This window comes from Telopea speciosissima, chromosome 10 (genome assembly GCF_018873765.1).
Source record: "Telopea speciosissima isolate NSW1024214 ecotype Mountain lineage chromosome 10, Tspe_v1, whole genome shotgun sequence".
Classification (NCBI taxonomy): Eukaryota; Viridiplantae; Streptophyta; class Magnoliopsida; order Proteales; family Proteaceae; genus Telopea; species Telopea speciosissima.
In genome coordinates, this window is record NC_057925.1 from 52,408,961 (window position 1) to 52,539,638 (window position 130,678).

The 130,678-nt window shown below is 37.3% G+C and overlaps 12 protein-coding genes, 1 long non-coding RNA gene and 3 other non-coding genes across 19 annotated transcripts; 6 read left to right on the forward strand and 10 right to left on the reverse strand.

Moving 5' to 3' along the window:
• Positions 1-9,671: 9,671 nt before the first annotated feature.
• On the reverse strand, positions 9,672-23,166 carry LOC122641954. Its single transcript, XR_006329987.1, has 3 exons — positions 23,050-23,166; positions 9,890-9,892; positions 9,672-9,682 (listed from the first exon to the last, which is right to left on the reverse strand). It is a non-coding gene; the product is annotated as an uncharacterized LOC122641954 (long non-coding RNA).
• Positions 12,369-18,514, reverse strand: LOC122641952 (F-box protein At-B). Its single transcript, XM_043835306.1, has 4 exons — positions 18,323-18,514; positions 17,913-18,118; positions 14,021-14,111; positions 12,369-13,899 (listed from the first exon to the last, which is right to left on the reverse strand). The coding sequence occupies exons 1-4, from the start codon at positions 18,491-18,493 to the stop codon at positions 12,520-12,522; spliced, it is 1,848 nt and encodes a 615-aa protein (XP_043691241.1). The 5' UTR covers positions 18,494-18,514; the 3' UTR covers positions 12,369-12,519.
• TRNAF-GAA lies at positions 20,170-20,242 on the reverse strand. The gene has a single exon. It is a non-coding gene; the product is annotated as a tRNA-Phe (tRNA).
• A 283-nt stretch (positions 23,167-23,449) lies between the features above and the next one.
• On the reverse strand, positions 23,450-34,909 carry LOC122641953. 3 transcript variants are annotated; one of them, XM_043835308.1, is made up of 7 exons: positions 34,892-34,909; positions 31,865-32,409; positions 30,917-30,994; positions 25,636-25,734; positions 25,072-25,264; positions 24,413-24,834; positions 23,450-23,729 (listed from the first exon to the last, which is right to left on the reverse strand). In XM_043835308.1, exons 2-7 carry the CDS (start codon positions 32,384-32,386, stop codon positions 23,511-23,513), a joined length of 1,533 nt encoding a protein of 510 aa, XP_043691243.1. In that variant the 5' UTR covers positions 32,387-32,409; positions 34,892-34,909; the 3' UTR covers positions 23,450-23,510. The 3 variants fall into 3 exon arrangements, with proteins under 3 accessions (XP_043691243.1, XP_043691244.1, XP_043691242.1); XM_043835309.1 differs by lacking the exon at positions 34,892-34,909 and having other exon boundaries at positions 31,865-31,997; positions 32,037-32,487; XM_043835307.1 differs by lacking the exon at positions 34,892-34,909 and having other exon boundaries at positions 31,865-32,488.
• Positions 34,910-44,652: 9,743 nt separating this feature from the next.
• On the reverse strand, positions 44,653-45,432 carry LOC122642974 (ethylene-response factor C3-like). Its single transcript, XM_043836601.1, has one exon. The coding sequence runs from the start codon at positions 45,430-45,432 to the stop codon at positions 44,716-44,718; it is 717 nt and encodes a 238-aa protein (XP_043692536.1). The 3' UTR covers positions 44,653-44,715.
• Positions 45,433-61,489: 16,057 nt separating this feature from the next.
• LOC122642987 lies at positions 61,490-61,773 on the forward strand. The gene has a single exon (XM_043836615.1). It carries the CDS (start codon positions 61,507-61,509, stop codon positions 61,771-61,773), a length of 267 nt encoding a protein of 88 aa, XP_043692550.1. The 5' UTR covers positions 61,490-61,506.
• A 997-nt stretch (positions 61,774-62,770) lies between these two features.
• LOC122643723 (ethylene-responsive transcription factor ERF098-like) lies at positions 62,771-63,268 on the forward strand. Its single transcript, XM_043837312.1, has one exon. The coding sequence runs from the start codon at positions 62,771-62,773 to the stop codon at positions 63,266-63,268; it is 498 nt and encodes a 165-aa protein (XP_043693247.1).
• Positions 63,269-70,279: 7,011 nt separating this feature from the next.
• Positions 70,280-70,645, reverse strand: LOC122644152 (ethylene-responsive transcription factor ERF098-like). Its single transcript, XM_043837768.1, has one exon. The coding sequence runs from the start codon at positions 70,643-70,645 to the stop codon at positions 70,280-70,282; it is 366 nt and encodes a 121-aa protein (XP_043693703.1).
• Positions 70,646-72,726: 2,081 nt separating this feature from the next.
• On the reverse strand, positions 72,727-73,187 carry LOC122643115 (ethylene-responsive transcription factor ERF095-like). Its single transcript, XM_043836758.1, has one exon. It carries the CDS (start codon positions 73,163-73,165, stop codon positions 72,782-72,784), a length of 384 nt encoding a protein of 127 aa, XP_043692693.1. The 5' UTR covers positions 73,166-73,187; the 3' UTR covers positions 72,727-72,781.
• A 3,898-nt stretch (positions 73,188-77,085) lies between these two features.
• On the reverse strand, positions 77,086-77,166 carry TRNAL-AAG. The gene has a single exon. It is a non-coding gene; the product is annotated as a tRNA-Leu (tRNA).
• A 2,746-nt stretch (positions 77,167-79,912) lies between these two features.
• LOC122642518 (RING-H2 finger protein ATL16) lies at positions 79,913-81,627 on the reverse strand. The gene has a single exon (XM_043836022.1). The coding sequence runs from the start codon at positions 81,260-81,262 to the stop codon at positions 80,204-80,206; it is 1,059 nt and encodes a 352-aa protein (XP_043691957.1). The 5' UTR covers positions 81,263-81,627; the 3' UTR covers positions 79,913-80,203.
• Positions 81,628-85,853: 4,226 nt separating this feature from the next.
• Positions 85,854-85,925, forward strand: TRNAT-UGU. Its single transcript has one exon. It is a non-coding gene; the product is annotated as a tRNA-Thr (tRNA).
• A 4,816-nt stretch (positions 85,926-90,741) lies between these two features.
• LOC122642517 (adenylosuccinate synthetase 2, chloroplastic-like) lies at positions 90,742-96,806 on the reverse strand. Its single transcript, XM_043836021.1, has 4 exons — positions 96,381-96,806; positions 91,529-92,221; positions 91,130-91,441; positions 90,742-90,990 (listed from the first exon to the last, which is right to left on the reverse strand). The coding sequence occupies exons 1-4, from the start codon at positions 96,702-96,704 to the stop codon at positions 90,820-90,822; spliced, it is 1,500 nt and encodes a 499-aa protein (XP_043691956.1). The 5' UTR covers positions 96,705-96,806; the 3' UTR covers positions 90,742-90,819.
• A 10,576-nt stretch (positions 96,807-107,382) lies between these two features.
• On the forward strand, positions 107,383-111,055 carry LOC122641692 (CDT1-like protein a, chloroplastic). Of its 2 annotated transcripts, XM_043834980.1 has the most exons (8): positions 107,388-107,854; positions 107,957-108,076; positions 108,298-108,532; positions 109,255-109,521; positions 109,672-109,953; positions 110,235-110,436; positions 110,525-110,615; positions 110,835-111,055. In XM_043834980.1, the coding sequence occupies exons 1-8, from the start codon at positions 107,445-107,447 to the stop codon at positions 110,890-110,892; spliced, it is 1,665 nt and encodes a 554-aa protein (XP_043690915.1). In that variant the 5' UTR covers positions 107,388-107,444; the 3' UTR covers positions 110,893-111,055. The 2 variants fall into 2 exon arrangements, with proteins under 2 accessions (XP_043690914.1, XP_043690915.1); XM_043834979.1 differs by having other exon boundaries at positions 107,383-107,854; positions 109,255-109,953.
• Positions 111,056-113,523: 2,468 nt separating this feature from the next.
• On the forward strand, positions 113,524-119,129 carry LOC122644247 (electron transfer flavoprotein subunit beta, mitochondrial). The gene is made up of 5 exons (XM_043837884.1): positions 113,524-113,682; positions 113,794-114,078; positions 114,442-114,522; positions 115,099-115,193; positions 118,742-119,129. The coding sequence occupies exons 1-5, from the start codon at positions 113,614-113,616 to the stop codon at positions 118,965-118,967; spliced, it is 756 nt and encodes a 251-aa protein (XP_043693819.1). The 5' UTR covers positions 113,524-113,613; the 3' UTR covers positions 118,968-119,129.
• Positions 119,130-122,390: 3,261 nt separating this feature from the next.
• LOC122642454 (transcription factor bHLH104-like) lies at positions 122,391-126,358 on the forward strand. The gene is made up of 5 exons (XM_043835933.1): positions 122,391-122,555; positions 123,186-123,254; positions 124,007-124,084; positions 124,562-124,724; positions 125,874-126,358. Exons 1-5 carry the CDS (start codon positions 122,464-122,466, stop codon positions 126,120-126,122), a joined length of 651 nt encoding a protein of 216 aa, XP_043691868.1. The 5' UTR covers positions 122,391-122,463; the 3' UTR covers positions 126,123-126,358.
• Positions 126,359-130,678: the final 4,320 nt, after the last annotated feature.

The following is a 130,678-nucleotide window of genomic DNA, read 5'->3' on the forward strand; positions in this document are numbered from 1 at the left end:
TCTCAATTCAACAAATTTTTTTACTGTCATTTTTTTTTTTTTTTTTGGAGTAAACTCTCAATTCTACACTTTAGTGAGTACGAAAAATACCACACGAGATCTACGTTCGCAAAAGTTAACACTATAGCTGATGGTCCTGGTGGAGGGAATGTTAGGAAAGGGCATCTTAAAATTCTCAGTCATGCATTTTCTCAATGTGTCACCGTGAAGCTCTTCTAGACCATGGTTTTAGGAATCAATTGCGGATTGGTAGAATCATCCGATCGTATCGATATGGTCCCCGATCCCAATCCAAGAGCGATCCCGTATCAATGGATCGGTACGGATCAAGGTTAAAAAGGTCAAAAAAAAAAAACCCGTATTTTAAATGAAAATCAGAGGTAAATCTATCTGATCAAACCGATACGGGGCAATCCAAATCGATATCCAATGGTTATCGGTGGAGACCGATCTTATAGCGGATACCCATTTCTAAAACCCTGTTCTAGACACACTAGTGCAAAGCTCTTCCAAACTTCAATTCAGATATCAAACTCTCTGGTGTAAACTTGATCCTGAATTAGAACATAACTTCGTTCTTTCCCTCTTTGTTTTTTTTGGTAACAACTTTAATTCTTTTCCTACAACTTTAAACGTACAAAGGGCAACCCTGGAAAAAAAAATCTTGGCTTGTTAACCTTTTTGATAATGCCAGGACTAGGATAGTAGTCAAGTCTAGCTTAATGCCTTATTTATGCTTTTTCCCTCCCCCAAGTTTTCTAATATTTCCCTACAACTTTAAACGTATAAAGCGCAACCGTGGAAAAAAATCTTGGCTTGTTAACCTTTTTTAATAATGCCAGTATTAGGATAGTAGTCAAATCTATCTTAATGCCTTATTTATGCTTTTTCCCTCCCCCAAGCTTTATTTCTCTACAATTTTAACCGTACAAAGCGCAACCCTAGAAAGAATCTCAGCTTGTTACCCTTTGTCACGACTGGGATAGTAGTAAAGTCTATCTTAATGTCTTCCAACCAAAAAAAAAGTCTATCTTAATGTCTTATTTATGCTTTTTACTTTTTCTGAAGTTTTCTAATTTTTTCCTATTTATTTTTTGGGAAGTAGTTTTCTATCTAGGAGTGTGCCCTACGCAGCACTCTCATGTATCTATCTCTCTCCTCCTCAAAACAAAGGGATAGAGGCATCTTTTCAAACGGAAGAGAGAGAGATAGACTCACGGGAGTACTGGCATAAGCCATACTCCCGGTTAAAGAACTTTCTCCTTTTTATTTTGGTAACAACTTTAGTTCTTTGCCTACAACTTTAAACAAAATGAAACCCCATAAAGAAACTTGGTTTATTACCCTTTTTAATAATGCCACGATTGGTAGCATTTTTGCTTAACAACTTTACAAATCTTTCCCTACAACTTTAAACAAAGTGCAATCCTGGAAAGAATCTTGGCTTGTTACCTTTTTTAATAATATCACGATTGGTAAGCAACAAAATCTATCTTAATGCCTTATTTCTTTAACCTTTTTATTTTGGTAACAACTTTAGTTCTTTGCCTACAACTTTAAACAAAGTGAAACCCCAGAAAGAAACTTGGTTTATTACCCTTTTTAATAATGCCACGATTGGTAGCATTTTTGCTTAACAACTTTAAAAATCTTTCCCTACAACTTTAAACAAAGTGCAATCCTGGAAAGAATCTTGGCTTGTTACCTTTTTTAATAATATCACGATTGGTAAGCAACAAAATCTATCTTAATGCCTTATTTATGCTTTTTCCCTCCGAGGCTCTGTTTGTTTCGGTGTAAAATTTTACTTTAAAATTTTAACTTAAAAAATTTTGACTTTTAAAAATTTACATGTATAGAAGTTTTTCAATGCTTGGTTTTTTTATGGAAACAAATATTGGAAAACTTTTTAATATGTAAAATTTACCGTGAAAAATTTTCCAGGTAAAATTTTACGCCGAAACAAACGTAGCCTTGAAAATGCTTGTGATGGTTAGTGTTGTTGTCCATCTTTTCTGCCAACTCATCAGCCATGTCACCAACTTGTTTTGCCACTACAACAACTATTGCAAACAAAATCATGTTGTGATTGAGTATTTCAGTGATGGTTAAAACCCTAATTCTATGCAATATAGTTTTTGATCTGCTAATAAGTATCCTCAATAACATTTTTGTTCATCATATACATCTGGACATAAATTTTTATTTCATTTTTTTAACCATTTTAAGGCTCTCTTTGGTAACATTTTTATTTTTTATTTTTGCCTATTTAACAAAAATTATTAATGAAAACCATTTTTTGTCAAAACACAAAAATCGTTTGGTAACCAATAGACATAATAGATTGTGTACTAAAAAATAGGTTTAGTATAATTTTTATAACTTTATTCAACAATCACGAATCAAAGACAACCAAAAAGCCCCCCAATTTGTTCTCCCAACTAAAACATCTTCTACTTTGTCCAATTCCAGTGCTGCACAGCCTGCTTTCTCTAAAGATTGCTCCATAGGAATGTAAGGCGACTCAGTTTTGTGCAGGTACTTGGTCAAGTATGAATCACCGAAGGTGGCCATTACTCTAAAGTTTCACACATTGTGTTCTCAAATATATAACATAATTGTAGCAACTAGACAAATGGAGCTCTCATTAGCATGGACTCCTAATGGAGGGCTGAAACAAGTGTCATTCTAATCTACACGTTTTCCTTCATGCTCTGTTTTTTGTTTTTTTTCAAGTTAAAACCATAGAGAATGAAAATTTTCAAGTACAATCTTACTTTTTTGGAAAAATTACTTGTACACCCCTTAGACTATTGCCTGTTTTCTTAATATCCCCCATTTTTCAAAACCTTGCTTGAACACCCCTTGCATTTTATCATTTGTTTCAAGTAGGTCCTGTCCGTTAGTTAGGAATTGTTATCCCCTCCAATTCGTTGCCCGCTCCAATTCCTCTCAAAGGGGGGGGGGAAATGACCATCCTACCCCACCTTTGGCAGGGGATAGGGTGGTCATTTCTGCCCCTATGAGAGGAATTGGAGCGGGCAGCGAATTAGAGGTGATAATTATTGGTTAGTCAGAAATTAGAAATTGAAAACAGAATCTGAAACTGTGTTTTTTAAAATTAAAATTTCGGTAGGACTAAGAGAATACAGCATCTAAATCAAATTTTGAAAAGGTAGAGATGTTAGAACAGAAACCGAATGCTATGTATGGAACAAGATTTAAAATCCAGTGGCTGGAAGTCGAGTTTTAGAAATCCTTGTAGGAACAAGAACTCAAGTAACTAGAAGAACCCAATTTCTAGTTTATTAAAGTCCAAAACCCATGAAGCTTTGGGCCTAATAGAGTGGGATTTTTGGGATTTATGAGCTACTATTATTCGTCCATCTTAGTGTAAACTTTGGGACTTTTTAACCTTCTAATTTTGTTTCTTGAGATTTTACCTTTGAGCATAATGAGTACTGTCTCCTATCGCCGGCGATGGAGCACTGCCAAGCTTCTTCTCCGGCGACTACAGTCTCCTCGATTTGGGTTTTTAAGGGTTTTTCAAGGTTAAAACATTGAAAGGGCAAGTGTGTACTTCACACGTTTCAATTGACATGGTGACAAGGGTAAAATGGACTTTTCCATTCAACCGCTAATAACAAATTAACACCTTCAGGTTTCAGGGGGTGTCAAATAATTATTTGAAAAGTTAGGTATATTGAGAAAACGGACAATAGTCTACAGGGGTGTACAAGTAATTTTCCCTAATTTTTTTTTATACTAATACCAGAAAAGACTTAAGAAACTTCAGACCACATCCATGTAAGGGTGTCAATTGGGTATGGAACCGGGTATTCAGTTGGGATTCGGTTCGGTTCACCCAGTGGCATTGGGATCCAGATCCGGACCAAGTCCCAGAATGGTTCTAGAATCGAATACTCTATCCATTCCTAGATGGTTCTGTTCGGATCTGATTACAATCTATTTCTTATATTTGGTTCTTATCTGGTTATTACATCTGGTTGCTATATTCAATTTAAATTTGGTTATGCCATTCGGTTCTCGTTCGGTTCTGATATTCACGAGACAAAGCAAAGCAAAAGTTTGAGATCAAAATATATGACTTGCTTAATTAAAAGAAATATTGATAGAATATTTTAATTGAAGGGTTCAGTTAACCACGCAAAACGTCAATTAGAATCTTTTAAACCTAATCAAATATAAGGGTTTTATGTTAATTTTTAAGGCGGGTATTCGGTCCAGATCCGGATAGATCCATCGGATAGATGGGTAGATCTGGATCCAATTTGAACTGAATTATAAAGACATTTTCAAATCCAGGACTTACCATATTAAATTCGATCCAATCGAAACCGGGTATTCGATCCGGATCCGAATTCGATACTTGATTACTGGTTACTCATTGACACCCTTACATCCATGGCAATCAAACAAACACAGATTTTCTTTTCAGTTTTCACTTCTTAGAAAGGTGATCAATATAATTTGTCATTTGTTGGAGTTGGTTCAATTTCAACGACTATGGTTGTGTTAGTGGAATTAATATGACTTTAAATGCCAGTCCAGTGATAATGGATGAAGCCATTGCAGCCTTAGAGTGTCATAATTCCGAGGAAAGAGAGTTTTTTAGATCTTGAATAATTTATTTACATTATGTTGTAACTGTGGTAGCAGCACAGCTTGCAATTCATCTAAAATCAAACCATATAGGCTTCTCTTGAATAATTTATTCTTCATTGTTGCTTGATAAGTGTTTTAAACGCTTATTAATTGTTCAAAGTAATTGGTAGTTAACTTGACTGAGCAATTACGTTGTCTTCTATTAGTATTGTGGTTATTATTATTAGGAAAATTTATGAAACACCCCTTGAAAATGGGTCAAAACTCAGATCACCCCATGAAATTTGAAAATATTCAGATCATCTCCTCTACACTAACAGTGTTAGTCTGCTGTTAATTATTATTATAAAATGACTATTTTAATCTTCTGCTAAAACTTTAAAATTAAATTTACACTATTACCTTTTCCTTCATCTTCAACCTAAAATACCCAACCCTTTCCTCTCTCTCCTCTCTTCTCTCTCGTCGGCCAGTAGCCCCCACCCCTCCTCTGCTCTCTGCAACTTGCCCGGGGCTCCTCCGTTCTCCTCTGGTTTTCGTTCTGTGTAGAGCAAAACGAGAGAGGGGGTCGAACTACAAAATCCATTTCATGAGACAGAGAGAGAGATGTGGCCGATGCAACTCTCAGAAGAACAGCTATAGTGACTTGCGCCCCAGTTCTCACCCCCACCCCACCAGGCGCTCAAATTTCATCTATGTTTACCTAGGGTTCCAGGGAACAGAGAGGGATATAAGATGCAATTTACTCAGACGAACACATCTGGGGGAAGATAAATATAAGATCTCACACTGGGGAAACCCATTTGGAATTATGGATTATACTGGGCAGAAGTTCATATTGGTTTAAGACAATTGGTTTTAAAAAAAAAAAAAAAAAGAGTAGAAATCGAGAGAGGGAAGATGACTTGCAGGTTAATTGATTTAAGACAATTGGTTTTAAAAAAAAAAAAAAAAGAGTAGAATGCGGGAGAGGGAAGATGACTTGTAGGTTAATTGATTTAATACAAAAAAAAAAAAAAAAAAAAAAAAGAAAGAGTAGAAATCGAGAGAGGGAAGATGACTTGCAGGTTAATTGATTTAAGACAATTGGTATTTAAAAAAAAAAAAAAACAGAAAGGAAGAGGGAAGGGGTGTCCTTTGGTTTTCGTTTTCTCTGGAGCTTGAAATCGAGAGAGGGAAGAGGCTAGGGGATCTCCTCCGTTCTCCTCTGGTTTTCGTTCTGTGTAGAGCTTGAAAGAGGAAGCTAGAGAGGGGGTATCCATTGGTCGATTGGATGGTTGCTGGTTGAAGCCCACGCCCCTGATTTCCTGAGTGACGATGAGACGGAGAACAGTTTCGCCGTGCTGGTTCCATGCTATGGCCATGGCCGAACAGAGCTGGTGGAGGTCAACAGCCCCAAGACCCAGTTTTTGGGTGCAACTGCAAGCCATTATTGGATTGCGAGGAAGAAGACGAGACCACTCGTCTACCTGAGATTGAGTTGCAAGTCATGTGAAGAAGAGAGTGTGAGGAAGAAATAGATTTTGGGGTTTTTAGATTAAAGGGTAAAATAGTAATTATATACTAGTTAAGGGTAGTTTAGGGTTTTAAATAAATTTAATTATTTGACTTCATCAGTTAACTAACGGTAGGGTGTAATCTGAGTATTGGGTTCTAATATAGGGGGTGATCTGAGTATTTTCAAATTTTAGGGGGTGATCTGAGTTTCGATCCATTTTCAGGAGGTGTTTTGTAAATTTTCCTTATTATTACATAACTTAGAATAAGGGTGTCAAAACCTAGCCCGAACCGTTAAAACCGACCGAAATCGGCCGAAAAAATCTGGACCGAATCGAATCGATCCTTATTGGATTGGTTTTGGGTTGGGGTATTGCAAGGCCGATTGAAAACCGGACCACACCGGACCGATCGATAACAAACCGAAAACCAAACCGAATGAAACCGATAAAAACACATAGAATATAAGGTTATGAATAGGTGGATTGATTACCCATTGATTTCAATATTAGTGAGCAATTTTCTGGTTGTAAGAGGAATTGTTACAAATCAATGAGCATGAGGTAGAAAAAAGGGAAATTGATTTGTAACCATGCTTCTTCCATTGATCTCCTTGGTTACTATACAAAATTAGTTGGTTATCCAAAATGATTTGATAGTAGGGTTCTTTTTGTGATTTCAATATTAATTATCTTCTCAGTGATTAGTCATTGATTTCAATTTTAATTAGCTTCTCTTTAGAATTAATGATAAATATCTATATGATTTGTAACAATGATTTCGCTACAAACTCTATTTATCCATTGATTTGAATATTAATTATCTTCTATTCTTCCCCATATAATTTATTCTTCTTTGTTTGAATTACAATGAATTGATCGAACATATCAAACCATTTTTCTTATTTTTGGTTGTATATATATATATTTTTTACATGGGAAGGTGAATTGAAGTGTTTTTATCGAATCTTTCCTCACTACAACTTATAAATTTAAGATTTCACCTGTGGTTCAAACCCGAAAGCAAATCGATCTAAACCGGTATTAACCCGATATTGAAAACCCGAAATAAACCGAAACCACATCGGACCGAAACCGAAACCGACCGAAAACTGAAGTTTCTTAACGGTTTGGTTTTGGTCTCACCATTCCGAGATCGAAACCCGATTCAGCCCGACTGAAACCGAGCTGAACCGACCGTTTGACACCCCTAACTTAGAAGATGATGTTTTGGATAAACTGCAGCAACCCCCCTCCTCCCCGCCCACCCCCACCCCCACCCCCACCCCCACCCCCACATATCTTTTGGATAATAATTAAAGGACCGTGCCAAGATTTATTGAGTTCTAGGAGCATCATGATGCATATTTTATCATGTTCAAGAATTCTTCAGTGAGTAATTCTTTACCATTTTTTATGGAGGTAGGTGAATTTTTCGCTCAAAATGAAAGAGCAACCGGGGTAACACCCAATAGATGGTGGTTCGAACCCGTCAAGACTCCTATTGAGTGTGAACTTTTAACTCAAAACGGAAGAACAGCTGGGGTTACACCCAATAGATGGTGATTCGAACCCATCAAAACTCCTATTGAGTGTGAACTTTTAGCTCAAAATGGAAGAACAACTAGGGTTACACCAAGCAAGAAAAACACACCACTTGCTCATGTACCTTGAGATTTTCAAGAAATGTTCAATGAAGAAGGAAAGAAAATTAAAGAATATGATCTTTAGAAGGTTGAATGTTGGGAGTAGTTTTACATTTGGTTTTGAACAACATTAGAAATTCTTTTTAGATTATATGTTTTTGGTAATTATGATGAAACTTGGACTATTGGTTTATCCTTGATTGTCAAAAAACAGAAAATTTGAAAAAGAGAAAAGAGAAGAAAGAACAGAGTGAAGAAATTAGTTGTGATAACCCTTGGAGGTGGATCATGTAAAACTAAATGTGGCAATAAACTCTTTGGTTGGATTTGGTGTGGTTGATGGAAGCGAAGTGTTTTAACATATTTTGTCTTTTAAAAGGTTTGACAAAAGACCATCCTCAAGTTCTTAATTTTGAGTTTCCACGGATACCATTACTGACTCTCTAACTGCAGAAAAAAGAGAATAAATTCCTCCTCCTTTGAGTGAATAAGCCCTTTGCCATTGTGAGTGAATGAATAAAATGAGAAAGTGATTGATTCATTAGTCTGATAGGTTGGAGAAATACTGCAGAGGCTTGTCTCTCAGAGGTTAGTGTTCTTGTGCCTTCCAACAAATCATATCTTACTTACATGGATACTAGCTATTGATATGTTTCTCTTCATTTATTTTGCTTTTCATTCATAGTTTTTAACTCAATTCAGGGCTGACTGATTTATATTTTTATTTTGTATCAGTTAATGAATGCTGCGTTGTTCTGACCATTTGGGCAGCAGGAGGTAAATTTATGATATGGACACAACCTTGGCACTGGATCAAAAATGCTAATGGCCTCTCTCAATTTTCTTGAATCGGCCTCTTTCTCTTGAGCTATATCAAAATTTCGTTCTGGAACAAATGTTATTCAATTCCTGCATCTGTAAGAGTACTAGAATCTCAGGCCAGAAAGAGTAATAATTGTCTGCATCTTTATCTCATGCCTATAGTGCCAGTTTTTGTGCTTCAGGCTGGTCTGGAAAGGGAACCTCCAGTTCCCAAGGAAGAACTTCTTTCTTCTCTGGTTGGTTGAAAGTGCAATTGGGAACAGAACAAATCCCCCTTCTTCTTTTTTTGGGTGAATAAATCCCCCTTCTTCTACTTTCAGCAATTACAAAATTTCTTCAATTTTTCGAGTAGTACCGATTAAGTTTCTCAAGATGGCTTCCAATCACCATATGGTGAGAACCTCCAATTTTCTTTCCTCTTCGATTAGAGGTCTGCTTCAACACAACACAAAACCCTAGTGGGTAGATTCTATCGGACCTTACAGGCGTCGAAGCAAGCGACAATGGAGATACTGTTCGAGAGAATAGCGAGAGCAGCAGCAGCAGCAGTATCGGCGTCGAAGAAGGCGACAATGGAGACAAAGGCGGGCAGGATTGCGGGAGCAACAGCAGCAGATACTGAGAGAAGGTGAGAATAGAGGTCCAAGGGTTCGCGTACGAGAGAATCAACCGCCTTCGCTTTCGCGCGTCTGAGACTGAGAGGAGTGGTAGTGGCACAGCGAGGTTGCTCTGGCAAACCGAGAGGAGTGAGGGTAAGGGTTCCACGCATGTTGCAGGGGTAGAGAGGAGGGAGAATAGCGGGAAAGAGGAGGAGAAGTTAATGAAAAAGAATTTTGGAAAAACAATCGATTTTTGAAATGGACCGTTGGATTTAATTCCGCTACATGTCGACCACCGGACGGGGAAATTGGAGGAACCTGAGGGTGTCAGAATTGGAGGTGATAAAATCCGATTAGTACACCCTTAGTGTGGTGAAATTTTTTCCAACTTTTAACTAGTAGGGGTGTAAATGAATAACCAAAATTCGTTTTCGTATCTGTTTAGCATTATCTGAATCCGTTCGATAGTTAAACAGATGCGGATACAGATAATCTATAGTTATCTGAAAAGTTATATTTACATGTAAACAGATAAAATATCCGATCTCTATCCGTGTCCGTATCTGTTTAGTACTATTCGAATCCATCCGATAGCTAAACGGACATGGATACAACTAGACTATAGCTATCTGAAAAGCTATATTTACATGTAAATGGATAAAATATTCGATTTCTATCCATGTACGTATCCCTTTAGCACTATCTGAATCCGTCCGAAAGCTAATCAGATGCGGATGCAGATATAACACTATCCAAATCGAATCCGATCCGTTTACATCCCTACTTTAAAGTTTGTCAAGTTAAAACTTTTTTTTTTCTCCATGAGACTGAGTTTTCCTTCATCTATGGTGAAAAAGAAAGGCAATGGTACTGTCAGATGGTCACAGGGGAAGGTAGTTTCTTTTATTTATTTATTTATTTTTTATCAAGAGAGGAGGATAGTTTCAATTTCATTAATAGGGATAGAAATATAATAATGACCCAAGAGTCCAATCATAAAGTTACTCTTGCCCTCTCCTTCACAACCCAAGGTGAAGGAATTCTTCCTTCTCAATGGGTGGAGGAAAAATTTTGTCTTTCCCCCACCCCACCCCACCCCACCCCACCCCACCACACCACACCACACCCCACCAAACCAAAAAATACAGGTCTTGATAGTATAACACTATAACCTGTTAGAGGATGAAAATTCCATCCTTCCTACACAAGAAACCAACCTAGCTTTTGCCGGAACAAAGGGAAAATTGAGAAATTTAAAATTCCAGCCATAAGGAAAGGGTTCCTTCACACAGTCCACCATTTTGAGCTTGGTCAAACCAACTGCTAGAAGGGTAGTATATCTATTGGATTGTTTAGATGTCAATTTGGGGCCATCTGAACTATATAGTCTACTATGTATTGAATTTGACCTTTATATTTCCAATTGTTAAATTAAATATCTCTACCCAAAAAAAAAAAAGCTAAATATCTCAAAACTGACTCTTCAAGATTTATATTGCTGTGGGAAAAATGCATTTAGGCTGAAACTTACTTAAGTATATAGATGAGGACGATGAGCCATTGACAAACTAGAAGTTTAAGAACTTCTATATGAGTTGAAAGCTTTACATCCCAGCGAAATCCTTAATTGATTGATTCTTTCCTCAATTGACACATAAATTGGTTGTTCCATTTGAGATGCAAGGGTATCACGGTGTTTATAACCTAGAAAAGAAGGTATAAAATCTTTTTGGCTGGCATGGTAATTTTTTTCATCGTTCTATAACAATGTGAATTTAGGAAGAATTTGCGTCTCCAATGTTGTGATACTTAGGGTATGTATGGCAACTTTTTTGTTCCAAAATATTGTTTCTGAGTCAGAAATATTTTTGTGTTTCTGTAATTTTGGAGTAATTCTATATCAACAAATGTTGTATGGTAAAACTTGAATAAAATTGTTTTTGCCACTAGAAAAAACAAACATGTATGGATTGCATATTAAGAGAAGAATTTCTTCTATTTTGCCATGGTGGTGGCAATGAAGTTGGAGGTGGAGGTGGAAGTGATGGGGATGATAGCGATGGTAGAGTTGATGGTGATGGTAGAGGTGTGGAGGTGGAAGTGGTGGCAACGACTGTGGAGGTGGAGGTAGTAGCAGTGGTGGTAGTGGCAGTGGTAGTGGAATTGGTAGGTGTTGATTTGTGAATATCGAATCTCTATCGTGCACATTTTTTCTTTCAGTTTGTGTTTCTGTTTTTTCAAAGCTTCTTTTTAGTGTTTCTCAAAACTGTGCCAAAACCATTTCTATTACCCAATCCGTTTTGAAAAAACACAAAAACAAACCGGGCAACACTTACAAGATCTGTTTCATTTCTACCCCCAGAAACAGAAAAACAAAAAAACACCAGAAACGCTTTTTTGGAAGGTTACCATACAGACCCTTAGTTTCTTTGTACTATTGGAATTGGCACAGATATCTGAGATAGCAGTTTGAGGCCTTCATCCAGCTGAAGGTTAAATACCTGTAAAATCTCCATTTCCAGATCCGCAGAAGCCAGAATCACTTACTGCATATATTACTGGTCCAAAAGCAACCATGGATCGCTGCAGCTACACAGTTATCAATTCTCTCTTGGACTATAACTGCTATTGGATCTTTGTATCCCATCTTGAATCTTAGACTTGAATGCTTGAAACATCAGAGCAGATATCCATACATATTAATGCCTTAGCACTCTTTGCAAGTACATTAATTAGATCCATGGATGTATATACCTATGCATGCAAAAAATTTCAAAGATTTTAATCCTTTGATCAAATATCATTTGATTGCGTCTGTTAAACTACATAAGAAATAATAAGTACTACCAGCAACAGAAATAACACTTTTACTTTGGCCCTCATAGCAACATCCAGGAGCATCTGACATCGATGCTGAAAGTAAGTCGATATCTGATGTTGTGATATAAGCAATGCACTTTTCAGTTGCTTACAACAATAGTGTTTGGAGTTTCCAACCCTTGATTAAGGATCATTTGTATCATCATAACCTGCTAAACCATTTGGTGCAATGAAATTTGTTATTGACTTCTCCCTGTATGCATAAAAGAATTCTAAAGGTACAAGAATTCAAACAATGAAGGCAACATATATATATTTCAGATGTTTTACATATTGCTTAAAGCGCAAAGATAACGGTGGTACTGGCTTCCTGATGGAACCTTTGAATATCCAAATTTTCGCTACAGAAATTAGGGGCCTTAAGCCTAACACTCAATGGGTTCATCAACTTTCTTTTGGAAGTTAATCTAAAATACAGACACATTATACATACTCAGGATTGTCCAATCCTCAAAAGAGATGATCCTCAGGACCATGGAAATGCCATCCATTGTGACATCCCATTTCACAGCCATCCCAACATACTGTCAACCACGGACGATCCCTGTAAATTTCAGCAAAATTCGCATTTCGTCTATTTGACAAAGAAGTCTGCCCAATGCCAAGCCAACGCAAACCACAGAATGATGGCCTCCTAAGGAATGCTAATAAATTGAGTGATAACCCGATGCAGTGATAAATATCTAGGTTTTGAATTGGTTTGTGTCCTTTAGATCTTCTCTTTGAAGCCAGAACCTCCATTGAAGCATCAGTGACAAAGTAGCAATACCGAATACACAAATCGGTAATCTTTAGACCAGCCTCAGCAACTGTACGGACAGCTTTGTCTGATATTCCTGGCATGTAACCCAAATCAAGTGCTGACAGTGTTTTACTAATTGTTCCTCCACCCCGAAACAGAAGAGCTATCCCTTTGTCAGTTACCCTCTTACAACCTCGGAGACACAAGGATGCAATTGGTGAATTTCCCATACTAAGAACCGATAGACTGTTGTCAGTAATATCAGCCCCACCAAGATTCAAAGTAGTCAGTCCACTAAGAGTTGAAATTAAACCCAGCCAGTTATCTGCTACACTCTTGCACCCCCACAGGTCCAGCACCTCCAAACTCCTACACGAGGATAGTTTCCCAACAGTTTCACTGGTTATAAGACTACAAGAAACAAGTCGTACTTCAGTGAGGGAAGATGGGGCCTCACTGAAGTTGTGAAAGGCCAAGTCTGACAAGAAGAAGGCACTGAAAACTTCAAATTTCTTTAAGCTCTTACATGAATGTAGAATTGCAGCAAATCCAGCGTCACTGACTCTAGAGAATCCACCAAGTCTTACTGATTCAAGGCTTTTGCAACCCTCAGCAAGAAGAAACATACCCATGTCATTTACTCTTTTGAAAGTGGCTGCGAAATTTTGCTTACTGCGTGTAAGAGAGAGACAAGTCAAATGCCTGCAAGAACTCAATGACTGAAGCCCACTATTGGTCATGTCATGGTGCAATAATGGTTCCTTGCTTGGTCTGTCTTCAAGATCTAGCTCTATCAGAAACTGCAGATTGTTGGCAATTGAAATGAGAAGCTCATCTGATATAATATCTAAGACAAGTGATATGGAATGCAATTTCATATCAATGGGTGCAGGATATGTGGGGATGCTCAAACTGTCACTTGCTACAGAGTTTCTATCTACCCTAGTTTCATGCATGAACTGCATCACATCATGTTCGAGTACAGGCTGCAGCCGCAAAATTTTGATAGTTCTGGGTAGGAAGAGCTCAATGGACTCAAAACCATCTGCATCAAGCTCTGCTGTCCCTCGAATCTTTAAACTCAATGTCTGCATTATAGGAAAAAGAGATTTGCATGAAATAAGCAAGAAATTCTCTGATTAATATGTTTGAAATGTATAATGGACTTATATATTACGAATACAGAGAGGTCACATCACCAGATCTTACCTCCAGGTTTGCACACCCTTTAAGCATCTGTGCAAGGTTTTTCTTGAAGATCTGAGGTAGCCCTTGGCCTCCCATTTCCAGCACAAGCACTCTAACATGTGAAAGAAATAGAAAGATAATGATATATTGAGATTACCTACATGAATGTGAAGGCCAAAAACATTAGATGTTAGATATGCAAACAATGCAGTTTTTTTTTTAATGCCTCCTATGGATAAAGTGTCGTAGTTTGACCACTTATTGTCTAGTTCTGAAGTAGTGAACTTGTCTTCGGTTAAAAAGATAGAAATTAGGCTTAATGCAGAAGAACATAAGAGACAGACAAGATAGCCCCGGCTTCATTGTTTCCCAGAAAATTTACTATATCCCCATCTGTGGTTTGGTGGTCTACTATACCCATACTAACAGCAATAAGAATGAGGGATCCTAGGAAAAATGATCAGCTGAGATAAACATTCTGAAAAAAACACAATTGAGATTAATAATTGTTTTTTTAATAAATCAAGATTAGTGGTCCACATTCTCAAATAACTTATTTGCAGCCAAGTTATACATTGATTCTAAATTGGAGGAGGCAGTGACAGTTTAGCAGTAACTGTTTGGATGCTTTCTAGAGCAAAATGAAAGAAAGTCACTATTTGTTTCAATGTAAAAAGATGGAAGAAGAAAATTTTCCTATTAAAATAGGACTTCTGATGTAGGTAAGTCACCTAAAGGGTTTATTTTATTGAAAATAAGCTTTGGGTTGGGTCATATATGTATTGGGATTTTGATCCCATGGGTTTACCTTGTAATTGGCCAATTTAATAAGCCTAAAATATAGGTAGAAAGTAGGAAAACGGGATTTGCTTCATTAGTTTAGTTAGAGTCCTATTTTGAGTCTATTTTCTTTATTATTTCACTTTCTTAGTCAATTTAGGTTTTCTTCTTAGTTAAGGATCGGGTTAGGCCTTTCCTTTTTAGTGTCTAGGTCTATTTTTGAGTCTTCTATATAACTTTGTGTTGGAGCCGTTTTTTGGATGGGTCCCACGTCATTGGTAGGACCGTACGCCATTTGGAGTCCGTTGTGCAATGAGCCACGTCAGCGGCTTTAGGGGGGGGATAAGGTGGACCCATCAAAGTTGGTTAAGAGGATCACTCCCATAAGAGAGGGCATCTCCTACTTCTAAGGAGAGAGAGGGAGAGGTCACTACCACCACGTCAGTAGGCCCAGGAGAATCCAACGGAATCTGCCACAGGAGGGGGGCCACGTGGAAATGATGAGTAGGGTTTAGAGGCCAAGAGATGCAGCCGCCACTATCAAAATAGGGATTGCTATAAAGAGGGCAGGGACTGTCGCAGAAAGGACACAACACACAATCCAGCTCTTGGCATTATCTTTATTGTTCTTTTATTTGTTTACTAGTTCCTTGCTTTAGTGTATTTCTTCTTGAGAAGGTGTACTTACAATCCGCAACGGGCCAATCATTGGGAGGGAGAATCAAGAAGAGCGTTCATCCCTACAGGTTTGGTTTCGATTGTAATTGGTTAATGTACTTTTCCCAGTATTAATTTAGTCATTTCATTTCGCACAAGAGTCAATCTCTTTCCTTGGTCAGTCTTATAAGCTTTTGGTAGATCCCATTGAAATTGTTGCCTACACAGTCTAACCCAAAGGTCCTTGGAGGTAACTCAGGCACGAGGGAACCCTATATTCCCTGGTTGGCAGTCAGATAGGCCGCAATCCCAGTTCGTTTGAACCTGCGTCAAAGGTTCTGACACGCCCCGCATCCACCACAACCTGCGTCATCTTGTGAGTGTTGGACATTTTTTCCACCAACACTTTGTAAGGAGGTCAGCATGGTACACGGATTTGATTAATGAAATATTGGCTTTAGACTTGGTGAAAATCCTGAGATAGGATGGGTCAGATGCCAAGGCTGAGATAACCAGCCCCACCTTTCCCAATTCCCTACCCCCATCCCCTTCCATCGGTTTTTGAATCCAAACCCTAATTTTGTTCAAATTGATCTCAAGAGTGCTACAAGCTGCTGGGATTTCTTTCAACTGATTGTCACTTGGTGGGATTATTTCTTTTTGTTATCTTTTGAGATCTCATCATTCTCCTCTAACCAATGTCTCTCTTGGTTATCTTTTGAGATCCCATTGTTCTCTTGGGAATTCTGTTTGCTCTTTTTCTTGTTCTTTGGAAATTATTTTAATTTGATCCTGCCTGGGATTAGACCTATTCTGGTTCTAGTCTTACATTAATTTCACACTACTTGTTTTGACATAATATATATATGGGTTCTCCTACATGTCACTATGAAGAGTGAAGTAGTTCACTTCACTATATTTTAATCTACCCCCCTAAATCATCTTAGTAAGTTGAAATAAAAGGGTAGGATTCGTAAATTCAGCCCTAACAGAATCTTTTATGGAGAATTTTACAGTTCTCTCTCTCATGCTCTCCCACCTAGCCAACACCCCCTTTCCCTCTATTACCCCCGCCCTCTGCATCTCACGCCCCTCCCCTGTATCTCCTTACCCATCTCGCAACCTTGTCGGCCCCTCTATAACTCCCCATTCCAAAGCCACTCTTCTCCCCAACCTTCACTACCCCAAAATCTGGCAGTGGAGTGAGTACGAGCAGCGCAGAGGCGAGTTCCAGACATCAGGCAATTACCCATCTCCTTCTCAGAATTTGCCGAAGATCCTCACCCGAAACAGTAAGATTTAACATTTAAAGTGCAAATAAACTGACTAAATCTGATTGGAGGAGTACAGGGGTGTTGGGCGAGAGTGACAGAAGAAGGAATCTCCAAAAGGTAAAATTTTTTCTTTCTTGGGATACTTTTTTCCTCATGGAATGGATGGAACTACTCTAAGTAATGATGTTCCCCAAACATGACTATGTTCTAGAGAAATGGAACCAAATATCTAAAAATTAGATTTGTTCAATTTTTTGGAGCATTGTGATTTCATAAACTCTGTTTCAGTTAATCTTCTAACTTTCTTTCCCAACTTTCAATGGCATCAAGATAATGTAAAGGCAACATAGGATTATGTCAGTTGCATGTTAGTAGCTTTGACATAACAGTTACTTAGGTTTGTAGGAGACCTAAGAAGAAGTAGGGAAGAGTGGAGAATTAGTAATGGAATAAGTGGGTTTTGTGGGAGGAGTTACTTTATCGTAATGGGTAACATGGTAGTAGTTAATAGTTTAGTAAGAGTCCAATGTAATCACTTATTTAAAGGACATTGAATGGAAAGGGGTATGAAGATATGCTTAATGCCTCAATCACCTATTATTTATCTCTTGAGAACGAGGCCATGCTTCCACTGTACAGCAAAAGTTATCATATTTTAAACCCCCCCCTCTCTCTCTCCCTCCAACCCTTCCATTCATAATCGAACCTTTCCTATTTTCTCTGTTCTCTCTCCCCATATCACATCACTTACTAGTTACTAAAGGATCTTAGTTTTATTCTTTTCAGTCCATTCGCATCACTTACTAGTTACTAAAAGGATCTTAGGTTTTTTTCTTTTCAAGTCTACGGTTTCACAGTTAATGGAAAGTGGATGAAAGTCCCTTTAGGTCCATTATTCATTCCTTAAGTAGTGGGTCATTCAATTGCGTAATACGTGAGACATCAAAGAAGTAATATACATAAAATCCAGTAACATACAGTTCCACACACATTAAGTCCAGGGTTTCTCGTTTGACTAAAGTCCTTATCATAATTTTAAGTACCCTTCTTTTTTTTTTTGATAAAAAATTTTTAAGTACCCTTTAATAATTAAAGATAAGCACATTAGAAGCTCTCCCCCACCCCCAACCTCATAAACTCTAATCTCTGTCAAAAATAGTCAGTAACAGTTCTTACCGGAAACTGGAAAGTAAGGACTATACCTTAAGCTGGGGCACCTTTCTCCAATGGAACAAAAAATCTGATAAGAGAGTAAAGAGCATCTTTGCAAAACCAATTCTTGAAGACTACTTCCAATGAAATTGCGGACTGATGAATCGTCGAGCCGAAGGCAATTCAGAGTGAGGCTCTTGAGAACTTCATTTTCACGAAGAACGCAATTCAGAATCTCCGAATTTGGAGAAAAACCCTGCAATGCCCCCACGTAGTAACACTAATTGATTAGGGAAGAAACAAACAAAAAAAAAGGGGGAGATCTAACACGAAATCGAAACCCACCTCAAAAAATTTAACAGGCAAGTGGGAAAATTGAAATCATAATTCTTCGGAAAGAAATAGGAATTGAATCACATATCAGAAGGGGAGAGGCAGAAAGGGGTTTGGGGAGACTTACAGAGAGATCAAGAGAGGATAGGGAGGAAAGAATTTGAGAGACTGAGGAACGCAGGGTTCGGGAGGCACAAGCTGCTGAGCAGAGGGACTCCACATCCATCTTCACTAGGATTTCCTCCAGGACGGCGCTCGGCAGCCTCTCAAAGCTTTGGTTGCTCGTTCTTCTGTTCATTGTTGATGCTCGCAACTCACGCCTCGGTCGCCTCCTCAGGGAGAGAGTGTCTCTGCTATTTTCTCTCTTTTTTCCCTACACTTTTATATAAAAGTCACACCATGGACCCCAGATGGAATGCAACTTCTGACCGGTGGATCTTAGGTGGTCGGACCCAGTATCCACCCTATGGCATGTCACACAAGGCTCGAATCCTATGTAAATTGTGGATGAACAGGAATCCGATCAAACCGTTTGAATTATATTTTTTTTTAGGAAACGGATCGGATCGGACGTATTGGTATCGTCCGACATCTATCTCGATACCTAGCCAAGCTAAGCGTGTCAATTTGGACCAGAACCTGGAACCGGACCTAGAAACTAGAACTGACCCACCAAATAGTTTATTGATCTGGTTTTGAATCTACTGATAAGTTATTGGTCCGGTACCAATTAGGAACCTGTGGAATCGGAATAAATTTACATCATAACCTTATATATTATGTAATTCTTCAAACTCAAGGTTATGAGAGTTAAAATCAAAACCCTTTAATTTTTAAAATTTTCAAATTTTGGCTGATACCACATATCGCATATACTATTTTACCAAAGATTTGATTGTAAATTTAAAGGTCCATTTGAGAATGGTAACTTAAAAACATATCTTAAAATAATCCTAACTTATGAGGGTGGTGGCTTTCCTACTTATTAATTAGGCCAAATGTTCTCTGCGCCGAGGGTGCAGGTTGCACCCAGACACATGATGGTGGGCGAAATGACCACCTTGTCCTCCTAAATGATAGGCCCATGTGTCTGGGTGCAAGTTGCGCTACGATACAGAGAACATCAGTCCTATTAATTAATACAAAATAAGAGGTAATATAGACTACCTCTGTGATTTGAGAAAAATAAAATAAAATATATCTCATGTGATTGAAATTAATGTAATTTTATTAAATTATGTTACATACGTTAGGTTTTTTTTTTATTATTATTTTGGATTGCTTGGAACGGATTAGGAACTGAACCTAACCCACCCATTAGGTAATGGTCTCAAATTTGGAACTCTTTAGTTTATTGGTCTGGTTTTGGTCATGACCTCTTAGGACTGGAAGTAAGGATATCAAAACGTAGCCCAAACCAATAAGACCAACCGAAAAAACTCGGACCAAACTGAACTAATCCTTATTGGATTGTTTTTGGTATGGTTATAACGAATCGGCTACAAACTGAATTGCACCAAACCGAATGAAACCTAAAAAAAATCATTGAATATAAAGTTATGAATAGGTGGTGAATTGATTATCCATATATTAATGAGAAATTTCTAATTGTAAGAGGAATTATTACAAATCAATGAGTATGAGGTTATGAATAGGAAAATTGATTTGTAACAATACTTCCATTAATCTCCATATTCAATATATTAGTTGAATAGTAAATGAATGATTTGATAGTAGAGTTCATTTTATGATTTCAATATTAATTTTCTTAATGACTAATTATTCATTGATTTAATATTAATTATCTTCCTTTTATAATTAATGATAAATAATGATATGATTTCTAAGAATAATTTCACTAAAAATTTCATTTATTCATTGACTTCAATATTAGTTATCTTCTTTTTACAATTTATTGTCCCGGATCAACAACTGGGGTAAAACAGTCAAAAAATTTGAAAAAAATTTATTAATTGCGGTGAGCGTGGATCGAACACATGACCTTCAGATCTTCAATCAGACGCTCTCCCAACTGAGCTATCCCCGCTTTAGACTGTTTTTCTCTCTCATATTAATTAGTCCCAAGTACTAACAAGCCTTGTCATCTTCCTCTGGTTTTTGTATATAATACAAAAGTCTCCCAAGGTTGGAAATAGAAATACTGATTGTGTCTGTCATTGTATTGGAGCAATAATATGGATTCTCGTGTCGGCCAGTTTTATTTCCTACCATTGGAATAACAACATCAATTTGGATGCTGTACGGTCGGACAGCATAGCGGTCATTGTGCGGTCTCACATAGGCAGGGCGGGGATTCCACTCGAGCAGTGGGTAAGGAGGTCATTTCACCCCTGCCTGTGTGTGGGCTGCACAATGGCCGCTACTCTGCCCAGCCGTCGAGGATCATAATCCTAACAACATTTGCTAACAAAATGCTGCTCATTGACTAGTTTAAAATGAGATGTTGAAACCTGTTTTGTGAGATTCACTTTATTAATTGGTAATCTAAGGGGCTCTGTTGGAGAGACATATAATTTTAGATATGTATTCCTGACACAGGCAAGTTCCTTGGCCACCTCCCCTGCAGCCAACTTGATTTCTGTTGCTTCCAATTTTCTTTTGCAATCCTCTGAAATCTGAACTCTGTCCCCCCCACCTTTCCCTTACCCAACTGTTCCACACTTCCACCATAAAAAAGATGAGAAAAATTGGGTGAAATAGAACAAATAAAACAAGAAAGAAGCCCTCTCTTATCCAGACTCAGGTTTGTTTTTTTGGGAGAGTGTTCACTGTGGGGGAAGCGCAGGGGCCATACGTACATGACAACCAATGAGAACACCTGCGTTGGCATCTGAAAGCTGGAATTTGTGTCTTTCATGGGGTGAAGCGTCATTTGGCTCCCCACTGTGTCTGGGCATATCATGCCCCCCCCCCCCCCCCCTACAGAACTTTTGTCCTTTCTTTTTCTCAATAATATCCAAATTCGAGTTCCTTTGAATGACTTTTTCAGTTTACTATTCCATGATAGTCTGACCTTTTCAGTTTCCCATCCCTTAACAATGATTTCTCTTACCACCACAAAAGATATTTTTAATTCACTCGTGTATATGACTTTTAGTGGTGATACTATTTTACCGCCACAAAAGGTCTAACTATTTATTGAATATTAAAAATACTATTGCTTTATATGTTTTGCAACATCTATTACTGTTGTTAATATGGACTTTTGGGGTTTTCTTATGACTCCCCTTAAGTTGTTAAATAATTTTTAATTTTACTTTTGTGTTCTTTTAGTAAAATACATTTTTTCTTCAATGTAAATAAATCTTGTCATTTCATTTAATGTACTCGAAAAATATGCATGACTGATAATTTTTTATAATAGCATAATGATAAGTCCTTTTCAAATTATTTTTAAAATTTTTTTTTACCACTTAAAGAACTTTTTTTTTTAATAGAGACTTAAAAGAACATTTGAGATCAAGATACATGAGTAATCAAAAGAAAGCATTCTAAATGCTCCTTTCATCTTAAAAACAAAGTTCTAAATACTCCTATAGAGGTGTCATTTAGATCGTTTTTATTTTATTTCATCAAATATTTGTTTAGATGTGAACTCATGAGGGAAACTGATCAGTGATGATTATCCCTGTGTGATGTCATTTACTTCATTGTGGTGGTCATCCATAGAAGTGCCAGATTGTCCCTAATCATTAGAAAGGAATCCAATGATGAATAAAAAAAAAACATTATGTAGGACCTTAAATTGACTTAACTGAAAATGCTACTGTAAACCCTCTCACCTGCAAATATGAAGAAACAAAGTTTTTTTTTGGCAAAAAAAAAAAATCTATGTTTTTAGACAGATATTTGGAACTCTACAACCCATGGGATGGATCTTCATAAAAATTTTTTGGAAGTCAACTATGGAAGTCAACTACTAAATCATATTGTCGTCTTTTACAACACACAAACCCCCCCCCCCCCCCCATAAAATAAATAATAAAAAAAAAAAACATATTGTTGTTCACTTGTTCTCTTCTTCCTATCTGTAATACTTCCCTGAACAATTTGTGCAAGTTAAGGATACTCATCAAAGTCTTTTTTGAAATTCTGTTGGTGAGGTTATTTAGAACCCTAGGTAAAGAGAAATATTTTGCCAATTTCGAGAGGTTTCACTCCAAATTTTGACAGTTTCATTAATCTTACCAGATTCTGATCCCTTGGGAAAGAGAGAGACTTTGCATGAAATTTCAAAGTTACTTTGAATTTCTTCTTGAGCAATAGATTTTGAAAAAGGAAAAAAAAAAAAAAAATACATACTCACGATCATTTTCAATAGAGAGGATAAACATTCACTAATGGAAGAACAATTTGGTTTAAAGGAATAAAGATTCTTTCGACTGATGTGTTAAGAGGAGCTTTAACACAATTTGGTTGACAGTAGTGTTTTACAATCTCCATACAATTTTAAGAATAAAAGCCAGGTTCCTGTGCTACTTGTAATTCCATCCCACATCCAATATGTAATTTCATCAAGCTCCAAACTCAGTTAAAAGACTTGAGTCCCATGTTTATTGCACCATAACAATTACCAACTGAACTTCTCTAACTCATGTATAAGGGATGCTCCAACAAATGTTCCTGCATGATCAAGACCGATCGTGCCAATGTACTAAGTTGTTTAACCTGCCAATCTTTTAATTTTCTACACTCTATCCACCATGTATCTCCTTCTCTTGCCATCTCTTCCTTTCAACAAAAAGGGCAATCCCAGGTAAGCTGAACATTTAGACACACACGTCACACACAGATAACAAGAAGCCAATAATTTTAGTCATTGCAAATTTCTACTACAAATAGTATTTTCAATATTCTCACTATACTAAAAAATTATTTACTTCTGTACATCTACTAGTTTGGTCAATATAACTAAATTTGGTTTTCTACATACAGAAATGCTCTTTGTTTAAACAAACAAAAACCATTTAAGTATATAAACCTTTGGTTTTTAATGGTAGTGTTAATCACCATTATCCTTTCCTTTTGTGGCAAAGCCTTGGGCTCTGGTGGGGTTTTCTTCTAGTATGAACAAACATCATCGCATGAATTGGACAAAGAGGTATCAGTGCATATGATAAGACCAATCTTTGGATGTTCACAGCTTAAGGACAAACCTGGTCCCATTGAAGAAGATGTGTCTTGATGCATTTACAGCAATTGCATGCAGTACACTTTTCTGATTCTGTCATTATTGTCCATGTCCATCCATTAGTGATTTAATAGCATATTGAACAAAGGCTAGACCGGACTAGCTATTCGTATCGTTTTGTCAATACAGGGGCAGTGTATATTAAAGTCCCTAAGACAAAAGAAGCAAGTATAGTAGTCAATGCATATGCATGTGCTCTCCATGGCTGACTGCTGTTTCTCATAGCATAGAATTCAGCCATGAAAGTAGAAACTGTACTCAGACACCCTAAGAACCCAAACTGAATTCCTGTGGCGATAGTATCACACTTCTGGGTATTCACCTGCAACAAATTTTCTTTCTGGTCAGAAGCAATAAAAATGTATTGGTATTTGTATAGGCTTAAGCCATAACCACCAAACCCCCACCCCAAAAAAAAAATGTACATAAGCTAAAGATCATGAAGCTATACTTCCATGGTATTGAGATATATTCCGAAACCATGTTGTTGGTGGTGTTCTACTTGGCCATGAATTATTCACCTGTCCCTTAAAAGTCCAAATTTATATGAGTTGTCAAAACTAACCATCAAACCAACAAAGGCTTCATATACAAGGTTCTAAACAAACAAGGGCTTGAATGTGAAAAACTAAACATGACTATGTTGAGCACATTCAATAAAAGTGGCAAAATTTTGGGAGGTTTCTGATGTATGTAATTATTATGAGTATACATATTAGGTGTGTAGTGGGAAGGCCTTGGCGCAACGGTTAAGTTGCACTATTGCAACCTGTTGGTTGCGGGTTCAAAACTTGGAAACAGTCTCTATGCAAAGCAGGGGGTAAGGCTGTGTACATTTGCCACTCCCAGACCCTGCAGTAGCAAGAGCCTCGTGCACTGGGACGCTCTCATATTAGCTGTGTAATAGCCAACCAAAATGCAGTATTCTCATGATAATATACATGTTGGTGGTATGCATGTATTGAATATATAATGATACAGGCAAACATGTGTATGGAAACTTACCACATCCATCACCGTCGCAAGTGCTGCCATGATACAAGCTGCGGCAACATTGGCAATGAGAGTCCCAAAAGGCATCCAGCTCAGGAAATGCTTCCTACCTAGCCCTCTTCCATTTAGCCGAGCTAAGAACCATCTCAACCATACACCTGGGGGTGCAACCATGCAGGCAAACCACAGCTGAGCACTGCTGCCACCATTATCAAATTGTCTCCTCAATAAGGACCCACTAATACCCCACAACAAGCTTAGCATCAACACCAAAACCACCAGAACTGCTAAGTGCTTCTTGAGGTTGTTCACCCTCCAGTTGCTTGATTTCGGCTTGCCATCTCCCAAACTACCGGTGAGTTTCCCTAAAAGCCATCTGAAAACCTTTGCTGTTTCAACACCAAAAGAGATACATCCAGCAGCAAGGACTGTATCTACAACCGGGAAAAAAAAAAAAAGATAAGTACCTTAATCAGATGAGGGTACAAGCAGAAAATTTCTAGTATTAGATCTATACAAAGTTTGTACGTATGCTCATTAATCTAGAGCATAATAGCAACTTATAAGCGTACCAAAACCGTAATAGTAGGAAGCAGTTTTGCAGTTAACCGGTCAATAACAGATAAAAACAATAGTAATTTTACTATACAATCTTGAAGTGCAAAATTTACCTATGAAAAAACCAATAACAGCAAGATCCCAATGGCCTTTAACACAAAGTTGAAGCATTTTCTGATTCCAACCGCTGAAAGTAGTTAAACTTCCCAAATATCCGGTTGTCAACGCAATAGCTAGAATATCAGACACCTGCGATATGTTCCCTTTGAACACGACACCTAGCCATCCCATCAAGAAAGAACCTACCTAAAGAAATTAGATCAAAATCTACAAAATTAAATTTGAATAATAAATCAAACATTCAATATTCAGACTCAAACCAACTTCTTAGACAGCTTGAAACCTGTCCCTAATTTACTTTATTTACTACAATTTGTCATTTTCACTAGAATCACTTGGATACAATTACTTCTCCAAATTGCACACATGATCATGTGTGTTTTGGGGTTGGGGGGAGGGCGAGGAGTGCAGGGTTTGTCATTTTCACTAGAATTACTTGGATACAATTAGTTCTCCAAATTGCACACATGATCGTGTGTGTTTTGGGGTTGGGGGAGGGTGAGGGCGAGGAGTGCAGTGTGTGTGTGTGTGTGGGAGAGAGAGAGAGAGAGAGAGACCATATTAGAGGGAAGATCTAGGTAGAGAACAGTTTGATCACTTGTTAGATCAACAATCCCAGGGCCAAACAGCTCTCGCAGTAAATACCTTGTCAGCACCTAAAAGATATTACATAGAAAAGGTCAGATTATATCAATTTGTATCATAATATGAGAAGAATTGTAATAGCAATTGATTTTGATTAAGTGCTTAACATTAAATTTCAACCACAGAAAATCCTTTCTGGATCCTAGAGAATGGCATTCAAGGTTCCGTAGATTTCTTACAGAACTCACAAAATCAACTACATATTAAGTGTATCATGATCATATCATACAAAAAAATATCACAAGGAAAGGGTCATACTATACAATACACATCTAATATAATTATATTAATAGAAATTGATTAAAGCCAGAAAAGGCATTTATAACTCTGCATCTATGTTACATATAACATTGCTAGCAAATTTTAACAGCTCAGCAAGGTTGGTAAACTTGCAAAGCATACTGACTGCAAACAACTACACAAAATTAGCCAAGTAGTATGGCCCATAAAAAGTTGCAATTGATAACCGAGGTGCTGATATCATTCAAAAATTAGTAAACAATAATAACTTGCTAATGAGCTTCTAAATTACCTAGGCTTAGGAATCCACAAATCCCTTAGAAACCAGAGTCACAGGGATTAGGAACCAAAACCAAATCCAATAGAAAATTTATAACAGAAGATCAAGAACTCAGATCTGGCCATTAAGATGGTAGAAGGTACTAATTAGGGGGGATAACAATATCAAAATCTCAGGTCAATCCGATGGTCAGCTCCTGGGATCTGAGAAAATCCTATTGAGATTAGGATTCTAAAAGCAGATTAACAAAACCAGAGTTTGATTCCAGTAATCAAGCAACCTGAGCAGACACGTTTATGAGATCAATGTATGCTGGAATATCAGTAACAGAGACCTAAACAAATATCTGAAATCAGAATTTAGAAAGACAACTTAGAATTCCAGAAATTGAAAGAGTATACCATGAATAGGACTCTGTAGTTCGATAGAATGATTAGAATCTTGAACCAGAAAACAAACCAGATTAAGAACTAATAAATCGGGAAAGATATGAAAGAGAATAGATCTGAAAGACAGAACAACAATGAATTAAGAAAGAACCAGACACTAGAAAAGAAAGTGGCATGCAGGAACTAGAAGTTCAGATCTGAAACTGACAAATAAAAGAAAAGTATATGCAGGAAAGATCTTACCTGTATTTGTTTACAATATAAAAATAAGAAGGGAATATGTATTCAGAAATCACCACCTTGGGTTTCCTGAAATCACCATCAGGAACTTACTGAATCATCAAAGTAGGGATTCTATTGAATCACCACAAAAAAGAAAAACAAAGCTGTTAGAATATATGTACTCCAGAATACCGTGGGGGTATTCTGGTCCTTTTGGGGTATTTTTATGTTATTAAGTATAGTTAGCTTATGTCGGCTATGTGGGTTTTAGTCCCACATCGCCTAGCTTAGACTATTTCTAACTTCCCTTCTATTATAAATAGAGGGGCCTTTCTATCAATACAACAAGTCATTCCATTCTTTTATTCTCTCTCTCTGACCTACGGTTCAACCAACATGGTATCAGAGCTGGTCTGCTCTAGGTTAGAGAGAAGAAAAAAAACCCTATTTCTCCCTACTTCCTCCATCGATCTCTCTCTTCTTCTCCCTTTCTCGGTTTTCTCCTTCTCCTGTTCTTCTTCTTCTCAGCCTATAAAGGGGCAGCATTAAGGAGGTAAACTGAGAATATCGATGACTCAGTTGCCGCCCCCCCTTCCTTTCTATTTTTTTATTAAAAAATCTGCTCGAACCTTTCTGGAGCCACATCTGCGATTTGGAGTTCCCCTTTTCTTTGGAGATCAGATCTCTATCACCTAATGAAAACTGATCCTCCAATTTTGGAGCACCCTATGCAGCCTTTTCCAGCCCTATTATGCCCTATTCCAAAACTTAACTTCCCTTTTTTCTGTCTCTCCATCTTTTATTAAGTTTTCCAGGCACAATCCCCAAATCGATCTCACCTTGTCAGGGTTTTGAAAAAAACCCTGACTCTAATCGATTTTGGGGCTTCCCTTGTCAGATGCAGCTAATTTTTCAGGGATAATTTCCTACTACTACCAGCCTTAATCGACCTCAGTTTGGCCACTATCTGATGGCTGGATTTGTACCTACAGCAAAACCTTCTCAACTTGCTATTTTTGGTTACCTGTTAAAACCCTGACTCAAATCGACATTAGGGTTACAGGTTTCAGTTTTTGCTGCCTTTTGGAGGGATGCTTACTCCACCTACAAGGATAACTCGACCTCAATTTCAGCCTCTTTCCAAGTGTTTGAAGACCCCTAACGCCAGTCGATCCTTCTTTTCAGGGTTTTTTCAAAACCCTGACAAATATCGATTTTAGGGTTAGGGTTGATTGCTGCTATTGGAGTTTTTTGGAGGTGTTTCTACCATCAAGAAGGACATTCTACTTCAACTATTCTTGACTTGAAGAAGGTCTATTGCACATGATAGCTGCTGCCCTATTTTTTTGCAATTTTTTGGTGTTTCTCCCACGTGAAGATGAAGTCTCAATTACCAAAGAGATTGGTTATTCGAACTGGAGATCCATTCCAGCAGTAGTGGTCAGCATCTATTACCAGAAGACATCACCTTTGACAAGTCATCATCACTTTGTTGAAGCCCCCTTCCCTACAATCGATCTTCCCTTTCAGGGTTTTTTACAAAACTCTAACTATAATCGATCTAAGGGTTAGGGCAGTCCACTATTGCTGATTTTTTTAGGAGAGTTTTATAAACATCAGAGGAGTATTCAGCCCCTATTTCAGCATCATTCATCAGTTCTTTTTGAAAAAATTCAGGTTCATTCTTATGGCTCGGTTTCTCCAATTATCAACCTATTTTTCTTACTTGTTCCTATATGGCTGGCTGCTTCAACTACCTATGGATCTGTCTGGTTATTTATCTTACATTTGCTAGTTAGTTTGAGCTTTACTACCTACATGGCTGGCATTATTGTTTAGCTTCTGTAAGCATGACTGGTTGATATGTTACTGCTGCCTTTATGTGGTATCCTATTGCCCTATTATTGTGACTGAGTTTCCTACTATTGGAGATCGAATTTCTTTCATTCTTGAAGACTCGCATCTGCTATCCTGGAGATCAGTTTATTTGGGACTACAACAGTGTGTTCCACGGTTCTTGGTTGCAACTACGAACCTATTCAGTTATGTGAAGCTTTTCTGGTTCATATCTGGCTCACCTTGGAGCTTGAATCCTAGCATTGTTACTAATTCAGATCTGATCCAATTTTTGTTGAAGCTTCTAATATCCATTGCTGTCCAGATATCTTCGTTTGTTCTTTAAGCGTGTGGGAGTTTTATACATTGGGGTTTTTGCACACTTGTTCCTCCTTGTTTGAAGATTGATCAAGCCTTGAAGAATGGAGCCTTTCCTTACTTCAAATCAGATCTGTATACTTGTCAGATTTGAATATTGGAGTTAGGAGTTTCTCCCCTGCAAGAGTTTCCATTAAAAGTGTTTGTTTGATCGTTTGAAGATGGTTGGAGATTTATATGTTGCATTACTTACTCCGTACTTCATTATCCCACTGCTTTTTTCTTCACCACCTCCCAAACCATACTTTTGGCATAACCCATAACCACCTTGAAAGTTAATGGTATTCTCTTCATTGCCATTTCTTCTTTTTCCATTACCCTTGGCAGCTCTTGGAAAATTATGGAATATTATGTTTTGCCCTATATCTTACATCATCCCTGTTATGTCCACGTGTATTACACGTGAGGGGGGGATTATATACAGTATACCTGCAGCCATTGTAGAAAGCAGAACTTGCAGGAACACTTGGTGCAAAACATAGAAGGTCAGAAGTTTCACCATTGCCAATGGGTATCTACTTTGTTATTGGGTTGAGTTTGCCGCAAGGGGGAGGTTGGTCTTAAAATTTTGAAGATGTTTGGTTCTTGCCTGCCTGTATGAGGTTCTACAGTTGGGTTGTTTTTTTTCCACTGCTTGCTCTTTTCTGCTGCTTGATTCATCTGCTTGCTGCCCTAGTTGCTTATCTTCAAGATTATCAGTCAGAGATTCATCAAAGATTGGTGAAAGGTTGCTGCTCAAGTTTGCCCAGGTTTTGAAGACCTATTTTTTTTCAAGTTCTTGAAGGTTTATTTGGGAGCTGCGTTCATCTTGAAGCTGAACTCTGCTACAACTTATCTTTTCCCATTTTATTCAAGTTGGGCATTAGTACCTTGTATGCGCCAGCTTGAGGGGGAGTGTTAGCATTGTTATGGAGTTCTTTTTTCCTTTAGTCCAAGCTGGATCTTCTTTCTTTAATATTAGTATAATCTAGCTTGAGAGGGAGTGTTAGAATATATGTACTCCAGAATACCGTGGGGGTATTCTAGTCCTTTTGGGGTATTTTTATGTTATTAAGTATAGTTAGCTTATGTCGGCTATGTGGGTTTTAGTCCCACATCGCCTAGCTTAGACTATTTGTAACTTCCCCTCTATTTATAATAGAGGGGCCTTTCTATCAATCCAACAAGTCATTCCATTCTTTTATTCTCTCTCTCTGACCCATGGTTCAACCAACAAAAGCTTCTTTCATTGCTCAAATCGCAAGGAGGGCTATGTCCAGCACAACTATTGTAAAATTGGAAGGTAAGCGAGCAGGTGGATGTGATTTTATTACGGAGTGATGAGTTCTCCTATAATCTTCTGAAGAATGGCAGTGGAAAGGATTGAGAGAGGGATGGGAGTCAAGATCAGGAGCTGTGTGTACATGTGGTTGATATACGTGGGGCATCATGGTTGGGCAGTCACATATTTTTGAAATGGTTGTATGGTCATATATCTTCTAGTTGCACAAGTTGTAGCAGTGTAGTAATCGTTATAGGTCTCATACGGCATCCTTTTACCTTGTTCATATACTCAACTTGGTAAGGTTCAATGTTGTGGGATATGATTTCTCTTGGTGTGTTTTATGGCTGCGGCATAGACAATATTGATGGACCTACCTTCATAACTTGATCACTTTGAACTAACAAGTACAAAATGTGGCATTTGGGGAAAGTGAGTAGTAGAATATGTTAAATGGAAAATGTACAGCGAATCTAGAAGCAGAGAAATGTTTTCTCAGAATCCAAAAAGTTAAAATAAAAAAACTTATCATATGTATCTTAAAGGAAACCAAATAAACTCCCATAAGCAAAAGGTGAGCATCTTACCCCGAGAATTCCAAAAACAGCTAAATGAACAAGGTATGAAACATACTCAAACCATAGAGGCACTAATCCCTTGTTATCCTGGAAGACGAGAACAAAGAGTGTTATACAAAATTAACCTGCAAATATCTTAAGAACCATCAACATTTTTCAGCCTTTGGCATGTAATCATAAATTTTTGATTTCAAAGTTTTTCAAGAGAAAACATTCATAAGAATTTAACTTTTTTTCCTTCAATAAATTCTTTAGGTAGGATATGAGGTGTACTTCATGAAGGTCATGATGTAATTTGTCCATTGAATTTTAAAGTTACTGAAATTTCTTTTAGTATGATATGGAAGTCTGGATGAGCAATAATTTTAAGGGATTTTTGCATGCCTACAAGTTAATTTAGACATGGAGATAAGTGGTGCTGGGTCCAGTCTTAACTACAAGCTTTTTGACACTATTTGATTTTTCCTTTTCTTGGGCTCTAACCACTAATTGCAAACAAGTCAGCAAGACTTTTGTTAAACATGAAATCCCATGGTCTATATGCTATATTTTAATCTCCCAATCTGTTGGGTTCTCAGGAGACAAAATGATGGGTCTTATCTTTCACTTCCCACTGTACATCTTTCAACAAGACAACAACATTACTGGCCAAATTTTTTCTACACTAGATGATGAAATTTCTAGCATGTTATAACAATCTCTCATATAGAATGTTATGTATCTAAGCCTTATTATGGTTAACATTCAGCAAAATTTTGTTTTGCAGAGTTTGTGATCTAATGCCTAGTAACTACCAATATATCAATCCATAGTTGAAAGCTTCATAAAAAGAGGGGAGGGGAAAATTAAAAAGGAAAAAGTTGAAAACGCCATCAGCTTTGTGCAACAATTCAGGTCTCATAGAATAGTGAGTAGGGTAGTATGGTCTGTAAGAGATTGAGTTGATTAGGAACTGACCTGAACAGGTTGACTCACTGATGTACTCTGATCCTTATCCCTCGAGTTGAGAATTGGTTCCGCGGAAAGCGAAGATACAATCTCCGAAGGAAGTGGGGATAAAGGTGAGACCGCATTAGATGTGGCATCATCACGGAACCAAAAACCATAAGAAGGTAATAGTACATTCTCAGGAAAACCGTTCTCAATCTGTATCGCAGGATCATCCACTGAGAACTGGAGGGTACCACCATCACTATATCTGTTACTGTGAATCGCTAGGTCCCCAATATCTCCTGCTTGTGACACAGATGCACTTTCAATTTCATCAAGTATATGTTGAGTGACACCACGTGAGAGACTAAGAGAACGCCTCCTCAAAGAACCTTGACGGCTCATCCGACCGAATGAGTCCCTTGCCTGTTCTGGTCCAATGCCATTAATCCCATCACTGTAGTGGCTATCCAGAGAATAGCTCCAACCAGTTGCATGATTCTGATGAGTTTTCATGGAGTTGTCATCATCAGAGCCACTGGGCTTCATTCTTCTATGTAAGAACTCTGTGACTACAAGGAACAGTTACAATTGAAAACACTTAGTTAGCTTCAACAAACAATAAAGAAGCTGAACCCATCAATTCTAATCAAACAATGACAAAGGTTTTTGTTATTTCGCACGTAACAAACCACTACATTTCCATAGCCCAGATAGCTCTTTTTCGTGGTTTGAACCCGTGATGTGGTGTTCGGCTCTAATACCAAGTGTTAGATACTTAATCGATACACTAAAAGCTCCAAAACTAATGGAACACGTTAAATCAAAGCCTTTTAACCTATCATATACTAGGCTAGCCCAACCTACCCATTAGGCGCATGACAAAACTAGTTATACCTAATTGCATGCAGTAACTGAAATTCAATTTTAACATCAGTAACACAACTTTTTTTTACTCCATCAGGGACCCACAGTTGCAAACAGATTTCTTCACAGTCCGGAGAGGCTGAGCCACCTCTTAGGTGGGCAGTACTCCAAGAGGTCAAGCCAACACTGTAAGAAGGCTCTGTCTAGTGCAAGGGAAATAGAGAAGAGAAGTGAAATCTAATCAATATTAAAATGGAAATTTTTGTAACTATTATCTAAAATGATGGAAAATTATCTCTCCCAGGTCCCTGCCTGGCCCAGTTCTCCAGTTCCTCTAATAGGGGGGTGGTGGATCCCACTTGGGTAGAGTGTTTAAGCAGGGGTAGGGTGGTCATTTCAGCCCCCTTGTTAGAGGAACTGGGGAATTGAGCTGGGCAGGGAACTAAAGGAGATAAAGATCCCTAAAATGATATGATTGTGTAACCAACTTCAAAACATCTTCTAAATCTATTTATTAAATTGAACTATATTCTACAATAAAATTTATTGGTTTTAAAAAACAAAATAAAAATTCTATTTAAAAAGCATGATTACAATATTTAATAAGAATTTAAGGTAATTATACAATTATAATTACAAAATTTTCCATTTTCTTTCTAAAACTGATTTCACTTTGCTTCCCTTCTCCTTACTTTCTACTAAATAGAGATAATGGTTCTTACAAAGTGCAACCGTAAGGCTTGTTTGGATGTCTTCTAATAATACTTGCATTTTCTCTTGTCAAGGAGTGAAAATACCATTGTTCATACATGGAGTGATGGAATGTGCATGGAAACATCAAAACAATTAAAAATAATAGTTTTCAATTTGGGAGTGTGGTCTACGTCAGCACTCCTATGTGTGTATCTCTTTCCTCCTCAAAACATGAGGGCAAAGGTATCTTTTCAAATGGGAAAAAAAGAGATAGGCTCATGGGAGTACTGGCATACGCCACACTCCCGGACAGAGAACTTTCTCCCTAAAATCAAACAATAATACAACTCCAAACAATATTTTGGATGTCCTATAATGAAGAGACCAACTTTCTATGATCAAGATACCAAAGGAAAAGATACACAAAGGTTAAAAAAAAAACAATAAAGAAAGGCTGGCGTTCTCTTTTCCAAAAAGAAAAAATGGAACAGGTCATTGGAGATGCTGGAGTGATGGATTTTGCATGGAAACATAAAAAATAATAAAAAAATAGAAGCTTGAACATGACCTTTCAGAAAACCCAAAAAAGGTCAGCACAAAGCGTTTAGCTTCAAAACCACTGAAAGGGGTAAAAATCCAAACAGGTAAACTTCATATTCAGACGTCATGTGGGTCACTGGTAGATGTTTTGATTAATTGATAATGATCATCTTACGTAGTCAAACTGAATAAGGCAAGCAAAACCAACAAAAAAGGGTCACCACTTTTTAATTCAGATAAAAAGTGGGTGGCCAGCGATTCTTCTTCTTCTTCATCTTCCTGCTGGACTTCTCCACTAAAATAATGAAAAAAAAGTAATTTGATGATGAGGAATTGAAGACAAAGATCGTACAAAGCGGCGGCATAACAGCATAATAACATGCACTAGCTAATCCCAATTCCCAATTCCAGCATGGTTCATGCATGAAACACTACAGGCAGATTTAGATACAGTAGAGAGAATGCATGAATATGGACTAGAAAATAGAAGAGAGAGAGAGAGGGTCTGATCTCTTACTTTGTTAAGCTGGCGCCAAAAACCGAGATGCGGAAGAAGTGCAGAAAAGGGAAGTCGAGGTCGTCGTCCGGGCGGGTGGGTTGAGCAGAATCGTAGCAGGGCGAAAGGAAAACCAACACAATCGAACAAAGCAAGCCCAGCTGCTAGCAACCGCGAGAGGAAGCGTAAGCGAACGAGGCCACGGTGCTTCCCTCTGCGGAAAGAGAGAGTTAGAGAGAAGAGAGAATGGGTGGGGAGATTAAGGGAGCGGTCGACCAACGGGATAGAGCAAAACAATTCGCCGTATGGGGTTGCAGCGATCACTGCAACCGGCGAAGGCGGAAGATTGGGAAAGGGGAAACAGAGAAGAAAGAGGGGAGGGTTTCAAAGGGCGTTCTACAGTTCGAATGGGGAGAAGGGCTGATGAGGATTGACTTTTAATGTATCTGAAGAGACACCTTAAAATAAATGGTTGAGAGAAGAGCAGAAGCTTAGCGCAACCGACCTCACAATTTCTTCTTCTTCTACTTCTCTGTTTTTGCCCTTCAAAGCATGGCCGTTAGGTCGCTGCAACGGTGACCGAAAATTTAGCCCATGTACAATAAAGTTGCCAAGGCTGGTAGTGCGGTGGTGTCAAAGATGCAGGTAACAAGGCAGGCGAGAGAGGGGAAGGATGCTGGAGGAAGAGGAACTAATAAGAGAAAGAATATGTGGTGGAGATGCAGGGGAATCAAGAGGTCAGAAGCGAGATAGGGCTCGGTTTATTCCAATTTGGATAAACTGATTTGCATTCTTAAAAGTCAAATCATGAAATTAATATAAGAGAAAAAGAACGAGCAGTAAAAGAAAGAGAGAGAACTCACCGGGCAGCTTTCTCTGTAAACTGTAATGCTCAAAGCACCTGAAACCGGGATCAACTCTTCAGTTTCCTTCTTTATATGTTTGGAAAGGAAGATAGAGAGAGATTCAGGTTGGACTGATGAGATAAATAAGGGTAACAAACAAGAATATTTTGGGGGGGAAAAAACATAAAATACCTGTAATTTGGTCAACCGTTGGATGCTTAAAATCCATAGGCTTTTTCAGAAAAGACTGATTGGAAGAGAAAACCATTCCCAAGTATTTCTGTTATGTGATTATTCATGCTTTGTGAAACCCTGTAAATACTTTAATGTATAAGGTAATATCCAGAGAAACCAAAAACAAAGGAAGAATAGAACTAGTGTAGGTAAGACTTAACCATTTCATTTGCAGGATAATCTCCATGAACAGTTCTTGATGCTCTAATTCACCCAATGATGAGGATCATCTCCTTCAACCATCAACCCATGAAATCCAGAGACAGTTGAATGGCTGTGCCCCAAAACAAGAGATAGAGCTCTGCTTTTGCTGATGTAATGGAGTTGGAAGTCATGGAAATATCTTAAGTTTTCTTCCATAATTTGATATATGTTTATTTGGTTTCTTTCTCTGATCTATTTGCTTCTTATTCTCTCTGTTTTTTTTTATATGCAGATGAAATACTTGGAACATGTACCAGAATTAATCCTTCTAAGCACACTTTGTGAAACTCCTTCATGGACCGAGCGGTTTTATGACAAGGTTTGATCCCATGCTGACCCATCAATACTAAGAAAAGAAGTGTGGTTAGGCAATCAGTATACTGTGCCTAAAGTACTGTGCTACAAAATGGATTAGGTATGGATGTGGCTCCAACCAGTCAGTTTTGATAAAGGAATCATTTGATTATATGATCCAATAGTTAAGATTCTGTAGGACAAGCTTTCTTATTCATATTTTGATGTGTGGGCTCACTCATTATGTCACTTATGGATATTATTGTGTCTGTATTGAAGTGAAGAGTCATAATTTCAGATTGAGTCACGAACTCTACTGTCTCAAAAATGTGATGTGTTCCTTAATTCTACATGATCCATAATTATATACTGTCTGAACTTCCCCTAGTTTAAGTAACACCTTGGTGACAAGGAGCTATGGGATGCCCAAGAAGAGGAGAGGGGGAGGGAGAGTGGGATGAAGAAGAAAACTATCTGTTCACTATACCTACCTGGAATGGACAAAGTGTTGCCCATATATGGCACTTGGCTTGAGCGCCTGGCCACCACCATGGCTTGCTTCATCACCATGACAACTTTGTGCTGAAATGGAACTAGAAAGAAGAAAAAGAAAATATCCAACCTAATATTAGTATTGCTTGTATTGTCTTAAGAACCTAAAGTCATGAAGATTTAGGCTCTCTTTGGTTGGATTTCATTTTCGCATTCAGATTGATTTCTTAATATTAGTCGATGAATAGGTTTTTGGTCAAGAAACAGAAAATGTTTGATTGAGAAGGAATGAAGTTTTGGGAAAGCCAACTGCTGAACCATAAGGAGTATTGTCCCCAACGGAGGAGACTGAGTTCTAACCTGTACATGAAGATGTCTCTTAATCTTCCAATGCCCATCAGTGTAGTTGTCCTTCTCAGCTTGTCTCCTGTCCCACTCCAATCCTTTCTTCTGCTTGGACCTCAGTAGGCAGAATTTCTGCAAGTTCTCTGGCATTGTATCGTGCACCTTCCAACACTGGCTGTGTGCAACATCACTTGCAAACTCCTGTAGAATGTTACATTCCAGTTGCAGTCATAGTCTCAAAAACATAGCCATGGCTCAACATAATGGAGGCCAACCAGGATTGGGGGATCAGCCCCAAAAAGATGGGTCTTCATCTGCATTGTCCGGATCTTCCAGCCTGCAGCCTCAAGGCAACCTGAAGCAGTCAGGCACTCAAAAGTTGTATAAATAGCAGATAACCAGAACCTCTCCCAGTTCACCTCAGTATTATTTACAGGTCCTCACAGTTTTCCTGCTACTACAAGTGGACATGTAGGAGTTATAAGTAGCTATATCAGTAGTAGTAATTGACACCAGTGCATTGAGTACTGAGTACTGGAAGAAGACAACAAAGGTTTCTATGATCGGTGGAAGATTTAATCCATAGGACCAATATGACGGATCAATGAACACAACAATAACAATAACAATATGAGATTCGATTAAAGGCACCCCGGATCCATATTGTATGTGGCCTGTGCAGATCGTTCGGGCAGAGGTGCAGTGGGATGGTGAAGCAGCAGAGACCCAAGTTCTACATTCTTCGCTGTTGCATTACGATGCAATGCCAGAGAACTTGCAGAAAAATAACTTTATCTTTCACAGTTCAACTCTCAAGAAGAGTGAACCAAAATGATTGATTGGATATCCAAAGGATATATAGCAGGACGGGGAGGGAGCAGGGGTGGGGGCAGGGAGTTTGCAAGGAGCAGGGTTGGGGGCAGGGGAGCGATGGTTGCACAGGCAGAGGGGGTGGGGCTGGGTTGCAGAGAAGCGTATGTTTGTACTTTGGCTGGATTATTCGTCACTGCATATTTACAATATAGACACGGTGATCAGTTGGATCTTTGATTAATTAACATTTTTTTTTGATTGACCTCCTGCAAATTAAAGAAAGGAAGACAAGTACGGGAAGTACAATAGCAAATAAATGACAAAGGAATTGCGTATATTATCGGGCGACTGTGTGTGTGTGTGTGTGTGTGTGAGAGAGAGAGAGAGAGAGAGGAAATCAGAGAAAAAAAAAATCAAAATTCCGAAGTAGATCTTCACCTACTTCGAAATTTTGGCTTCAACCGATTTGTATTTTCAATTAAGAGGGTGTAAAAACCATACCAAACACCCTAAAATTTGAAATCACCCCCTGAATGCAAAATTGAAATCCAACCAAAGAGAGCCTTAATAATTTACAGAAGAAAATGAACAAAAACACTTGGGCTTCTTCGATGATCAGTAAAATTTAAATGGATAGTTGAGAGTGGACTGTGTTTTTCTTGTTATCTCATGTTTTGTGCTCTTTGTGCTGATGGTTAGGAGAATATAAGCAGTAACTGTAATACCCATATCCTTTTCCACAGATAGAAAATGCATTCAACAATATGTGGAGTATGTTCAACTCAATATTGGCCTACATGTTGGCCAACATTTTATAACATGGTTAGCATCCAATGTACTTTTGCAAAATCTTGGTTGACTTGCTACGCTCTTTCATTAACTCACCTAGTCAATGCAAGTCAATGGTCAGCTTTGAGAATTAGGTAGTATATTCATGTGGTTAACTACCATTATTTATAACTGTTGCATTGGCTAGTTTGGAATTAGATGTCACCATTTTGAATCAGTAAACTAGCCCCAGTCCCAGCTCCAAAAAGGCAATCTGTGAATAGAGTTGGTTATTTTGTTAATGTTTCTGATCATACTTCCTTGATGCATGCAGCTATAAGTTGTCAATGCTGGAGGCTGCCTCTTTCCCAGAGAAGCTATTGAGAACTTAGGTTGATGAATTAATGGTGGCTACCTCCATGCCGATGGCTTACTGCCTGATACCCAGGCTCTGGGAGATCAGGATGTGAAGTTTCCTTCAACTTCCTGTGCTATAGTTCCTTGCAGTGGTTCATAAAGGGTGTTCTACTGTGGAATGTTTTACTTGAATGGTCTATTTAAATTTTTTTTCTTCTTGTTGTTTTTGATAAATAACAGGAAATTTTATTGTGAATGAATAGACACAAATAGAGCAGTGTACAACAACAGCAACAAGATGACCTGAAGTTCAAATTAACAAACCACCCCTGTTCACCTCAGCCCTGGCTAAATCATCAGGTAAGGAATTAGCTAAGCAAATGCAAAAATGGTATATGTAATCTGTTTACATTATCAAGTTGTTTATGATCATCTTATCTATTTTATTATGAAAATATCAATGTTAATTTCAATTTCTGCTATTACCTTCCTATTTCGACACCAAGCACAAGTCCAAGGAAGATGAATTGGATCTCATCTTTAAAAATAAGAAATTTCTTCCTTGCAGTATGTTAATGTGCTTAAAGCAAATAACCTCAAGAAAAGGGAAAGACTCGATCGGTGGCTTTAGATATCTTCTAACCATGTACTGCATCAATCTAGTCGCTTTGCCACTCACTGTCCTTCATGTCCTCCATATTCAAAGAACTTCGTGATGGCCTCTCGAGTGTATCTGCTGCATCTTGTTTCAAACTCTTGCCATTACCCTCATGTTTCAACATGGACTCAGTAATTTCCTTACTGTGTTTTCTCCAGGTCTTAAGAAGTTGAGACGATGGTGCTAATGGAAATGAAACTTCCCTTCCATAGGCCAGAATATTTTCCATCTATCTAGCAGTCAATGATCTAATGAAGAAGTTTTAATTTGCAGAATCATTTCCTATTCCTAGTTTGAGGTTTGGCATGGTGCTTTTCAATCCTATCATTAAGGGGTTGGATTCGGTTGCAGTTATACACTTACACTAACAATGTTTTTTTCAGTCTGTGCAGTCTATAGGGGTATATGTGGACAGTTGTGTCACGCGAAGAATGATGTGGCAATTCCCACAGTTGGATAATTGAGAAGCATTTTAGATTGGTCACCTCAAATTTAAACTCACATTCAATCATTTACTCTTTCAAGAATTGGTTTGCATTCTCTTGGTTGTCTGTGTACCTAGTTTTTTCTGTAACTCTATATTTTTTTACTGCTTTATTTTACCACTGGGCCAATTTCATTTCGAGTTGAAATATGAAATATGAGCAAGAAACCTTGGGGTCTACCTACCTACCCACAAAATTTTAGCCCCCTCTCCCATCTGCTTAGCAGTGTAAGTGTGTAACCCAGACATATTCCCCATTCTTTCTTTCTCTCTCTCTCTCTCTTTTAGCCCTAATTGTGCTAAAAAAATTTCCCATATGGAGGAATCTCTAGATTATAATACTTATTAGTTTCATCAGCCACGTGAAATTATAGTTGGTGGTCAAATTTCATAAATAATTTGTTCATCTCTACCTTGACTCAGACAGTTCGGTATAGTCTTAATTAAAGCATTTGTGTTCCATTTCTCAGTCAACAAAATCTATTGTCACAATCAATAAATCAATTTTTTTTTCAAAATATTTGAATTTTGAACAACTAGTAAAAGTGTTACTGATAACTAACCTACATATGGTTCATGGTTGTTTATTATCTAACTACTTCAATTGCACACTAGCCTTCCATGGTTTAACAACTAAAAATACATGTAGGGTTTTAGCAAGAAAGATAAAATAAAATTAGAAGTTGAAAAGTTTCTCTTTACCCAAGATGAAGAGGGTGAAGAGAATCAAATCACATGATCGGACAGCTTCCCCTATTGTACGAGCTGAGGAAGGGTGTAAATCGATTTTGTTTAAGGTATTTGGTAAAGGGCGTAAACAATTCTATTAGAATCGTATTGGGAGTTACACCAATCCAGGACAAATTCTGTGAGAACCGCTTGAGGTGGTATGGTCATGTACAATGAAGACCCATGGATGCTCCAGTAAAAAGGAGTGACCAGATTCAGTTTGATGGAGCTAAACGAGGTAGGGGCAAACCTAAAATGACTATTGGAGAAGTGGTAAGAAATGATATACATGTGGTAGGGCTCAATTCTAGTATGACCACGAATAGAGTTGTTTGGAAGACAATGACCCGTGTAGCCGACCCTTTGAAGGGGGATGTTCTTAGAATGTTGCTTTGACTACTGCTTTTATTTCTTTTTTTACTTATTTTCCTTTTTACTTCCTTTTACTCTTTTTTTACTTCTTTTTGCTACTCTTGTCATAGCCTCTTTTGGATCCATGTAGTCGACCTAAGGATGTAAATGGATCGAATTCGGTCGGATAGTGGCATTATCATATTCGTATCCGATTATATTTGGACGGATTCGGATAATTTTCGGATAGTGATTTTTTGAATACAGGTTCTCCTAAATGAATTTGAATACGGATCGAATACGAATTTTCGACTATCCGTTGACATATTTACCGTTTTTATGGTGAGGGTTAGGGTTGAAACTTGAGAGTTCAGTAACTACCCTTTTTTCTACTCTTCTTAGTCTTTTATTCTCTTATGTTTTTTACTTTTGATTTTTTAATAGATATGTAATTCCATGTATCACATTGCATAAAACAATATACATAAATCAATAGCAAATCTAGAAAAAGAATCACAATATCTTAACTTATAAATTTATAAAAATAAGATAACAAAATCCAATAAGGTAACTTAAAAGGATAGACAAACACAGAGTTATATTTTCGATATTTTATTACCGTTGGACTGCTAAACGAATAGGATAATAATCGGTCGGATAGAGGGATTATCATATTCGTATCCGATTAGTTTTGGACGGATTCGGATTCTCCTAAACGGATACGAACGCGGATCGAGTACAGATTTACGAATATCCATTTACATCCCTAAGTCGACCCCATTTAGTTGGGGTAAGGTTATGGTTGTTGTTGTTGTTGTTGTATTTGGTTCGATTTTAAAGAGTGTTGTTGTATTCGGTTCAATTTTAAAGAGTGTTGTTGTGAATCAAAACCGAACCAAGAATCAAATTGATTCTGAAAAACAATACTTGAATTCGATTTTGACATTCTTCTTACACGGTTCGGTTTTGGTTCCCTTAGATCCATATACTATAATACAGTAGCTAGTTATAAAATATTAATATATTTGTATATGTATTATATATATATAGAATAATATATTGTACTATAATATAGTAGTATTATAAAATCTAATATTGGTATTAGTAAGTATAATTTATTAATATATTATAATATATTAGTATCCCAATTCGGTCGAACCGACAGTTCCTATGTTGGAGCTAGAATCAAACTTAACCGAATTCGGTTCCTACATTCTGATTTCAATTTTCCGTTTTGATTCCAGTTTGATACACATAGAATCAACCTCCTCTCAATCCTGCTCCCACATTCGACAACCCATATGGGTGGGGAACCATTTCACTTGGGGCCCGCAAGGGGCCAGACAAGGTATCCACTAAGGGCCAGCAAGGGGCACTAGACCCACTTATTGATATGTACCTTCAACTACTACTACTATAGTAAAGAAGGAGGGGGTAGGAGTCGATCACTCGACCCCCCTCGACTTACACCACTCCTACTGGGTGGAGGCGTGCCACTGTGCCACTGAGCTAGAAGCTCATCCCCAATAATAAACCCCTACCCCAATTAACTACTACGATGTAAGAACAAATATCTTTTAAGGGGATGGACACCAAGACCTTGTCAAGCAAGGCTTCTATCCAACCAACTGCTCTTCTACAACCTTTAAAATAGATGGAATTTTGTAATGAGTGTGTGGGCACCAAAATTCTATTAACCTCACAAATAACTTTCTTAATAAGCATATAATACCAAGATATAGTAAGACAAGAACACTAAAAATAGTGTAGAATAGGATTAATTAGGGACCAACATTTTCATAACAAATTTATATAAAGGACCCACGAATGGAGCCATTAATGTTGATTTTAGACTTCGCACCATAAAGCATTCAAATTCAAGATCCGGACTTGAATTTTGACTTGGTCTCTCTCTAGTAATCTTTAATTAACTTTAAATAAAAAACATTAAAAAGTGATTATCTTTTAAATTTTGATCATACATGCATGTCTCACTCTCTAACCCAGTAATATATCATATTTTAAGGACAACTCAGCATGCCTCAAAGTGAAAAGGCAGGCCTAAGATCTATTGACCAGTTGAAAGTTTGACATAATTAATTAATTCCCATTTCCTCATCCTAATTTATCTCTTTAGTGTTAAGTGTTAACCTTAATTATGCATCTCATAAACCATATTGTAACACAATCCTTAATGAAGACTTGATCAAGATCAACATATTTTAGATTCCAAATATAATCACGCATTGCCATTTGTCAGTTTGATTTAATTAAAACTTATTGCATCATTTTATTCTCAATTAGAGATGGAAAAATTGGAGGTATTTCCATAATTTTATTAACCATTTCAAATCCTAAATGCCATTCTCTCCCCCCCCCCCCCCCTCTTGATGCCCTAGATATACCATGTTGTCATGAAGATTCCTAGCTATCACTTGCTATGGGGGGCCAGTAAGTTTTCCTTCACCCATGGTTTCTCTTCATCTACCACTATGATCTCATCATTATAGCGTCAAATTCCATGAATAATCACAAGATTCTCTGAGGGCGAACCTCAGCGAAATGGGAAGGTTGCTCGATTCTGACCTAATGGTCATAGGTTTGAATTAAGAAATAGCCTCTCCGAGAATTGAGGGTCAGACTGCGTAGATTATGACCTCTCCTCCTATCCGCGCAATGATAGGAACCTGGTGCATTGAGTACACCCCCTTCTTTATTTATCAAGAGGTTCTCTATTCTTGTGGAGTAATAGAAAACTTAGTTTGAGAAACCTGTTCATCATTGAGTCTAAGATCCCCTACCACCCCACCCCAAAAAATAAAATTTCTTATAAAGGACAAAGCCTATTATTGATGATGTGGGGCAATCCAAGACTTAAAAGGGTATCTCTTCTAAAATTTTGAGGAAAATTGTAACACCCTAATTAAAGGGTCATCTTGCCTTGCTGTGACTCCAGGCAATCATATGGAATTTGGTCTTATCCTCTTCACCTTAGTGGCACATAAAGTCATAAGGTGAAACAATGACTCCTTTCTTCCTTTTTTGGTTAAAAAAAAATTACATACATGCATGAAGGTCTTATTTATGAGAATATTTTTATGAAAATAAAAATAAATAAATCCGTATTTCTCCGTATCATGTTAAATACCACCTTATACATGGGATAGGAAAAAAATATATTGAGTGATTAATATACTTAATTTAATTTAAGATGTTCTTCCCTACACTTCCTAGTTAGGAAAGCTCTGCTTGTTCCAAGCAAGACAATTTGGTTAGACTCCACTCTATGGTTGACAGAATCTTGTAATCTGACATCTACGACATCTACGAACTTTGCTCGCTTTAATGAATAAAAGTACTTTTGTCACACACACCAAAAAAAAATTATATTCATGATGTGAACATGAAAGAGAATATATAGTACAAATAATTTCACATCATTAGTGGAAGTTTATTTTTGTCTCAAAATAACCGAATTTCCACAGTAGGTACCCAACAAAGGATAAACACTATAGGGACCATTAACAATTGAGTCTCAACTCCAAAACAAGACTTGATTCTCTATTTTCTCAACTTTACAATTAAACAAGAAAAAAGATGATTTGTAATCATTTAAAAAAAAAAAAACAAAAACTAAAGAGAAAGAACAAAAGAAATGAGTTAAAAGACTAAAACAAGATATGGGCTAGGCTTGTTTGATTGATTTAATCACCAAGGACTAGCACCTGAAGAAGAATTCAAGAGTTCCTCCAAGTAATCTGCCCCTAAATCTTCTAATTCCACCACATTTTGTATCCTCACTTCAACATCTTTCTTCTTCTTTCCACTCATAGATTTCCTTTTCATGGAGTGTGTCTTCTTAAGTGCCACTACAGGTGAGCACCCTTCATCAAAACCATACTTATTGATGTCTCTTAGTGACTCAATTACCTTCTCCACCGGAAAATTGAGAACTGCAAGTGACCCACGAGTCGAAAACGCCGCCTGATCGTAAGCGAGAGCCGCCGCCTCTGCACTATCGAAAGTACCTAACCAAACACGGATACCATGTCTAGTAGAATCCCTAATCTCTGCAGCAAATTTCCCCCATGGACGCCTTCTAACACCTCTATAGCTTTTCTCCTTTACTTGCTTGGGTTCTTCTTCTTTTTCTTTGGAACTCACCTCTTCATCTTTGATTCGAATAGAGAAATGGGTATCTGATGGTTCTTGAGCTGCCTCAGTAAGAACATCTAAGAGAAGCATCTCCTCTGAATCATTCTCATTGAAAGGAAGGGGAAGAAGGGGAAGGGGAATATGGGGAAGGGTAAAGGGATCTTCTTTGAAAGAAGAAAACCCATCCCATGAGAAACAATCTGATGAACCAAATGAAGAAGATTCAGAGGAAGAGAAGGAGTTTTGGGATTGAAAGAAAGAAGAATCCATAATCTCTCTGAACTCGATCTATCTCAGTAGTTGATGATGCAGGTTTGAAGTTTGAAGGAATATTTGAAGACCACCACTTTAAATACACAAAGAAGAAAGCGAACCCAATTTTAAAGGATTTCCCCAAAAAAGAGGTAAAGGGTGAGATTTTGGTTTGGTAATTGGTATAACAGTCCTTTTTATTTTAAATTTTTTTTTAAAAAAAAAAATTAAGTAATAAAGTCGAGAAAGAAAGAAAGAAACCCCACTTGTCTATGATTAATAAAGCACGTGGGTCAAATGAAGCATGGCGGCTGGGTCAACTGACATAATCGTGATGATCTCATGGTGTCTCATGTAGTGGGATTTTGTTGTATATGTCCACGTGGCATCCTAGTAGGGAGCAGATTACTCATCAGTTGGAATTGGAGTTGAAGTTTTGAAGTGTATATTTTAACCGTACGTCATGGTGCCTCACTAATGGTGATGTCCATGATAGACAACCCCTCACAAAGTAAATTCTTCCATTTGGACTCTAAATAATGACTGGGATAGTGGCATCCTCCCGTTGGACTGTGCCGCAGATATCTCAAGGCGTGCATCGAGATGTGTGTGGCATAGCGCAACCTTTGGATGTCTCTTAGGCACTCCCTAGGCATTGGGTTCCCTAGAGAGGAGTTGGGTCCGAGAGTGTGTGGGGAAAGTTTCTTACATTGTTATTGTGGGGATAATTTTTCCAATAATAATAATAATAATAATAATAAGGGAGAAAGATCATTGTTTGGTTGTACCCCCCCCCCCCCTACATCCTCTCACATGGGTGCGAAAAAAGACCATCCGGCCCTTGTTGGTCGATGCTCATGCTCGTGCTCGTGCTCGTGCTGCCATTGGCCTAGCCGTTGGCACAATGGCCACACCACAAAGTAGTACTGTTCTTTTTCCCTAATAATAATAAGTGAGACTATGAGAGGATTTCCCACGCAACTAGTTATCATTCTTTTCCCTAATAAAAAAAAAAAAGAAAAAAAAAGAACGATGTATGGTCGCATGGAGCCTATATATGCCCAGATATAAGAGTGTGTGAAATTACCATCACACCTACCCCTATGAAATAAAAAATCTCATCTATGTTGATGTCTATACGCATGTTCTCATTAGTCTTGCGCTAGGGTAGGAACCATTCGACTAGACAGTGATATCTTGCCCTAAAAAATAAAAAATAAAAGGTAAGAACAAGGAGAAGAGAACTAAAGCTGTCTAACATAGGTGAGGCTGTAGTCTTCATCTGCAACATTGGAAATAACAGAACCGCTTCCAGGAAAGTGCTTAAAATGTTGAAATTTTTAAGCTACTACTTAGATTTGACAAAATCCTAACCAACAGTATTAGATTGGATAAAACAATGACTTATTAATTAAAACCCCTCTAATAATCACTAAGGGTCAATTTTTCTAACATAGATAGATAGATAGATAGAATTGAAGAATTACGTAAGGTAGTTATAGGGTTCATGTGAAAGGGGATTTGACTAAAGTTATACGTAATGTGTTCTTCATAACCTGGCAAAATCTCACCATCTCTATCATCTTAATATATTTGTCAATATAATAGCATGATAAGGACTAGTTTTGTGTTAAATGGTAAACTTGAAACTTTGTTATCTTCTCTTTCTTTGATGTTATCATAATCTTTAAAAAATTCTTCTCTAGATAAGACCCTACTTAGGCAATTCTGATCAATTTTTTTATTTTTTGTGGGTATGAAGTGTTTCGTCCAGATGCAGGTCCCCTTGAATAGATTCCATGGTCCTTATAACTTGGAGAGATGACTGAAATATTGAAATTTGAAAGCGAAAAATAAAAAATAAAAAGTCCTAAAAGATAGAAGAACCATTCTCAGTGACCTGATAAAGACTGCTCCTCTTAAGTAAGGTTTCGATCTAATCAAAGGGTATGTATATTTGAAATATATACATATGAGGTGTGCTGTGACATGTATTTTAAGTCGTTCAATTAGAATAATATTGGTTCTTGTTTAGTGTCACATGTTACTATTTGTCTTTGTATCCAAGAGTCTTTTAAAGCCTTATTTCTTTGAAGAGACTAAATGTTGAAAACGAATCCTAACATGATGCAGAAAAGAATGAAAATCGCAGATAATAATCATATAATAAACATAAGGATTTATATAGTTTGAGTGTTTGACAAGATTGCCTACGTTTACGGTGAGATGAGATTTGTTTCATTATTAATGGAAAATAGGATTATAGCTACTCGTCCTCACACCTCTCTCAGATTAGCAAAACCCTATACATGAATTTTATCGAAATACCCATTTATAAAAAAGAAAAAGAAAAAAAGACCGAACCTAGTGCACAAGACTCCCGCGTTTAGCAGGGTCTGGGGAGGATCAAATGTATGCAACCTTACCCTTGTTTCCAAAGAGGCTGTTTCCAAGACTTGAACCTATGACCAAGTATCAGCAAGTGAACACTTGACCAACGTGCCATGCACGATCTTCACCGAAATACCCATATTGTCCTTAAAAGCGACCCTTCAAAATGAACCCACATACCAAGCGATAGAATACAAATCATACCCCCAATACTGACTAGAGCATCAAAATAAGTTGCAACATGAGCTAAAAACAGTGTCGTATCCAAATTCTCAAACAATATTGATCTCTAATTTTGGAATTGTTGAAGTCGGCAGGGTGAAGAGATTGATCTTTTTTTTTTTTGGTAATGAGGAGATTGATGTATTAATTTCTATACCAAGCAGTGGGAAATGGAGCATTTTGGTGGATCGGGTTAACACAATCCAACCACTAACATAATGAGCAAAAGGACTAGAAGACAGAAGGGAAAGGGAAATACAAATTTTCCTATTAGGCCGTTAAGTCGTTGTTTTGCAGATTGCAATCAACAACTGGTAGTATACGGCAATTCCAAAACCATCGTTGAAAAGTGAGCGGAACGATGACGGGTCAGCTTCAATCTGAATCGGCAGTGAATCGGTTAGAATTGAAATTAATCCTAAAATTTCAATAAGAATCGACTAGAATTGGGTTCCCATCCATCCATCCGACTGAAAGGGATTGATTTTGATGCATTTCAAGAACACATACCAAATGCAGCCTTATTCTGGTGACACATTAGTAGTTCCAATTCCCAAAGGGGGTAATTGCATTGGGGATCAATTGCTTCGATTTTGTTTAAAACGAATTCTAACACGATGTAGAAAAGAATGAAAATCGTAAACAACAATCACACAAAGAACACAAAGATTTACGTGGTTCGTTAAGATTACCTACATCCACGGTGAGATGAGATCGATTTCACTATCAATGGAGAATAAGGTTACAATCGCTCGTCTTCACACTTTCCTCAAATTTCGTTACAGATAAAGAACCCTCGTTGCATATTTATAGTGAAACCTTATATCTCAAGGCCTACAGCCCTTCGAAATCAATGTACAAACCAAGCGACGGGAATACAAGACATCATACCCTCAATCGATCAGTTTGGACCAGTTTTGGTTCAATTTAATCATTTTTTATGTGAATGAGTGAGTCCAAAACATGATCCAATAAGGGTACATTGATTTCAATTATGGCTGATATGAACTTTTTGTCGGGTTATATCGATTTGGTTTAATTTTGATATGTTTTTAAAGATCAGTTCAGTGTTTAATTGGTTTCGGTGTTATCCAATTTGGGTTTGATATTACAAAAACCCAACCCGAAACATGATCCAACAAGCTCATGTCGATTTCGGTTCGAATCGGTCAGTTTGATTCGATTTCATCGGTTCAGACCAATTCTCTCTGTCTCTGTCTCTCTCGCTCGTTAGGCAGGAGCAGGACCTGAGGTGGCTGATGCTTACTAGTTTGTCACAGATTCAGAGAACTTAGTCCATGGACCCCACTCCCCCCTTCTTCCCGCATACTTGGCCCAGTCTAGCGGCCCTAGCCCATCCTTGTCACTCCTCCCTAGTATAGCCACTCTACCTGGGTCCCAACCCCACCGCATCCTTCCAAAAAAAGAAGTTAAAAGAAATACACAAAAATCTGATTTCAGAGTCGCTATTGCCGTTTGGCCGGTGCCGCCGCCGGAGATATACATAAAGCACTCGCCGGTGTTATCATATTCCTCAATCTTTGGCCTTTAGAGTTTTGATAAAGACAACTATTGTACGGACGCACCAAAAAATGGTTCTAATTAATTTAACCACGTGCACATATAAAGCAAAATCACAATTAATTAATAAAAACTGATTAATATTAATAAAGCATCTTTACCAAAAGTCAAAAGTTTGACTGTTTTGTTTTGGAGTGCTGCACGTACGTGGCGGATCCGCAGAAGTGACCCACGATGGGAAACAAGCTAAAGCAACTAAAGACGGCTTCACATACACCTTCAGATTGGAATCTTTTGTGTTGAGGAACATTTTGGGGTCTGTCATTTTTCTGGTCCGACCCTAGTAACTGGGGAGCCCGGTTTGTTCACTTGGTCTAGCCAGTTTTAAAATGATACCTTAGATATGAACCCATTATAGGGTTTAAATGGAAGAAAAAACCCTTTTGGGGAAGGTGCATGAACCTGTAAACCTCATTCAACAAAGATGGAGAATTGTTACAGATCAGTCAAGATCATTTTCATGCTCACAGTCTTACCAACTCTTCTCGAACAATTTAAATGTAATATAATTGCAAATTAGGTAAAGGTAATTCTTGTGGTGGATTTGTCTAATGAGGTCAAACCCTGATAATAGGGAAACCATGGGCTTAATCTTGGTACATAATTCACACTGGTTCAAACACTATATTGAATTAAATGAATCTATTTAGGAATGTTCTGGTTATTCATCACCTTCTAATTAATTACCCCATGAAATAAGGAAAATGTGGCTCATATTAACATGGTATATTTTAACTCACCCACTTGTATGTTGCCGTTGGTGTGGCATGGGCGATTCTTTCTACACCGGTAGCATGAAAATTCCTGACCCTAAGTAAAAATGAATTGAAGTTGTTTCATGGCACGTAGAAAGTTACGTGATGTTGAGATAGGATGGATGTCTGGCAAGATACAATAGAGATTAGGCCCAAAGGTGCCTCCATTTGGTTCTCTAGTTTTATAAAACCTAATTAGCCCTCATACAATTTCTAGTGGTTTTTATGCTTAAGAAAAAGTAAAATTCTAATTAATCACTAACCTGATCTCATTATTTGAATCCATTTCCTTAATAAGAGATTAACAAATTAGGAAATGTCATCACATAAGAGATTAACAATTAATTTTTCAATCTAACACATTTTGATTGATGCAATTAAAAAAAAAAGATTTTTTTTTCTAGAAGTGTTTGGTTGGAAGAAAAGCATTATATGAGGACCACTAACGATGCAAAAAACATACAAAATTAGTGCAACTGGTACATGTATTAGAGAGCTTGCTTAACCTAATTGAATTTCTAATTTTAAAGTGCAGATAATGTTTACCAAAAAAAAAGGTGCAGATAATAAATGCAATCATATTATGGCTTAAACAAAAAAACTTAAATATGATCGTGTATATTTGTGATCACTAAATATCTAAATTAAGATCAAATAATTGATGCACCATGTGGTTAACAAAAAATTATATATGTTCCCTGGTGCGTTACTAAATTAATTTATATAGATGGTCAAAAATTGGTTTTATAATGAAATTAGGTTAAGACTAATCATATGGTGAATTAACTTAGTATTTCATGAATTTAGATAAAGGGGTTTTTGCTTACCTTCCAAAAGTGGTCCATTCAAGGTTTTGACAGAATCTTAGAATTTCATGGTATGTTCAAAGCTTGTGTGCTCATCAAAATCTAGGACATACAAATTGGTGTTATGTGAGAAAACCTTTTTTTTTCATTGATTACCATTATATATTAATTATAGATGGATAAGAGGATCATTAGTGGATGGATAATCATTTTAGCTTTTGTTTATAAAATAAGGTTTTGTTGTAGAGCCACAATTTAAAAACAGGAATAAATTATTGGAATCTGGAATATTCTTTTGGTGGAACCACCTAAGTGATAAAACAGTGTCAAACCAATTGGTTTTCTCTCTAAAATAATCTCTGCATAGAATATTGAATTCAGTTTTTATTCATCCACGATAAAGAGAGAATCTCTTAATCCATGGGTACGGGTTTTGGTCATTTCGACCCCCCTATTGTCCTCATCCAACGTTTTGTGTGCTACCGTATATAGTGCATTATCGTAACCAAAACCTTTGGCTTTTTCTTATTTTCCTCTTAATTTGTCAAATTTTAACTTCTTTTTTTTGGGGGGGGGGGGTTAATTGTGGCTTTACCTTGAAAACCAGAAATGGACACATTTTGATGCTCGAGTTATAAAATCATCGGATGTAGCGTAAAACGATAGATTCATTCAGAATTCCATATAAAGGAATACCAAAAGAAGAGATATAATGAGAATCAATAAATTATCATCTTATGGGGAAAAAAAAAAAAAAAGAGAGAGAGATATAATGAGAATATTAACCATTTGTAAGGAGATACATTGATGTACATGCAAGACATTTGGCATCTTACATTCCAAACCAATGGAAGAAAGATGAAAGTGCAATTTGGTAGATATTGGTTTTCATATAGGATGACACATATGATTATTAAGAAGATAGAAAAAAGATAATGTTAGTGATTATGAAAAGACTTGTATTATAGGTTTATCCTAGTTTGTAAGAATAAGAAATTTGTAGTCTTCAATAAGACTAAGTCCTGCAAAGAACCATAACACCACTCCCTATTTTAATTGTAGAAGAAAATACAAAGACTTCGTAAGTTCTATTTAATAAATGGATTCGTTGAAACAGAATTTTTATTTGGACTAAGTTTTCCATCACCCGTGATGTAACCCTATGATTGAATTTTGGATTCATTATTACCTCTGATACCCTATTGTTTATTGTCACAAATGCCCCTCTCGAATTCAATCATAGGGTTTAGATGTTTATGATGAGAGGATTCTTCCTTCACCAAATTCCATCCATTTAGGTTATGTTTTCTTTTTTATTTGAGGCCACCATGTTTGATGACTACATTCACATTTCTATGTATTTGTATAATAAGATTCTTATTTACCAAAAATAAAAAGTATAATAAGATTCTTAATAATTTCTAAGAAGGATTGAAATGTCAAAACTATGGATCAAGAATTCGGTTGAAACCTGTCGAAACCACTGATATATCTCGGTTTCACAAGTTTCCGAGACGAGTTGGAGGTAGATTTTTAAAAGTCCTGGGTTTTGACTAGTTTCGATCATGTTTCGATCGAAACATGGTTGAACCACCTTGAACCAGGCCTATATAATACCTCATCTCGACCGAGAAAAACATATCTCGACTTGGTTTCAACAGAAACCCCTCCAACCAAGGTTTCCCCATGTATGGGAGAATGTACCAGGTTTGACCTGGTTTTGGTTGATTTCGATCAAAACTTGGTTTCAGCCAATTCGAAACATGGTCGAAACCCGAGTTCTTGATCCTTGGTCAAAACAATAGAATAGAAATAGGTAAGAATACGCTAACCAGTAGTGTAGCCCCTGCACCAACGCGGGGTTAATGAGAGTGCATACAAAGGCATTGGTTTGGATGGGATTTTCAATTTCACTGGGAGTTGAACAGTCTTTTTGCGCTCTTGTATATGGGCGCAGTAACCATGTTAACCGGTAAATGTTCTTTTTCCCAATAGAATTTTTCATTTTTTATGGACTCAGGTAACTCGACTCAATGTCCATTACCCAAAATTTTTTGACTCAGCCCAAAACTCATATCCTCTTTAAGAATGAGTGCCACAACATTATAATGGTATAGTTTTCCAGAAACAGAGTTGATTTAGGAAGAGCAGTGGTTCAGGCTTGAGACATGTTTTGCAAAAGTATCCCCATTACTATCTAATAATTAACTTGATTTCCATAATCTGAGTGTACCGAGAGAGAGGAGCCAAAGTTTCGTGCCTGGGCCCTCCCATTGTTATGCTTTATATAGGAAAACATTGAATAGGGTTTCCCTATTTGACAAGGAATGTCTTTCCTTTTCCGTGTGTGCTTTTGAGATGTGTGCAAATTTCTATTTTTCTATAAAGAAAGGGAAGAAGTAGAATCTAGAAAGGATTATTTACTTAATTGAATTACTTTATCCATATTACATAATTTATTTATTTATCCTTTTAATTAATCAAACATAATTAAAATTTTTTAATTACGTAAAAAACCTTACTAAACAATATCATATGATGAATTATAGGACCAAGAATTGAGATGATGATGGGACTTTTTTTTTTGGTAAAATGATGATGGGACAAAAAAAAAAATTTTGAAACCACTTTTCAAATAATAATAATAAAATTATAACCTTGTAAGCAATTTACAAGAACGCTAATCTAGATTCTTGTCCGATCAAACACAAATATTCTATCTCCTTGATATTCCCCAATACAAGGGGGTGGATTCCATGTTGAGCATTTCTTTCATTCATGTAATGCTATCAAGAATCCAATGCACCAATAGTCCATAGGACATCAACTATTGACATACCAAAATCCATAACATTGCATTGTAATGATAAGGATCTCCCAGATCAAAGGGTCAATATAGTGATTAGTGAAAAACTCGTCCTCAAATGGCTAATAGTAATACATCTATACATACACAAAATGTATATTTACATCTATATCCTGGAATCAACATTAGTACTAGTAGTACACAATGCATTGACCATATGAATAGTGTCTAATCCTATCCCTAGTAGAGAAAAGGTTTTAGGCTAAAAACCTAAGGACATCCTTATAAACCCGTAAATAAATATGTCGCGTATAAAAGAATATAACATAAATGAACCAAAGTGATAATTCAGGTTTGATGGACACATAATTCCAACAATTCACATTGTGGAGTTGAGAGCTCTCATATTGGGTCTCTAAAGGGATACTGATCACGGTTATCATCTTCCTATATAAAGCATTACAATGGGAGGACCCAAGTGCGAAACTCTCTCTCTCTCTCTCTCTCTCTCTCTCTCTCTCTGGTAGTTAACTGAGTGGAGATTGAGGTTTGTGAGACTCCAAATCATGAAGAGGAAATGTATGCACATCATAGTTCAATGAATCAAAGAGTTGATCACATTGATTTCTATCATTTGCTCAGGTGCGGAAGAACTATTATCTGGAGGAGGAACTTCGATCGCAATTCTAAGGTAACCATATTTTCTTCCCGTTTAAGAAATAGTTTTTTCGATAGATTTGACTGCAAGAGATGCGATATCCAAACCTTTCTGTTGCAATATCAGATTTTAGTCTTTCATGAATCACCTCGTTTTATGTGCTGAGTAAACCTTTGAATCTAGTCTTTTAGGCTCCATTTGGTTGCAAGGGAAATTAAAGGTAAGAAAAATGAAATTTTCAAAGTCATTATCCCTTGTAATTATATTACTAAATCTAAATCATCCCATATTTCATATTTGGTTATAAAAACTCACGTTACTTTGCATCTAATTCTCTTGAATTCCTTACCAAAAAAAAAAAAAAAAATCTCTTGAATTTGAAAAATAAAATAAAAACTACATCTACAATGTATCATTAAAAAATTTAAACAGTTTATACAATCATGTTGAATAGTGATTGTAAAAATATTTTTTTAAAATTTAAAAACTTTTACTTTCCTTCACTCTAATTTCCTTTACAACCAAAAAGGAGCCTTATAGACTCTATTAAAATTATCCCGAGGTTTTTATCTTTGAACCCATGCTCATGAAATGGATCCCACACCAAGTCACCAACAAAATGGCTCCAAATCCATAAACCCTCAACTGTCAAGTTATTGTATCCTAGGTGGGCAATGGTGAAATTGCCCTTAGATCACATGTGCTTCTGACGCCCACGAGATGGGTCTCACCACAAAAAGAAGGCCTTTAATTAAACTGGGCCTATGGAGGCTCATTTGATGAGATCCATGGGCCATTAAAAAGTCCTCGTGAAAGTTGGTACCCTTTTCGCACCGGAAGGGACTGAGGCCCACCAGCCTCAGATATATATAAGGGCAAGATTTTCGAAAAAACTAGAGAGGAGGGGGGGGGGGGGGAGTTCATATGTATCCAAGGATGTAGGGGTGTCAATCGGTCAGTTTAGGTCGGATTTAATCGATTCGTACTACTTTTAAGACCTAGGATCGTGATTGCATTGTTTAACTAATCGGTCCTCATAGGCCAAACATTGACATACTTATAACTAGTCGATCAGTTACTGGTTTATAATCGAGCTCATGCCAAACATGTTTGTAAGTGGTGTGTAATTGGGCTCATACCACACAATCTCTCCTCCCTGAACATGTGGGGCCCCAATTTGGATCCTCTACTGCCGAGCTGCCTGGAAGGACCCTACTGCCAAGACACAGCAAGGCGGTAAATGACTGCCTTACCCCCACTCAGGCAAGGCGCTCAGGCAGAGGGGTAAGGCGATCATTCCCCACCTTGCTGTGTCTTGGCAGTAGAGTCCTGCCGGCAACTCGGCAGTAGAGGATCTGAATCCATGGGGCCCTATATATGAATCGTCAGACACTTCCTCTCATGCGCCCATTGACTTGGTGTGGAAGATGCCAATATATGCGAGCGACATGTGAATCTCTCCCCTTTTGTTTATAAAATATTTGGAAACTCTTAAGGCTTGGTGTCTTGTCTCCAAATTCATTACCTTGGTTGCTTCCTAAACCTCGTATTCACAAAATTCCTCCTCGTCTTGTTCTTCTTTTCCTTCTTGCTTGCATATGACACAAAAGCAATTTTTTTTAATATATTTACACCTAATTTTTGTTTTATTTGTCAAACCCAAAGATAATAGAAATATATTTGTTAGGGGAAACTTATTAGAAGAACCCACCTTAATAAGTTTATTAAGATGATTCAAATATTTGTCATACAATAGATCTAAATGGAGCCCAAAATTTATAGACAGGTAGAGCCCAATTAGAGGTTAAACAGAGTTAGCCAAGAAACAAAATACAATTTTGAAATCAGACGTATGGGAGAGTGCGTTGCAATGGTCAGAGTACTGTAAGTAGTGGTGTCAAATTCTAGTTGAACCAGTTAGACCAATCGAAACTGATCAATTTAGCCCGAATCGAACCAAATGATTACCGGTTAAGCTTCGGTTAGGTTTTTTATTAACCACCCGAGCCAAACAAATAAAAAAAATAAAAAACAAAAAAACACATTTGTAGAACCCAACCGGTTTGAAACCAAACTCTACCTTTTCAGCTTCGGCTTGGCCCATTATTGGACCAAAACTGTTTCAACCGAACCGAAATTGAACTAAACCAGCTGATTGACACCCCTTACGTAAGCATGCATGGACATATTACTCATGGGTTTAGGTTGACATTGGCCATCAAACACTGGTTCCTAGCATTTCACAAGAATTAGCAAACGATAGAAAAAATATAAATAATTAATGACATATCTTTATTTGATAGTAAAGAAGAATTAATAAATTATGGGAGAAAGAACGCTATTTGGTTGCGTGTGGCGCGCAGTTCTTGCACCCAGACACAGGGCCATGCAAAATGACTGTCGTGCCCCATGGAAAGGTGGAAATACTTGAGGGCGCGATAGTCATTTTGGGTGGCCCTATTTTCGGGCATAAGAGCCGCGTGACACACTCAAACCATGTAGCGTATTCTTTTCCATAAATTATTAAGGAAAATAGAACGTTAACCGGTTGTGTGGTTCCTATGCCCAAGTGAGAAAGACCGTTAAGCCTCCAGTGAAATCGAAAATCCCATCCAAACAAATGCCCATGTGCGTACTGAAGGATTCTTAGTCTTGAAGTATCGTACCTGCAAGTAGGGGTCTCAGAATCGGTCCAAAACCGACCCACTCAATAGCTTATTGGTCCGATTCCGGATCTACCGATAAGTTATTGGTCCGATTCCAGATCTAGCAATTAGGGACTGGTAGAACCGGAATAACTTCACATCCTAACCTTAATTCTTAAGACTCAAAGTTATGAGAGCCAAGATCAAACCCTTTTAGTTTTTTAGTTTTTTAATTTTGTTTGATACCACTTGTCTCATATATTATTTTACCAAATATTTGGTTGTAAATTTTGAAGGTCCATTTGGAAATACTAACTTAAGAACATATTTTAAAATAATCCTAACTTATGAGGATGGTATTGTTCCTATTTATGAATTAATACAAAACAAGAGGTAATATTGACTAGTTATGTGATTTGAGAAACAAAAAAAAGGAATCATATCTCATGTGATTGAAATTAGTGTTTTATTATAATATTATTAAGAGTAAATTACACGGATCTTTTTTATAATTATGCCTAATTTAAGGGACATCCCTGTTAGTTTAAAAACTACAGTCAGCCCCAAAACGTTAGACTCTGTTAGGTTGAATAAGGAAATGACCCTACTACCCTTATACCAAAACTACATAAAATCATGAAATGACCCCACTACCCTTAAACCAAAAACACCTATTTCTCTTCTTCTTCCTTACTTCGACCTAAAACAGCTGAATGAGAGCACCATCAACGGAGTACCGAGATCACGAATAATCAAGCTGCAGTGTCCGGCGTAGATCCGTCGTCGCAACATCATTATTCCTCTTTACAACCTTCTTGGTAAAAAAGCCAGTTAAAGGAAGGGAACTTGGAGGAGGATATGCAAGGAAAGATGAACCAGCAAAACTACAATCAACCGACTTGATATCTGCCAAGCCGATCTGCTTCGGAACCATCTCTGGCTCCGGACCTCACCGATGTTAAACCTCATCCCCCTCCACCCTTGCAACACAACCCCACCCCAATCCCTGCCCTGTTCTTCATCCCACCTCCACCCCTGCAATTCAGCCCCACCCCGACCCCTGTTCTTCCTTCCAGTCATTTGCCTCACAGTTTTTTTTTTTGTTTTTTGGTAGACATTTGCCTCACAGTTTAATGGTGCTTTTCTGTTCCGGGTCATGCATTTCATCGAGTTTCAGAATTTTTCTGCCAAAATACTTACCATGATTCATCCACCATAATCATCCCACTAAGGTACTTCAACTTTCAGAATTTTCTGAATCGAAGGATTTGACTAGATTTTCAGATCTGATCCTATTTTCTCTCCCATACCACATAACCACCTTTTCTTCATTTTCATTCCTATTTTCTCTCATCTACACTAATGGACAGCCTAATTCCTTTCTTATTTTGGAGAAGGAAAACAGGGCTCATGTTGAGGAAAATGGTGGACAGCAGGAGAAAATCTGTTCTTCTATATCCTCTTCATTTTTAAGTGCCCTTGCTGACTCACTACGTACGGATGACCCCCATTTGTTCTTTGGGCTGATCCATGGTGAGAATTATTCAGAATACAGAGGTGAAGACTCCTGTTTTAAAGAACCTGGTCTTCATTTGAGATTCCTTTTTCACTTTCAAGTGTTTTTAAAATGAGAATGGTGGAAATGTCAATCAGTTTTAAACATATCAATTCTCCAGAGGCAATACCATTTAATACAGATCAAATAGATGGATCTGCTAGTGATGGGCTCAAGTAAGGATTGGTATATAAAGTTGAAGAAATTCGTACTCGCGGTGGGACAAAACTCAAATTTGAGTTTTGATTTGAAGCTCCTATGTTCCAAGGTCGTGGAAAAGGGTTTTGCAAACATGATCACACAGGGGAAATAAAGACTCCTATTCAAACTCTAAGAGCTAAATTGGGATTTTTTTAATGTTCACCAAAACATGAATAATATGTTTCGTGGATGTATTTCAACAACTGGGGCGACGAACACAGCAGCTCTTAAAGTTTCGTCGATCTTCTTCTTTCCTTGAAGGAGTTTCGATATGAGTTGCATAGTAAAAGTGAAAAAACGAAAAGCCTTTGCTATTTGGGGCAAGTCATTTGAAAGGGCAAAAGGATAATGTTACTTCTAAATAAGGGTAACTTAGTCATTGATGTCATTACTTAACAGCAACTCACGGACGAAGTTGGGGCTGAGTGTAACTAAGGCATAGTTACAAAGGAGGTCTTTGGAGTTTTTTTAAATTCAGGGGTATTTCTTAAATTAGGTATAATTACAAGGGAGGTCCGTGTAATTTACTCTATTATTAAATAGAGAAGCAGTTTTCTGTATGGGAGTGTGGCCTACGCCAGCACTCCCATGTGTCCATCTCTCTCCTTCTTAAAACAAGGGGGTAGAGGTGTCTTTTCACATGGGGAGGAGAGAGATAGACTCATGGGAGTGTTGGCGTAGGCCACGCTCCCAGATAGAGAATAATAGGGAAAAAGTTCTCTGTACGAGAGTGTGGCCTACACCAGCACTCCCATGAGTCTATCTCTCTCCTCCCCATATGAAAAGACACCTCTACCCCCTTGTTTTAAGGAGGAGAGAGATAGACACATGGGAGTGCTAGCGTAGGCCACACTCCCGTACAAAAAACTGCTTCCCTATTATTAAATGTATGTAACATTTGTTAGGGAATTTTTATTTTTAAATTTTGATTGGACTGCTAGGACTGCTTGGAACCATTTAAGAATCGAAATCGGTCCACCCATTAGTTAATGGTTTTGGATCTCAAGTTTATAACCGATTAGCTTATTGGTCCGATTCTGATCTTGACCCCTTTAAGACTAGAATCGATAAAAAAATCGGACCGATAACCCAAAACCAGACCAATTGACACCCTTACTTGCAAGACACGGGTGGTAAAGGAGAAAGAAAAAGAAAAAGAAAAAGACAAGAAATGATGAACTTTGAATTTTGGGGCTCCGATGAGAGAAATGGGAGGATAATTCATTTCCATAGTATGATGTTTCACTTGACCAACTGGCCAAGTGAAAGATGTAGCAGTGTGATCAAGTGGCCTCAGTCATACATATATGGCAAGAGAATATTTACCCAGACGGAAAGAGATTTTGGAATCAAACCCAAAATCTCAATTTAGAGAACCATGTTCTTAACCCCTTAAAACAATGCATCATATCACTCTCGGTTAAAGTTGGAATGCAATATTTGAAGTCAAGTCAGGTTCAAACATTAAAATTTTTTTTTTTAATTTCTTTTTAAAAAAAAACTGTCATATAACAAGACGTAAAATACCCTTAACTGTGTCAGATCCAAGAGGTCATTTTTATACTTTCACATATGGTCTACATTGAGGCGGCTGGAGAAAATAAAAAGGAACTGCATGCACTGTGTGGCTGCAGAAATTGAGGGACCCATTGTCCCCAAAAGACCCAACTAACCATTTTATCATAATTCACAATTAATGATGAAAAAAAAAAAAAAAAAATCCAGTCCCACCCTTAATTTAGTTCTCAGTATACAGAGAGAGATACAGAGGATTTGATCCACACGTGTTCTCCAAAACAAGAATATAGAATCTTTGTTTTAATTAGGGAAAATTTCATGTACACCCCCTCTAAGTATTCAATATGTTACGGATTTGTCAAACTTGATCAAAATATCACAGACACCCTCTATTTTATGAATTTATTTCAATTTAGCCCACTCTGTTAGTCTCTGCAGTTAAGCGTCTGTTAACTCTTTTTAAATGGCAAAATTACCCTTATCTATGAAATCCCCATAATACCCTTAAGGGTAAAATCCCAAATACAAATCATTCTCTTCATGGGACCCACCATTTCTTCTTCTTCTTCGTTTCTTTATTCTCTACCGCTGCAACCTCCGACCACCACCGATTCAAGAACATCTACGTTACTGCGTATCATGGTGGGCAATGGACACCAAGTTTTGCCATCCATCCCACTTGCATGGTGTGTGGGCCATGGTGTACTCCTCTAATTAGATGGGTAAGAGTGTAAGATGAAGCAATGGCTATCCGAATTCCAAAACCATTGGCAAAAATGCCCATGGGTTAAACTCAGTTTCAGTGATCCTGTTCTATTTATAGTTTCGGTGTCTACCTTACTCTTTCAAGTTCATTTTAATCTACTTTCTCACATGTTCACAATCCATCTCTTCTACTTGACTCATGAGATTCAAAGAGAAGCAATAACAGTAGTGAGTGGCGAAGAACAGAAAATGAGTTCGACAAGCAGAGCTTGGATCGTGGCTGCAAGTGTTGGGGCTGTAGAAGCAATGAAGGATCAAGGGTTTTGTAGATGGAATTACACCTTCAGATCCCTCCATCAACATCCCGGGAACAATTGCGGATCTCTTTCCCAGGCCAACAGATTTCTCTCTTCTTCCTCTTCTATAATAACGATGTCTAAGAAGATGGTTCCGAGCGATGAAAAAATGAAGCAATCGGAAGAATCTCTCAGAAAAGTTATGTACTTGAGTTGTTAGGGTTCCAATTGAGGCGCTCCAAATCTCTCTACTCCAGAGTTGTATTACTCCTATTTCGTCCATTCTGTAAATACTAATTGAGAGAACATTAATTTGATTCTGGAAGACGAGGAGGGGGGCCGTTGCAGCAGGTGGTGGTTGTGTGGGAAGACAAAGGTGTGGTGGTGGTGGTGGCGGATGTGCTGAATGGTGATGGTTTAGTATTTTAAACGTAATTTGTCAAACATTGGGTATCTAACTTATAATTTTATCAAACATTAGGTACCTCTTAAGTGTCTTATATTCATTTTTTATTTAAATAACTAAGAGGGTAAAATTGACATTTTAACTTTGGATGGTAACCTTACTTAACGTGAGGGGAAAGGTTGTCATTTTGACCAAGTTTAATAAATCAATGACATATTAAATACTTAGAGGGGGTGTCCGTGAAATTTTTCCTTTTATTGAAGACAATTTTGCATAAAGATTTAAAAGATATTGATTGGTAATGAGAAAGGAGTTGCAATTTGAAAAAAGATTTTTGACCCTTTGAATGAAGATTTTGTTTTATTACCCAAAAAACAAAAAAATGAGATTTTGCTTTTGAAAACCTTTGGACTGATTTGATTGAGAGCCTCCTCCCCTTTTTTTCCCCCTTTTTTTCTTTGATCAGTGAAGCTTCCTCGCAGGTGATGATAGAAGTGAGATTTGGTTTTTCCGTGAAGATTTCTCAAGTAATAACAGAAACTTCTAACCGTCAAAGCTGACTGTCCAACCAGACATTATTATTTTATTAGTGGGTATTAATTATTTTTTGCAATCCATTACTGAATAAATCTATAGCATTCTTTGACTTTGCCACCAATTTTGAAAGCAATAGCAGAGATTCTTAGAACTTGGAAGCTTGAGCAGATCACTAAAGGGGTCGGTCCAGATTGTTCTATTTCTCTCTGTTTCTACTTGTACTGCAAGTCTTCAACATTATCAAATACATGATCATCAATTAGTAGCAGAGAGCATGGAAGAAGAAGCTTCAACTTCAACTTCTACTTCTACTTCTACTTCCAATACGAAAGAGAAGAACGAAGAAGAGATGGGAAAGGTAGAGGTGCGATACAGAGGAGTTCGGCGCCGGCCATGGGGTAAATTTGCGTCGGAGATACGTGATCCTTCGAGGCGTGGTGCTCGTCTTTGGCTTGGAACATTTGATACTGCAGAGGAAGCTGCAAGAGCTTATGATCGAGCGGCATTCACTTTGAGAGGTCATTTGGCCATTCTTAATTTCCCCAATGATCGCCATTCTTATGATTCTTCTGCTAATGCTGCTACTGTTGATGTTGATGTTGATGTTGCTGCTGGTGGAGAAGATTTTGAGAAGAGAAATTTATCATCTGAAACTGGAAGTAGAAGCACTAGAGATGTCATTGAGTTTGAATATTTGGATGATAAGATTCTGGAGGAACTTCTGGATGTTGAAACAGAGGATACCAAGAGCAAGGGCAAGAAATTTTACTGAAACTTTTATTCAACTTTTTATTTTTTTTTTCTCTATAATTTTGAGTCTATATTTTAGTTGTAGTGTTTTGTAATCTAGAACAATACCTCTCAGTGTTCACATCGGGCTACTCACGTTCAATGATGAATTATTATTTTCACCACAATTTCAAATTTTCATTACACTTAGAACCATTTGATGGGTTTCTCCACGCATTACTTTTAAAGCCCTCCACTTTTTAGAAACTCTATCAAATGGTTATCAAGACATGTTAATCTGCCACATTTTACTATTGTAGAAGTGGATCTCACACTTTGTCAAGTTTTAATCCAAAATCTAGTTCTGTCGAGATGAAATAAAATTAAGGGTTTTCTTCCCATCACTATGCGTAGTGAAATATTATGATTTATTATATGTTATATGGGTTAGTCCATGTGATAGAGGACTAGACAAACATTTCATTGTTACAATTTCTTGAAACGAGTAGAGGATGCTATTAAAATTAAAAAAAGGTGTTATTTTGTATTTTTATATTCATCTCCATTTGATGATATTTTGGTAATTAAAACTTTGAATTTGGAGTTTGAGCAATTTTTCTTGTAAAATAAGCCATGAGACACTTTTGAAGAAACCTTACATAGAGTTCTAAATGACAAACAAGCTCTCGTGGGGGTAGTGGAGTTTGTATGGGCGCCAGTCTAAATCGATAGACAACTTGTGTTTGACTACTCTTACCTGCTTGGGACCACTCACCTTGGATTTAATTGGCTTTCCACTTAAATCCTTGAATGACCCGATCCTTTGACGTACTGTGGGTCTCGCGTGGATCTGGGGAATAGTCAGGTCTAAGGCTTGGATACCCTCGTTAGCAAAAAAAAATGAGGCCCAAGGGAACGCCATGAAGAATTTGAAATCTTCTCATTCAATGACAGTGTAGTTTTAAGTTGTAGGAATCATGTGAATTAGTTCGGATCTAGATCAGATCAGACCACCTGATATAGTAGCCCATGCCCAAAATTGATGCAATGAACGCACTCCAGGTATAGATTCTTTTTTAGAATTAGGGGAAGAGTTCTCTATTTGAGTGCATGGCTCCTTTGCCAACACGGGGACCAATGGAAGCACATAAGAAAGCATCAATAGGGGGTCGGGCGATCATTCCGCACCTTCATGTGTCTGGTGCAGGAGCTACACTTTCAGACAGAGTCCTTTTGCCCTTAGAAGTATTATAAAGAAGAATGGAAAAAGATGGTTACACTTACATTTCCCTTGCAAAGATTCAGTGATCTGTATTGAAAATGATATCATGAAGTTCACATGGGCCCTACATGGTCAAATAGAAAAGAAGGTGTCAATGTGGATCCCACTGTTTTCTATGTGAGAATATTTGTCATGTGATGGATCAAATGGTATACAAGCTTTGTGAAAAATGGATCTCACGTGTTTGACCTAATGAATTTGTCAAGTGGCCAATTAGCTGCTAAAATAAAGTTTTATTTTGAGTACTACACCTATTGTACGGACCTTTATCCGCTGCTGTACCTGGAGCATTGATGTGCGCATCATGCGGCGCAGCAACAACCATGTGTGCACAGTGAGGGTCACTGTGCACACATGTCTGCTGCTACACCGCACGATGCGCACATCAGGGTCACTGTGCACACATGGTTGTTGCTGCGCCGCATGATGCGCACATCAGCGCTCCAATTACAGCAGTGGATAAAAATTCTGAATCGAGTACACTGTGCCAAAGGATCTGGTCGGACATATTTGGAATTGAGCTCCTCTCCAAGGAGCCCAGCACACCCAAGGAGGATCCAGCTGTTGGGTTGTGCTGCACACATCCCCAGGCATGCGCCAAAATGTGTGCAACACGGCCTAACCCTTGGATGCCCCCTGGGCACACCCTGGGTGCTGGCCTCCCTGGAGAGGAGCCGGATCCACGTATTTGTATTAGACATGTGAGCAGCATCCATCACATCTTGTGAGGTTAGCATAAGAAAGGTAAAACAGTTTAGATTGCCCCACCTTGATAAGCTTATCCAAGCAAGTTTTGTGGATCAAATGCACTCCTCACCCCTAGTGGCCTATGGGCCCTTAACAGGATTGCACAAAAAAAAAAAAATAAATAAAAAATAAACTTTATTTTGTCACTTAGTAAACTCTATTCGTGCTGAAATTTTATCTATGAACAAAAAACCTTGGGATCGATTTGTCCACAAAATTTGGGTCATTGGATTTGTCTTGTAACAAATATTTGGGCCGTCAAGGACCATGAGATTTACTTGCTTATAAAATTTTTACACCACATAAGCTGCCATGTGGTAAAACTAAGTTTTGCTCTAGAGATTTTTCCTAGTCCCATCAAACCAAGAATCCCATGTCTAATGTTTTTAATTGTTTTTCAAATCTTTATTTTGATAACAATGTTTAATTGAGAGGGTGGGTCTTGGTGCAACGGTAAAGGTTGTTCCATTGTGATTAATTGGTCATGAATTCGAGTCTAGAAATAGCCTCTCAGTGAAAACAGCGGTAAAACTACATACATTATAAACCTCCCCATACCCCACAGTGGAGGAAGCCTCTTGCACTAGGTACGCTTTTTTGTTCAATTGAGACAAAACTCCTAAAAATAGGATGAAAGGATCCAAACAACTTGACTTGAGACATGCATCAATCTAGAGTAACCACCACTTAATGATTTATGTAAGGTTAACATAATCTATTTTTTTTAAAAAAAATTAATAACTTTTATGGAAGACAAGAAGAAGAAGAGGGATATAGATCCCCAAGTTCAATCATTCTGTGTTCTTTTATAACAAGACCAGTTCCCATCAAAGATGTTGCATCAATTCAATTCTGTGTTATCTCTATGGCATGGTTTGAGGTATCGGATCGGATCAGTTGATTTTGGTTGGATCGGATCGGTATTGGCCGAGACTGGTCTCGATACCGATCTGATCCAGCTGTATGGACAGGGGTAAAATGTAAAAAAAAAAAATAGTTTTTTTTATTTATAAGAAAACAGGGACAAAAGCGTCATATTTGCCCGAGTTTGGGCGATCCCGATCCGTATCGACCGATCTGATCCCGATTCGATCCAATCCAACCGATACCAAGATCACAAACCATGCTCTATGGAGGCCTTCATAAAACCCTAGAACCCTAAAGATCCTTTCATACCAAGCAATATTAATTGAATTGCCTAAGTACTCATCATATCCAAAATTCTACATTATTAAATAAGAAGTAAAGTTCTAAGTCATATGTTCATATGATAAGAATCTACACTTCTACAAGGTATCATTACAAATAAAATAATTTGGGTGCATTCACACTATTAGTTTTTGATAATCATAATTTTTACATAATTATATATACTAAAAATAAGAAATTAAAACATATATAGACGAAATTATTCATTCAAAGCTTATTAAAATAAGAGTCTAAATATTTCATGATTTAATTTACTCTAACCCTTTCTCTACCCCCAACTTTTTCTAATCAACTTTTAGTCATAAATCCAAAAATAATATTCATTTGATAATATCCCTATGAATTGAACCTATATTTTAGCAAAACTTTTGACTAAGAAAAAATATGGTACGAAATTTGTCAGAGTTTAATACAAACTTGATTCAAATAAAAAGGACAAAAAAATATATATATATAGTTTAACTAATTAATTAATGTTAAAGATGATTCTAACTCGAAAGTACAAAATTTGAAAAAAAATCCATAAATATAGATATATTATAAAACCATGAAAATTTTCAAATATTCTACTAGGAACTTCAATAAAATCAAATAATGGACATAAAGTATTTGCTTTATTATTATTATTATTATTATTTTCATGAACAATATTTCCTTGATTTTGATAGTCAAAAATCACATTGTTTACCTAAAAAAAATGAAGATTGATCTCATGATATCATGTTCAACTAATAAATAGACTTATATCACTTACCACTGCACTGGTTGAAAAGAAAAAGAATTCTAACAAGAAGTAGGTGATGCTATTTTTTTATTTTATTTTTTGGTTTTGGTTGAAATGTGATAGTATTTGAGATTGTTGATAGAGGATGTCTGAACATAAATTCTTCATAAAGGTGAAAAAGCTTATTAAGCTTTCAAATTTCTTATACTTCATCAAAGTTGAGAAGTTTCTTAAAGTACATATTTCATAACAGAAATTTTGTCCGCGAACCGGGAGATATTGGGGCCCCCTTATTCACCAGGGAGTTTTCTCTCAGGCGGGTGGTCCCAAGGGGGGAGGCGGAGTCGAACTCAGGACCTTCAGCTTCCTTAGGCCTTGTCCCTTGCTAACAGCACTGCCCCTTGGGGTCAAACAATTACTGTTTGTTGATCATATATTGTGTATGTGGGTTTGTGGGCTTCAGCCTAGGCCCGGCCCAACCTTAGTTCCTATCTGGAGCTCAAAAGATCGTGGCCCACCATGATACCCAACTGTACATTGGATCCCATTCCTATGCATCTAAAGAGAGACCCTAGCCACAACATCTGGTCCATGGACTGGACTAGAAAAGGGTAATTTCGACCATAAATTCTTTTTGGTGCCTTCTCCGGTTTGGCTCGGATGTTTGGGTGTATATCTAAATTGTTTCAGTGAAAGATTTTTTAAAAAAATAAATTGAAGCCCAGTGTTTGATCAGGCCCACAACTTTAAACTCAGTAGTCATTATTGCACATTGGACCTATGATTCAGGCCAAACCATTCCTAAGGAGGAACCAATAAAATTTCTTTTTGCCTATAAGCATTAATTAATACGTGTACAAATATTTTTTCATTGAAAACAAATTATTAAGCATTAGGGATTATAAATATTTTGTCACATTACCTAAATGCTGGGCAAACAAGTTCCTGAGTAATATCTTTCATGGGCACAAATCTAGAACTTCCTTGGGTACGATGTCTTATATTCTGTCACTTGCATAAGTTGGTTGATTTCAAAAGGCCATTAAGAGCCCATAGGCCTTGAGACCTAGAGGAATGACCCACCTTGTGCGTTGATCTTGTTACTGGAGGCCTCAATGAACTGGTGGATCCATGATAGGGGTTCAAGGGGGGGAAGCCCCCCCCCCCCCCCGAGATTTTTTTTAGGGCTATATTGGTACTTTGGTAAATTATCTATATAGGGTTTCGTCTTAAATTTGTAACAATGATTATTTCTCTGTCATTGATCTGAAAGAGGTGTGAGGATGAGCAGTTATAACCTTATTTTCCATTGATAGTAAAGCAGATCGTATCTCACTGTGGATTTTGAAAATCTTGCCCTACCATGTAAATTCTTGTGTGCATTATATAATTGTTTATTTGCGATTTCATTCTTTTCTGAATATATCATTTTAGGTTCGATCTCTTTTTTCTATAGAACTATACTACTTAAGCTAGCCAATAAGAAGCTTTAATGCAATTCCCAATTCATCAAAACAGATGACTTTAAATATTAAAGGAATATTTGGAAAAGATTGTGCAGTGAGAATGAAGATGGGATTATTCTTAGTGATTCTGATATGAGAAGATATTCCCTTATAAAAATGGTGCTTTCAGGTCCTATATATCACAAAAGGGCTCATGAATCTGCATATGCTGAATTTTTTACACGCCGGCCATTTAGGAAGGCTCAAATATTATGATTTCACACAGAAAGCGAAAATAATAATTTCACATCGAATGTGAGTAATCTAATATGGAGACTTGTGGGTATTTATCCTTAGGTAGAACTTATCCTTAAGATCTAGCCCCTAAGATAAGGGTACCTAAGTTCAAAACCAATAGATAACTATTTAAATGAAAAGGAGAATTCCTCCCCATTCCCTCAGTTTAATTAGAGAAACCAAAAGTGAAGATTTCAATACAGTTTGTGGTTAGTGGACTAAAAAGTGAAGATTTCAATAGATTCTGTGGAACAAGTAAACCATGAAAATGATGGAAAAGGCATCAACCATGATCACCAATCCCACTGTGCAATCAAAGTTAACCAATCCAAGAAGCATGCACCAAAGAAAATACAGTTTATGTTGACAGTTACATGCACCATATAAATTTCTTGAACTTTCTCAAACCATGTCAAATTCAAATAAAGGAAAGAAGGACGGACTAAGAAAAAGACTTTATTCCTTGACAATTTAAAACTTCCTTTTCTACCTTTTGAAGATGATTAGGTCTATACTATGCACTTAATAAAATAACAACTCAATTATATCCCAACTAAATGGAGTCGGCTACCTACATGGATCCTTTCAAGACAAAGTAAGAGAAACGGAAAATAAAAATGCAAAAATGAAATAAGAAAAGTGAGAAATGGAAAATGAAAATTTAAAGTAAGAGAAAAAATGATAACCCAGGGAACTCAAAAAATCTCGACTACATGGTGTCGACAATGTAGAACCCTGCCCTCCAATAAACTCTATTTAAGGTCATACTTGGCACAAGTCCCAGAGTATGCATGTCATTCTTCACAACCTCACCTATGATCATTTTAGGCTAGCCCCTACCTCTTTTAGCTCCTTCAATCAGGACCAGATCACTCCTCCTTACTAGGGCATCCCCAGGCCTCCGTTGCACGTGGCCAAACCACCTCAGACGACATTCTCAGAGCTTGTCACTGATTGGGGCAACTCCCACATTGACTCTAATGCGTTTGTTCCTCACTTTATTCTTCCTAGTTTTGCCGCACATCTATCTTAGCATCCTCATCTCTATAGCACATAGCTTCACTATATGACACTTCTTATTTCTCCAACATTCCGCCCCATACATCATAGCTAGTCGGACAACATTTCTGTAAAACTTTCCTCTAAGTTTTAAAGGAATGTGACGATCACACAGTACTCCAGTCGCACCTTTCCACTTCATCCATCCCACTATACACTTAATAATGCACTAAGAAAATATATATAGACTAGAAGCTCATATATTACATCTACTCAATCTTACAACTGTAAAACACCTGACCAAAGAAAGAAAGAAACAGAAAACCCACATGGAGAAAACTAGAGTCTTGATCACTTTTTATTGTTCTTCATCTTTTCAACAGTAAGAAGCTCCTCTAATAACTTATCATCCAAGTACTCCAATTCAATAACATCTTCCCCATGCTTTTGTTTCTCTTTGTTCTCATACAATGAAGGTGATGATGATGAAGATGAACAAGACCCATATGCTTGAGACAAAGGATACTCATCTGGGAAATGATCATAAGCTCTTGCTGCCTCTTCTGCAGTATTGAAAGTCCCTAACCAAACTCGCACACCATGTCTAGTAGAGTCGCGAATCTCTGCCGCGAATTTACCCCATGGCCGTTTTCTCACTCCTCTGTACTTAACACCAACTTCTCCTGTTTCCATCTCTTCTTTCTCTTCTTCTTCCATGAGTAGTAATATTGCACGAGGGCGGGCTAACAAGTAACAAGTAACAACCCCATTTGCATTTTGGCATTTAAACTAGGAGGGAAGGAAAAGTAAGTGATTGGACACTTCAGAGAATTAGAGGATCAAGATTTAATTAATGGAGTGGAAGATCCAATGGATGAGAAATATGCACCAATTCACTTTCTATGGAGGCCTTCATAAAACCCTAGAGATCCTTTCAGACCAAGCAATATTAATAGAAGCAATTGCTTGAGTAATCATCTTATGCAAAACTCTACCTTATTAAATAAGAAGTAAATTTTTTAAGTCTTGTGTTCATATGAGGATCTGGATCCTCTACTTCCGAGCTGCCCCTACTTTCGTGCGCCCCACACAAAGCAAGGTGGAAAAGACCACCTTACCCCTGCTCGCGCAAGGCACTCGGATAGGGGTAAGGCAGTCTTTTTGCTGTCTTGCTATGTCTGAGGCACACATGGCAGTAGGGGCAGCTCGGCAGTAGAGGACCCCAACACGTTCAGTATGATAAGAACCTATCAGTTTAAACTCTAAACCCAAAATCAAAATGCGTATCTGATCCAATCAAATCTTATTAAAGTAGAAGTGTAAATATTTCTTGTTAATCTTGTAACTAATCTTTTTAAATTGGTCTCGTCTATCAACCATTGGATCAGCATGAAATCCACGTGATAGCTTGGGGGTTGAGCACAGCACTATGGCCACTCAACTGCGGACCACAGACAAGCTCAATCGTCGATGCTTCAACTAACTAAGAAGTGGTTGTCTTTCAATTTAGATATCTAATTGACTTTTCAAAGAATCAGATATGCATTTCGATTTTGGGTTTAGAGTTTAAACTGAACATTCAACAAGTAGATGCTTATTTGGGCTATGAATGGGCCTTTTTGCACATGACACAAAATAGACCACCCACTCAAGCTTACCTAACTAGACCCGATCACCCACAGTACAAATGTAAAATAATAAACAATGAAATGAAATGTTTGCGTATATACTTCCCCTGTCTATGTGGAACTTGTTGGGGGTACAATATCTTGTATTTCATCGTTTACATAAGTGACCTGATTTCTAGCTCGGAAGAATGGCCCATCTTGTGAGTTTATCTTTTGTTACTGGGGACCTCGACGAACTGGCGAGTCTATGGCAGAAGGAGCAGAATAGCCCCCAAGAAATATTTTTTAGGGCTCTATGGGTATTTCGAAAAATTACCTATATAGGGTTTCGCTCTTAATTTGTATCGAGGGCTCTTTCTTTGTAATGCAGTTGTAACTCTATTCTCCATTGATAGGGAAGCAGATCTCATCTCATTGTGGAGAAATCATTTTGAACCACATAAATCCTTATCTGCATTGTGTAATAATTGTTTGTTTATAATTTCCATTCTTTTCTACATCGTTTTGGATTTTTTTTTTTTTTTTCTATATAGCTTTACTACTCAAGCTAGCCAATAAGAAAGCTTAATGCAATTCCCAATTCATCAAAACAGATTACATTAAATACTTAAGGAATATTTGAAAAAGATTGTGCACTAAGAAAGAAGATAAGGTTATTCCTAATGATTCTGATATGAGGAGATATTCCCTTACAAAAATGGTGCTTTCAGCTCCTGTCACAAAAGGGCTTATGAATCTGCTCATGCTGAACTCTTTATTAAACAGACCATTCTGGAAGGCTCAAGAACAATAGGTAGGTAGGTAGGTAGGTATATAAACAATAGAGTTACCAAGAAAATGATGGAAAAAGCATAAACTATGATCACCAATGCCTACCAATCCCACTCTACAATCAAAGTCAACCAATCCAAGAAACATGAACCAAAGAAAATACAGTTTATGTTGCTGACACTTACATGCACCATATCAGTTTATGATTTGAACCTTCTCAAACCATGTCAAGTTCAAAGGAAGTAAGGAATTGAAGGACTAAGAAAAGACCTTATTCTTTTTCAATTTAAAACTTAATTCCTTTTCTTAACCTTTGAAGATGATTATGTCTACACTCTACATAGACTAGCTAGAAGCTCATATGTTACAACAGTAAAACACCTGACCAAAGCAAGAAAGAGAAAGAGAGAGAGAGAGAGAGAGAGAACCCAAGTGGAGAAAACCACAATCTTGATCACTTTTTCTTGTTTTTCTTCTCTTCAGTAGCAAGAAGCTCCTCTAATAGCTTATCATCCAAGTACTCCAATTCAATAACATCTTTCCCCTGTTTTTGTTTCTCTCTGTTCTCATACAATGAAGAAGAAGAAGAAGAAGAAGAAGAAGAAGACCCAGAAGCTTGGGACAAAGGATACTCATCTGGGAAATTGAGAACAGCAAGAGAACCTCTCATCCGAAAAGCTGCTTGATCATAAGCTCTTGCTGCTTCTTCTGCAGTATTAAAAGTCCCCAACCAAACTCGCACACCATGTCTATTGGAATCGCGAATCTCCGCCGCGAATTTACCCCATGGCCTTCTTCTCACACCTCTGTACTTAACACCAATTTCTCCTGTTTCCATTTCTTCTTCCTTCACTCTTGCTTTCCTCTTGTGAGGAACTTCTTCTTCTTCTTCCATGATGTGCACGAGGGCGGGCTAATAAGTAACAACCCCCCCCCCCTTGCACTTTTGGCATTTAAATTGGGAGGGAAAGAAAAGTAAGTGATTGGACACTTGAGGGTCAAGATTTAATTGAGTGGAAGATCCTATGGATGAGAAATATTCAAACGTGTTAGAGAACCTCTTTGAGAGTGATTTGTTTGAGTACATTGTACATGGATGGTCAAAGTGATGGCTTTTTTTTTTCTCTCTTTTTTACTCACTTTAGTTGTATGCTACCTAAGCTTCTTCTGGGTTCATCTCTGTGTTTGATTATTGTCAAAAATAATGAATAAGATAAGATTATTCTCAAAGAATATAAACCTAATCTTTGTGATTAGGTTTTTATTTATGGGAGAAATAAAGAATGTTATCTAATCACGTGTCGTGATTCTTGCGTCCAGGCATAAGACTGTGTGAAATGATCACCACATCTTCATGAAAAGGTAGAAATCCCCAATGATACGACAATCATTTCATGTAACCCTGTGTCTGAACGTAGGAGTTACGCTTCTCCCTATACTTATATAAGGTATAGAGTAAATTAATTTGGTCAAGTGTTCATTGTCACTACACATTAAGCCAGCTGCGCTATGGGATGGGGGAGTGGGGACCAATTTAATCACGGGGCTTATCATCTTTTGTTTATTATATAATTTTTTTGTCAAAGTAAAGAAAGGAGAATAATTTGTATTTTTAGAGTGACACGTGTCGGTCATCAACATTGTGGGTCCCACTTCCTAACGTATTACCATTTCTTAGGAGAATCCTGATGACGTAAACGTATAATTGCTGCTTACGTCGTATGACCGTTTAACCCGTTAGGGGAAGTGTGGTAGCAGGAAGAGGTGAACAAGAAAATGATTACCGTTGGAATTGGAGAGCCATTAAATATTTAAAGGGCAAAAGATCTCTACTTAGTGGTGGTTCTTACGTTCTCTCGTAGGGTATTTTGAAATGACATCTCTGGCCTGTTCTAGAGTAGATAATATTCATAAGTGCTCTTCCATTGACCTAGACGCTTGTGTAAAGACCATGCGACCAAGTAGATGTCTCTTGCTCATAATTAAATTAAGGAAAATAGTTTTCTATCTGAGAGTGTGGCTTATGCCAGAACTCCCATGAGTCTATTTATCTCTTTTTCAAAATAAAGGGGCATAGGTGTCTTTTCATTTGGGGAATGAGAGAGATGGACTCATGAGAGTACTGGCATAGGCCACACTCTCAGACAAAGTTCTTTTTCCCTTATATTAATAATCAAAGGAGAAGGGTTTTCTACTCTAAGTTGCCGGTAGGGTGTCAATACCTAGCCCAAACTGGTGAAATTGGTCCAAACCAGATCGAGATAGCTTAAATCAAACTGAACCGATCCTTATTGGATTGGCTTTGCGTTAGTGTATTACACACTTGAAACCAACCCAATAACAAATCTATTAGAGAAATCAATAAGAACATGAAATCAAACCAAAAGGTGAAGCTTTCCTTATTGATTTGGTTTTCGATTCACCCTTATCAGACCGAAATCAATTCGATCCGATTCACACCCCTGGCCCCCAATGTGGAAGGAATTTTTCATGCCACAACAACATGGTTTCATCAACAAGAGGCCCACATATGGGGGGAAAAAAAGAGTGTCAATATGAGTCCCACTATGATCAGGAAATGAAAGGGCCGTGTGAAAGGATTCCCCCTTTTTTTTAATTAACAAATTTAGGTAAAAAGTGGGATTAGCGATCTGATTCTCTCTCTCTAAAGTCTAAGTTAAAGTGATTACAAAAATGTCTCATGTGACTGACAATGTTTAAAAATTCGTATTCAGGTTGGAACTTTGGACCAACTTCCATGGATTTTCACATTCAGTAGGTCAGAAATGAAACTGAAATCAGTCAAAGCAAACTTTTCAAGAACCGGAAAAAGTCTTTAGGGGACGGTTGATTCAAAAAAAAAATTTAGACTATTACATATGATAATGATATTATTGGTTTTGGACTTTGTATTAATTAAATTTAGGGTAAGAGAATGCTACTTGGTCGCATGGTCTTTGTGCAACGTGGGAATCAATTAGAGTGTGCCCACTAGCATCATGGGGGACGGGATTTCCACCTTTTTATAGGTAGTATTCATTTCCCCTTTAATTTATTTAGGGTTAATTAAGAAACTTAAAAAATGACAGTTCATTGGATGTCTCACTTTCGATAAAGAGTAAAGCGTCTCATTCATGGTTTTAAATATTGGTATTGGGGTCTATAGATATTGGTCTTAGGCTCTTAGTTGATATTAATATGATATTGATACTGATACAGATATAGATCGATCGATCATATCAGTCTATATCGGATAACTTAGCCCTCATTTTATTTTTTTTTAAATAAATGGTTTTTAGACGATTTTGTGTTTTACTATGAACCACATGACTCCAAACAATGTGGTCTTAAATGTTTCTAAAAATAGCTCAAGGTGAGAAGGAAACAAGGCTGTTTGGCTGCACAACCAGATTCACTTAGACAAGTTTTTATGCTATGTTTGTTTGCTTGTTCTTAAGTAGAAAGTGCAAAATAAAGTCTTCGATTAATTTGGATTCCTCTTTCATCATATTCGGGATGTTTAAGGGAGTGTATGTGGAAAAAAGTGAGTCAGTTGTTTCAACCGCTTCGTATTATACTTTAAATAGTAGTAGAATCGAATGAATGGACAAACTTGGATGACACTTGGTCTTAGAAATTCTCTTGAGAGAAAGGAGGTCATGGCTTCCTTCGTAAAGTTAAGAAGTATACTACCTCCAAATCAGCCGAGACTTCATTGCACCTCATTTGAGAAGCCAATCGTACACCCAACACTTGAGAAGATAAAAAGACGCCACTGCCCATGTTTTAACGGTTGGATTTTCAGATGTGGTGCACTAGGCAGTGCACTGCACTAGAGAGAATAAAAATATCTACTGCAATAGAATTTTTTTCTAGGAAATTTCAAGTTCGAGACCTCATGTTCCTCGTCTAGTCTACGATCCTAACACGTATCCCACCAAAACAAAAGTCTTTATGGTACTATTGGCTACAATTCATTTGGATTTGCATTGTGTCAAATCTCAATAGAAAACTCATAATCAAATGCCCGTGTTGTATTGAGTAAAGTTTGATCAAAGTTGTTTGTTAATCATGACAAATGATATTATTTTGGATTCAGAAATAACACATGCATATATCTATATAGAGGGTAATGTCACCCAAATGTCCTCACAATTCAAAAGCTTTTTGAGGCACGTTGTCGAAGTGTCCAGACATGATTGTGTAGAGAGAGTGACTCCCTCACTCTCTCCCCCTCGACTGGGCTTGTCAATGATAAGGCTACGACTTGCAACTTGGGCGGGCCTGATAAAAGGGCTTGAGTTGGGATTTCCAGGAGTATAGCTCAGGTTCTTGTACAAGAACCATTCTCGTACAGACCTTAGCCTCACGGATAGAATCAAAGAGTGGTATCCTGAACCATATAGATGGAATCCAATATAGGTAGGTCCCACACTTGGATGCTATCTGTGCGGCTCAGGCCCATACGAGAACCTTCAAAGAGTGGTATCCTGAACCATATAGATGGAATCCAATATAGGTAGGTCCCACACTTGGATGCTATCTGTGCGGCTCAGGCCCATACGAGAACCTTGGCCACCTTCGATATCTAGCCTGGTGGGTCATGCTAGGTTTCAATGATTCCCTCTTAGATTGGGACTAATTTTTGTTTTAAAAACTAACTCAGCCCAAACACAACTGTGACGAGGAACCCAGGGTGTTAAAAATGAGACCATTAAGCCAAACCAAAACTCACCACACTCCTTAAAAGAATTAAATTGTTGAGAGTGGGATTTGAACCCACGCCCTTTCGGACCAGAACCTTAATCTGGCGCCTTAGACCAACTCGGCCATCTCAACATGATGGTCAAAGTAATTGATAATTTGAAATCATCAGCCCATTTGGCTCTTCTTTTTTTTTTTTTGCGCAAGACCCCCCAACTCCAACTCCAACTCCAAGTGTGGGGAAGGGGGGAATTTATTTATACTTAATGTGTTGTACTCATGGAAGCTTGGAAGGAGATAAACACATCCTCTAAATCCATGGATTGGAATTAGGCCAGACAGTTGTACACATTACCGACTATGCCCTCCTTACCAAGGAGTTAACCAAGTTATTAATCTCTCTTAAATATCTTTCAAGATGCCTCGAAGCTTCAATGGCAAAGATGTAATCTCATTTGTTAGATAGGCGATTACACCTTTGTGATCCGATTCCGTCACTATCTTCCTATAATCTTCAAAGATTCCTTACAAAAGTCCAACACGAATGGTCATGGCTTTCCCAATCACCTGTTCATCAAATTCCACAGGACTCAAAATAGCAATAAGTGAATGCCCTTGAAATTTGTGGTAAATAAAACCTAGACCACCTTGTGTAGAATCTGATTGCAAACTAACATCACAATTAACTTTTACAATACTAGGTTGAGGTGCACTCTAGATCAGAGGTAATCCATGGTTCATACTGGAAAGGTCTTCAGGTTGTTGTGTTAATTGTGGAATGAAAGGACCCGATGTGGCAGCCACTACAGTTTGAATTTCAGTAATATTATCTATTGTCCTCATGCTACCAGATATAGTTTCTTGAAAATCTTGAAAAGCTCTGTGAGATGATTGAATCAATGCTTCAGGCCGGAGTCCATAGATGTTGCCCAAACAAAGCGTCATTTCTTGCCAATCATAAGTACCAACAAATAAATGTGCACAGAGTAATTTTGTTCCGAAAAAACAAAACTAATTTGCAGAGAGTAAATTTGTTCCATAATCACCAAATAGATTTGGATAATAGAGCATTATTATGTAGAAAAGGATCCCTAAAACCCAAACCTCCTTTTCCTTAAAAAGATAAAGGCGATTCCATGAGACCAATTGTATCTTAGGTCTTTCCTATTTATCTCCCCAGTTGGACATAAAAAACACCATAAAATTACCGTTGGGGTTTTAGGGGGGGGGGGGGAAGTACTTCCTTTCCAGCATGTGATAAGAATTTGGATTTCCAACTCTAGTTTATTGTCCACCTTGGAAGATAGTCTCGAAATAAAGCTGATTTAGAAATTCCAAATTAGTACGAAGACCTAAGTATTTACTAGGAGCAGCACCATATGAAACTTACATAATTCTTGAAAATCACCTCTTAAATTTTGCATGGGTGTTTGGAGAGAAAGTCATACAAGATTTCTTGAAATTGATGGATTATCCCGAAGCTCTACAATAAGTGGTCAAACAGCCATTCAAATTGTGAAATTCCTTAGTCTTGACTTCAGAAAATAATAAACTATATGCCAAAAAAAAAAGGGTAACCGAACCGTTAATAAACCGATCGAAAAGGAACTATTTAAAAAATGATAATGAATTGAAACCGATCAAAATAATAGCTATCAGTTTCGGTTTAGATTTTCTTTATGCGAGTCCTCTACTTTCACCCTGCCCATACCTGCCCATACCAGGCACAAAAAGACCACCTTACCTCTACTCGAAGTAAAGGATGCGGATCCTTTGTTTATTGGCCATCTTATCGGTCTGATTTTGATCAAACCCGATAGATATTGATTTTGATCAAACCCGATAGATATAAAACACAAATAAAAACTGACCCAAAACCAAACCGACCACCTTTTATCTCTCAAATAAAATACACAATTGTGGGCTTGAGACTCTCTGTGGAAAACTCAAAAAATGTGGGAGATTCAGCCTCAAGTCGAGGCTCCACTAGGAAACAATTGGGAGACAGCAAAACTAATGAAAACTCCTCATTAAAATAAGGTTTCGGGGGCAGTGCTTCTGTTTCTTTAAGTATTACTCATCTTGAGTTTCAGGGCAGATCTCAAAGATAGTACTAAGAAACAAGTGAGATTTTATTTTTCTTTTTTCTTTTATGGAATCCATCAAGTAAGAATAGATTAGATCTCATTGTACATATTAATGGGAGAAGCTCCACTTCATTATCATCTTATTTCAACTTCTAGAACACTGTGCCTTAACAACTCAACCTCCATATTCATTTCCTGCAACACAGGTGTCCCCACTAATCTCTTGTTCGTTTCTTCCTGTTCTGTTGTAAAGATTTCTAAGCCTTAAAGCTGTATTACTGGCTCTGCCTTATTGCTCAAGAAAGAAAGGAAAGAGGGACCATTGACTTCATTGAAGAGCAAGAATACAGACAGAAGCATATCACTCAACAGAACAAAAGACGAGAGAAAGAAACTAAAAAACAATAGCCCATGAGTCGATGACAAGACAGAAAGAAATAGCTGTTCTTGTTGGCATTGACCAATAATTTGGTGCATTTTCTTGATTGGAATTCTTGGGTTCTTCCTCTGGAACATATGCTTAGAAGAAAATTTCGACTTAACCACAGTAAATTGCCCCCCCCCCCCCCCAATTCTGTATTTTTCTTCCTGTAATCATTCTAAGCTCAAATTTTCAACTCAAATCTAATCAAAATTCATTATTTCTCTCTCATCAAGATTGGAATCTATTGTTGGGACAAAGTTGATCATTTCTACAGATGGGGTCCCTCTTTCTTGCTTTTTTTCTCACTTTCTTTTTCATGGAAAGGCAGAATCTAAAGAGAAAAATAGAAAAGAACAGTAAAAAGAAAGTGTTGCAAACACCCAATCCACTCTTAGTGGATTCAGTAATGATGATTATAATCAATGCCCACGATTCCATTACTAATTTGATCATTTCACCTTCCTCTCTAATTATGTTGCTTCATCTTCACATCTACCCAAAACTCAAATTGCTATACAATAAACTCAACTGATCCTACTTATCTCACATACCATTCAATGGCTTCCTAACAATTTGAATGTTATAGTAATTGAAAAGGAAAAACCCCAAAAAAAAAAAAAAGGATAAAGATAAGCAAAAGATGATCTTTCTTTCTTCAATTTTAAAGCTCGGAGTGGATAGGAAGAACAGCATTCCTAGACCGTCTGCATTGGCTAAATGAGAAGAAAGATCTCCGTACTCTGCTGCTGCAACCTTCACTAGTGCTAACCTCATTGAGAGGCCTATTTTGCTGTATAATCTCTTGGACAGATAAATAGAGCTGTCGATCCGCTGAAGAATCCATGGAGAAAGATCTCCTAATGGGCTGGATTGAAAACTGATCATCTTTCTCTCTGACATTAATGCATTCATCTCCCATGCTTGACATATGATGGAACTTCCTTGCCTTCTTGGGTACAATTCTCTGTTCTAGCTTCCTTGGAGAAGGGCTTACCGATTGAACTGAAAGATCTCCTGAAATCCCTGTTCCTTGTCGTCTATGGCTCGTTTGACTGACACTCTGTTCATCCCTTAACTCAATTACTACAAAATCTTCATCACCACCAATGCTATTTCCCATAAATGGAGTTGGATCTTGAGGAGAAGAGGTGGGTGCAATGATTTGATCGTAGGGGATTCGGGTTGTGCTTGAAATGCTTGATCTGCAAAGGGGGCAGTTTGCATTGCTTTGGAGCCATACATCTATGCAGTCAATATGGAAAGCATGGGCGCAATTGGGTAGAACTCTTAGCTTCTCTTCTTCTTGAAACTCGTTCAAACAAACTGCACAATCGATAAAGCTCATCTCTTCATTATCTCTTTTCTGGTTCTCTCCTCCCTTCTTGAACTGAATAATGGGGATTGCACGGATTAGTACTTCATCAAGGCCTCGACTCACCACTGCCGGAGAATAAACCATTAAAGGGTCTTCGTGTCGTCGAGCTTGTGAGATAGAAAAACGTCTTAGAAGATCAAAACGGTGCCAGTTCAAGCAGCATTTGATGACGAAGACATAGTAACTCACCAGTAGAATAGCTGTGGTTGTGATTCCTAGTATAGCAATGGCTAAGATGGGGAAGCTTGTGTCAGAAGAAGAAGAAGAAGAAGACGTGGGTGGCCCATAGGAAGGAGGAAGAGCTTGAGTTCCATGTTTATAATAAAACCTGTTCAGTAGATCCATGAGAAAAAGATCTGGAGAAGGGCTTCTGAAGAAAAAATCCAAGTGGGCTCGAATGAAGCAAAAGAGAGACCGTCAGAGAAGCAGAAAGGAACGAGATTGATTGGTGGGTTTGTTGGGATCTTCAATGGAAGTTCACATACATGCAAAGAAGGGAAAACTGAACTGAAGAGAGGAGTATCAGTCAAGGACATGAAACGCAGGTATTACCTGTGTGGAAGGAAATGAGAAACTGATATGAATGCCATTAAATGCTTGATTGAAGTTGTAATAAATAAGAGAAATCAAATCAATGACTTAATGAAGAAAACTCTCGGGAAGACAGACATTAATGTTTCTAATAAAAGTTGAAGAAGAAGAAGAATCAGAGGAAATGAAAGAAAACCCAAATGGGTTTAAATGAGAAAAAACTGCTACAAAGGTTTGAAGTGGTTTGGCCTTCATTAAATTTTTGAACTTTATCAGGAGGAAATAGGAGTACAGTTTCAGAGAAGAACTTAGAAATATCCAATTGGGTATATACTAACAATGAGAGATTCCAATCAGACGTCAAAGAAGCTTTACTGATCACATGAATGGTCTCTCATTGGATGAAAAGCCTAACTTATCTAAATAATTGAGTGGGTCCCTTTAAAACAGCAAAGTGTGGGGCCTAAACTGAACGTGTTTTCTGATGAGAAGTCAAAACCGTGTGTGTATGTGTGACTGTTTGAGAACATACAGAACCGACACATTCACTGTAGCAGTCTCTGACCGTATAGAATAGATTTGATTTTAAAGAGAGAAAGAGATTGGAAAGGAATCAATCTTTCTCCTTTTTGAGATTTGGATTGCCATTTCAGTCAAAGTTTTTGAGGATCAGCAAAAGAAATGGGAAGTAATGTTTCTCCTTGCCTGTGTAAATTCCAATTTGAAAACCATAAAAATTCAATCTTTGAGTTCACATAAGAGACAATGGGCTGTGTGGTACAATGTGAATCATAAGATACGAAATGGAGAGAATCCATTTATATTTAGTAAAGTTGTAGAACAAATCCCACTTGATTCTCATGGTTTGATACTTAATTCCCTCTCTAGAGACTTATTTAAAATCTTAGGTTTTGGCTTTATGGGGTGAATGATGTGATCAAGGTTTCAAAAATCGGATTAGTTGAATCGGCTGGACCCAATTCAGATCCGGCCGACTCAAAGTTTTTGAATCCTTGGGTTGGATCTATCTAGGCCTGTAAACGGATCGGATTCGGCTTAGATACGGATCGAATGTAATTGAATTCGGATATTTCTTGGTCGAATTCGGATACCTTTAAACGGATTCGGATGCAGATCGAATTCGAATTTTTGACCATCTGTTTACACCTTTGTCTTGTGTAATCCAAACCTTCCTCCTCCTAATGGATACAATTCACTCTCAATCCATAGTTTTAGATCATGATTCTCTTTTCCTCATATTCTAGAACATGTTGAATCTTCAAAAACCCTCAAAATCATTATTTACTTAATTTTTTATAATTAAGTATTCGGAGATTTTCGATTATCCATGTACAGCCCTAGACCTCTCCAAGGACATTGAAAATTACTCTTCACTGACTCAAAAGAGGTGATTCAGATTGGATTTAGGTTAGGTTAAGTTCGGTTAACAAGGCCAAACCTGTGAAACAGAAGTTTGGTTTTGGGTAGAGGTTAGGTTGTGAGAGAAAGGGTCCTCACTTGCGGGATCAATGAAAACAAAAAAAGTTATGGACCATCCCATCAAGGTAGAGGACAAATTTCTAGACAAGGTTTAGTCTCTTTTCATCATTTTTGCAACTATTCATGAATATGGATACATACCACACTGAAAGAGAAGACATTTTCACCTTTCTATCTTTCCATTACAATGTCCATTAGTGGGAAAATATTTGATGGGAGTTCATATGATGATGAGGGCTCCTCATCTCACTCTCTCTCTCTCTCTCTCTCTCTCTCTCTCTCTCCTTAGAGGGTTGAGAGTTGGGGTAACTTGGAAGTGGTATCCTCTTCAAGTTAATTTGACTTGTAGTCAAATTCTCCTCTCATGAGACACCTCTTGAATTGAGGAGAAGCTAGAGAACATATTGATAAATATATGGGAGAGAAGGGAAGGAAAATAGGAAGATAAAGAGATAGAATAGGAAAAGTACCTTTTCTTAAGATAACCTCAGGAGAGATAAATTTGGATTTTTCATTTCATCTTTTTTTCTGCTAACTCTTGTTAAATAAGTAGTACAAACCATCTAAGAGAGTTATAATTCACATGCACTATTTTAGATCGGTACTTCAAGGTAAAGTTATTGCAATTTGATGTGCTCTTATAAAAGTTGTGGTTGTTGGTTTCACTAAATTTCATGTGGAATCGAATTACAAGGAGGTAATCGGCTATATCCATGATCAGAATCGAATCGAATTTCATCTTATAAATTTTCTACCATTATATATTTTTGATATTAGGAGACTATCTTCTTCTTTTGATTCTATTTCATTTCATTGTATTCTAGGGTCTACGGACGGTATTTCAAATGTCTTGACTAGGAAGGTCCTATATATTATGTGTATGACAGATTGGTCAAATTCTACTCTGTGGCATCATGATCTTTGTAGATCTAAAACTTTAGGTTGCACACATATTATCCTTCAATGGATTTTCCTTTTGCACGTTCAACAACTAGGCATCTAGACATGTAATACATATAGTTTCAGTTGCTTCATCGGCTGCCTTGGATTGCAAATGAGAGTGTAGAAAACAAAAAAAAAAATTGAATTAAATTAAAAGCAAAAAATAATGGAATTACTATAGAGAGTTAATTACAATATTGATAGATCTCAATTTGGCTTTCCTCCAGCTGTGGCGGGAGCTGGAGGATCCAACCCAGCAAAATAAGGGATGTTTAGGTCATTTCACAGGTGGGTCCCAAGTCCAATTGATCTATGCAACACAAGAAACCCATTGATTCGAATCTGGTCGATGAATCGGCAGATTCAAATCAGAATCGTCCGAGCCCAATCCCATTCGAGCCGTTTCAAATTAGCCTCTTCTTATAACTTTCCTAGGGTTCCATCTGAAATTGACTGAACCCGGTTCAGGTGACCGATTCAGGGTTTTAGAAAACACTGGTGGCCATAGAATCACATGGACAGCTACAAGCTCTGCAACTTTACATTGGAGTTTGGAGTTAAAGAGGAAGTGCTGGGAGACATGAGAAGATTTCTATTTTATTTAAAAAACAGAATTTATATTAAGTTATAATATGTCAATAATTTGCATGGGATATTGGAACTAACTAACAGAACCCAATTAAAGAAGTAATTAAAAAAAAAAAAGAAAAAAAAGTGTCCACGTGTCATTGTATAGCAACGTGAATGGTCACGTGGTTAGGTGGCAATATGCACGTTCAGGCACATCTGGCGGTTTATCAGGAAGCTTAGAATCTCTAATCTTATAAAGTTGGGAAATCATTATTAAGGGAGAAATGAACAATTCAGATCTTCTACAGCGCAGGTGCCCGTAGTGACCTGTATGGCATAGATTGTTGCGTGCGCACAATGACCGCTTTACCTCTGCTTGGGCAAAGCATTTGGACAAGGGTAAGGCAATCTATGCATGCACAGCTCAATCTACACCGCTAACAGCTACAGGCAGTGCACCGTAGAAGATCTAGATCCAGAAACGAAAGACTTCTAGCTTGTGAGAACAAAGGAAAATAAGAAAATATGTACAAAACTACTACTAACTACAAGGAAAAAATATATATTAAGAAGAAGAAGTTAGACGGGGTGTGGTGGTCCTGAAACACGTGATAACACGTGTTTAGGGAGCCGTCCAATCTTTGACCTGATTCATTTCTTCAACTCTTTGAACTCTCATCAAACAGTCAAATATTTTACACTATACTTCTCATTTACTTATTTGACTTGTTCATTTTTTTTTAATTTTTCCCTCTCTTTGGATATTAAGTTACTTGTCAGATGACACGTGCCAAAAAAAATGGCATGTGCCGCACATGTCTCTTTCTCATATGAGTGTGAGAGAGAGAGAGAGAGGCTTTGCCATGGTTCGAGGAATCAGAATCAGATAGTAGATTGCCATGGTTCAAGGTTTCAGGGTAATTCTGATTTAATCGGAATTGGAATGAGAATAGACTAGAACATGTTGTTGTTGTTGATTCTGCTTACTTGAACCATGGGTTCTGGTAATGTTTTAACAAGTAACAACCCACACCCAAAAAAGTGTTTTAGGTTAAGGAATTTGGTCAAGGTAAATGGATGGGCGTACGACCAGGGTGCCAACATGTGTCATGTTCTTTGCTTTTATTTTGTCCAGCTTTGTGATTGATGTATTCCACTAACTTACAGGAAAATTGATGACATACCCCAACCCTTCTGTTTCTATGGGGTAAGGATTGTAATACCGTCGTCATGTAATGGAATCATTATGCCCAACCAATGGGGACACAAGGGGGTGTGATAACACGGTTCCTTAAGACTCAAGGGGTGGGAGCAGGAAAAGATTAGATTATATATCTAGGAACAGACCAATAATTTTTACATATATATAATCTATTATAACATAAATAAGTGTGCCCCTATAGCTCAGTGGTAGAGCGTCAGTCTTGTAAACTGAAGGTCTGTAGTTCGATCCTGCATGGGGGCATTCTCTTTTTATCTATTTATTAGAATATATATAATTTCTTTACCCTTAACAACTGAGGTGCCCTAGACGGCTAGACCCTACGTCTCTCCAATATGTTGGTATTATGCAAATGCAGGGAAATGGAGGTCATATTTGGTAACTACATTTTTTTATATAATCTTTCTTTTATTTTTTAAATCAAAGGTGATTTCGTTGCAAAATAAATTAAAATTTAATGAATCGATTTTCCCTTCACTCACGAAGAGAGAACTTCGTAATCCCTAGGATTTGACCTTTTGATTGGAGTTTGCAAGAACTTTTCGGACTTTTACCCAACTATAGGGACAAAAGTTAATCCAAGTATAGCATCAAATCACTTTAAATGAAGAAACTCTCTCTTCACCTTGACAACAGTTACTTTCTTCAATTCTATTAACTATATTTGAAAGGTTTTGAAACTAATTATACAATCATGTTATGTAATAATTTTTAAAATTTTCATTTTAATATTGATGTGATTTCACTTTCATTCTTTTTATTTCCCTTGCAAGCAAACGAGCCATTGAGATTATCAAATCTTTCTCCTTCAATTTAATTTCCTATCTTACTTGCAAAGCTGTCCCACTACCATGTTCATGGAACTGTAGCATGTCCCTTTCAAAATGAGAGAGAGAGAGAGAGAGAGAGAACATATTGAAGTCAAAGCCAGCCATCAGAGTTATCGCCCAATCTATGAAAGTTGAGGATTTTTGTGTCACAAGTTGAAAGATTTAGAGTTAATTAAATAATAAACAACGTTAATTGAGTATGATATGGAAGTTAATTGAATGAGCTTGCTTGAACTTGCTTACTTATTTAGCCTTTTTTTTTTTTTTTTTGAAGGAAGAGGGTTTCTTAATTGATAGTGTGAAGGAATCTCTTATGTCATACTAACGGTGTGGAAAATAGTTTCATCGATAAGCAAACCACATGTTCAGAGAGTAGAAAAAGTGTCGATGTAGTACCCACATAATCAGAATGTGAGATGACACGGAAAATCTCCCCAAGTTGATGTGCTAATCTTTTTCCCTTTTTAACTTTGATAATGTATGGTAACTTCATTTGTTTATGTGGAAACTTTTATTTTATTTTTGCTCCTATCTCTTAGGTTTGCTACTAATTACTCAAAAAAAACTAATTGAATATATTAAGGGATTTTCCTATTGACACCTCTTAAGGTGCCCATAGATTTTTTATCTTAATTTTTTGCCTCTTATTTTATTCATAAATTTTATTTAATGCTAATGTAAAAAAAAGGTTTTAAAAAAAATATATATTGAAAGTCAAGTAATGCAACATTTAATACAGTTCTTATGTGAAATGACAAATATACCTTTGTTACAAATATTAAATTAAATATTTTTGGGAGTAAAACTTAGGGCAATTCAATAAAAATCTCAAATTCTAAATACACCTATGGAGATGTGATTTAGACACTTCCAAATAAGGGCTGCAACAGGGTCGGGTTGGGCCGGGCTTTACAGAACCCTAGCCCAACCCTAAGTCCCCTTAGCTGGGCCCAGACCCGACCCGACCCTAACTCAGGGCCAGAAAAATCCAACCCTGACCCGCCCTCAGGGTCGGGCTGGGCTGACCCTGATTGGCCCTGATCATGGGGAAGGGGAAAGAAATGCATGGGCTGGAATGGGCTAAGGAGAACATTATCAATTTTACATAAAATAACATTATAATAAAAAGTATTATATCAGTTATTGTCTTCATATATAATATATTATATAAAAAAAATGTAGGTGACATTTAAAGTTTATAATGTATATATTATATCAATATATATTTTATAGTATAACTTAAATTAGGGTTGGGCCGGGCCGGATCAAGCTTAACTTGAAGCCTCAACCCTAATCCGACCCGACCCTGACTCAAGGTCAGAAATTTCCAGCCCTGACCCGCCCTCAAGGCCAAATATCTCAACCCAGGCCCTATTTGGACTCAGAGCGGATTAGGGCGGGTTCGGGCCGACAGGGCCAAACTTGCACCCCTACAATTCCAATAAGTAAACAATTTTCAATACGGATGGTCATTGAGACATCACCAATACCATTACCCAATCTTCATAAAATGGTATGGAGCCTGGGTGGGCTATGTAGGTTACCCTAATTGGGGTCCTCTAGTTTTCAAACAAAATAATCAAGCCTGGGCCCACCTGCAGATTTCTAATGGGACCTTAAGTTTAAAAGACTTTAGACAGGCTGGGCCATTGATCAATTAGAAAGCTTGTCCATGTCTGGGTTGTTCTTCATTGAGAAGGGTTTTTTTCTTTTTCTTTTTTCTTTTTTTGGGTTAGTACTTCGCTGTCCTTGCCAATTGGATTACCCACCCGCCACTTTAAAGTTTATACAATAAAACATCTCCAAAGTCAAATTCCCTTCAATCATTTGATCTACCTTTTTGTTTTAGTTGGGAATGAGCTGTGGCTGCGAGGATACTAATATAACATGCACCAAATATGAAACCACATTTTCAAAAATAAATAAACAAATATTTGTTCATATATTTTTTTCATAGCATGCATAAAAAGGTATACATTGTTAATTAGGAGAATCTTAAATGATAATGGATAAGCTTTTAAATTGTTTAATTTAGAAAATACATTTTCTTTCTTTCATTGGACATGTACTTTGCACAATTTGAATTGTCGCATCACCCTTTCATGTGTCAAAACTAGATCGATTATTCTTACATGGGTTGTATAACGAATCTTTTCTTTTTATTTATTTATTTTTTTTTTGGGATGAGGGGGGGGGGGTGAGGGGTTGGGAGAGTGCATAAAAATTGTTTACAAAAAAAACTTTTTTGGATGCAAATTTTCATACACGGTCATGTATAAAATGTAGCAACACTTCAACCGTTTCTTTTGTTTTTTTTTTAAAGAATGGGTTGTGAATATTTTTACAAATAAACAATTTAATACATTTATAAAGTGTGAAAAATACTTCTCCAACTAAGAGTGGTGCCAGGTGCCAAGTGCCAACAAAAACCATGTCAACCCAAATGAAAACACTAAAATAAAATAAAATAAAATAAACAACTAACCAGTAGTTAGAGGACAGGTCCTCGGCTTGAGGCTAGTGTAGTAGAGCCTAACCCCAAGAGATTTCAAACTTTCAACTTCAAGACCTTCTGTCAATCATCTAGCCTAAGATCTCCACCCCCAAAAAAACTAACCCCACCCAAAAAAAATCTAATAGTTAATAAATCAGCAAAATTTTAACCAAATCTGAATCATTTTGAAAGAAGTCCAAGAAGTGTTAGACAACCTAAATAGGTTTTGATAAAAATATTTAGAATTGGCAAATTTTCGGTCATGAATTCCTGAACATAATTGTTGTATCCAAATTATTCACTGGGAAAAAAACACTACTTGGTCACATAACTCTTGCGCCCAGACAAGGGACCACCACACAAAAGAACCATTGGGTTTGTCCCTACATTAACCTAAGGGTGTCAATTTGGGACCAGAACCGGGAACCGTCCCAATACCATCCCGCTAAAACCCGGTACCAGACTGTTCCATTAGTAAATGGGACGATACTGGTATCTGATTTTGGTACCGAATGATAAATGGGACGGGACTCCCAACAGTGCCAGTACTGAAATACCAATTAGGTACCAAATGGTACTGAAACTACTAGTACCGTTTAAAAAGAAAGAGTATATAAGATCTTTTTTAAAATAAAAAAAAACAGAAAGGGTATTAGAGTTATGACTTATTAGGGTTTCACTAATTCCCTTTTGAATTCGAAGAGGAACAACAGGTCAACAGTCGTAACTTGAAGTCTCTCCTCACAGAACCTGCTACAGTGCTACTCCCTCCTCCCTCCCCCCTCTTCCCTCCTCCCTCGACCAACTAAATCTACCAGGTTCTTCCTTTTTGCACTTCGTACTGTACTACCATGTGACACGTGTGATAAATAGAGTTTTGTTTGGAAAAGTCAAAGAGGAAACACAACGGAATTCTTCCATTTGGTAGGACTTCTCTAGATTTAAAAAAATAAGAAACTTATTACATGTGATCTTAGGGAGTTTGAAGAAGTAAAACTATGATTTCATAATTTAAGTTGCTTTATAAAAAACAGTAGACAACTTAGATTTCACGATAATGAAAAAATTCCACAACACTAATAAACCTGCCTTGTTAGAAACAATTAAACTTCTTCTCCCTTTTTCTACAGTGCCTAGAACAATTTAAGAACCGATACCATCCCGTCCCGCTAGTAATCGGGACTGGGATCTAGATTTGGTCCCGTTAACTAAATAGAACGGTACTGAGATTGGCATTTTTAGTACCGGTACCAGTACCGTCCCGTCTCAAATACCGAAAACCGTCCCAATTGACACCCTTACATTAACCCCCATGCTGGTGTAGGCACTACACAACCAGACAGCATTCTCTTGCCCTCATTCAAGTCACTTTTTTTGGGCCAAAATTTAACTTTTTTTACTTGGATGTTGGATGTTGATAATTAGAACTCTATTGAGTACAAGTAAACCATAATCAATTTTATTCTGACATCAAAGGCAAGATTTTAAGGGTTTCCATCCAATCCAATTCGATTGCAATTTGAATTCGCCATAATCTCCAAAACTGGATTAGACTATCAAAATACCTTTCTCAGGGTTAGGCAATTCCAATTCCTAACATTGAAACCTTGATCAGTGATTGCCATCCCTCAAAAACAAAACTGCCCCTGGTGACTCTGGTGACTCTGGTTATAAAAAGAGTCTCATCAAATATATTTTTTTTTTAAATTATTCCAAGCATTTTTCCGTTACTGACCTCGTCTAAAGCCCTAGGTCTACTTCATTCTGATGACAAGATGTCCATGGTCATCTGCATGGAAATGAAATTGAAGAATCACTTGTATATGAGATCATCACGGCCAGGTCCAACCCCAATGTAATGAATTGGTACACCAACAAGTTCTTCTATCCTTTCCACATATTGGCGGGCTGCGATTGGAAGATCGGCGTAATTTTTAACTTTAGAGATATCATCTTGCCACCCAGGTACAACTTCGTAATCAACCTGCACATACATAAACACAAGCCAAATCAATCAACAAGAGAGTTATTAGGAGGTACAAGCAAATATCAAGAAACCTAAGGAGTGAACAATGAAAAGTTAAGTAGGCATCTCCAAACGAATATTTGATCTTAAGACTTACTGTTAATTGCTCAAGAACATTTAGATCTGAAGGGAATGACTTGATTGGTGTGCCATCAGCTAATCTGTAGCCAACCCCCAACTTTATTTCTTTAACGTCCGTAAGTACATCAAGCTTGGTGAGATTGAGAGAGGAGAAACCATTAATCAGACAGCAATACTTCAAAGCGACTACATCAAGCCAGCCACAACGTCGAGGACGATTTGTGGTTGTGCCAAACTCTTTCCCCTTCAACCTAAGACGGTCTCCATCTATATCTAAGATCTCAGTTGGGAAAGGACCCGAACCAACTCTTGTAGTGTAGGCTTTTACCTGCACAGCAATGTTTAAAATTGAAGGTTAGGGTCTTTCTGTGATACCATGGTATTTTAGCATTTACAGGGAGAGGAATCCACTTACCACTCCAATAAGATCACCTAGGACTCTTGGTGCAATCCCAAGCCCAGTGCATATCCCACCTGCTGATGGGCTAGATGAAGTGACAAATGGGTATGTTCCAAAGTCAATATCCAACATGGTTGCCTGACCACCTTCAACCAGTATTTTCTTTTTCTGTGAGATGGATTCATTCACAAAATGGACTGTATCAGCAATATAGGGTTCCAATCGCTCAGCAAACCTCTTGTAGCGGTCCACTTCTTCCCTGAGCATGTTGGGGCCATAATCAAATCCTTGGAATCTTGAAGCAGCATCTGACAGTAAAAGATCAAGCTTCTGCGGGAAAGTATCCATGTGCCTCAGATCACCTACCCTGATACCATTCCTAATCATCTTGCTAGAGTAACAAGGTCCAATCCCTCTTTTGGTCGTCCCAATAAATGAATTACCAAGCTCATGTTCTCTAAGCCCGTCTACCTCTTGGTGGAAATCAAATAATAAATGTGCACGATCTGATACCAATATCCTACCCTTGCAAGGGACGCCATTAGACTCAAGACCCTCGATTTCTTTGAAAAGTCCAGGTAGATGAACCACAACTCCATTCCCAATAATACAAAGGGTTTCCTCATTGAGGATTCCTGAGGGAACAAGGTGAAGGGCAAATTTCTTACCCTCAGAATTATAAATGGTGTGCCCTGCATTTGCTCCACCCTAACATCAAGAAGAACATTTTCACAATCAAATTGGAAAGCAAAACTGTTAAAGATAGGAATCCCACCTATTCAGAGACAAGATAGACTGATTACTACATCTACATTGCAATAAATCAGAGAATCTCAGTAACAGAATCTTCTCACTTAATTTCATGAAACCAAGTTCTACAAGAATCATAGAAGATAGAAGCCCCAAACTCAAAAAACCATTACTTCAGACATTTGGGAGAAGCACTTAACTCAAATATTATACATAGGACCTCAAATTTTTACGTAGGAAACAGTGAGTACTGCTGCATCTTCAATAGACCATTCCTTGGGCACTTACAGTGAGTACGTATGCTTCTAAGACTTTTCTACGTTTGTTCTTTTGTAAGGTGTGGCCGTGAGGGGGCTCTACAAGCTTTTTGGTTGTTTGTGAGGACTAGCACAAGTTGGTTTCCATATTATTTAAATAATCCATGAGAGATTTGTTTAACACTATTTAAATAATTCATGAGAGATTCGTTTAATTTAATATGGAGGTTGTAAACCTGTTCCTCACAAATAAAGTATTTGCTTTTTTTTTGTATTTCGGAATTATTCAGATATAATTCAGTTCAGACAAATTACTCGCGTTTCATGATCCAAAAAAAGAACGAAATTTTCTGAATAGATGGATGAGTGGTAAAACTTGAAAAGATAAAACAAGGAATGCAGAAATTAGAGCTAGTTTAGGAGTTAGGTCCAATAAATGATAAGAGAAATTGAAAAGATAAAACAAGGAATTGAAATTGTTTCATCATCTGTCAATTTTAATTCATACTTGAACAAATATAATATATAGTTAATCCAAGACATTTTACTTATTTTATGTTTCAAGTATGATGCAATAATTATGTTTATTAAATTAATTATTATGTTATTAATTAATCCAATTGATGCATGAGCTAGTATTTGAGTAAGAGATACCGGTTTCTATTCGATTTTTCTGGTTTCTTATTTAGTTTAGAACCACAGTTTTGCGATGCAAATCAAAACGAACAGGGAAGAGAACCTATAAAATCAAAACCGGATCATTTTTCTGCGGTGCAGTTTGGTTCGATCGTAAACAGCCGATTCCGGTTCTGATATTCGGTTACGGTTCCATTTTGACACCCTTTGGACCCTAGGCGACAAATTATTGATAACATTGTTGTGGCTCAAGACATTTTCACTTATCTCAATCGAGCAAAAGGGAAAATTGGGTATGCTACTGTCAAGATTGATATGGCTAAGGCGTATGATAGGGTCAAATGGAATCTCATTTGCAATTTATTTCAGTTTCTGGGTTTCAATGAACATTTGATTTGTCTCATCTCCATACTTATATCTACCACCTCTTTCTCCTTTAAAATTGAGGGAAGGCTGTTTGATTTTCTTAAACCTTCTAGAGGTCTTCAACAAGGGTGTCCCCTTAGTCCATATCTCTTTTCACTTGCTATGGAGGTCCTTTCTAGAATTTTGGGTGCTTACAGAGACATTGGCCTTTTCAAAGGAATCAAGATTGCTAGACATGCCCCAAAAATCTCTTACTTACTTTTTGCAGACGACACTTTTATTTTCTGCAGGACATCTGAAGATGATTTCCTTACCATTAAATCTATCTTGGACCTTTTCTCTAACTTAACTGGTCAAGAAGTGAATTTCTCCAAGAGCGAGATCTTCTTTAGCAAGAATGTGAATGGAACCCAAAGAAGACATTTGTGCTCGCTTCTTCGAATGAAGGAAATGACCCCAGACACTCTTTATTTGGGGGCTAAATTATGACATTCCTGCTCTAAATGTAAAGATTTGAGCTTTCTTGTTAATAGGGTAAGATCCAAACTCTCTCCTTGGAAAGCTAATTTTCTTTCTCAATCTGTTTTAGCATCTACACTATCTTATCTGATGTCTTGCTTCTTATTTCCTTTGAAAATATGCAAATCTCTTGATTCCATTTATCTCAATTTCTAGAACAATGATTCTAATGAAAGAAAAAAATGTCACTTAATTGGGTGGAATAAAATCTGTCAACCCACTCATTCTGGGGGTCTTGGAATTAGGAGATCCATTATTCACAATAAGGCCCTCATTCTAAAGTTGGGATGGAGACTCCTCACGGAGACCTCATCTATTTGGGCTAAGTTCTTAAAAGCTAAGTATTTTCCTAGAACCTCTCTATTTTTTACCCTAAAACCATGGCTAAAAGAGGATCTTGGACCTGGAACAGTATTGCAGTTGTTCTTCCAGACTTGAAAAATATGGTCTTTCTCCAAGTGGGTAATGGAAGGAATACTTTTTGTTGGTTTGATCCTTGGATACCATCTGTCCCAGGTAATCCCATCTCCATTGATACAAACAATAATTGTGGTTCAATAAAGTCAATGACTTTATAGTCAATGTTAGTTACTTTAAAGGTTATTAAAATCTGCAAAAAGGTAAAGAGAGGATTAGTAATATAATTAGGAGGAGTCGATAAATAGAACAAATGGGGGATTTAGCTGGAAAATATTCCATTTTGCTCAGAAAAAGAAGAGAAGGAAAGGAGAGAAAGAGAGAGTGTTTGAGCTGCATGTTAATGGAGATGGTGGATTTGGGTAGAAATCTGTACAGGGATACTAGTGCTTGGAGGAACTGAGCTAATCTCCCCATAGATTAGTTGATCTAGCGCTCAAGTTGCTGTAAGAAACCTGTGCTCTGCTGCATTTGAGTTGGCTGAGCAAGCTTTAACTCCATTTGTTGTTCTAGCTTGTGCTAAGGTAAATACCTCACCATTGTACCATTTTAAACATCATTCTAGTATGATTTAGGTGTAATTTGTCTACATAAGTTAGATTGTAGGTAACATGTGTAAATCTTGATTTCAAATGGTCAAATTTCTTGGAAATGTGGAGTTATTCTCCATTATGGATTTATGGACTGTGCATGAGTTCCATTTTGATTTTTTTTTAATAAAGGTTGTTGAATCATTCAATGAACTTATGGTTCATGAAGGAATGCATATGGAAGGGCCATTGCATGTACATGTCGGTGCATTTTGGGTTTGGGGGCAGAAACCACGAGTTTTCCCAAAAATCTAGGCGAAATCCGCAGCTAGAACAGACCTGGGCCCACAAACGGTGAGTCCAATAGCTCTACCGGTGAGCCGCTAGGGATACCGGTGCTCACCGCTAGCCACTAGAGTTTTAACCCTGCAGAGAAATGACTTACAGTGGCTAACGGACCGCCTACAGGCAAGTCCGCTACTGTCCTTGATAAACAATCTCTGATTTGGTTTTTTCCAGTTTTTATTATTACATGTTATTTCATATGGAATGTAAGAAACAAAGTTATTCTAGGATTTGCTAAGGCTGATCCAATGCTGGTGCTAAGGGATGTATTTAAATGGCTTTCTGACTTAAGCATTCATCCTCCCTATAAATCATTATCAAATTCGGCATCCCCACAATGCACACACATTTCAAATTTACTTCCACTAGCTGCTAATCCTGATTTGCAACTCCCTGGTTTAATTTGCTCAGGCATATATGACCCTGAACTTAGATTAACAAGTTGGACTTTTTACATTTTGCTAGCTGGCCAGGATGTTTTAACAGATGCAGGTAGACTAACATCAGATGAAAAAGAAGCTGAGCTTCAAGGGTGGAAGTGTGTTGTGCAAGCAAACATCAAGATCAAACAAGTGTGGTGCTACAACAAAGACCTGTGTGACCTACTTCATCCTACCGATTCCCTCCGTCTCCCTTGCAACTTAATTAACCTATATTTTGAACTTGCAGATGCAACCGATAACTTTACTACTGTTAACTTTAAGTGGTGCTGACCATTTTTACCATAGTACTACAATGAGGGATCGTCCTAACATTACAAACTTTGTAAAGTTTTCTTTTTAGTAATATAAATCTTTTTCTCATTTAAAAAAAAAAAAAAGTTATTAGCAACGAATTTCAATGACTAATGCAATTTTATAATATGATCCACTATTCTAAAGAAGAATAAGAAGACAAAAGCTTTGTTCTACAACAACACCAGTTTTGAAAAATCTAAAAACAGAGATTCAGCTAAGCAAATCAGAAACTTGACAACTTATATCAGTGGAAGGAGGTTTAGATATCCAAAAGAAAAGGAAATTTGAGGGAAAATAAAGTAGACTATACCTGACAGCGAGCGACGATATTGAAATGCCCAGCCAAGATATCAACAAGCTTCCCTTTCCCTTCATCACCCCATTGAGAACCCAAAACACCCGAAACCGGACTAAGCGATCCAATTCGTTCTGGCACATCTCCTGTCTGCACAGCCACTCCCACTGGGGACGAGGGAGTCACAGCTTTGGCAGAGCATATTACAACCTGCCGAAAGGTCCTAGAAGCAGAGGGAAGTTGCAGAACAGACCTCTCACCTCCGACCTTTGCATTATAGAAGCTCTTCTGGGGAATTGAGATAGGGTTTGAGTCGAGTTTTAATCCAGAGAGACTCATGATGTAGGAGGTTTCAGTCCCTTTCTGTAGCTCAGAGCCTTAAATAAGCAAAGAGCCAAGTCAGTAACTTTTGGAAAGGTTCATGTACCATAGGTTTTGAAAAGTAAAGAAATGGCAAGACTTCGGTCCATAGAAACAGGAATGGGAACAATCTGGAAATGGAAACATTCAGGCATTAAACATTTCCGGAAACATTCAGGCACTAAACATTTCTGGAAACATTCAGGCATGGTCCCGTTTGGTAACACTTCTGTTCCGTAATAATGTTATGAGCTATAAGTGTTTTTTTTCTTATTTCTGTTCTCAGGGAACGCTTCTGCAGGAGTGAAACGCATTTGGTAACAGCCGTAAAAAGAGTTTCTGAATCACAAAAGAAACAGAAACACATTTGGAAGGTAATTTAACAGAAACACTTCTGGCACTTCAACAACACCAATTTTGTATAATGAACTATACATTGAGATTTAAGTAGGATTTCTCGAATTCTTTTAAAAAAAATTACTGTTAGACTCAGTACTGGCCATGTGGCAAGTACAATATATCCAGTAATTACAAAAATAACACCATTAGACTTTGGCCGCAAGACTACATGGGATGCTGTGATCATTTTGCCATTGTTCTGCAAGTTATAACGAGTCAAAAAGAGTATTATATGCCATTCTGAAGTAATGACACCAACATGGTTGCAAATACAGTAATTGTTCAAGTAATGCATACAATTCAATAAGGTTAATGATTATCCAAATACTAATAAAAAACAAATGTTCAAATGAGCGACAAACCCTTCTCAAGGAAGAATGTCAAGAACACATTCTGAAAGGTACAAACAAATAAATTTTCTGTACTAACAGTAGGTTCATAGCTCAATTAATTCATTCCAATACAATGTGTTGTGTTTACCATTTAGTACACAGACAAAAAGTAGGTCCATAGCTCAATTGGTAGAGCACTTGGGAGGAAATAAAAGTACAGAAGTATTCATTTTAGATCTCCCCCTCATGTCATCCAAGAGTTTTGTTTTGTGAAAGTTAATTTTCGTGTTCAGGAGCCTTTCAAAAAAATTCATTTTCTGCGAGGAAGTTTACTAAGGAGGAATTCCAGGGATAGATCTAGGCATGGCTGCTGGAAGTACAAGTTATATGGGCTTCCTGTCATCACATCTCACAATTTGCTATTTGTTCCATCTTTCAACATATATAGATTCAACTTGACTAGGTATGGAGATTAGATGAATTAAAGTGACATAATTGTATTGTGATCTGAGCCATAGAGTACGGGATACATAGTGGACTAAGCTGGAAACCTAATGAGAAAAGTTCTATTTTGAAATTCATGTGTTAGAATGAGCTGAAAATCTTTTACATCTTATAATGTCTCTTTATACTTTAAGAGGGCTAGATAATGCAATTTCCCTCACAACCAAAGAATCTGGAGGAGACTAAACTAATGTATGTGTTATGTTTACCATTTAGTAAAGAGACTAAAAGTAGGTCCATAGCTCAATTGGTATAGCACTTGGGAGCAATCAAGAAGATGTAAGTACGGAAGCATTCATTTTAGATCTTCCCCTCATGTCATCCAGAAGTTTTGTTTTGTGAAAGTTATTTGGCTGTCAACCCCCCCCCCCCCCCCTTTCTCCCTCCCACTCCCCATAAATTTTTCTAATAAATTCTTGGATTATCTTCACAAGATGAAGATGAGCAAGTCATTGTAGTAAATATTTTCAGTTGGTCTAATTTGGGCAGAAGAAGGGGGAATCAGGCTTCTCCAAACATTAGATGGCCCCCCCAAACATGGTAAAATATTTCACTCCCCCAAAGTATCAATCTCCCAACAAAATTCCGCAAGAGGTGTGCAGGTCAATATAATTCTGCAGATTCTTCCCCCCTCTTGTGGGATGGGTGTGTGCAAACTTCGAATAACAGAGGTATTCTCAAGATATTAAGTTAGTAGTGTATTTGGATTCCAAATTCCAGGAAAACAATATTGAAAATTTTGCCATGATTCAAATTCTCTATGAGGTTTCTGCTGATGGCTACAAAACTGAAACAACCCAATCACATTGGCTCAACCAAAATTCTTGGATCCATGGATTCTGGATTTCTGGCCCTGAATCTATAGCTGCATTTTGCCAGCGTGATACAAATGTTGGTTCATGGATCAGGATACCATTTGGACTCAATTGAAGTGAAACCACCTATGAGGCTAATTATTTTTTTTATTTTCATCTTATTGATTTGTTTTAAGTTCAGGTTAGGATAGATTGAGCTCATCAGCAATTAAATAATATAAACTTACATTCATGGATTTGGAACATTGTGGAATTGGGAAAACTTCTTTGTTTCCTTTTAAACTCTAATACCTTACTGTATGAGACCAATGTCTGACCCAATCAGAGTTAGCTAAAATGGGAACAGCAAAAACTTCATTCAGGACGACGCATTTAAAACGGCTTAGAAATTAAACGGGGCGGTCAAACATTTCGAGAGCAACATAAATTAAAACGGACAGTAAGTGTTTCAAACGTTTAGATTTTTCAAGTACAAGACCCAAAAAAAGGCAATATAGACCTATAAATTGAGGAATTATTATCTTAATGCATGTATCCAAAGTTCAAAAGCAATTATATTATCAAACACCCATTTCAAATTCCAAAACCCATTCCAAATTCCAAAATCCAAGCACCCTATATCAAAGAAGTATATCAAGATCACATATAGCATTGAGAATTTAACTACAGGTCCTGATTAATATAAAAATTATCCAAATCACAAATGGCATTGAGAATTAAACTACAGGTCCTGATTACAAGTAATTCATGAGAAAATGGGATGGTTATTAGGAACCCAGAATTAAACTACAGTTCCATATTATTATTAGAATCGAATCACATATAGCATTTAGACAATAAACTTGCATATTTGCATCATCACCCTTCTCTGGTAGAAGGCAGAGGACTAAATCAAGTGCAACATGGCTCAAATTTACTATATATAGTCTCGCTTATTAGGCTCTGCCAGATTCACTGAGGCAAACACCTCATATCCATGTCCAGTTACAAGAAGCAACACACTAACCCACGTTCAACTCACTTCCACCAGTAACCATTTGATTATGAAAACAAAAGTAGCAGATCAAATTGATTTCAGGCACATTTTACTAACACGCATGAATAAGGGAACTTAATTCATAGTAAAGACAAGAGTACTGAGGTAAACTGTAGATGTAAAGAGACAGAGAATTAAGAACACTATGGAAGTATGGATATGGGCATATAAGATACACCAATAATTGCAAATTCACAAGATCTCAGTTCGTCACTAGAATGGATTGAAAACGAATAACCAAATGTGCATCAATGGCATACACATATATTTATGGCATTAAAGACACAAAAAAAGGGCGTACCCAGTGCACAAGGCTCCCGCCACTATAGTGTCTGGGGAGGATCAATAATGTACACACTACGCAGCCTCACCCCTGGTTTCGCAGAGAGGCTGTTTCCAAACTCGAATTCGTGACCACTTGGTAAATTTAGAAACAATTTCCAACAATTGTGTCAATCAGAAAAAATATATATATTTCTTGACAACCCTACCAAAAAACCCTAATTTCATTTGATCTTTATTGTGGTTAAAGGCAAATCGCACCCTTTGAACAGTGGTGGACTTCAGCCTTATTTTTTGGACTGTTAGACTGCGTTTGGTAACAATTCTGCTCTCAAAAAAGTATTTTTGACGCACACATATTTTTTTCTATTTCTGCTCATAGAGAGTAATTACAGGGAGTAGATTGGCGTTTGGTAACCATGATAAAGAATGTTTCCGCCAAAAAAAACAAAGGAATGACGTTTGGTAGGCACCTTATAGAATCAATACCAACATTCATTATATAACTAAAATATCATTTCACTTATATATTTATGAAAAGACCATTACCTCTAATATAACACCATTAAACCAATAATTGTGGGCATAATTATGAAAATGCCACCGTACTAAAATATCATTTTCACTTATATATTTTTTCTAATTCTACTCATTTTGCATTTCTTCTAAAAGATGAAAAGTTTTTCCCAGACCTTTTCTCTACTAAACCAATGAACCAAAGCTGTATATGAGGATACATCATTTATAAGTCTCTTCTTCTTCAGAGAACATAACAATGCCAAAGCAGGATTCATTTGACCAGACTTGCATAAAGCCCAAATAATCGAATTGTAACTGCAAAAAGAAGGGAAAAAGCACTTGTCCGAAAGCACAGAGAGCACATAATATGCCTCATGAATTCTTCCAACTCTGCTGAGGTCAGAAACCAACATATTTGAAGTGGGTTTGGATGGATAATTCTCCAATCTCAATTTGGCAGAATTTTTTTTCCAACAATATAGACAAAAGACTGAATGATAGTATATCATTTCTGTACATCTCCTATGTGAAAATAATGCATACTCCAATATCCCTAAAGAGAGTAATCCACTCAAAAGAGTATTGCAAGGGAAGGCATACTCAGAGGTGACCCAAATCTTCTCATTAGACATACACTTCAACAACATTTGTATCAAGGCCTTTCTTGAATTCAGATGATAGTACATAATGGAGTTATAATCATAACAGTTGGCTTGTGAACAAAAAAAAAATGCTTGTATGGCTACATTGTTAACACTCTCTGGATTTACTGAATCCTAAGCCTAGGACGATACTCTAAAAACCCATAGGGCAAATAACATCTCAGTATACAAGCAATGATCTCAAAACCCATAGGCCAAACAAAATTCTCGGCATACAAGCCATACAAGCTATATACAGGCAACACTCTGAAAACCAATAGCCCAAACAAATATTTGATTATACAAGCAATCTCAATATTAACTTTACGAGCAATAATCAGTATACAAGAATCTTATTTTTTTTTTTAAATTCTGATCTATCTGTATCTCATATGCAAACAATTGAAAGCCAAACATAATTTACAAAACCCGCACAACCAGACACAGGAAGGGAAATTCAGGGAATGGTACAGAAAAGGAAACAAAAAATGGTGATTCTGGAGAACACATGTTGCTATTTGAGTTGTAGATGTTGAGGAAGGTAGAGTTGCAATGGACTCTGAAAGGAAAAGAAAAAAAAATAAGTAACCGGTTAAAGGGTAAGGTTATGCTCCATTAGAGATTTAATCTGTATGATTCTAGGGTTTGGGATTGAAAACCAAAACCAAAACCAATAATGGTTTTGCAGACAAGCGAATGGAGTGGGAGATGAAGAAGAAACACGAAGAGACAGAGAGACGATAGAAGTCGTGTGAGAGAGAGGGAGGCAGAGGATTAAGGCCATGGCCGAAGCATACCTGGGTTCTTGCATCTGCCTCCTGGTTAGTGCGCCTCAGTCGAGAGAGAAAGGTGAGTGAGAGTTGAGTCGAGTAGAGATCAATATATTCGACAGAGTTTTTATTAATTTTCGAGGGTGTTTTCGTTCGCACAATTTTGTTCACGAGCAGCAAAAGCCAAAAAACAAAATTGTTCTGTGAAAAGTGTCCATTGAGCACTTTTTTGAACCAGACTTGCTCATTGTGAGCAAAAAAAGGGACCGACGTGCCAAACGGTATTCTACTCACAATCCGCTCCCGAAGAACAAGAAATCAATGAAATCGTTTCCGGTGAGTGTTACCAAACGCAGCCTTAAAGTTAACTTAAGACCAGAAATCAGCCTGAACCTTGAAGAATCGAAGACGGAGAGAGAGAGAGAGAGAGAGAGGGAGGAAGTTTACCAACTCCGGCGCCGGTACTGCAAGGCCTGAAAGTCGTCGGAAGGGAATGGGCGTGGGTGAGGGCGACGGCGGCTTCAAAGATTCGAACACTCGCAGCTAGCTAGCGCAGTAGGGCTCCGTTCTCTGTTCTCTTGGTATTGAAGGCTGAAGGTCGAAGATGAAATGGAAAGACCGACAGAATAAAAAATATGATCTTGTAGGAGAATCTCTAGCACCGGCTGTTTTGCTATCTGGAATCATCGACATCAAGGCTTTTTAAGTTTTCTACTTTCTATACTAGGACTTGTTTGTTACCCCACGTTCTCCCTTTAATAAAGATTCTTTTATGCTAAAAAGGAATGGACGAAAAAAATGTAGGGCCTTAAATGTGGGGCGATAGTGTAGTTTCAAATACCTTTTAAACGTTTCATCAAAAAAAAAAAAAAAAACTTTTAAATGTAAGGGTCGCAACCAAGACACAGTCCAGCACGAAAAGACCGATCAACACCATGTAAATATATTTGATACATCTAAGCCAAATGAACCTGCTTTTTTGGCATTCATCATCCTTTAACTCATGTGATTACTATCGTATTCATGTATGGTTTGATCATCCAATTCTTCAAATCATTTTTGCCCTCGAATACAGTTTCATCATTTTGAATCTTTCAATTGCTACCGCACTCGCGTGTAGTTTGGTCACACCTTGTGAATTTTTCAATCATTATTACACTCTTACAATATGATCATCTTGAATATTTGTTTGCTACTACATCCTAGTATAGTTTGACCACCTAAAATCTTTCGGCTCGACCATGACAATATTTAAAGTCATTTTTATTATTTTCATTTATTGCGTGCCTTCAATCAAAGAGGGACGCTTTGTAGACATTGAATTTTGTCACCCTCGAGTGATCTCAGGATAGCGATAAATTGAGCCAAACTTATTTTGTTCCCAAAAGTCTCCCAATAAAAACATGATCATTTTGCCATTAGGGTGACTTGGATGCCCAAACCATAACAAGGGATAAAACTTTTAGGAAAGCTTTTTTTTTTATTATTATTATTATCATTTTAAGACTAACTCTATACTTTGGTATGGGGACGGCTCTATTTGACCACTATTTCATCACAATACTTATTCTACAAAACCGTCCACTTTGAGCATAGTTTCAATTGTATTCCTGAATAAATTTATGATTGGTCTTTACATATCTATATATTATTTTGAAAGAACTTTCCATAACCCTAAATATTTCGTGACTGGCTTGTCTCTCTTGACAACTACTATGATTGGTATTATCTTTCTGAAGAGACAAAGCTAAAATTTGCTTGAGCCAAGCTTATGAGAAATGCTAAGAATGGTGGAGAATTTATGTGCAACGTCGATCTACAAGTTCATTGGATGCAGCATACCACTTGGGAAGAGATAAAGGAATGAATGAAAAGCAAGTACCTACTAGACACATTCAGAGCTAGAATGTGTCCCAGTAGGCGAGAAAAAGGGCTCTCAAATCTACAAAGCGAGAGGGAGAAGATAAGTATATCCTATCACTTCCAAAGTATTATCGGATCCAATCGCATGGATCTTCTCCATATGGCATGCGATCCCTTTATTACATGAGATCAACATGCAATATTCTCCATTATTCTTCTTCCTTTTCTTCTCTGCTTTATATTTGTAAAGTTCGTCAATAAAATAAGAAAGTGATTGTATATATTCATTTTTCCATTCATTCAATGAAGGCAACCGATTTCATTCTATTGGACTTAATATTCTAACACAAAGTGACCAAGTGACCAAGTGGTCACGGGTTCGAGTTTCGAAACAGCCTCTTTGTGAAAGCAGGGGTAAGGCTGTGTACATTATGACCCCTCCCCAGATCCCGCAATGGCGGGAGCCTTGTGCACTGGGTATGCCCTTTTTTTTTTATCACTTCCAAATAAGTAGTTTAATGTAATACTGATTTAAGGAGTTAAAACAATACCAAAACAAGTTCGAAAATAGAGAAACAAACTTCCAGATCTAGGAGAAAATTCATATAACATAGTCAAGTAGTCATATAGACTCGAAAATCAGATCGAGTTCTCTTCTTAAATAAAAAGGAATCCTCCTAGTGACACTACAACAAGGGCAAAATTGTTAAATAGGACTCAAATTGATGATCAGAATACAAAATATTATAGACTAGTGAGGTATCAATAGATGCTACTACATTTAGGTTGAACAGATCAGAAATTAGACCTATTCAAATTCCAGATTCAGACCTTTAATGGCTATCATACTTGAGATGGGATTGTATCAGAAATTCAACTGATTATGAAATTGAAAACAAATTTTGAAAGTAAATAATGTCGACAAACAATTATGAAATCAAAATCGAAATCAGAAAAATAAAACTTTCAAAATCTAACAATCATAGTAATAGTAGGATTGAAGATACCACATATCAGAAAATGGAAACAATTGTAGGAAAATAGGAATTGGCTGGATCACACACCAGTCACACCTTGATTCACAAAAGAGAAAACCTCCTTGCAAGGAGAAAAGCAGCAACAACAACTTTTTGTCTTTTTTTTTTCTTAATAAAATTGTGAGCTAGAGAGAGCCCCCTTATCTTTATTTCTAAAACTGAGGCTGTAGTTTTTGAATCAATCAGGCTAGGAATCCCCATAGCCGATTCCTATAACAACTCACTAGTGGTTTTTAAAAGTCCAACTAAGTCTAAATAGAGCTAACAAACTACAAGTCCAATCGGGTTCAACTCAAATACCTTAAAACATAAAAGAAACAACTTAAACACATGAAATGAAGTGGACCCAAAGGCTAGGTCATGCTAAGCAACAATCTTCTTGGTCCTCCTATGAGGACAAGTCTTCAGTTCTACATCAGCTCTCCCCGGTTTAAAATAATTCATCTTCAACAAATAGGTAAACGACATGTAGCATTCATCACTCTGGATTTTGACATTTAAAATCATTTGTGTGGATCCAAGTGCTATCATGTCTTGGACGACCTTTACATTTAACAAGGCCTCCTCAATTTCATTAGCAAGCGGCGGCTGTAATTGGGGCAGGCTCGCATATGTTCAGTGTCACCTTCATCTAATTAGTGATGTCCCTCATATAGTTATATATTCTTATCCAATGTTTGAAGTGTTAATGTATTTCATATACGATCATGTATGAAAAACTGCCCCTTTTATTTTTTTAAAAATGATGGATTGTGAGTGCTTACAAATAAAAGTGGGGAAAATATATTTTCCATATACGAATAGTGCCAAGTGGCAACAAAGCCTAAGTTGCTCCAAAAGAAAGCACTAAGACTAAAAAGGGAGAGGGTTCCCCATATTGGGGAGGAAACACACTCCACACTGAGTGTTTTGAAAAAGGTATCATCCATATGGGATTCATAATTTGAGAATAAGTGAATAAAAGAAAAAGGGTGCGAGGGAAATTATACATTGACGATGTGACAATATTTTTTAAGTTACAATTCGTCAATAATTTTGCAAATAGTTTAACAAATCCGAATCATTTGAAAAAATAAAAAAATCTATATATTTTTCTTAAGATTTGAAATATTGATAGCTGTAAGTGCAGTATTGGTAAATGATGATAGACGAGTACAAAAGCCAATATACTATGTAAGTTAATCAGATCACCTTTTTTAGGCCGAAATTTGAGTTCTTTTTACTTGAATAAATGTTTTTTTGATAATTACGATTCTATTGGGTACAACAAGACCATAATCAAGGTTATTCTACAATCAAAGGCAAGGTTTTATAGGTTTACATGGAATCCAATTAGATTGTGGTTTGAGCCAGCCATAATCACCAAAACTGGATTAGAATGAATCAAAACACCTTTCTAAGGGTTAACCAAGTCCAATTACCAATTTTGAAACTTGATCAATGATATCTGTGTGTCTCACTAGATTGAGTTGGCCAGGATTCTATCCCTCAAAACTGAATAACTCATTACAAAATAAAAGGGTAAATGACACTAGGGATACTGGATACCCAATATTTGAGGTATCCCATGTGTGAAATTTCATGCTTTAGGTACCTCATGTTTGACCATAAGAGATATTACATATAAGGTTCCTTACTTTTTTTTTCATAATTCTAATTTTACTCCTCCCTAACTACTCGTTCTCCTGCACTCTTTCCCGTTGCCTTCTCTCTACTCGATATTGTGTCACCATCGAGAGGGGAGAGGTGGAGAGAGGATATCCTATTGTTGAAAATATTCCAAAAATAAGTAGGGGAAAGAGTATTTATCTTGTATCGTAGAAAAAACCTAGTTAATAACGTTGATGATGTACACCAACTATGACATCACAAATCTGAAAGTACATGGAGAAACTTAGGGGAAAGGTGGGGATGAGTTGTACTAACGGACATTTTTCTTAGGACTGTAAAGACCCCCTATGGTGTAAGCTGTGTTTTTGCAAATCAGTCTCCAAGATAAATCAACTCGTTAGGCCTCTCCAATAATTATTGCACTTGCTTATTTACTGGGCTTCGTCGAAACACTTTAAAGTTGTGCTAGATTGGGCACAAAAAAAAAAAAATCATAAGAAAATAAAGTGAGAATTTAAAATTGTTAAAGAAATGATCAAGACTTCATCTTTTTATATAGAAAAATAAAAACACCACTAATAGATGTGTCCAAAAAACATATGCGTAGGTAACCATGCATTTTCCTACAAGGCTTGTTTGTATCACATCTATGGTAATTTAGGTGCCCACAGCTAAAGAAGAATAATTAGTAGAGGAGTAAAATAATGGAAGAAGAAACGTTGATCAAGTGCAGCCCGACTCGCAAAATGGCGGAAGATTTTGGCGGGAAGCTGAGTTGGCAAGAGACACGTGGCAGTCCAACTCAGCATTTTCCCGCCAAATGATGAGCATTTTTATCACCCCTGACCTCGGCCTCCCGCCAAATCCTATTCTCTCTCTGATCTCTGCCTCCCTCCTTGCATCATCCGCAATGGATTCCTCCAGGTTGTCCCAAACAGCCTACGAAGCATCGGAATCGAAGCCATCACCATCACATCTCGATCACTTCAAGTCCAAGAACATTGACCCCAAATCCACTTCGCTCAAGGGAATCCAAGCATCGGTTCAAGATCCATGGAGCTTGAAAACTCCAGAGAAGCCGACACAGCTCCCTCGGAGAATCCGAAACAGAGGTGCAGTTGCGTTTTCTGTGAATCAAGTGAAGGAGTTCGCCCAAGGGCTCCGGACATCGCATATAGAAGGTCTGTCTGATCGACAAGATCAAAGCAGATCGAATGCAAATGTTTCATCTGTAGAAAGTCAAAAGCGTCCGGAGTCGAGTTCTGGTTTAGTGGGTAAATCTTCGAAGAGCAGCGAAGGATCTACTAAGCTCCCTCAGAAGTAAGATCTTAGTTCCTTTTTCCCTGTCACTGTTACTTGAAGTCAATATGATATTATTAGCCCCGAGCATTAACCAATTTTATTGTTTGATTCTTGATTCAGGTACGAGTTACTGGGTGAATTCTTTGATAGCATGGAGAGTTCAATTCGGCTGCTTCAGTTGAAGGGATCGATGTCTACATTTATGAACATTTGCTCAAAGATTGAATCATTAACAGACAGGTAGGCTCTAGTCCTACAGTGGATCGCCTAGAAGGGATGGAAGATCCCTAATTTATGATCTTATGAGCTTTTATTCTAACTGTTTTTCCACTCCCCCCTCCCCTCTCTTTTTCTTCAGTAAAGATGTTGTTTGTATTTACTATGAGTTACAAAAGAGAGTAAACCCTAGGTTATGATTTTATGAGCTTCTGTCCTTACTGGTTTATACTTGTGTTTTTCAGGAGGTTTTCTTATGCCCATTTAGCTCAAATAAAGTACATCTTGCCCGAGGCTATTTTAATAAAGAAGATTCTACTGCAAGATGAGCGAACCCTCTGTATGAAGCCGGAGCTTCAAGTTACCTTGCAGTCCAATGCCTTCAAAAATGATAAGAAGCAGAAAAAGGGAACTAGGTACTTTAGTTTGAGGAAGGTGTTCCGTGAGCGGATTTTAGATTTCTTCAAGGCTCACCCTGAGGTACACATTGGTTATTTTTATTATTCCATGTCTTTCCAAGCAACCACCTCCTATTTATGGGATTTAGTATCTTTTTGTATTTGCAGTGTGGTTGCTCTGATTCCTTAGTCTTGTGATATTTGCAAACATGCTGCTTCCAGAGGATTTGACTTGTTTTCTTCTGTTTCTTCTCTCCAAATGATCACAATATAGTTAATCCGTGTTCTAGTAATAATTAGATACTGCTGTGAAGTGCATTTTTGTTATCTTTTTTCTTTCATTGGTCTTGTTGATATAAGGGCCATCTTGTTTCAGGAGTCATGTTAGATTAATGTTTTTTATGGGTTTTTTTTTCAAGGAGAGAGTTTTTATCACACAGCCGTGTATGTGAGAGGGTAAAAGTTTCAAGACATTAATTAATGGGTGGGGGTTTATGGCTTTTTCAACTCTTTGTGAGAGGGGACATGACCGTGCATGCTTATACGGCCATGTATGAAAACTTCCCCCTTTTTTTAATGAGAAGATAGTAAGTTAGGTTTATGTTTGGTTCAGTGGGAGTGTTAATCACATATAATTCTCTCTGAATAACTTTCTGATACATTCTATCAATTAAATTAGCTTCCTTCTTCTTCTTTTTTTCACATTTGCAGATCGATGTGGGTGAGTTGGTTTACTGTTTTAGATTTCATTCTTTTGTAACACATTATCTTATGTTGAGTTAATGATATTGCAATCTTCTTCAGGGGAATGAAATTCCGGGCGAAACGCTGCCAGAGCCCTTCAACCAAGCAAAACAAGTACTCTCAAGCACAGTCACTGCCTGCAAACCCTCATTGCCCAATGAGACATCATCTAATGCTCTTCCCCATCCGACAGCAGTTGCATCTCACCTGTCTAAGTCTTTCCAGAAGCGCTTTTCACAGAAAGTTTTGCCAAAATTATCTGATGATATTCCCAAGCCTTCTGCTCTGCCACCATCAAACCCTTGCCCCAAAGAATCATCTTCCAATGAAGAAACTCTCACTTCTGTTGCTCCATCATCTCTTGGATGTTCTTCAAAATCGACCAATAAAATATTATCAAGATTCTATGCGTCTCCCAGTACTGTGGCACAGTGCAAAGAGACAGAACCAATGAACAGTGAGGACTTCTCATCATCAGAAATTGCTGGCACTCAGGGTACTCCTGCAAAACTCACCTCAACTCCTATCAAGCTGATGAGTATTACTCCAGTATCACAGACACCAAAGAGATGTCGTATGAGCCCAGATGATGACTCCAACACACCGAACAAATTAACGAGGCGTCCAAGCCGGACCAGGTCATTGAAATTTGACACCCCTGTAAAGAATGAAAAACCTGATGATGAGTTGAATGTAATGGAGCGGGCAATAGTTGATACTGATATTATTGATATTCTTCCAGAGGCCCTTTTAAAATCAGTAAGTCCTTACTAAGCTTGTGGGTTTGTTTTCTTTAATTTTCCTTGGACTCTTCACATGCCGAAAGGAATTCCAATAATAGGTTGATTGAATTGATACATTTACCATTTAATGTTTTTCCTGATGTTATTGTAACCCTGTCAAACTTTGTAGTTTCTGTTTCCATTGAAGTGCATCATACTCCATATGAATGAGAATGCTTACGTCAATTCTGGTTCCATGATTTCCAATTCTGGTTCCATGATTTCAGTGAAGGATATAACCAACATGATTCCTTGCAGATAAGAGAAAAAGAGAGGAAGGCAATGGTGCAACAGGATGCACGTGTGTCACAAGCAAATCAGAGGCAACAGATGATTGCATGCCTGCCTAAGCTGTTTGACATGATCCTACTCATATTTCAGTCAATTAATCGTTCTGTTATGACAAAGGAAGAGCTAATGCACAAGATCATTGCTAGCCATTTTGATATAATTGATAGAAGTAAGAGATTGATTATTATAAATGGAAGAAGATTAGAAGATAAATTGAAGCTTCTTTTAAGCTAAATTTCCGTGATTTCTCTTTTCAGGAGAAGCTGAAGAACAGTTGAAATTATTAGAGGAATTAATTCCCGATTGGATTTCCAGGAAGGTGGCATGTAGTGGAGATTATCTCATCCGGTAAGTTAGCTCGAGTGTTAGATCATTTCCTATTGTGAGTTTGTGTGTACTTCTGCACCATATGGAATATCTTGAATCATGGTGAAGATGCATTCATTTGTAGATTTTATATAGTCCTCCCTGTTCAAAAGTTTAATGAAATTCTATCAGAGATTTTGTAACATTTTTCTCGATTCAATTTAAAGCAGTTGGTGACATTTCTATGGGCTTTTTCTGCAGTGTTAATAAGAATGCAAGCCCTGAATTGATACGTTCGAAACTTGCAGAAGCTGAGTAAGATGGTGAGAAATTTAGAGATCTCCTCAGGCTGTCTTTGTCTTCAGGGAAATTGAACTGTGGCTGGAAAGTATAAAGGTGACATTGATGGAAAGTAAGTGTTCCAGCAGCCGAGGCCAAATCTGAGCTTACGTTTTTGTTATTCTATTTTCTCTTGCCACATCCAGATGGACCGCTCAAGCAAAGTTTTCCCTTTTCCCCCTATTCATGTTATGGGAGAAAGAAAGCTAATCGCACCGTAGTGTGTACCTATGCCCAGGTACAGCCGCGTGCAAAATGACCAGCGCACCCCTGGTCCTTTCTGCCTCCTCTTGTTATTTATCTAAACAGTGACAGCAAGTCTATGAGAAAGCCTTCTGTCTGTCTATCTGCGAAGGCTGGAAGTTGGTTTGATTCAGGATTCATTGTAAATATTAATTTTATTTGTGATTATGCTGTTCTGATGCCAAGTTTGCACCTAATCAGATCAATATATATCTCTCTTTGATTGAGCATTCAACCAGATTTGAAAGGAATTTTAGCTTATCAAGCTAAAGTTCAAAATCACATAAAACAGGAACTTGGCTAATAAATGCTGCTGTAAGCATATGATTTATTGTACAACCACTATGAAATCTTGTACATGGTATTATTCTGGTTTTGTCTGCACTCCAGAAAACATTTTTCAATATTTCATATCCAAACAAATAGAATCTCTTTTTTATACAGTAAAAAGTAGACCGTATTCATCAAGAAATAAATAACAGAGACAGACAGGGAGATTCACGCAGCTTATGGTTGAGTTATGTTCTTGAACCCATAGGACTGGTTATTGCAATGGCTTCCAGGTATGGAAGTAATGGCAGCTAAAGCAGGGGCAAGAATGCAAGATAGACAGAAGCAGGAGCAAGAAAGAAAAATAAACCTTGTTATTCAGGTTTTGTATACATTAAAAAGTAAATCTTATTATTCTGGTTTTGAATTGTTGTCTTCACTCCTCATAGATTGGTTGATGGCTTGATGTTATTAGGAAAGCTGGTTTTTGAAGGGGTGTCAATCAGTACGGTTTTGAGTAATTTTAATAAATGGCTCCAAACCTGGGAGTAGGAACTGATTATTGATGGGACAGCTTCTAGTTCCTTACTAAATATCAATTTCTAAGCATACAAACACGAAATGTCTATTTATAGGGATGCATGATTAAGTACTTTCAAGGGAAATTTTCATTCATAAAAATACAAATAAATCTAAAATTCCACACTTTCAATTCACTTCGGCCACCCACCGAATGTGAGCTCAAAGTTCAAATGGCTCAAATGCGAAAAATTATCTCCTCCAGTTTTCTGCCCGGCCTAGTTCCAGTTCCTCTAAGAGGGGGGGTGGATCCCACCCGGGTAGAGTGGTCATTCCAGTCCTCCCTTGTTAGAGAAACTGGGGAACTAGGCTGGGCAGGGAATTGGAGGTAATAAAGATCCCTCAAAGACCGGATCTTTATTTCCTCCAGTTGCCAATAGGCCCTTGACAATTGCACCAAAAAAAAATATATAAAAATAAAATAAAAATAAAAATCCTCCCAAACACTCTGCCTGGGTGGGGTCCACCACCACCCCTATTAGAGGAACTGGGGAATTAGGTTGGGCAAGGAATTGGAGGAGGTAATTTTCCCTGAAAGACTCTAATGGGTGAAGGATCGAGCTCTTCTCCTGTGACCCCAACTCTTAGGGAGTGCCCAGGGAGGCATCCAACAGTGCTGGGCTGTTGGACATGAGGGAATGAGGGAATGTGTGCTTGCATGGGGCCCGGTGTGCATCCTGGCATGCCCAGCAGCCCAGCGCTATTGGATGCCTCCCTAGGCAGGCTCACAGGAGAGGAGCCGAATCCAATGTGTGAAGCGCTTCCTCCCCATACATCGCCCCTGTGTTGGGCTGCGTGTCCGGGGCAGCAAGGCCATGGTTTTAGTGCACGGTATCGGAACGAGTATTGGCAACACGTAAAATCGATATGATATCGGCCTAGATCGGCTTTTTCGGACAAGAATACCCCTGAATTTCCTTAAAAAATTAATTTTCTGACAATTTTACCCCTTGTTCGTACCGTGCTATCGATACGGTATCGGTATCAGTGACTAACAAAATCGGTATGTATCGCCCGATGTGGGCGATACGATACCGATACTTAGAACCATGAACAGGGTTGTCCGATGTGCATAGGACTACCTGCAGCTCCACAGAAGAGCCCTATCAGAGTCGACTCCTTTGTTCAGGGGGTTCAAATCCTCTACTGTCGAGCTGCCTGGCAGGACCCTACTGCGAAGACAAAGCAAGGCAGTAAATGACCGCCTTACCCCCACTTGGGCAAGGCGCTCGGGCAGGGGTAAGGCGGTCATTCCTTGTCTTACTGTGTCTTGGCAATAGGGTCCTGCCGGGCACCTCGGCAGTAGAGGATCCAAATTGTTGTTCAGGATATATATCTTGCTGACATGGAGTACAGTGATTTCCAAATGGCAATCTCATCCAATTATCTATTTGACTAAAATATCCCTGATTATTGTCCCTATTTGCGAGTTGCTCTGAGTCTCTGACGTTCTCTACTGTATCCATGAAGGCATGAACCATGATTATACACAGTAGTTGTTAGTAGTTACTCGCATCAACAGTAACCCCGATCTCTGTCTCTACTCTCTCCTCTTTTCTGGTTTCAGCTACGTTGGAACGTTGCTTTGCCCAATTGTTGAGAAACAAAGATGAAGATCATGGTTGCTTTAAAACGGGTTATCGACTACGCCGTCAAGATACGAGTGAAGCCCGACAAGGTAACCCAAAACCTAAGTTTGAATTTTAACTCGTTCTTCATTATCAATTCGTAATCGTTTTCTTGACTGAAATTGAATGACCATGGATACCTGCAATCGAAAACAAATTAGAGCGGTGTTGAAACAAACAACGTTAAGATGTCGATGAACCCTTTCTGCGAGATAGCTCTTGAGGAAGCCCTTCGTATCAAAGAATCTGGACTGGCTTCGGAGGTGATCGCCGTCAGCATGGGACCCGCTCAGTGTGTTGACACTCTCAGGACGGGACTTGCAATGGGAGCTGATAGGGCCATCCATGTCGATACTTCCTCCTTACTCTATCCTCTCTCCGTCGCCAAGCTCCTCAAAGCGCTCGTCGACGCCGAGAAACCCGGTCTCCTCATCCTCGGTAAACAGGTCCATCAATCCATCTTTAGAATGAATTTTTGAGTTCTAGTAATAGGGTTTGAACTACTTTTCGATCTTTAAAAATTAAAAATAGAATTACTGTACTTGGGTTACGGAAATTTGCTGAAAGTTTCAAATTAATAGCTTATATTTTTTGCTGTGGTGGAATTTAATGTTAATTTTTTGAAGTGAAAAAATTGAGAGGGGGGGGGGAGGGGGGAGGGGGGAGGGATTCTGTATGCAGTTCCTGTGGTGTCTGAGTTTGGGTTTATGGGCTTTCTTCCTACTTGTATCGGTTTTGTTGGACATCTCTTTACTTGCCGAATCTAACGCTATGGGTTACTGCTTGTGATTGTTTGTATTCTTGTGCAGGCGATTGACGATGATTGCAATCAAACAGGGCAAATGGTAGCTGGGCTGCTCAAGTGGCCACAGGGTACTTTTGCTTCGAAGGTTGGGTTTTCATCCACAATTTAAATACCTGGATGCGTGTTGACCTCTTTGAAGTTCTTTTTTTTGGGGTGGTGGGGGTTGGGGGTTTAAGCCAAGAAGATCCTTTAAATCATTTTTTCTTGGGAAAAAAATGCATATTAAATCTTGAGGCACCGGCTGTCAGGTTCGTAATAAGCCATGTTTCCCAGATCCTTTTATTCTAAACAAGATGCTACTTTACTGAGGATCCTAGCATGCCAATTAAGTGGTCAATACTGCATTGATGTTATGTTTTCACTTGGCAAAGCCTTATGAACCTGTTATTTGTTAGAAATTCTCCTGTTGAGCAGGAAACAGGATCCTGGTTGACACATTTAAATATTTTTTTTAATGTGCTCGGTGTTTAATTTTGTTTGTGCATTAGAGTTTATGGATCAGAAATTTTTTTTTGGAGTTTTTCTACTGCTTTCTTGTTTCTAGGGCTTCATGCATCTTGAAATGTAATGGGATGTTGGGGTGTTGGATTGACAACATTTTGATTTATCATCTATTAATACTTGTTCTAATTTATTATGATCTTTCGCTGTTTACTGGTAGGTTGTACTTGACAAAGAGAAGCAGGTAGCAACAGTAGACAGGGAGGTGGATGGAGGTCTTGAGACTTTGTGCTTAGATTTACCGGCAGTAATCACGTAAATATCATTTCCCCTTCACTGTCTCAGTATGCGAGTTGCACTTGTTTATTTTTAGTCTTTGGAGCAAGTGATAGTTACTGAAATCATTCTTCCTTCAGAACCTTACAACTTCTGCCTCTGGTAACTAAATAAAACCCTCTTTAATAAGTTGGTCCAAAAAATATACTGCAGTTATATTAGGTGGATTTTGTTTCAGATATATTTTTTCTTGCTTCCAAGAGCATGATTACTCGGATCAATAGAAAAATTCTAAATCACAGGGCCATCTTTTGTGGTCAGGAACTCTCTAGTTCTAATTTCATATTTTCTTTCCTAGTTTGTAAAATTAGAATAATATGTCAATTCTCAGGCCAATATATTTCAAGGTGCAACAGAGATACTAGAAGAAAGATTACAAGTCCTTTTGGAACCCAAAAAATGGGATATTTGGGTTGTGTATTATATTTCTGATTTTCATTGATTAAAGGGCTTCCAGGCAATGCATATTCTTAACCCTGATACGTCTTAGTCCCAAAACATGACTTATATGCTGCTGTGGATTTTGAATAAAGCATTTCATATTTCATTCTCAGAACATTTCCCAGTGTAATTTTCCCACTCTGAATTTCTTTGAGGTTGTTTCACCAAAATTTCCTGAACTGAATTTCCTTCCAAACTGTTCTTTCCGTCCTATGCTGCTCTGCAACAATGTGGCGATGATATGTCTAAACTCGCTAAACAGCAAGTATATACCCATCCCACAGGTAGGATTGAAGAACAGAAAATTCCAGCAATCAAGGTGGGCCTGGTAGGTAAAGGACCAAGGCTCAGATGAAGCCCAAAATCTGGTCAAAAGGGTTAGCTAGGGTAGGAGAAAAATATGGAGGTGATCCAAGGGTTGGATCGATGGTTTTATGGCTATCACAAGCAGAATAGAAATAGTACAAACCAGAACTAACAATCCATTGGACGGATCAATACCAAAATTGGTTTGATTGTAGGGCTTGGTCAATGGAGTTAAACCTCCAAATGTCACAGCAAGATGAAGGCTAGATTAATAGATATGATAGAAGGAATGAAATTATTAACTTAATACCTATAACAGAATCCAGCCATGGTATGCGGCTGGAACCAAGGTTGATGGTCAGATGTGGAGATAACAAAGAGACCTGAAATTAGAAACTAAGAGAGAAATAGCCACTCACAGACCAGAAGGAAATCTGGCCACTGGATGGGGCTGAAACTGATATCAAATAGAGGTGTGGAAGAGCTTAGGAATTTGTGGAATAACTTGGTTAAGCTGTTTAATAAGATTAAGAGCAGAAGAAAAAAAACTAGATGAATGGAGGAGAAGCATTGTGGTTCCCATTTATAAAAATAAAGGTGATATTCAAGTTGTAATAACTTTAGAAGAATAAAATTTGCAAGTCATAGTATGAAATTATGGGAGAGAGGAATTGAAACACGCTTGAGATAAAAAAAAAAATCTAATATTTTGGATAACCAATTTGGTTTTATGCTAGGAACATCAACGACAAAAGCTATTTATTTGCTTAGGAGATTAATGGAAAAATTTAGAGAATGTAAGAAGGATCTCCCCCTATGGTCTTTATTGACTTAGAAAGAGCTTATTGATAGAGTCTCTTGGGAGTTAATTTGGCAAGTGTAAAGAAGAGAAGTGTTTTGAGTAAATATGTGGAGCTGAATGTTGGGCAGTGAAGAAACAACATAAAAACAAATTTAGTGTATTTGAAATGAGGATGTTGAAATGGATGAGTGGTAAAACTAGAAAAGATAAAATAAGGAATGAACAGATTAGAGCTAATTTAGGAGTGGCTCTGATATATGATAAGTTGCGAGAAAGATGTTTGAGGTAGCATGAACATGTGCAACAGAAACTTTTGATGATTTGCAGATCGAAGGAGCTAAAAGAGCCAGAGGTAGGCATGGTTTAAAATCTCAATATCAGTAAACTGATATGGATCATCCCATATAGGATGGTTTTACCCTCTCATTTGGTGAAATTTTTTTGGATAGATTTACACCTGAATTGGACCATACAGTCATACACAGATACGAAATTGGCATGTATCAGTATCGCCAATCCGATACCCGATTATTTAAACCATGGGGGTAGGCCTTAAACAACTCTAGGAGAAGAAGTGAGGAAAGAGTGAAAGGCATGCTTAGCTTAAGACTTGTAACAAGAATCGCTCTGAATAGAGCTGATTGGAGAAAAGGGGTCCATGTAGCCGACACCTTTTAGTTGGGATAAGGCTGAGTTGAGTCAAGACTACTACCACCACTATACCCCTGTAACTAGGAAACGTAATTCCTCCCCCAACACAAAATTTTGCTATGTTAGATACTCATCTGTATTAGCATTATATGCTGAAACTTGGGCATTATACTGGTTAATCCTTTATCAAAACATCCTTCTTGTTTATGAATGCATAATGTTCCATAATTAATCATTATCTTATGTGGTTTTGTGGCGTATTAACAATTTGAGGATTGTAGGTACAAAACCCACTTATGGCCTCAATGTATTTTCATTTAAGGATGATATATCTGAATCACATGGATACATTTTTTAATCAAATTCAAATGTGGATACATCCAATTTAAGTCTTTGATCTGATCAAATCCTACCCTACTGATGCTGCAATGATTAGTCTTCCATCAGAATCGCAATCCATGCATTGTCATGTGCCACAAACAATACTAGAATTGGGAGTGAGAGAAGCAAAGACTGAAGTGAACAAATTGTGAGACATTGTTTGTGGCTGGCACTTCAGAATTGGGTGTTTATAAAAGGAGTGAGTGATAACTTCTTGGTTTTGTCTGGTTGCAACAAAATGGAAAGCAAGGGAAGTGAAATTGATAAATAAGAAAAAGGAAAGTTTTGTAACCTACTTAAAACTCTTTCCCTGTTTAGCAAGTTTTTTTTTCCAGATGTACAAAGGGGTTTGGTTGCAGAACAAAATAAAATTTAATAATCAGGTTTGAAATGCCTTGGAGTTAATTATACAATCATGTTAGGTAATCTTTACAAAAGTTTCTCATTTTACTATTGATTTGATTTTACTTCCCCTCGCTTTATTTCCTTTGCAACCAGACAGAGCCCTTAGGAAATATTTTTTTAGGCCATTCAGTTGCCTTTGAAAACCGGGGAAGGGATTGTCTATTAATATGTGACATGGGACTTGATTTTAATCATGTGCTGATTCTCGTTTATTTGTTCATTATTCATGTAAAGATGTTAGATTTTGTTTTTAATTTTTAAATAGGTAAAACAATGATGGTATTAGGTAATTTGGAATTCTCTCTTTGAGTGTAAGCTTATATTACTTCAACTCATTCTTGTTAGCGTTTTTTTATTTATTGGACATGAGCCCTGGAAATTACATGTTTTAGTTCAATTTTATTTTATTAACCTTGCTGTAACTTATGGGTGATGTTTAATATTTGCACTTGTGTTCATACTTGGTCCAGTACTTACTCTCTTTTTTGGTTTTGGTGGGGTGGGGGGGGGGGTTGTTGTGTTTATTTGTTCCTTGATGCAGCACGGATTTGAGATTGAACCAGCCAAGATATGCAACACTTCCCAACATAATGAAAGCAAAATCAAAGGTTATAAAGAAGGTTACTCCTGCAGAGCTGAATGTGGAAATCAAGTCTGATTTGGAGACTGTTCAAGTAACTGAACCCCCAAAGAGGAAAGCTGGGGTTATTGTTTCCTCTGTGGATGAACTAATTGACAAACTGAAAAACGAAGCCCATGCCATTTAATTGTTACTTATCTTCATTGAAATTGCTCAATGAATCACTTTACATGCTGAAGGGTTTCTTCTTTTACAGATCCCTTTTATTGCTCAAATGTTAATATAAGGTGATCCTTGTAAGGTTTTACCGGTTGACCCTAATAAAGTTGTATCCATGGTTTTAAGGATCTCCTTGGTATGATCTCTATTTTAATTTCTTAGGCTATTTAGTGTGATTTTTGCACTTCATTTCAGAGAAATTGAAATTAAGTCAGAGAAATGGATGTGTCACATTGATGTGGATAAATGATTTTTGTTCTGTTAAAAATGAAAAATCATTCACTAGCAACAGAAATATATGCCTAGGAAGAGGTGTTGGAAATGCTTATGTGGATAAGTTGTTAATATATTCAAGTTTGGGATTTTCTACTATGCAGAATTTATTTTTCCACACCTTTTTACAACACTGTATAAGCTACCATGTTTGGAATTTCAACCTTATATTTCAAGGGTCAAGCTAAAGTTTCTCAAAAAAAATACTAAAATTAAATTATTAATTTTTATATCTCTGTGAGAGAGAATTGGGGTGGGCCAAAATATGTTCATAAATTTTAAAATTTTGAATGTCAAACTATTATTTGATAAATATTTGGATAATTAAAATAAACCTATCTTAACTAGAAACAATCACCCTAAAATATTTTATTCAAAAGATTTGTTGATTGGGTCTCCCATATAATGTTTGGAGGTTGGAGACTCTATTGTGTCATGAGGAATATTCATGGGACAATTCTGACAAGTGGAAGTTTAGTGAATGGTATGGATTTTCCACATGTCAAATCTTATACTCAACTCCAATCTATATATTTTCATATACTCGCAAACAATACATCCTCTTTATAGTTCTAGACTTTTTAATGTTTTATTTTGCCACTTGGAAAATTTTCTGCTTGATTTAAAACTAGACAAGTAAACATGATTTGAAAAATTGAATTGGAATTTAGTGAAACGATTGATACAAATCTGAATTGATCAAGATATAGAGGTGCACATTTTTTTTTGTTTTTGGGACCTATTTGTTTCATTTTTCCTGTTGATTTGAGTTGGATTTGATGTTCGTGGTGTTTAGATGCTACATCTATAAGCGTAATTGAGGAATCCATGTGTTCGATTACTTATTTTATTTAAAAATAAATTGAAATATTTTATAATATCCATGAAATTTCATTTTTAATTTGATTATGTAATGTACTGCTATATTGATAATTGTTGGTTGCATTGGATCCAAAAATCTTGATTTTTTAAAGAAATTTAAAAATAAATTTTATGTTAAAGTTTTTGTTTCATTATATGGTGTGGAATGCACATACTTGACTAATGACAAACACAAAACTTGCAACTTTAATACAGAATCTCCAATAGCATAAATTAGGTTCTGACATAATGTATAATTAATTAATTTTTAAGCTATGGAGCCTAGGTAAAGTCATTAAAATATATCTCTCGCTTTAGCCATTTCTATGATTTTATCATTATTTATTTTCTTATTGAGAAGATACTTTTGAATGAAAAATATCTTATACAATTTTTAATGTTGAATGGTTATATTTATCTTTGACAAATTTCCTATCACCGCACATAAATTTCAGTCCCCCTTTCACACATTCATGTTAATATTTGTTTAATAGTTATAATTTATCATATTAATATATTATTTAGCTTAATTTTATTTTCTGATTGTTTACTATTTTAAATTGTTACTTAATATTTAGAACCAAGATTTGTAAACCATCGGTTAATTAATCTTAACATATCTCTCAAAACCCATGTGAACAGGAGGAATCTCAAGTGTAATGACCTACCTACCCTATTCACTAGGGGTGCCAAGATCTAGTTCAAACCATAGAAATAGGCCCGAATCGAACCGATATGGCTCGAATCAAATTGAACCACTCATTATTAGATTGGCTTTGGGTATGTACACCTGAAACCAAACCGAAATTGACTTAACCTAAACTCAAACCAGTGGAAAATTGGACCAAAATTGAAACAAAATCGATATAACCCAATATCAGCCTGAAACTCATTAAAAAAAGATATTTATTTTTTATAATTTTGCATACATATAGATGTCAAACAGAACTCAAATCAAAAGTAACCTATTAATAAACCGATAAAAACCCAAAATCAAATCGAACCAAAACTTCCCTTATTAGTTTAGTTTTGGATTCATCCTTACTACACTAAAACCGAAACTTCCCTTATTAGTTTGGTTTTGGATTCATTCTTACTACACTGAAACCAATTTAACTTGAATCGAAACCAGCTTGAACCGACTGATTGGCACCCCCTGTTGTTCAGCAAATTTGAGTATCACCAAATCTATCATTCTTGCCAAAGAATTAGAGACCTATATGACTTTACTTAGGTGACCACACCCATCTCACATAACTAACAGATGGAAATGGATACATTCATGCACGTGCAAGTATTTAGAGCCTTGTAGAATTTTTATCACCTCCAATTCGTTGCCGCTCCAATTCCCTCCAATTCCTCATATAGGAGCGGAAATGACCATTCTTTCCATGTGAGTGATCCTGAAAGGCTTTGGACGATATTTGTATGGAATCCACTAGTCCGATAGGATCCGACTCCTCTACTTCCAAGGCGGGCAGTATTTTCGTGTGCCCAACTTTGCTCAGCACACAAGACGGACAAAAAGTACCGCCTTACCCCTGCCCGAGGCAGTACTTTCTGCCACCTTATACGTGAGACAAAGTTGGGCGGAGCCCGCCTTGAAAATGGAGAAGTCTCTTCCAGCCCACCATTGACCATTGTCCACACAAGGTCGAATCACCGCGTGCTCCCGTAAGTTGACTGTTGACACGCTATCGGGGCTTATTAGATTTGGACCCGTGGACACGTGGTCCTTCCTCTTCTCCACTTTGTAATCTCGCCGCGTACCTTTGTGATATGGACCCACCATCAATCGGTAATCCCTTTGCTTTCTTCGACGTCAGATTGGAATCCATCATTTCTATTTCTCTACTTTCCATTTTGGAACGTGTATTCACATTTACCTTTTTCACCTAAATGCCCATTGTTATACATAGCTTTTTTAACGTTTTCTTCTGGGAAAATGAAAAGGATAGGTTTGTCCTTTTGCAGTTACTTATGGGTTTATTTCCCCTTATATGGAGGGGGTAATGATGATGTGGTTTGTGTGTGGTTTAAAACAAAAGAAAAGAAAAGAAAAGAAAAGTCTTGCGTGGTGGTGTAAACAAAGAAACAAAGAAACAAAAGAAAGAACAGCTAATCGTCTTACTAAAGTTGCAAAAACCTTGCCAAATTCCTCTGTAATTTTATATTTTTTCCTCCAGATCTTTCAATCATTCCTTCAATAACACCTCCTTACATAGCAAAGGAGTTGTGGTTGAAGGATCAGTTTTTTATTTAAGATTTAAATTTCAGGGGTTTCTCTGAAATCCTCTTTGATTACTGTTTCTCCTTTTCGTTCGGGGAGAATGGATTCGTTTCAGGATGGTAATTGGAACATCCTGGATTACAATTTAATTGAGGAAGCACCATCCACCGATTTTATTTGGAACAATCAGAGGTATGTCTTCCTCAACCACCCCCTCCTCTTTCTGGGTTTATTTTTCCTTCTTATTTGTAAAGTAATTCGTCCATTCGTCGATTTGATTTATTGGGTTTTGTAGGGTAGAATGGATTTGTTTTGCCTTTTGTTGGGATATCTCCGATTAGATTTTAGAAAATTTAGGGTTTAGGATATTATCCTCAGTGACAATGATTTCGACCAAAAAGGCCTTATCTTATTCTAATGTTCATTTTTTTTTCTAAGATTTCGTGACAAAAATTGTGATCTTTAGCTTTTATTTATCGGAAAGAATTTTTTTTTTTTTGGGGCGGGGGTTGTTGGATGGGTTGGGGTGAAAAAGCAGATTAGAATAATTGGGGAAACTTGAGAGAATTTAGGTAATTTGTGAAGGGGAAAAATATATTTCTCCGGGATTACAATTTTTCGACCTTAGGCAGCTGGATTTGTGTGGGTTAAAATGCTATCTTATCCTCAAAGATTCAAATCAAATCGATGCAAGTTTGTAATTTATAGTGTCTGATTATGGATTTTTTTTTTTTTTTCACTTTATTGCTGGTGGATTGAATCAGGGAAGTCTGCAATTCAGTGCTTTCGCTGCTTACATGTAATTGATCCTCTCTTTTGCAGTTGTTGCCTGGACTTTGATGTATCACCTGCTGGCGCTGTGGCCCAAGAAAAAGGATGTGCACGGAAAAGGTATTAACCTTACTCAAATAGCTTGTATTTGTTACTTGGTTTTGCTTCAGTTTCATGAACTTCCTTTTTTGTTGGATAACGCTGTATTAATCGTCACACTTTGTATATTTTATAATGATATATTTCTTTCTAATTCATTTACTATTAATTAGTTTGCATGACTCCACTTAGTCAAATTGATACTCACTGTTATGAATATCTGGCAAGTGGGTGACAAATTTCATCCTGCAGTTCTTGTTGTACCACTCTAAAGTGCAGTTTGTCTTAGATATTAAGGTCAAAACTCTGATAAATGGTGAAATTAGAAAATTGGAGTTTAGTACAGCTACTTTCTGTTGTTATATCCATGGAGAATATATATATGGTTCTTATATTTAGGCCTCATATTCTATGGTCTGTTTCATTACGACAGCTCTTAACAGACCTTTTATAGTTACAAAAATAATCTTTTTAATATCTAGAACCATGAACCCCGCCACGGATTGTGGATTCAGATTAGGTTTAAAGTATTGGATAAATACACAAATCTAAGATGGTATCTGATTTGGCAATCCTGTAATCAATTGCCATTGATTCAAGTGGTTAGCCCCCCAACCCTGGGACAGAGGGGTCAGGCTCTTTACTGTTGGTCTGTTCTGTTGTTGGTTTAGTTATTGCAGCCACTTGTTACTATTTTATTGTGTTAGGGGTGATTTCATCAATTGCACTGGCTTTTATATATTCATGACAATATGAATGGTGATAATTTGTAGGGGCCGAAATGAGCCTTGCAATGGACCAGGATCTAAAGCTTGCCGTGAGAAGATGCGGAGGGACAGGATGAATGATAGGCATGTATCTTTTCTTTTCCCTGCTCTTTGTTTGGATCCTACCAGTTTTGACTTCTAAATTCCACCATTTTGGGCAATGCCATGTAAAGGATAGTGAATGTGTGTTGATTGTCAAGTACTATGTGCTATTGATTCTTTTGCACCTTGAAATGACTATATTCTATATGTTAAACTGTGTGAAAAATCCTTTCTGAAGATTTTAAAAACCTTTTTTAAGGTAGAAAACTCTGTCTGCTATCATCCTGCTTATACTTACAGTTGTTTGTAGGAGGATTCTAGGAGCTATATGTCCTTGATGCAGAGATTTTGATATATAAATTATTGAAGAAACGCTCATCATGCATCCCTAATTTTCCTATGAAGGATTAGGGTCACTCAAACAATCTTGTTAGTTTTAGGAATTCTTACATCATTTCCCTGTATTTGTCAAGTTGATTTGGAAGTTTAATCATGATATCTGTCCTGTCTTCCATGCAGGTTTGTGGATTTGAGTTCTATTTTGGAGCCTGGCAAACCTCCTAAGACTGACAAATCCACCCTACTCAGCGATGCCATTCGTGTTTTGAATCAGCTAAAAGCTGAAGCTCAACAGCTTAAAGATGCAAATGAAAAGCTTCAAGAGGACATAAAAAATTTAAAGGTAAGCATTTTGTTTCTTTGTACTGATTTTTAATCAGAATCACTTTTGTGCTTTGGCAAATGACACCTTATTTTTCTTAAAAAAATACTTACCTTATAAAAAATCTAAAAGGATTTTATTTATTTATTTTTCTTTGTTTCCTTAGTTAATAGATGCTTTCTTATTCAAATGAATTAGCAGTCAATTAGTTTTTGGGTGGAAAATATAAAAAACAAAAAAGAGAGAGAGAAAGAAGGGATAAAGAAACAACCCCCGCAATGCCCAAAAGGAAAGAGAGGTACAAGAAGATGAAAGATTACATTTTTTCGGGGAATGATGTTGGCTGACAATTATAAGGGTACATACTAAAGTTAGGTATTTCTCCATGTGAAATGTGATATTGATTCAAAGAAGGTAACAAGGTGATGTTAGTATGAATGAGAATGACTGTGTCATTTATAGATGGTAAAAAAAAGGGGATTTAACCACAGAAAATGAAGGAGATGAGATTCCACTAGATTTTTCTCTTAAGGTTTGGATGGGATGGCAGCTGGATCTTGATGGAATTTTAAAATGAGTAAAGACACCCCTCCCTCACCAAAAAAAAAAAAAAAAAGAAGTATTTCATTTGTTGCATGCTTGAACTTGACATCTAGGTCAGAACACGAGATTCAAGCTACTGTTGTTAAAAAAGTTATATATGCTATGGCCTTTTCCATTTGGTTTGTGTGAGGTTTTGAGCAAGCCCATGCCTAGACCAATAAGTATGCTTAACTTCATCAAAAAAATAAGTATTCTTAACTTGATTTTCAAATTGTGTTTTGAGTCGAGTAATGCATCTTATAAATGTCATTGTAAGAGGTTGGGGTGTAATTAATGTAAATGCAGTTTCCTGCTGCATATTTTTTGTTCTAAAATAAATTCTTTTGATTGTGATGTATGTTTTTTGTTCATCTTTGTTTAATCATAGTTTTATGTTTGTAACAATGAATACCCAACCAATGAAAGCTTGATCCTTTTATGCATTTTATGATAAGGTAGGTTTGCTTGTCCTTATTTTTAGGTGATGACATTGTAATCTTCAGCTTGTGAATTAACCTGCATCGTGCTGACATTAAATCTAGGCATTTGGCCAAAGGTGCTTAGCTTTTTACCTCTATCCAATTGCAGGCAGAAAAGAATGAACTACGTGAAGAGAAGCTTCTACTTAAGGCAGATAAAGAAAAGATGGAGCAACAGGTGAAATCCCTCACTGTTCTACCTGCCGGTTTTGTGCCACCACCTCCAGTTGCATACCACGCTGGAGCAAACAAGATGATGGCATTTCCCAATTATGGAGGGTTCCCAATGTGGCAATGGATACCTCCAGCTGCACTTGACACATCCCATGATCATGTGCTCAGGCCTCCTGTTGCCTAGTAATTGCAAAGGGTATCGTAGTAGCTTGAATCATTCCCAGTTGGTTATGCAGATGTTGGAAACAGTAGATCTTCTCCTACATGTAGATAATTCTGGCATTTTAGATTTGATTAGGCAAGGATTTTGGTGAAACGGGCAACAAATGCCCATACTCTGTTATTTATTTCTTCGATAAAATTGGTCAATTTATCTGATTGTCTCAATTGGAATGGAAAACAATGCTTGTCATTATCTTTTGATCAGGTAAACAGTTTCCCGAAGCAGTGAGGTTCAAATTATGTTTTTTTTTTTGCTTCTTACTCTTTTTATTATGGACTGTGAATTGTGAAGGTGGAAGAATGTGCTTCTCCCTTTGTATTGTGAAGCCCAAATCTGATGGATTTTTTTTTTCCATGTTCCAAACTCATCTTAGGAGTTTTACCCTTTTGAGATAGTTAGAAACAGTACCCTCTTTGTTCGCGGAGATCCTTGTCTCCTTCGTGTCATTGGAGATGAGTTTTGTGTTGCAAACAAAAAGGAACGGACCTTTGTTTGTATCCATGAATAAATCCGTAGCCATGATTCATGGGTCAATGGTAGAAGCATCTCTAGCACTTTGAAGGATGTGCACTGGCCCAGGCCATGCATTACTACTTTGGAATCTTTTAATAATGGAAGGGGAACTGATAACACGGAACAACAAAAGAAAAATATTGCCAATATTTTTTTGGATAAATGGGAAAAAAAAAGTAATAGAATGGAGTGGGCAAAGAATTAGATAAAGATTTAAAGAATGATATGGTAATGTTAAAAGATGTGGAAATATGATTATATCAATTCAGCTTTTGCCGGAGAAAGAGTTGTTAATATAATTAGCGTTACGAACCTCAAGTAGTATTGAATGAAAGTAATAAGTTGCAATGTAGGGAACACATGAATGGATTACTGTCAGATTTTAGTTCAAAAGAAAATATTATTATAGGGTGAGATATAGGGCTGTAACAAGCTCGGGTTGGGTCGAGCCTTATAGAACCCTAGCCCAACCCTAAGTCCCTTTAGTTGGGCCCAGGCCCGACCTGATCTTGACTCAGGGTCAGAAAAATCCAACCCTGACCCGCTCTCAGAGTCGGGCCATGCTGACCCTGATTGGTCCTGATCATGGGTAGGGGGAAGGAAATGCATGGGCTGGAATGGGCCGGGGAGAAAATTATCAATTTTACATAAAATAACACTGTAATAAATGTATTATATCACTTATTGTCTTCATATATAATATATTATATAACAAAATGTGTGTGACGTTTACAGTTTATAAAATATGTTATATCAATATATATTTTATAGTATAACTTAAAACAGGGTCAGGCTGGCATGGGCCAGGCTTAGTCCGAGGCCTCAACCTTGGCCCGACCCAACCCTAACTCAGGGCCAAAAATTTTTAGCCCTGACCTGCCCTCAAGGGCAAATATCTCAGCCCAGACCCTGTTCGGGCTCAGGGCGGGTTCAGGCTGACAGGGCCAAACTTGCACCCCTAGTGTGATATGAATAGAGACTTGTTGGGAGAAATCGTATAAGCTATGAAAGTGCATATGGAGGATATGGTTTTAGAGAGAGGAATGAGGGGAAGAGGTGATCTCAGTTTTTGATTTTGTTGTGGTTTATGATTTATCTATTGTAAACATTTACTTTGAAAAGATAGGAGAACATTTAATTATCTTCAAAATTAGGCAACAGTAGCCAAATAGATTTCTTCCTAACTAAAAGGCCTGTTAGATTGTTATGTAAAGACTGCAAGGTTATATGAGGAGAGAACCTAATCACACAACATAGATTAGTGGTCATGGATATGTGCCTTATTACATAGAATCATAAGAAAATGTGAGCTTATTTGGCCTAGGATAAGGTGATGGAGATTAAAAGAAGATACCTTAAATCATTTACTGATAAAATGGTTAAACAAGGAAAGAGGAACATTGAGGCAGATGCTAATACATTGCGGAAGGAGATGCCTACTTGTATTAAGAAGGTTGCTAAAGATGTTCTAAATGAATCGAAAGAAAAACATCATTCTTCTAGGGAAACTTGGTGGTGCGATGATGAGGTTCAAGCAACCATAAAGATAAAGAGAGCTAGTTTTAAGACATGGCAAAGGATTAAGAATGTAGAATATCTAAAAAAAATTATAATTTTGTCAAAAACAAAACTGAAAAGATTGTGGGAAAGTAAGAGAAAAAAATATGAAGATCTTTATAACAATCTGAGCATAAAGGAAGGGAAAAAAACTATTTATAAGATAGTTAAAATGAGGGAAAGGAAGAATAGAGATCTCGACCAGGTTAGATGTATTAAAAGTGAAGATGTAAAGTACTAATTAGGGATGGAGACATTAAGGAGAGAGAGAGTGAGATTATTTTTACAGCCTACCAAATGAAGACATTTCGAGTAATAGTGTCTTGAAAGACTACATTACCCGTCAAGACACCATATGCCTTGGATATATACAAAAAATTAGGGTTTTTGAAGTAAAAGAAGCTTTAAGGAGGATGAATGTAGGCAAAGCATCAGGCCCAGATGAGATCCCAATAAAAATGTGGAAGAGTTTACGAATTTGTGGCTTATCTTAGCTAACCAAACTATTTATTAAGATTATGAGCACAAGAAAAATACCAAATGAATGGAGGAGAAGTATTGTGGTTTTGATTTATAAAAATAAAAGTAATATTCAGAGTTGCAATAACTATCAAGACATAAAACTAATGAGTCATTCTATGGAAGAGGGTTATTGAAACCCACTTGAAACAATAACATAGTATTTCATAGAAACAATTGGTTTTATGGTAGGAAGATCTATGACATAACTATTTACTTAGGAGACTCATGCAAAGATTTAAAGATTGCAAGAAGAATCTCCATATGATCTTTATTGACATTAAAAAAAAAAACTTATAACAGTCTCTAGAGAGTTAATTTGGCAAGTACTAGAAAACAAGTGTTTCAAGTAAATATATGAACATAATTAAAGATATGCATGATGGTGTAGTGACCTAGTGTAAGAATTGAGGGGCCGGAGGGGGGGGGAAGGGGTTAAGATAGTGAATTCCCAATTACAATTGGGTTATATTAAGGATCAACTTTAAACCCTTATATGTTTGTAGTTATCATGAATGAGTTAATAAGAGACATTCAAAATGAGATTTCTTGGGTATATGTTTTTTGCTAATGAAATTGTTATGGAGATCAACCTTAAAATCAAAAGGTTTTAAGATGAATAGAATGAAGACAGACTACATGATGTGTAACTTTAGTTATATTAGGACAAATAATGAGGTGATGAAAATTGATGAGAGGAAGGTTCCATACAGTAATTAATTTATATATATGGACTTAAAAAATGTCATATATAGGATGACGTTTCACAAAAATTAAAATAGGATGGATGAAGTGGAGAGGTGAATCTAGAGTGTTGTGTGATCAATGTATTCATTTAAAACTTTTTTTATATGTCAGTCATACGGTCGACTATGATGTATGATGCAGAATGTTGTGCAGCTAAGAAGTATCGTGTAGATAAACTCAATGTAATAGAAATGTGGATGTTGAAATTGATGTATAACAAAACTAGGAAGAATAAAGTAAAAAATGATCATATTATAGATGATTTGGGAGTAGCTCCGATATATGATAAGATACGAGAAAGTCGTTTTGAGGTGGCATGACCATGTTCAACAAAGGTCTTTGGATGCCCCAATCCAAAGAAGTGATTTGATTTAGATTGAAGGAACTAAAAGAGCCAAGGCCAAACCTAAAATGATCCTAGGAAAAACGGTGAAGAGAGACATGCATAATTTTAAGCCTTGTATCAAGTATAACCTAAGCAAAGGAGTTTCTTATGATTTATATAGGCTATGAAAATTTTGTGGAAATGTAGAACCCAAAGTCCTTTGCTCATATATCAAGTTTCAGCCTAGAATATAAACATAAAAGATTTAAAATTTTATGGGAATGTAGAACCATAAAAAAATTAAATTTTTTTTTTTTTTTAATCACTTATAACAATCAATGAAACCTGCTTTGTATACTTTGGAGTAGGTTACAATCTATGCTGAGTCATTTCCTCAAAAAAGATATAAATGACCGTCTATTAAAAAACAAAAACTTTAATAAAGTTTCAAAGTTAATTATACAAATTATTCTGCAAAAAAGCATACTAAACCTATTTCTCATTCCATAATCTATCATGCATGTCCACTAGGTGGTAGGAACTAAACAATTTTATTTTTAGATTGAAAATAATTTTCATTAATGATTTATTATAAAATAAATTAAACAAAAAATTGTGTGCTTAATCATTGATGGACATGACTATTTATGGTATATGGCCCTTCACCCCATGCACTAGTAATTTGGTATATAACTATGCACCATGCATGGCCGTGCACAAAAATAAATTATAGGGGTGTGGTTCTTTGTGCCACAGCGCAACCTGCGCCCAGGCACATGAGGGTGGGCGCAATGACCACCCTGCCCCCTGTATAGGCTGCCCGTGTGCCCGGACGCAGGCTGCGCTGTGGCACAAA

Coding starts and splice junctions, on each gene's coding strand:
- LOC122641952 (XM_043835306.1), bottom strand. CDS start 18,493: ATGAACAGAAGAACGAGCAACCAAAGCTTTGAGAGGCTGCCGAGCGCC. Junction 18,119..18,322: donor TATCCTCTCTTGATCTCTCT/GTAAGTCTCCCC, acceptor GGGGCATTGCAG/GGTTTTTCTCCAAATTCGGA. Junction 14,112..17,912: donor GAAAGGTGCCCCAGCTTAAG/GTATAGTCCTTA, acceptor TTCACATGTTAG/AGTGCTTGTGCTGGAAATGG.
- LOC122643723 (XM_043837312.1), top strand. CDS start 62,771: ATGGAAGAAGAAGCTTCAACTTCAACTTCTACTTCTACTTCTACTTCC.
- LOC122642518 (XM_043836022.1), bottom strand. CDS start 81,262: ATGGATCTACTGAACAGGTTTTATTATAAACATGGAACTCAAGCTCTT.
- LOC122643115 (XM_043836758.1), bottom strand. CDS start 73,165: ATGGAAACAGGAGAAATTGGTGTTAAGTACAGAGGTGTGAGAAGAAGG.
- LOC122644247 (XM_043837884.1), top strand. CDS start 113,614: ATGAAGATCATGGTTGCTTTAAAACGGGTTATCGACTACGCCGTCAAG. Junction 114,079..114,441: donor TCCTCATCCTCGGTAAACAG/GTCCATCAATCC, acceptor ATTCTTGTGCAG/GCGATTGACGATGATTGCAA. Junction 115,194..118,741: donor GATTTACCGGCAGTAATCAC/GTAAATATCATT, acceptor TCCTTGATGCAG/CACGGATTTGAGATTGAACC.
- LOC122642974 (XM_043836601.1), bottom strand. CDS start 45,432: ATGGATTCTTCTTTCTTTCAATCCCAAAACTCCTTCTCTTCCTCTGAA.
- LOC122642517 (XM_043836021.1), bottom strand. CDS start 96,704: ATGAGTCTCTCTGGATTAAAACTCGACTCAAACCCTATCTCAATTCCC. Junction 91,442..91,528: donor TAGGTGATCTTATTGGAGTG/GTAAGTGGATTC, acceptor ATTGCTGTGCAG/GTAAAAGCCTACACTACAAG. Junction 90,991..91,129: donor ATGTTCTTGAGCAATTAACA/GTAAGTCTTAAG, acceptor ATGTATGTGCAG/GTTGATTACGAAGTTGTACC.
- LOC122641953 (XM_043835308.1), bottom strand. CDS start 32,386: ATGAAGCCCAGTGGCTCTGATGATGACAACTCCATGAAAACTCATCAG. Junction 25,265..25,635: donor TAGATCTTCCCTCTAATATG/GTCTCTCTCTCT, acceptor TAATTTCTTTAG/GTAGGTTCTTTCTTGATGGG. Junction 24,835..25,071: donor TGTTATTGGTTTTTTCATAG/GTAAATTTTGCA, acceptor TCCCGGTTGTAG/ATACAGTCCTTGCTGCTGGA.
- LOC122644152 (XM_043837768.1), bottom strand. CDS start 70,645: ATGGAAGAAGAAGAGAAAGAAGAGATGGAAACAGGAGAAGTTGGTGTT.
- LOC122641692 (XM_043834979.1), top strand. CDS start 107,445: ATGGATTCCTCCAGGTTGTCCCAAACAGCCTACGAAGCATCGGAATCG. Junction 109,954..110,234: donor CAGAGGCCCTTTTAAAATCA/GTAAGTCCTTAC, acceptor GATTCCTTGCAG/ATAAGAGAAAAAGAGAGGAA. Junction 110,437..110,524: donor TTTTGATATAATTGATAGAA/GTAAGAGATTGA, acceptor TTCTCTTTTCAG/GAGAAGCTGAAGAACAGTTG.
- LOC122642454 (XM_043835933.1), top strand. CDS start 122,464: ATGGATTCGTTTCAGGATGGTAATTGGAACATCCTGGATTACAATTTA. Junction 123,255..124,006: donor AAAGGATGTGCACGGAAAAG/GTATTAACCTTA, acceptor GATAATTTGTAG/GGGCCGAAATGAGCCTTGCA. Junction 124,725..125,873: donor AGGACATAAAAAATTTAAAG/GTAAGCATTTTG, acceptor ATCCAATTGCAG/GCAGAAAAGAATGAACTACG.
- LOC122642987 (XM_043836615.1), top strand. CDS start 61,507: ATGAGTTCGACAAGCAGAGCTTGGATCGTGGCTGCAAGTGTTGGGGCT.